At 45.3% G+C, this 144,179-nt stretch overlaps 1 non-coding gene across 1 annotated transcript; it reads right to left on the reverse strand.

Annotated features, from left to right (window-relative positions):
• Window positions 1-111,603: 111,603 nt before the first annotated feature.
• On the reverse strand, window positions 111,604-111,676 carry Trnad-guc (transfer RNA aspartic acid (anticodon GUC)). The gene has a single exon. It is a non-coding gene; the product is annotated as a tRNA-Asp (tRNA).
• Between the last annotated feature and the right edge of the window lie 32,503 nt (window positions 111,677-144,179).

The following is a 144,179-nucleotide window of genomic DNA, read 5'->3' on the forward strand; positions in this document are numbered from 1 at the left end:
CCTAGAACTAGTTAAACCTAACTAACCTAAGGACATCACAAACATCCATGCCCGAGGCAGGATTCGAACCTGCGACCGTAGCGGTCTTGCGGTTCCAGACTGCAGCGCCTTTAACCGCACGGCCACTGATTTGAGCTTCAGTGCTTGGAGCTCTGGTTCTTTCCCAACACAGCTACGACAATTTACAACTACAATACCGATCGTTTCTGCAACTACCTTAATGTGTTTTACCTGCCCCCTTTTAGACGGACGCCCTTTCTATGGTTTCCTGAGACCCTCTAACCTAAAAAATCTCCCAGTTCCTTCCACACAGCCCCCGCTACCCATGTAGCCGATTCCTGTGTGTAATGGAGTCCTGACCTATTAAGGGGAACCCGGAAACCCACCACTAGATGGCGCAAGTCAAGGAATCTGCAGCCTACACGGTCACAGAACCGCCTGAGCCTCTGATTCAGACGCTCCACTCGGCTCCGCACCAAAGGCCCACAGTTGGTTCTATCGACGATGCTGCAGATGGTGAGCTCCGCCTTAATCTCGCAAGACTGGCAGTCTTTAACATTTCCACTAGCCGGCCGAAACCAGAGAAAACTTCCTCCGATCCAAAGCTACACACGTAATTGGTACTGACATGGGCCACCATCTGCAGCTGGCTGCACCCTGTATTCTTCATGGCTTCTGGAAGTACCCTTTTCACATCCGGAATGACTCACCCCCCAGCATACACACAGAGTGCACACTGGATTCCTTCCCCTCCTTGGCAGCCATGTCCCTACGGGGACATTAGGTGCCTAACGTTGGAGCTCCCTGCTACCAGCAAACCCACTCTCTGTGAATGCCCAGACCTGACGGGCCGAGAAGCTTCCTCTGGAACAGGGTGGACGACTGCATTCGACCCAGAGACTTTGTCAGCCACAGATAACACCCGAAACCGGTTCGTCAAACGAACCCGTGAGGGCCTATGATCGGACCCTTAGAAAGTCTTTCGCTGCCTGCCAGACTTTGGAATGATCTCCCACTCGACCATGGGTAGGGGGTCAACCTTAGCGCAGGCTGTACGTGGGGCGGCCACAGCAGTGGACCGATCGGGGGCATGTGGGTCGTGCTCGACGTCCCTCGCATCCCCACGTCCGACCCCCCCCCCTCCCCCCCTACAGTGATGCCACTTGGCAGCAGCCTCAGACTGTGTGACAGAAACCAACACTACCTGGAGCTTTGAGCAAAGAGTAACCAACTCAGCTCGCATCTGTACACAGCAATCACAGTGCCTATCCATTTCTGAAGTGGCTTCCGTTTGAAACTCGTAAAAATATGTAATAAACGAAACGGTGTACTCGCCTTACAAGCAGCAGGAACTCGAGTGGCTCTGTCACTGACGGTCTAACCGACACTGAGATGTTCTAAGCAAAACAAACAAAAGCCTTTACGATACGAGAGTCGATAGCAACGGCGGTACTCTACGCTACACTGTGATTTCTTGTCGCTTTTCGCGCTGATGGCGCCTATATCTAACATAACGATCTCGTAATTTTAAAAATGCACGGGAACAGTGAAGGAGCCACGTGGAGTGGCCGCGTGGTTAGAAGCGCCATGTCACTGACTGCGCGGCCCCTGTCAGTGGTTATATGATGAAACCTTATTCCAGAAGAGTTGCTACATCACAACGAGACAAGCAGAACTATAACTACAGATTATGCCGTGCTCGTCGAGCGTCAGATAACGCCTCTGTGCTATTAAGCCAAGTACTTAGAGTATATTATAGCCCCAGTGCTGTGGCGCCTGATGTGGTTGACGACCTCGTTTTATAGGCATGTTGTTTACACAATTTGCTAAAAGACAGTTATCTTGAAGAAAATAGTATTTCATTTTAGAGCTATAATGTGAACGAAGCAACCAATCAAAACAACATGGATAGCTTTTCTCGTTTTGGAGGATTTCTGGATAGCAGTGGTTTTGAAATTAGAGATGAACTTAAAGATTTTTTCCTCCATTGAATACGGTTCCGTAACGTGGCCAGAGGCAGCTGTTAACAATGGGCTGTGAATAATCAATAGGTTGTAAATAATGATTTATATAAGAAGAAACATTTATATTCTTGCCTTCTTAATATACGCATATAATAATTGTTATTGCACATATGGTTCTACACTAAAGAGCCAAAGAAACTGGTATATCTGCCTAATATCGTGTAGGACCACCGCGAGGACGCAGAAGTGCCGCAACATGACGTGACATGGACTCGACTAATACCTGTAGTAGCGCTGGAGGAGACCGACACCTTAAATCCTGCAGGGCTGTCCATAAATCCGTGAGAGTACTAGAGGGTGGAGATCTCTTCTCAACAGCACGTGGCAAGGCATCCCAGATATGCTCAATAATGTTAATGTCTGGGGAGTTTGATGGCCAGCGGAAGTGTTTAAACTGGTGCCACTCTATAGCAATTCTGGGGGTGTGGGGTGTCGCATTGTCCTGCTGGAGTTCGGACAATCGGATTACACAATGGACATGAATGGATGTAGGTGATCAGACAGAATGCTTACGTACGTGTCACCTGTCAGACTCGTATCTAGATGTATCAGGGGTCCCGTATCACTCCCACTGCACACGCCCCACACTATTACAGAGCCTTCACCAGCTTGAATAGTCCCCTGCTGACATGCAAGGTCCAAGGATTCATGAGGCTTTCTCCATACCTGTACACGTCTATCCGCTCGATACAATTTGAAACGAGACTCGTCCGACCAGGCAACATGTTTCCAGTCATCAACAGTCCAATATCGGTGTTGATGGGTCCAGGCGGGGCGTAAAGCTTTGTGCCGTGCAAGTCATCAAGAGTAGACGAGTGGGCTTTCGGCTCCGAAAACCCATATCGATGATGTTTCGTTGAATGGTTCGCACGCTGACACTTGATGATGGCCCAGCACTGAAATCTGCAACAATTTGCGGAAGGGTTGCACTTATGTCACGCTGAACGATTCTCTTCAGTCGTCGTTGGTCTCGTTATTGCAGGATAATTTTCCGGCCGCAGCGATGTCGGAGATCTGATGTTTTGCCGGATTCCTGATATTCACGGCACACTCGTGAATTGATCGTACAGGAAAATCCCCACTTCGCCGCTACCACGGAGATGCTGTGTTCCGTCGCTCGGGCGCCGACTATAACACCACGTTCAAACTCACTCACATCTTGATAACCTGCAATTGTAGCAGCAGGAACCGACCTAACAACTACGCCAGACACTAATTGTCTTATATAGGCGTTGCCGACCGTAGCGCCGTATTCTGCCTGTTTACATATCTCTGTATTTGAATACGCGTGCGTATAGAAATTTCCTTGGCGCTTCAGTGTATTTCACGACGCTGTCGGCGCGTTCCGCACGACTCAAATGGCTCAAATGGCTCTGAGCACTACGGGACTTAACGTCTGAGGTAATCAGTCCCAGCCGGCCGCGGTGGTCTCGCGGTTCTAGGCGCTCAGTCTGGAACCGCGCGACTGCTGCGGTCGCAGGTTCGAATCCTGCCTCGGGCATGGGTGTGTGTGATGTCCTTAGGTTAGTTAGGTTTAAGCAGTTCTAAGTTCTAGGGGACTGATGACCACAGATGTTAAGTCCCATAGTGCTCAGAGCCATTTGAACCATTTTTAATCAGTCCCCTAGGACTTAGAACTACTTAAACCTAACTAATCAAAGGACATCACACACATCTATGCCCGAGGCAGGATTCGAACCTACGACCGTAGCGGTCGCACGGTTCCAGACTGAAGCGCCTAGAACCGCTCGGCCACAACGGCCGGCCCGCACGCCTCACATTGCAACCTATGGAAACCAGTGGTGCCGCCTGCAGTCTAAGGTCTGCGGTCCTGTTCGGAATCGCACATTTACGGTCATTCCGCTCTTCTCTGAGAGCGAGTGGCAGGGCGATCCTACCAACCCAGAAAGACTCTACTGCTACAGGCGCATCTTTGTCATTTCCCCAGGTTGGCACAAAAATCCACGTAAAGCATGCATCTCTGTCCTGCAGTTTTTCTGCAGACGAACCCACAATAGAAACACTCATTCTATGACTTACAACAACAAAATACTGAAACCATTAAATAAATGAACTCAGTGGCGTCCATTCCTTTTCCAGAGGCTCACTGTACGATACTAGACTTACAACAATGACTAATGTATCACGTAGACTCACTGTCACAGGGCACAATGTAACATCGTAATGAGTTCCATTTCATCACCTGGTCCTCATAGAAAAAAATAATGGACTGAGTCTGTCCTAGTAACGGATGGACAGAGACGGAATTTTTTTTCTATTAGCTACAATAACAAGGAGGAGATCTTAACTCCAAGTCAGGTTGCTCCACCCTCAATTCACCGAAAACTTAATAATCTATCACAAAAGTAATCCACAAATAATTAAAATATCTTATGATCCAACCTGGTCCATTATTGTTATAGAAAAACAACGTGACCCACATCTGTACAGAAAAATACCAGAACACATTGACACTACACACATGAAATCGTAATTATTATTAATATCTAATTATTTTAAATGCTCATAAAGAGTGCCTCATTCATGATCTCATATACAAGTTACAAGAAAGTAAACTACTTGAATGGCATTCCTATGTGACTGTCAAACAAAATTTACGAATGGAATAACTGGTTACATATAGTCACCACGTTACATTACTGTCACATAAGGTCAGTTTTCGGGACTGATGACCTTCGCTGTTTAGTCCCCCTTAAACATACCAACAAGGTCAGTTTTCTCAGTCCAGCAAAAATGAATAACAACAATTAGAACATCACAGTTGTATAACGATTTAAATTACATTCTCATCAAAGCTCCTTTGAAAAGGATAACATCTGTAAGTACCCAATATATACTACAGACACAAAAAAGTCTCGAAACTGTAACTCTACTGTAGCAAGCAAATAAATCATATTTTCATTTCTCGGTTACCTCATCAAAACCAAATCTGGGCACATGCACATGAAACAGACTATTACCACCCCTAACCTGACGTTACTATTAAACTGTGCACGCTTCATTACAGTGTGTGGAAACTACCTACACGACATCCCGTGGTTACTTTCAACCAACAATAATAATCTGTGGCTGTTCCTGCGTTGCATGTACATGTTATAGTAACTATCTGCAAAACACACTAATCAACATTTCAAGTTTCATACAAATGACACGAATACTAACACTAACAACTATTAACATAATTTCACCAGAACGCTTCAAACAGATATACAATATGCAAAATACTAAATGTACGTCAAAAGGGTCAATAAGGCTGTCGCTCTGTCTAAGGAGACACGTTATCAGAAAAAATTTACACAAGACAACAACTGGTTGATCAGAGAGCTAGACACAACTAAGCATTATTTTTAAAACTTACATTTCAGAATATAAAATAAATTTTGATTTACGAAACACTCGTAATAAACGGCGCACAAATACACAGGGGATACCTGGGTTATTGTAGCAGAGGAGTTGCTTCCAAAGCTACTTGGAGGATGGCTTACAAGGACCACTCGATTGGATTTTCCCATAGACACGAGAAGAGGATCACATGATGCATTTGTGCTCAGTCAGTCACGATCTTGTCTTCTCGGCCCTACTGCATACAAATTGAAATTGCCCTTACAGTTCCGTGCGGTTCTAGGCGCTTCAGTCTGGAACCGCGTGACTCCTACGGTCGAAGGTTCGAGTCCTGCCTCGGGCATGGATGTATGTGATGTCCTTAGGTTAGATTAGGTTTAAGTAGTTCTAAGTTCTAGGGGACTGATGACCACAGATGTTAAGTCCCATAGTGCTCAGAGCCATTTCAACCATTTTGAACCTTACAGTTCCTGCACGCTCATGATAGAACTTCGTTCCAGTGTCAATACTTTATTTCACTTCAAAACAAGTGACTCCACTTGCATTTTCGGCTCGCTTGTCCCTTTCATAGTAAACAACTCAACACAAAACTCCATGCGTCACTGTGCCGAGTGTTAATGTTTCACTACTAAAAAGTGCAATAGTTCACATTACTAGCTGTTGATCCAACATTGACTAGGATATATCATCATTTTCTCTCTGTTTCAACCACATTTATAACGCCCCAAACGCCTCTGCCATTAGAGTTCCTGTTTGTATATTTTGCTGCGCCCATACGCTACAAAAATACATTAACGACGTCCATAATTTCCAGTTCACCTATTCCTGCAAACGACAATCTCCCTTACTGACACTATTCCAACTAATTTCATAACGTTCCAGACATCTTTAATATCAGAGTTCTTGTTTGTATGTTTTACTGCTTGCACTCGCTACAAATGACATTACTGCAACCATATCCATTTCGTGACGCAAAGAATCCTAGTACGTTGTGTTTTAACGAGTAATTATGACGCATGGCTTCCCTGACTTTCGTTCTTGTTCGCCTGCCGTTCGAAAGTTATGGATGCGCACGCTCTCAGAGTGCTGCTTGTGGGTAGCAGGGCGCGTCCGCCACGCTAGCCGGGTGACGTGGCAGCAACCGCCCTCGCACGGAAAGCTGCCCGCCAAGGATCGCCCAGGGCGGCCCTTCACCGGGTTGCGGATTTACGACAGCACGGCGGGCCCCACAACGTTTCGTTACGGGCCGCGGCCGATGTCTGCGTGTGAGAGGTCACACCTCCAGCTGGTGACCCCTCACTCTCTTTCTGTCTCTCTCTCTCTCTCTGTCTCCAACATCTGTGGGTTCCTTGGAATATTCATATACTTGGGCATTACCATTAAATCAGCGTAATCATTCCGATCAGAGAAGCATTCTTCCCTAACTGTAAACTTTTCTAGTCTTTGTAAACTTGGCAATACCTTGTAACTACCTTTATCAACCATTTAGTTACATATTTGCCTGCTTCAGACTGCTTACTTTATTCATATTAACCTGGCAAGAAATTAAATTATGAGCAACCATCTCCTCAACACATAAAAATCTGTACAAATAATACTATTTCAGTGAATCTTCCAAGCACGTGTTTACATGGTTATCCGAAATTGACAATGATCGTTCTACTCAAGAAAGCTACTTTACACTAATTAGAGATCACCTCTCAAATCGCCACCTCCAAAATTTCTTTATATAGTGGATTTCCCTTTAATTTACACACCAAACATATCAGAACGTCCTAAATGTGCCACAGTCCCATATATTTCACCCAAAATCAAAACTTTCACAAAAGGAGGTCCATCCTTTTATCCACCCATGGTCTACATAAGTCCTGCTGTGGTATGTAATGTACAAATGCACGTCTTGTCCATGTTTACTAATACTTATTTACAATTTCCGACGGATTTATTTACTTATTTTGACATGATGATTCACAATATGGTAACAGGGAAGGGGAAAAATTGTGTGGTCATTTATTCTTTAAGTTTTTGTGGAAATTTCAACGTGGATAGGTAACTTTAGCTATTCGAGAAGATATCCACCACCAACTCGTTAGTGATCTGCTCCTATTATCAAAATAGTCCTCTCCAATATCTAAGGCAATCATTTTTTATCTGCTTCAGTGTAAGTCCTCTACATTTCTTTGAACTTTTGCATACTACTTCTTTATGCGAAGAAAATCTACCAGCTCGCGAAATCTTCGTGCATTTATCGTTAATTCTCATGACCAGTGAACTCGCAAAGTTTATGAATTTCGTAAACAAATAATTCACAACTATAGGCGAATAACTCGACTATCATATATGAAGAAATCCACATCGGATTCTACATGAGTGTCAGACAACATGACAACAAAACAAAACACAGATTTTTTTTTACAAACATCTTCAAAATAAACAGTCCAACCATTGGATACGATACAACACTCATGCTACTGTAAGTCTTCGTTGTATCTAAACATTTACGTATATATCTTCTAGAGACCGCCATGATTAAAAGTTCGCATTGGGGCACGAAATTCATCCTTCGTTCCTTTTGTTTGAAAAGTAGATCCTTTCTCATACTCTCATCCTTGCAGCATTTGTTAGTACAACACGTTCTACACATTCTGTTACGATTTGCTGAAGCTGCTCAAATCAAAAACACACACCATAAATCACACCGCAACTTTTCCATTTACATGTAGATGAGACAATTACATTTCATAGAGCTTCTAAAATTTTATTACAATTATAGAATGTCCTTATTAATTTCTACTCATAATCTGATTTCACCGGTTTATACTCCCTTCCGATCGATGTTTGGGTCTTACCACATTTTCCTCGTTCCTCTAAACAGCTGCTCGGTCGTCATCACACCTTCCTTTGGACATCATTCATTGCTTGTAGTTACAGTGGCTGCGATACACTCTCCCTTCTCTGAAACATAACATCAAAAGGGTCACCTAATCTCAGGATTCCCTCGAACCAAATCCTCACTATTCTCTCAGGATCCCTCAACCCAAGTCCTTTGTGCAACAAATCAACTTCCGTAGGCACCATTCTTCCACGGGGATAATACACTATTCCCTTCAACAGATTATTCCTCATAACAGCTGTCAAATATTGTCAAGTGCAATACTACACAACATGAGCCTATCTGAAAATCCAGCCGGCATCTGCCACTCACTTTCTCAACACTGAACTGAACATCAAACTACTGGTATTCTACATTTTTTACTTGTGAAACATCTTCAGCAGCAAAAAGCACGTCCTTGTCCTGAGAGTTTCCATCCTCTGAATTGTTTCACATTCGAAATGTGATGTAATCTTCGTGATTTCTTACTTCTAAATATTTCAACTTCCACAGTTTTTGCGTAAATAACCTTTCTTACTCGAAAAGGAGATACATATACGTTAAAGAATTTACTATCCAAAAATCTGTGTTTCTTTGACAAACGGTGACCCTTGATCAGTATTTTGCCTCCTAATTTCAAATCCAGATGACGAAATCTAGCCTTCTACCTTCTTTGCATACTCAGTGCCGTTTTCCGAATTTGTTTTAGTGCCATATTGACTATTTCTCACTGTCTCTGTGTACTGCTTTGTGGAAAACGGACTAATTCTCTCACTCTATCTGGGGCTGGTTGATTCTTTAACACTACAATTGGGCAGATACCTGTAGCGGCATTTCACTGATGACATTCTGAAACTCTTCAAAGGATACATCCGAACTACGATGGTGTTCTTTAATTAGTCTCTAAACCGGGTTTGCGGCTGGATGGAACTGTTCTAGCTGTTCCTTTTCTCAGAGGAACAAACATTGCATACTTTGACACCAATTCTACAAATACAAAGACATACTGGTATCCATTAATTGTACATGATAGTGGGACCAACAAGTATGTTGCTGCGAATTATCTCGTGTGGAATACATACTACCCAACTGGATCTATCTGGATATGTCCATCAAAGGCCTGTAACACTTGATTCAAGACCCAATTATGCTCTGTCCAAACAAAAGGTCACAACAAATGACACATTTCACAAGCAGTTTTTGCTAAACCGCGAAAGCAGAAGACCTCCGAAGAATACACGACGAAGATTGCGTTTTTACCGTTTTGTGGCTCAATAACAGGAAAGATTATCTGGCTCCTGAAGCAATATAAAATCGGTGCAGTCTTCAGACCCCCACCCAATTCTACAAATACAAAGACATACTGGTATCCATTAATTGTACATGATAGTGGGACCAACAAGTATGTTGCTGCGAATTATCTCGTGTGGAATACATACTACCCAACTGGATCTATCTGGATATGTCCATCAAAGGCCTGTAACACTTGATTCAAGACCCAATTATGCTCTGTCCAAACAAAAGGTCACAACAAATGACACATTTCACAAGCAGTTTTTGCTAAACCGCGAAAGCAGAAGACCTCCGAAGAATACACGACGAAGATTGCGTTTTTACCGTTTTGTGGCTCAATAACAGGAAAGATTATCTGGCTCCTGAAGCAATATAAAATCGGTGCAGTCTTCAGACCCCTACCAAACATCGGCTTACTAAAGAAGCCTCTGAAAGACGTGTTAGGCTCTAGAACACCGGGATTATACAAAATACGGCGTGGGTGTGGGTAGTTTTGTATCGGTCAGATTGTCCGTACTATTGAACAGCGTTGCATGGAGCATGAAAGGTATTTTTTTCTGCGCTATCCTGAAAAATCAGTTGTTGCTATCCCGAAATATCAGGTGCACTGGAAGACGGACACCGAACAGCATCCGACGATACTTCTGTTATTAAATGGAGCAAAGGCTTTTGGGATAGCGTATTACATGAAGCACTAGAGATCAATGTATCTAACAACACCCCGACTAAACACGGCGGTTTACAGCTGAGTAGGACCTGAGAACGAAGCGGAGGTCGCGCAACCACAATATTGCTATATATGGCGCGTGATTAGGCACCAGTGACGTCACTACAAGTGTTGGCCATTCTGTACGACTACCGCTGACTCTCTGCAGCAGACTAAACCACCATATACCAAAATGAAACACACCCACATTCATTCACTCACGCATGCCAGAGAATTCTGTATCATTGGAAAGCAAATAAAATGATAATGAAAAGGGTACTACAGGACCCTTTCAGTATTCTTTATGTGGTGCGCTCAGTGTCCAACGTGCGTCAACAGGAGGCTGACCAAATGCTTTGCAGATCTGTAGGTCGGCGATTCGGTGGTGAGCACTAGACGCTTTAAGGCTGTATCCTTGTTATGCACCTTTGGCAGACCGTAGAAGGTGGGTGGTCTTGGTGACTAAGGGAGGGGGTTCTTAATAACACTCTCTTCCAGCAGAGACCGTTTGAGAAGCTCCGAAGTCTTCCTCACTGTTCTGGGTGTTGGGTCAAGAGGTAGCTTTTGGTATGTTGCCTTTAAAGCATCTGTTGGATTTTCGCGTCATAGTCGGCTCGTTCGATTAGGTCGGCAGCGTTGTCCTAGTCAGGTGGCAGGACGACAGTGAGAGGATTGCTACGGAGGACTCGGAGGCAATCGTGTTCAGTTCTAGTTAAGCCTGGCGCTGGTGGCTTCGATTTTAAATGAGTGGGGCTCCTTTCTCTACGAATTTTATCTGCAGTTTCACTGGGAACCGCACGAACTGCTTGTTCGACACCACTTAACACGTCAGTGAAAGGAATATTTCATGGTGAAGGAGAATGCATTTGAAAACGGACAACAAACGCATTCGACGACACTTCCATTATTAAACAGACCAACGGCTTCTGGGATAACGTAATACATGAAGCAAAACAGATGGTTCAAAATGGTTCAAATGGCTCTGAGCACTATGCGACTCAACTGCTGAGGTCATCAGTCGCCTAGAACTTAGAACTAATTAAACCTAACTAACCTAAGGACATCACACACATCCATGCCCGAGGCAGGATTCGAACCTGCGACCGTAGCGGTCGCGCGGTTCCAGACTGAAGCGCCTTTAACCGCACGGCCACACCGGCCGGCCAATACAGATGAAAATATCGGGCAACACCCTCAATATAGACGGCGTATTCAGTGACCGCGGAGTTGACACGGGTGCGGCGGTAGCACGACAAAAACATCGCCATATATGGCGCTGGACTAGGCACCAGTGACGTCACTGACGCTGGCGCGGCTGTATAAAGGCCGGTTCCCACTAGAGCGCGGCAGCGCGGCGTGCGGCAACGGCAGCGGCACGCCTTTTCCGCTTCGACGCGGCGGCTCGCGGAATTGGCGTTCCCACCTGGAAGCGGCAGACGCTAGCGGTAGCCAATGACGGACAGCCACTGAGGTACGGGCTGGGACCCACCGAAACGACCGGTGTGTTTGAATAACGATATCTTACACCTACATGAAGGAAAGACGAAGTTGGGTGAAGACATACCAATTTTTCATTTTCTGTACAATGTACTCTTTCACATATTTCATTATTCATGTTTTCTCATTTCAACATAAACAGATGTCATGACTACCGTTCATGATTGTTCACTATCCCCTAACACATTGAAACAATGTACGATAAAAGAGATTATTCAGATAGTTAAGCAAGACAAAAATTTAAAATGTGGTACGGTAGCATGTACACGAAAACAGTAAGAACACAAAGGCTAGGTGGAAGGGATGAAAGTGGAAGCCACCTGATGGAATTTTCCACAGAGCATAATGTAATCATCGCCAGCACCTTGCTTAAGAATCGCGAAAGAATAATATAAATTTGGAACAGAGTTTTCGAAACCAGATTTTAAATTGTAAGGTATTTCCTGGTGCAGACGTAAACCTGACTGAAGACTGTCAATAGCAAAAAAAGCGTTCTGAAAAAGAAAATTTGTTCACATCGAATATAAATTCTAATGGTTGCATACTATTTTACAAAGGTATTTGTGTGGAGTGCAGCCTTGTATGTAAGTGAAATGTGGACGATAAACAGTTCTGTCAAGAAGACAATGGACGCTTTCAAAATGTGGTGATCAATAAGAATGCTGAAGATTAGATAGGAGGATCGTGTGACTAAAGAAGAAGTACGGAATTAAATAGAGGAGGAAGAGGAAATTACGGCACAACCTTGACAACAATAGGGGTTAGTTGACAGGACGTATTATGGGGCGTCAAAGAGTGAGGACAAAGGGGTTGGGTGATAGTATTCTGATAATAATCAACTGTTGAAATACTATTGTACAATTTTATCTATTACTGTAAGCAGTGAATTTACTCTTCCATGCACTCCTCCACAAAACATTTAAACCAAAACTGAAATCAGCTGAACACCAAATCTTTCAACCACTGTTTGACAACTACTGGATTTACTTTCAACTTTCTATAATTATCACTGGCTAGCCACACATACATACAGATATAAAGAGAACAAAAATAAACAAACATTAGTTTTCAGCATATAATTCTGCAGATTGGCAACATGTACATAAACAAACCAGACAGGAAGGGACACGAGGTGAACACACGGTAGTTACGACTTCAAATCAGAGTTTTCGGTAAAACGTCTACAGCTAGTGACAGAAGAAAAAAGAGCGAACATGAAAATGTGCTTATGTTCCATAATCTAAGTTTTAGTTCAACCTCCAGCATGTGACCAGGTGAGGTGAAACGTATATGTCTGCCAAAAACTCGATTCACTGTAAGTAATCAGTCATTCACGTAAAAAAAGATGTGAACTGTTTTATAATCTGCAAGTATCATATATCAAAACAAAACTGAATCATTCTAGATTCCACCGAAGGTGCCTTAAAGTAAAAGGCGAAACGCGCGTTGAATCAGTAAAGTTCACTGGATAAAGAAAAAAAAGTTTGTTACTTACCAAAGGAAATAATCAATAGCTGTAGATATTTAGTAAATTACATTTTATGACATACCAGCAAATTAGTTTCGGTTTAACTTCTCATTCCACATGCTATTAAATGCTGTTTAAAACAATTCATCTATCCCTTCTGAAAAACTGTAGTTACTTTCATATCTCGGTAGATAAACAGATTTAGGATATTTATCATGCGACGAAATACATGACTTTTCACAAGTTATCGTTTGCAAAAAAAAACACGTTTCGATTTCTTGAACCGTTTTCGAAATTTGCGGTTGATACAACCACACGGTTTACGACGAGCAGGACGAAGTACCGATCGCGCCGCGAGCAACCTGCGTGCGGTCACGGCACAGCCCGTCCGCCGACATATTATTCAATATCTCGAGAACGGTGATAGCTATCGATCTGATCTCACCTTTAAAAACAATTTCGATATGTTGACTAAATTTCATACGCAATAATGTATTACCTAAAATGAACTGTACGCAAAGTCCACGCAATGCGTTTTTACCTCTGCACACTCATTCAAATTTCGTGTAAAGGTTTACGTAAATGCGATACAGCAAGTAACCACGACGAATAACGAAAAGAAATTCGGTCCTTTATCGAGAGAAGATATCAGGCTGTAACATGACCAAGAATCAAATTTTTCTACCAAATAGTTTCCTTGGAATCGGATGATAAGTATTTCATAGCTGCCGCCGCGGCCGCGCCAGCGGTTCGGCGAAAGTTCGTGTGGCCCGGGGTTCCGTACCTGACGTCACGCTCAGCGCGTTCTGTGATTGGCGGCGCGCACCTGGAGAGCGTCACGCGGCAGCGGAAGCGGTTCGACATGGTCAAACCGCGACGCAGAGCCCGCCGCGCCTTGCCGCTGACGCCATTTCCATGGCAACCACGCCGCTGACGTGCGGTTTTGACGCGCGGCAGCCCTAGTGGGAACCGGCCTTAAGAACGGCAGCGGCTATCAGACGACGGCCTGCCACTTGACAATTGCAGAGGAGATCTCTGCCGAAAGCTCATGGACAGTTAACCACATGAGAGTATTTTATTAATGCATATCGCCGCCAAAGCATGCATTCGTACATAATGTATCTGTACGGGTAGGAGACGTGGCGCAGTATCAAACGCTTGCAGAAGCCGCGCGTAAATAAGGCCAATTTATTAAGCTAACTGGTCTTCTTACTACGCTGCCGTGATGAGAAGACGATCCGACGATTTGCCATCATTCACCACCACATCGTCACTGCAGTTACCAGAAGAATATTTCGCCGTTCCACTTTCGGCCCGCTGCGCGAGAGGATACACTTCAACAGAAAAAAGCTGGACGCAAACGGCTACTGACGCAGTCTCTTTCAGTTTTAAATAGCAACGGTATCGCAACTAACATCATCATGGCAGAGAGCTACGGAGAAGCAGAAAGGGAAATCAGTCGGCTTTCACTACAATAACATGGGCCAGAACGAAAACAGCGGAACGCACCGTGACCAATATGACAGCAAGAAACTTCAACGTGGGAGTCATCTCAGCACTTAAGAAGGGACTAGACTTTGCTCCTACACCACGAAGAATCCCTTTCGCTTACATATTACATGGTGCTGAAGAAGCAGTTCGTATGTTTCCCAGTGTAGCTGCAGAAGAAATTCATAGAGAAACGAGACACATGCTTTGAAAATCCAAGCCGCCAACACCAGACGTAATTCGAAGTGAACGCAATGGTGTAAGTGACTTGCACTTAAGTGGTATTTATGAAATGAGTGGAGCCCTGAGCTATATCCTGAAGGCTAAAAGAGCCACACGCAAATGGAAATGCTATCTGACATTAAAATCAAAGTAACATATTGGGTTGCCAGCAACTCTAGCCACACGACAAACAAGAGATGTGACTGAGTCGGAAAGTTAATTAATTTATTCATAAGAAAAAACTAATAAAAGTACATTCATTGTAACGTCACTCATAAAAATTGGGATGCAATTATTGGTATGATACAGCGATTGTTCACATGAATCAAATATTTAAAGAAGTAAAACGTATGTGAACACTGTGAATAAGAGCAGCTTCCACCAACATTCCTGAAAACAAGACGTATTCTAAAGAATTTGTTTTAAATAAAAAGGGAACATTAATTATTGGACCAGTGCCCATGGAAACGCTATGGAGGAGCTAACAAGGAAGCTAAAAGGTGAATAGTGCAGGTAAAGGAGACGTAGCATCGGTACAAAAATTCAAATGGCTCTGAGCACTATGAAACTTAACATCTGAGGTCATCAGTAACTAACCTAAGGACATCACACACATCCATTCCCGAGGCAGGATTCGAACCTGCGACCTTAGCAGCCGGGTGGTTCCGGACTGAAGCGCCTAGAACCACTCGACCACAGCGGCCGGAAATCGGTACACTGGATAAGACTTGAAACAAAATTATTTATTTCTTAAGACATTGATATAAGTCATCTACATAACTGCTGTTGCCTGGTTACTACGTACGATTGCTTGTGAAACGCTATACAATTCACAACAGAATCTCTTAATTTAGAATTAGAAGGGGACGGGAAAGGTTTAACACTCGCATTCAGACCCACATTCAAGCAAAGAACAGCAAGGACGGCCCCAACACCAACATGCAACGAAGCTAGGAGGTTTGATCCGCTGTGTTGAGAAATGGTTAAATAAAAGAGTAAATCTAAATATCACGGTTGCATTTAAAGTTGAACATCAGTTTGGAGAAACCGCCTCAACGATGGCCACACATACGCGCTTAAGCGCTAAACATGAAATCACAAACCCCCAAATACAATTGAATAATCCGGACAGGATATATTCACCATTAAAAAATCAGGGCAATAAGTAAACTCTAGGACAGAGACAGGGGGCCACAGAGAAGTTAGACTCGCAGTTAACTGGTGTGGCTACGTGTTTGCGGGGACACAATTTCTACGTACCGTGGCCAAATTCTGGCAACGTTAAACCATGCAGCCGTGAACAATTAACATTTGTCAGGGGACACACTTGAATAGACAAAGGGTAATGACAGAGGGCCAACGGACATATACGGGGTTATTACAAATGATTGAAGCGATTTCACAGCTCTACAATAACTTTATTATTTGAGATATTTTCACAATGCTTTGCACACACATACAAAAACTCAAAAAGTTTTTTTAGGCATTCACAAATGTTCGATATGTGTCCCTTTAGTGGTTCGGCAGACATCAAGCCGATAATCAAGTTCCTCCCACACTCGGCGCAGCATGTCCCCATCAATGAGTTCGAAAGCATCGTTGATGCGAGCTTGCAGTTCTGGCACGTTTCTTGGTAGAGGAGGTTTAAACACTGAATCTTTCACATAACCCCACAGAAAGAAATCGCATGGAGTTAAGTCGGGAGAGCGTGGAGGCCATGACATGAATTGCTGACCATGATCTCCACCACGACCGATCCATCGGTTTTCCAATCTCCTGTTTAAGAAATGCCGAACATCATGATGGAAGTGCGGTGGAGCACCATCCTGTTGAAAGATGAAGTCGGCGCTGTCGGTCTCCAGTTGTGGCATGAGCCAATTTTCCAGCATGTCCAGATACACGTGTCCTGTAACGTTTTTTTCGCAGAAGAAAAAGGGGCCGTAATCTTTAAACCGTGAGATTGCACAAAACACGTTAACTTTTGGTGAATTGCGAATTTGCTGCACGAACGCGTGAGGGTTCTCTAGCACCCAGATTCGCACATTGTGTCTGTTCACTTCACCATTAAGAAAAAAATGTTGCTTCATTACTGAAAACAAGTTTCGCACTGAACGCATCCTCTTCCATGAGCTGTTGCAACCGCGCCGAAAATTCAAAGCGTTTGACTTTGTCATCGGGTGTCAGGGCTTGTAGCAATTGTAAATGGTAAGGTTCTGCTTTAGCCTTTTCCGTAAGATTTTCCAAACCGTCGGCTGTGGTACGTTTAGCTCCCTGCTTGCTTTATTCGTCGACTTCCGCGGGCTACGCGTGAAACTTGCCCGCACGCGTTCAACCGTTTCTTCGCTCACTGCAGGCCGAGCCGTTGATTTCCCCTTACAGAGGCGTCCAGAAGCTTTAAACTGCGCATACCATCGCCGAATGGAGTTAGCAGTTGGTGGATCTTTGTTGAACTTCGTCCTGAAGTGTCGTTGCACTGTTATGACTGACTGATGTGAGTGCATTTCAAGCACGACATACGCTTTCTCCGCTCCTGTCGCCATTTTGTCTCACTGCGCTCTCGAGCGCTCTGGCGGCAGAAACCTGAAGTGCGGCTTCAGCCGAACAAAACTTTGTGAGTTTTTCTACGTATCTGTAGTGTGTCGTGACCATATGTCAATGAATGGAGCTACAGTGAATTTATGAAATCGCTTCAATCCTTTGTAATAGCCCTGTAGTAATGACACAAAGAGGCAAAAATTATCAAGATTCGGAAAAAGATTAGAAGCTATACACACGCAGTTGCAGGCACACAAACATTCACTCTGAACCGAGGCGCTCTTCCTACGTGAGATCGCTTCAACACATGCAACACCTTTGTGCTACGTTCTTCTTACGGACCAAAGTCTGCATTAGGAATCAAACTGAAAGTGTGCAAAAGTCTTGCATTCCTTGCTGCGACCCAGCCAAACAGTCTTTATAAGACAAAACGCGAGGCCAAAAGTTGCAAAAGGTGCAAGTCCAGTGATACTGAATTACCAAGAGCTCCCCTCTCGCTATGAGACAAAGCGCCACGGGGTTAAATCAACTCACCCTTCTTCGAAGAGGCCTCGGCTGCAGACCCTCGGAGAGTTGGACTGCCCATATCACACTAAAGCTTCTCCCACACAATCCCCTGGCCAGGAAAACCCAGAGATGAGGCTTCCGCCACCAACCTAACAGCGGTAACTTTCACACAAAGAGAACAAACCTCTTTGCCTACCTGAAAACTACAAGGGTTAGGCGTTCTGTGAGACTACCGCTGATACTCTGCAGCAGACTAAACCACGATACAGTAAAATGAAATACACCCACATTCATTCACTCATGCGTGCCAGAGAGTTTTGGAATAGGAGAACAAGGGATAAACATTTTATGGAATCAGAGTCGTCAGTTGGGTTACATACAAAAACACGGAAGACTTATAATGGCGTTATAGACGCATTTGCAAGTCTGAAAAGAACCAACATAACAGCCATATGATTCTTGCAAATCGTAGAAGGAATAAGGCTACGGCTGGACTGAATCATAGCTTAGTCTTCTCTGGAACGAAATTTAGCAACGAAAACACCCGAATTGTTCTGTACGATGCAAAGTGCACTGGAAAGCAAATAAAATGATAATGAAAGGGGAGTATAGGAACCTTTCAATGGCCACTGAACTCTTCGCAATGATCCTCTTTATCTTCGTCCTGCCTGCTGACAAGGGTAAGGCTGCCGTCCTAAGGGAACAAGCCGACTATGACGCGAAAATCCCACGGATGCTGCAGAAGATACATACCAAAAACTAACTCTGGACCCAATACCCAGAATAGTGAGGAAGACGTCGGAGCTTCTCAGACAGTCGTCGCTGGAAGAGAGTTTTATTTAGGAGTTCCTCCCTCAGTCTCCGAGACCACCCAATTCTACGGTCTGCCAAGGTGCATAACAAGGATACACCTTTAAGGCCTATAGTGAGCACTATCGGATCGCCGACCTACAGATCTGAAAAGCATTTGGCCAGCCTCCTGTTGACGCACGTTGGACGCTGGGCCCACGAGGTAAAGAATACGGCCGGCCGAAGTGGCCGTGCGGTTAAAGGCGCTGCAGTCTGGAACCGCAAGACCGCTACGGTCGCAGGTTCGAATCCTGCCTCGGGCATGGATGTTTGTGATGTCCTTAGGTTAGTTAGGTTTAACTAGTTCTAAGTTCTAGGGGACTAATGACCTCAGCAGTTGAGTCCCATAGTGCTCAGAGCCATTTGAACCATTTTTTTTAAAGAATACGCCAGACTTCATCGATGGAATTAAACGTCTCGCTTGGCGAAGGGGATATTATGGTCAGTACTGATGTGGTTTCCCTACTCTCGTGTGTGCCCCTCAGAGACCCTACAGTCTTGCTGTCCCGGTTATTTGACGACACCATCATGGATTTATTCAAACATACCCGGACGTCATCGTATTTTTTACATGGCGGAGAATATTTCAATCAGGTGGACGGCGTCGCGATGGGGAGCCAATTAACTTCAGTTGTTGCGATCCTTTTTACGGAGCATTTTGAGGGCATCGCCTTGCCCATGACCACTGCAAAGCCTAGCTGTTTTTATCGCCACCTCGAAGATACATTCGTCATATAGACTCATGGATATGAAAAGCTCAATGGTTTGCTGGAACACATGAACAACATAGTCCGCCCCGATAGCTGAGTGGTCAGCCACGGATTGCCATCCTATGGGCCCAGGTTCGATTCCCGGCTGGGTCGGATATTTTCTCTGCTCAGGGACTGTGTGTTGTGTTGTCTTCATCATCATTTCATCCCCATCCTGCGTGCAGGTCGCCCAATGTGGGGTCGAATATAATAAGACCTGCACCAAAGCGGCCGGATCTGCCCCGCAAGGGGCCTCCCGGCCATTGACACCAAACACTCATTTCCATTTCCATCAACAACATCCACGACCACATAAACTTTACTATTCAGTTAGAGAAGGACGGTTCCTTGCCGTTCCTGGACGTCCTTTTCCGCCGTAAACAGATTGGGTGCCTCGATCTCAGCGTTTACCACAAGCCCACCAACACGTATCGGTATCTGCACGTCACCACCCAGCACATAAACAGTTCGTTCTGAGAACCTCGGCACATCGAGCTGAAACCGTCTCAGAAGCGGAAAACCTGACGGGGGAACTGAGCCACGTACGTAAAAATTTCAAAGAAAACCGTTACAACAAAAGACAAATTTCGCAAATAGTGTCTGGCAAGCTGTGAAAGCTGAAGACCTCCGAGGAAGACACGAAGAAGAGTGCGTCTTTATCGTTTTGTGGCTCAATAACAGGGAACATTATCAGGCTCCTGAAGAAACATAAAATCGTTACAGTTTTCAGGCCCTAATCAAAGATCCGGTAACTAAAGTAGCATGTGAAAGACGATGTAGGCCTCAGAATATCAGGAATATATGAAGGTGAGTCAAATGAAAACCTTAAATATTTTTTAAATATTATTTATTGTGCAGAAGTGGTACAAATCTGAATCACTTTTCAACAGAATCTCCCCCACGCTTAATGCAAGTCCTCCAGCGCTTACAAAGTGCATAAATTCCTTTAGAAAAAAATTCTTTTGGCAGTCCGCGCTACCACTCATGCACCGCGTGACATACCTTTTCATCAGAACGGAACTTCTTTCCTCCCACTGCGTCTTTTAGTGGTACAAACATATGGAAATCACTTGGTGATGAGGAATGGCGCCTTTCCTTGATCGCTCTCTTCGTTGGTTGGTGGAAGTGAACCCACGTTTCGTCCCCAGTAACGATTCTTGCAAGAAAGCCATCACCTTCTCGTTCAAAGTGCCGAAGAAGTTCTTCACAAGCATCAACACGTCGTTCTCTCATTTCAGGAATCAGCTGCCATGGCACCCATCTTGCAGACACTTTGTGAAACTGGTGCACATCATGCACAATGTAGTGTGCTGACCCATGACTAATCTGTAGCCGGCCGCGGTGGCCGTGCGGTTCTAGGCGCTCCAGTCCGGAGCCGCGCTGCTGCTACGGTCGCAGGTTCGAATCCTGCCTCGGGCATGGGTGTGTGTGATGTCCTTAGGTTGCTTAGGTTTAAGTAGTTCTAAGTTCTAGGGGACTAATGACCACAGCAGTTGAGTCCCATAGTGCTCAGAGCCATTTGAACCATTTTTTGAACTGATACTGCGACGGAATGCTGCCACCTACAGGCCATTCTGCATGCTGTTTGTAACACGCTTACCAACTTACAGGACAACGACGCGAAATTTCGATTTGTTATTACAGATTTAAGGTTTTCATTTGACTCTCCCTCGTACAAAATACCGCGTGGGTGTGGGCAGTTTTGCCGGCCGAAGTGGCCGTGCGGTTAAAGGCGCTGCAGTCTGGAACCGCAAGACCGCTACGGTCGCAGGTTCGAATCCTGCCTCGGGCATGGATGTTTGTGATGTCCTTAGGTTAGTTGGGTTTAACTAGTTCTAAGTTCTAGGGGACTAATGACCTCAGCATTTGAGTCCCATAGTACTCAGAGCCATTTTGATTTTGTGGGCAGTTTTATGTCGGTCTGACTGTCCGTACTATTGAAGAACGTCGCACAGGGCATTAAAGGTGTTTTCACCTACGCTATCTCGAAATTCAGTTGTGGCAGAGCATGCACTGGTAGACGGGCACCGGATTGTACTCAACGATACTTCTGTTATTAAACAGAACAACGGCTTCTGGGATAGCGTGATACATGAAGCAACAGAGATGAAAATTTCGAAAAACATCGAGAATAAAGACGGTGGATGCAGATGATACGGCCAAGGATCCCGTGATCGGAGATTTGAAGCGAGTGTGCTGGTCGCACAACCAAAACATTGTCGTATACGCTATGGTTCAAATGGTTCAAATGGCTCTGAGCACTATGGGACTCAACTGCTGAGGTCATAAGTCCCCTAGAACTTAGAACTACTTAAACCTAACTAACCTAAGGACATCACACACATCGATGCCCGAAGCAGGATTCGAACCTGCGACCGTAGCGGTCACGCGGCTCCAGACTGTAGCGCCCAGAACCGCACGGCCACTCCGGCCGGCTATACGCTGTGGAAATAGGCGCGTCTTGAAACCTGAGAATATTTTATTACTTTACATTAGTTATTAAAGGCAAGATAATTGATGACACAATTCAAATAAAGCCAAACGTGCTGAAGTCCACTCAAGATTCACTTTGTATTACTAGATTCAACTGTGCTCCATGCTCTCCACAAAATAGCAAACTTCCAACCATTGAATTTACCTGTAAAATTACTACAAAAGTTTTTCGCCATAGAACACTGACTACAGTTTTGCTGAAAAATTACGGAGTAGTAATCTTGACAATAGTACACCTTATCCTCTTTAACTTTTACAAACTGCATGACAGAGCTCATTACAACGTCCGTCCACCCTGTAGCCAGTCCAAGATCCGAATGCCGAAAAATGGTGCAGCGGCCATAACTGTCACTCTGCTCTCCCCTGAGGGCGAGTGGGAGTGGGATCCTACTAACCCTCGAAGACTCGACTGCTACGGGTTCATCTTTGTCAGTTCCCCACAGGAATTAGGTTGGCACCAAAATCTATGTTAAGCATGCATCTCTGTCCTACAGTTGTTCTGTAGACGAACATACAATTAAAGCAACCATTCATTCTATAACTTATAGCAACAAAATAAGGATAATGGAAAGGATGCACATAATGAAATTATTAAATAAATGAGCTCAGTGGCGTCCATCCCCTTTCCAGATGCTTACTACACTTACAAGAATGACTAATGGGTCATATAAAATTACTCTCACTGGGTAGAATGTGACGTAGTGAAGAGGCGGAACCAGTAGCTATGTCTCAATTTAATCAACGTCATTCTGTAGTGCAGCACACTAATAATGCAGTATTATAAAATCATGGGTATGTTTTTCCTACCCATTTGTATTGACTTACGTCCTTCTACATTTAGGGCTAGCTGCCATTCCTTATAACAATCAAAAATTTTGTGTACGTCATCTTGCGTCATCCTACAGTCACTCGACTACGACACCTCCCGTACGGCACAGCATCATCAGCAAACAGCTGCAGATTGCTGTTCAGCCTGCCTGCCAGATCATTTACGTATATAGAAAATAAAAGAGGTCCTATCAGACTTCCCTGGGGCACTGCTGACGATACCCTTGTATCTGATGAAAACTTGCCGTTGAGTAAGACGTACTGGTTTCTGTTACTTACAATGTCTTCAAGCCACTCAAATGTCTGGGAACCGAACCTTTATGCTCCTACCTTCGTTAACAGTCTGCAGTTAGGCACTGCGTGAAATGATTTTCGGAAATCTAGGAATATGAAAACTGCGTGTTGTCCTTCATCCGTAGTCCGCAGGATACCATATAAGAAATGGGCAATCTAAGTTTCGCTCGAGTGATATTTTCTAAAGCCATCCTGATTTGTGGACAGATACTTGTAGGTCTCAAAGAAATTTATTATATTCGAAATGAGAAAATGTTCAAGAACTCTGCAGCAGATCGATGATAAAGAACCCTCTCTCTATCTGTAGGTAACGGCCTTGCCGCAGTGAATACACCGGCTCCCGTGAGTTCACCGAAGTTAAGCGCTGTTGGGCGTGGCCGGCACTTGGATGGGTGACCATCCAGCCGCCCTGCGCTGTTGCCATTTTTCGGGGTTCACTCATTCTCGTGATGCCAATTGAGGAGCTACTTGACCGAATAGTAGCGGCTTCGGTCAAGAGCGGTATGCTGCCCCCACGCCCCTCCTATCCGCATCCTCCTCTGAGGATTACACGGTGTCGGATGGTCCCGGTAGGCCACTCGTGGCCTGAAGACGGAGTGCTCTCTACCTGTGGCCAGTTGGCCGAAAATGGATGGATGAAGCCATTTAAGAGAGTTTGTTCTAATCTGAGCATTTGTCCAAATGATGGCATAGTCATAAAACTCCAAGCATTCCCATGTTAGAAGCTGAGACGATACAGACAGAGCGTCTGGTGCACGTGTTTAGTGGAAGCAAGAGTGTAACTCATACTTCATGGACACGACTGTCTATAAAGCTTAACAGCTATTTTTCAGAAATTGAAAATGGTCAGCCAGGTATGATTAGGCCTCTCTGTAACTGAGGGACTTGTAGGTAGACGTTTTTTGCCGAAACATGGCCATGTCAACTGTGAGAACGACGTCAACCTAGTCTAAAATATTCTTTTTTCAGACGAGAGACATTCTGAGTTGGTCATTGGCTCCTCTCAGAATATGCAAAGCAGAGGCTTACTCCCCCACTTTCAGAACCCCGGTGCTGTGTCTGGATAGGCTACCAGGCCAGCATAGCAAACAGGTGCACCTCACACTTAAATCTGCCAGTATTTCAGGGCTCAGACAAGGAAGTTCCCCACGTTCTAATAATCAGAACTCCAGTCCGCGTTGTATTCAAATTTTTGTGGAGCCGTGTGAACATTAAAGCTGCTGCAGCGCGCCGCTCCTCGCCCGTAGCATGCCGTTTTCTGCTGCCGCCTGAATCAAGGTGAAAGGCTAAAGTATTCTTGCACCAGCGTATGACTGTTAAATGATATTCACAGCTCCCTGTTCTCCTCTGAGCCGTACTTCGTTGTGTACTTGGTTGTAGTTGATTCCACTTTAATAGAATTGGGTCTCACAGTGTATACATGTAAACAAAGTCAGATTGCGTTGTGAAAGGGGTTAATTCAGGGGAGTATTTGTATGGTGTCTAACCCAATGAATGTTCTGCCATTCAAGCACCAATCATTTTCTGATCTGTGTTTGTCACTTTTTTGTAAGATTTATCAGTTTGTTGTAGTTATGGTTCAAATGGCTCTGAGCAGTATGGGACTTAACTTCTGAGGTCATCACTCCCCTAGAACTTAGAACTACTTAAACCTAACTAGCCTAAGGACATCACACATCCATGCCTGAGGAAGGATTCGAACCTGCTACCGTAGCGGTCGCGCGGTTCCAGACTGACGCGCCTAGAACCGCTCGGCCACTCCGGCCGGCTCGTTGTAGTTATAAAAGGTTGAATAAAAACTTGTCATTTTCTTCGTAAACTTAAATATCCACTGTTCTTATTCTTACTCCCTCCTCTATTCACCGTTTTTATTTTTTTGTGGTAATACATGGGTACACCATCAATTCTGGGTCCAATTTATTCAAAAATGTTCAAATGTGTGTGAAATCTTATGGGACTTAATTGCTAAGGTCATCAGTCCCTAAGCTTACACACTACTTAACCTAAATTATCCTAAGGACAAACACACACACCCATGCCCGAGGGAGGACTCGAACCTCCGCCGGGACCAGCCGGACAGTCCATGACTGCAACGCCTTAGACCGCTCAGCTCCAATTTATTATATTTCTTTATTTGATTATTAGTCTGAGTTCTGAAAGTGACCACAGACAGAGGTAACAAAAGTGCCATGAGTATATTCACTCATTCATACATAAAAATTAAGAATGTAGTTCACGATACGAAGGTTATCGAGACGATAATGCCTTTTTTTTACTGTAAAAAAACATCACTCGGAGATATATTTGTGATTAAAGCAAGTGACGGCTTGCTTTTAGCGATCCTTGGCCAGGATCTCGAACCATGGCGCTTTTGTGAGATAGTTAGTGCGTTATGTTGCGGAACAGGCGTGGCTCTGCGAATGCGGACTGGTTCCCCTCAGTCCGTCTCAGTTACACTATTGTTGAGTGGTACTTAAGTAAATAAATTAGTGAAATCAAAGTGAAGTAGAAATTAGAATATAAATGAAAAACTTAGTTTAGTTTAGAAGAATTACACACTGGCAAACAGCGGGCAGAACAGCAGAGCAGAAGAGACAATGACCGTGAAGTCAGCAAGTTCCACATAAGCGGACGCTGTCGATTCAGCCGTCAGGGCATTGCCCGACCGGCTCACGTGTTTCTCAGTTGTCACATGTGAGCAAAGGCCCTCGCCTACATTCCAAGAGCCAACGACCGACGTCAGGAAGATTCTTCGAGAAGCTTTTCAACGTGACAGAAGAGTCAATGACCGTGAAGTCGTTCACCTCCAATAAAGTGAAGTGAATAAATACGCGAGACGCAGTGAGACTGAGAGACGAAGGAAGAAGAGAAGAGTAGCAGTAGTTTTCAGTTAGTTTCGGTGCTGAAGACCGTCATGCAACATGCACAGACGCACCAAGTCCGCCGCTGTAATGGAATAGCAAGCAGCAGCCTCGGCGCCAGAAGACAGAAGTTAAAAGGTATTTGAAGTCTGATTTTTACGTACCCGGGAGACTCGTGAGGACGGGAAGGAGACGGCCTCACATCAGCAGTCACCTGTGAGCTGGGATGAAGATCAGACAGCCGAAGACTGGCAAGCGGGAGTCCGTTGTTCGAGTCCGGGACACTGGCCTTCCCCTATCGCGCCGCTCCGCTGGCCGACGCACAACACACGCGGCCGCTTAGAGAAGAGAAACACTGGGACGCCACATCCAAGGTATCACCATCCGATGCACGACTTCGCTCGCAATAATTAAACGGGGCACCTCGCGCTGCGCGTCTCCAGTCAGCTGGGGCGAGACGGCGACACGAGATACACACTGCCACGCGTAATCAGACGCCACTGCTGCCGCAGCAGAAGGCTTCGCAAACGACACAGCTGCCGCTCTCAGAGCCAGGACATCGAGTAAGGAAACAGTTGTACAAATCTTCAACAAAAGTTATCTTATGTAAAAATGCTGTTTCATTCTACCTCATACCCGAGCCAAGGAAGAACCCACCCTGCCCACATGTTGCTAAGAGAGAATAAGTAATTTATTGTTTTCACCCTGACATAATGCTTTAGAATTAAATGCCCATTGCAGTAATGCTCATCCTGACAACTGACTAGCATCAAAAGAGAAAATGCAGTTACATTTAGTAACAGAACAGTTACACTATGTCGGTGATTGCTGTGCAAACAACTTCTCCACGTACGCGAACACCTCCATTACTCTACCACGTAAACAGAGGGGTTACACTCGTCTAGTGTGAGACGTTCCCTGGGGGGTCCACCGGGGGCCGAAAAGCACAATAACCCTGGGTTCGGTGTGGGGCGGAGGAGGGGTGAAGTGGACTGCGGTAGTCGTCGTGGGGTTGTGGACCACTCCGGCTGTGGCTGGGACGAAGCCTCTCCGTCGTTTCTAGGTCCCCAGTTAACATAGTATACAATACATACAATGGTGCACTGAGAACATTTAGGCTCGATTTTGGCACTGTGTGTTGTATCTCAGTAATATGTAGTATGCTGTAGTCATTTTATTCCATTTTGTGTGCTGTCTGTGTGATCTACTTTTGTTTCTCATTGTGTCTTGCCAGTGACTTCTGGGTTACTTATTGTCTGATGTTGCGCCGTTGCTAACAGCGTAGTGTAAGCTTTTGTGGATTTAATTTGTTTATGGGGATGTGTACGACGTTTTAGAGTAGGTTTTGTTTCATGGACTTAGGTACAATTGTGCGCATTATTTGAAAGAAGGTCAGTGTAAAGTTGTGACGCGTTACGCATTAGAGTCGCAAGCTTACGGAAGTATAAATTGATTCGAATGCTTAAGAGAAGTGAGGCTCGTGTGTACAGTGAGAAAGGCTGCGCAGTATTGTCGTCAAAAATGGAACATGAGCCAGTCATTGATGCAGAACAAGATAGGATGGCGGAAGAAGCTGAATTTGAAACGCTCTGCAAATGGGGCACAAATGTCAAATGCAGAATACTGCGATCATGAGGGCTTAGTTCACTCAGGAAACGCAAATGAATACGATGCCGAGTTGGCAGGTCACATAGGTTCTGCAAATACGGAAAGAGGTACAGTCAGGGAAAGTAACAGTCCGATTTTGTGGGCAGTACGCCACAACGTAGATGAGTCGCGTGCCTCTAGTCCAGGCTACATTACTGGAAGTACGCAGATAGAATCGATTATTCTGTTTATGAAATAGATAAAGAAGAGACGACGACAGGAAGAAGACCAAAGACAGTCCGCAGCTCGTGGTCGTGCAGTAGCGTTCTCCCTTCCACGCCAGGGTTCCCAGGTTCGATTCCCGGCGGGGTCAGGGATTTTCTCTGCCTCGTGATGACTGGGTGTTGTGTGATGTCCTTAGGTTATTTAGGTTTAAGTAGTTCTAAGTTCTAGGGGACTGATGACCATAGATGTTAAGTCCCATAGTGCTCACAAGAGAACATCCCCATCGCACCTCCCACAGATTTAGTTATAAGTTGGCACAGTGGATAGGCCTTGAAAAACTGAACACAGATCAATCGAGAAAACAGGAAGAAGTTATGTGGAACTATGAAAAAATAAGCAAAATATACAAACTGGGTCGTCCATGCCCAAGATAGGCAATATTAAGGGCAAGGTGCGCCGAGGAGCGCCGTGGTCCCGTGGTTAGCGTGAACCGCTGCGGAACGAGAGGTCTTTAGTTCGAATCTGCGCTCGGCTGAAAATTTTGCTTTCTTTATTTTCGCAAAGTTATGATCTGTCCGTTCGTTCATTGACGTCTCTGTTCACTGTAATAAGTTTAGTGTCTGTGTTTTGCGACAGCACCGCAAAACCGTGCGATTAGTTGACGAAAGGACGTGTCTCTCCAATGGGAACCGAAAACATTTGATCGCAAGGTCATAGGTCAACCGATTCCTCCACAGGAAAACACGTCTGATATATTCTATACGACACTGGTGACAGCATGTGCGTCACATGACAGGAATATGTTGTCGACCCACCTAACTAGTACACTTGGCGAATGGGTAAAAAGATTCTTCTACCTTGCCCGATTTAGGTTTTCTTGTGGATGTAATAATCACTCCAAAAAAAGTGATGAAAACATAAGGGTTTGTCACATAAACTGAAAATAAAAAGTTAAAAGTTTCGGTTGAGGGAAGATTTGAACCAAAGACCTCTACTTCCGCAGCTGTTCACGCTAACCACGGGACCACGGCTCTCCTCGTCTCAGACTGCCCTTAATATTGCCTATATTGCACATGGACGACCCAGTTTGCATATTTTGCTTATTTTTTCATAGTTCCACACAATTTCTTCCTGTTTTCTCGATCGATCTGTGTTCAGTTTTTCAAGGCCTATCCACTGTGCCAACTTATAACTAAATCTGAGGGGGGTACGATGGGGAGGTTCCCTTGTCAGAGCCATTTGACCAAAGACAGGAGACCCTCATTGGTGAAATTAGGGAATTTCAGAAGCAATTAGACAAGGAGGAAAAGAGACAGAACGAAGTAATGAAAGAAATTAATGAAATTCAATGGAAGGCTGATGAATTTTTCGAAAATGTAAATCAGGCCAGGAATGAAGTTAAGGGTATAAATGCAGAGGTTGAAGACATTAGGAGAACTTCAGGTGAGAAGCGAGAACTAGAGGTAGATTCTGGACGTGAAGCTAAGACAGCCAGATTAGTAGCACGAGATGCGTGAAAAAATGCCCAAATTGGGTGAGATCAGGCATAGCTGGCTTGGTCGAAGTGAGCGCAACGAAGAAGTCTATTTCTGCTCTTAAAAAACAGGGACAGAGCAGTAGCTGGAAAGACACAGGAAGAAATGTTAGAAATCAAAGACGAGCAAACACGTCTCACTACCCAGCAGAATGAGCCGGAGGACGACATGAGACGAATGTGCGAAGCTGTCGCTCGTATATAAATTCAGCCAGAAGCAGTAGCACGTCGCCGTGAGTTCGTTGGTCACCAGGCATGCCAAAAGCAAAATTTTGCAACCCAACCTGGAGACATGTCCACGGCACAGGACGATATACAAATACGGCAGGAGTGCCCACTTAACGGGGTACAACGCTCGGCCTGGGGCGCGCAGTCAGTGGCGCGTAGTACACAAAGTACCGAGCTGGACAGCAATTGCGCGCGTCTCACACGTACGGAAACAGTACTACATGACTCTGATTACATGAGACGAGGGTGTAACAGCATTGATGGATCGGTCGGCCTTGAAATCTCGGGCGCACGCTCGCAAGAATTTAGAGAAAGTCCTGGGGCGCAAAATTATGACTATTTAGACTTAAAACATTTTCTCTGAATTCAAAATTTTCAGGCTTACAAAGAGAACAATTCATTAAGCCCCAAGTCATGGATTGCTGAATATGATAGGGTACTACCCGAGTCATGGTCACTGGTATTCAAATTGGAATTTGTCTGTGGATACCTGGAAGATCCAATAACAGAGCACATGAGAGGCTTTCCTGAATATCTATTGGTCACATGATACCCAAGAAAGTATTGAACAGGAGATTATGTTAGGGAAGGTCTACGAAGTATCGGGGTGTCACAGTTTGGTAAAGTTTTTCGAGACACATGTCAGCAAGAACCGTCACCTCGACCATCTGTATAGTGATGAGGAGATAATGCGACACTGTTACACGAAACTGCCATTGAGATACCAGGAACTGCTCATTGGCAAATGTAATGACACAATAGATTCATTCAAATCGCCTTAAGAGGAAGCACAAAACGCGAGAGACCGAATGAGACATAACGACCGAAATTCACAATGTGCTTCTGGAGGAAATAATGCTGGACAAAATAGAAGTAGAAACTTTATAGTCCTGTACCGTAAGGAAGTTAGAGAGAGGATGTTGTTATGAGTGGCTGGTATCCTCTTTCTGCAACACAAATGTTCAAGTGGATTAATACGGTTCTTTATTTACATGAACCGGAAACATAACTGGAAGCCGGCCGCGGTGGTCTAGCGGTTCTAGGCGCGCAGTCCGGAACCGCGCGACTGCTACGGTCGCAGGTTCAAATCCTGCCTCGGGCATGGATGTGTGTGATGTCCTTAGGTTAGTTAGGTTTAATTAGTTCTAAGTTCTAGGCGACTGATGACCTCAGAAGTTAAGTCGCATAGTGCTCAGAGCCATAACTGGAATAGCGTCCATGTGTTGTGGCACAAGGTCATCAGTATTATGTCTCTTGCAGACAATATCGGTAATCTTACTACTGTCACTAATCTGACCACTATGTACTGTTGTAGCCTGTGACGGGAACTGAGCCCACTCAGCGAGTATACTGACAGACGCCAAACTGGAAGAGTGAGTGCAGTGAGTCGAGGCCGCGCTGTCGAGAGGGCGTTGGCGGCGTGTTGCTTGTGGTTGTGTCTCTAGCCTCTCTCGTGATACGCGCACTTGATCCAGCGCTTGCTATCGATCTTCGAGCTACATCGTTGCCGACCAATGTGTTGGTGACAGTTTACACCGGCACACTCCTCTCCCCCGAAATGCCACACCACATGTTCGTCGTGCAGAGAGGATGCTGGACGTAGAGATGCACTGGGAGTCGTACCTGTGGAGGGCGGCGTACTCCCGTCCATACCCCGCCATCTGGCTTGCGAGGCAACAGGAACATCCTCCGATAAACTGCTGCCAGGACACACGTCCGGGTCCGAGGGCGTGTCCTGGGGCGATGACAGCGACGGCAACGGCGACGGCGATGGCGCGTCCAGGTCCGTGGTGTCGGAGAGCAGGGACTGCAGTGGCGAGGGCTCTTCGTCTTTCCGCTCTTCCTGGGGTGCCCTAGTGACATCAGTGGGCGGATGCGAAGGCCCGCGGTCCCGTGAGGCCGCTAATGTGAGGGAAGAAAAGCAGCAGAATCTCGGGGAAATTTTGGTTCTGGTGGCGGCGCTGCAAACCATCGGGACCTGCAATCAAGTACACATAAGAGCCAATGCGTCCCTGCATCACGCCTCTCTCCCAGCGCCCACGGTTGCCATAAAACAAGATCTCGCGGCGCAAGGCTATAGTTGCGGACTATTGGCGGAGCTGATACTGCAGTGGGTGTAGCAAATGGAGCAGTGTCCGATGACGGAGGCTATGCAGAAGTTCCGCCGGTGATGGTCCATCTCTTGGGTGGGTACGATAGTAGACGAGAGAAAGCTGCAGCGTCTGTTCCCGTATCTAGGTGGTGCGAAGCTTTGCCATCTGTTGTTCAAAAGTGCTTACGAAGCGTTCTGATTCTCTGTTAGACTGGTGGTGAAACAGAGAACTTAATAGATGATGAATGCCATTTCGTTCACAAAACTGTTCAAAATCAAGTGAAGTGACCTCTGGTCCGTTGTCCAACACAAGTATTTCTGACAAACCTTCTATGCAAAATGTGGAGGACAACGAGTGAATGGCGCTGCATGATGTGGTAGAAGCCATAGGCACTGCATATGGGGAATTGCTACAAAACTCTACCACTACGAGCCAAGGATTGTTCCAGAATGGTCCTGCAAAGTCTATGTGCTTTCTTTGCCATGAGGATTGAGTCTTACGCCAAACTGAGAATGTCTGTGGCGGAGCGCACGCACAACATTGTGACGTCATCTGTTCAATGTGGGCATCTATGCCCTGTCAAGTACAGTGCCGTCGCGCTAACTGTTTAGTGCGAACAATTCTCCAATGTCCTTGATGGAGCAATCGCAACACAACGTTTTGCAACAGTTTGGGAATAAGCACGCGCGATTGTCCACTGTCATTTTGAACTAAGATCATACCCTGTTCAACTGAAAGGTTATGCCGACGAGCAAAATATGGACACACAACTGAGTTCTGGATACTGTTCGATGAACGGGGCCAAGGCGTGCGAATGTAATGCCTTAGAATATTGAGATGGGTCTGCTTCCGTGGTCTGTGCATTTTTTCTGTAGTGTAAGGGAAAAGATTTCAGCAATTCAGAGTCCTGCACGTTGATTTGGCAACAAGATGCGACAGACACATCAAAATCAGAGTCTGGGCCAATCGAAAGGCGAGATAGGGCGTCTGCACCGCCATGCTTTGCCGTGGGTCTGCACACAATTTCATACTTATACTGCGAAAGCAACAAACCCCAACGTTGCAATTTTTGAGCAATGTGTGTAGGAGCTGGTTTTGAAGGATGAAACGAGGACTCCAAAGGCTTGTGATCTGTCACTCGAGAGAATTTGCAACCATACAAATAGCGATGGATTTTGGTCACACCATACAAAATAGCGAGAGCTTCTTTTTCAAATTGTGAATAATTACACTGAGTCTGAGTTGATAACTTTCAGGCAAAAGCAATAGATCTGTCTTGTGCACCAGTTCTGTGCGAAAGCACAGCGCCGATTCTGTAGGAAGAAGCGTCGATTTGCAAAAGTACTGGTTTGGCAGGGTCAAAATGCACTAAATATCTGTCATTGAGCAAAGCAATTTTGAGTTCCTGAAACGCGTTGGATGTCTTTAGTGCACACAAAAGGTACATTTCTGCGACGCAAGCGATGCAATGGAGCCGCTAACTACTGTAGTCCCGAATGATATTTTCACTCTGCAGCGGAGTGTGCGCTGATATGAAACTTCCTGTGCCCGACCGAGACTCGAACTCGGGACCTTTGCCTTTCGCGGGCAAGTGCTCTACCATCTGAGCTACCGAAGCACGACTCACGCCCGGTACTCACAGCTTTACTTCTGCCAGTATCTCGTCTCCTACCTTCTAAACTTTACAGAAGCTCTCCTGCGAACCTTGCAGAACTAGCACTCCTGAAAGAAAGGATATTGCGGAGACATGGCTTAGCCACAGCCTGGGGGAGGTTTCCAGAATGAGATTTTCTCTCTGCAGCGGAGTGTGTGCTGATATGAAACTTCCTGGCAGATTAAAACTGTGTGCCCGACCGAGACTCGAACTCGGGACCTTTGCCTTTCGCGGGCAAGTGCTCTACCATCTGAGCTACCGAAGCACGACTCACGCCCGGTACTCACAGCTTTACTTCTGCCAGTATCTCGTCTCCTACCTTCAAAACTTTACAGAAGCTCTCCTTCGAACCTTGCAGAACTAGCACTCCTGAAAGAAAGGATATTGCGGAGACATGGCTTAGCCACAGCCTGGGGGAGCTTTCCAGAATGAGATTTTCACTCTGCAGCGGAGTGTGCGCTGATATGAAACTTCCTGGCAAATTAAAACTGTGTGCCCGACCGAGACTCGAACTCGGGACCTTTGCCTTTCGCGGGCAAGTGCTCTACCATCTTTTTTTTTTTTTTAACTCAAATTTCTTTTGCCTTTAAGAACAAATTGCGAGTAATAAATAAGGAAAAGTTTTTTTTTTCGAAAGAAAACAAAGACTCCGATTATACTGGTTTCTCCTTCCAGTAAACAAAAATGAGTCTCCTTCGTCTTGTTGGCGAAGAAGCAATCCTTTGCAACAAAAAAAAGTTTCTCAAAGACAAAATCAAATTTCTTTGTCCTTTAAGAACAAACTATGAGGAAGAAATAAGGAAAAGCTTTTTAAGTCGTCATGCGACTTGTAGTTAAAGTCCAGTTCTTACAGGAGCTCCTGAAGTGTATCCGCCTACAGCATGCCAGCTCGTCCAAACGTGTCTTCTCATGGCGTAGGCTGAGTTCTGGGTAGCAGATCTATTCAGTTCGGTTCGTTTTATACAGTTTTCAGCTTCTCAGGGCTTGGACGTTCCAGCTACTAGGTGGGTCATCGAAAATGCTCCGTAAGAAATTAGAAAAATATTGTTGATAGCGTGGGTTGCGTATCAGGACGCAGTGTCGTTCGTTGAGATAAGTCCAATATCCTAGCGTAGACTTGTCGCCTGAAGTAAAAAGATAGCGGATCGTGTGGCCACAGATCCAATTCACAGAGTTAGTTTTGGCAGAGGGGTAGAAAGTCTTATCGGGGTACAAAAGCATGTGGACGTCGATCTGAGCCGGTGTCTGGCGAGTAAGAAACGCCAAAATTCGCCGCGCAAGTGTCCAGACGTCTAGCGCTGTGCCACAGTGGAACCGGTGGACATCCGTGTCATCCACGCCACAGTGGGTGCAGAGGGATGAATCGGCGAGATGGATGCGGCGCAGACGATCTCGGTTAACTTGTTTGCCATTCACGGTGATGTACCACGCTGATTGAACATCTGATTCGAGAAAACGCGCACGGATCGCCTTCCATATGTGTCGCCACACGTACTGTGGATACTTACGTTCGATGGGGTTGGACGGGCGGCACTGTTGTAACAATTCGGAGACTGTTTTCGTGAGGTACAAACGTGTAAGTGGTAAGGACCGGTAGATATAACTGAACTCCAGGAAAAATCGTTGGATGTAATAAAAGGGGGTTGGAATGGTCGATATCAGTACTGGGGCGGACAAGGAGGCCGGTGCAAAGTTGTGAAGCAGGAGGCTAGTAAAGCTCTGCGGGCAACGATGCCAAAGTTTGAGTTGGAAGCTGACGTATAGTGCCTTGACACGAGTCGGCACGTGGATGAGTCCCACCCGCCACGATCTCGTGGCAGTGCAAGGGATTCATATTGCACCTTGAATAACATCCCCGAGCTGACGAAGGAGCCGAAAGCCATCAACAGTCGTCGCGCCAGGAGATTTGGGACTGGTAGTACTTGAGCCACGTGTGGTATACGGGAAGCATGATACATGTTCACGTATTGCGCGCGTTGGATAACGTCGAGAGCTCGTAGCCGGTGATCTGCGAGATTTGCTCTGATTGTCTGTAGCAAGCGTCTACCATTGATAGCCGCTGAGCGGCGCAGGTCTGCTGTGAAATCAAGTCCAAGACACCGTATGGTGGCGGCGACACTAAGGGGGGCAGCGCATCTCTCCGGCAAGCCCTCACCAATGAGCAGGACCTTGGATTTTGACACGTTGAGGCAGCTCCCCGACGCTTCGCCGTAAGTCGCCACCCATGTCAGTGCTGCTCGTACTTCATCTTCACTGCGCAGATATAGTACTATGTCGTCTGCGTAGGCTGTACAACAAAAACGGTGGTCTTGCACAGCCATGCCTTCCAAACGTTGGCGCATGCCCTGGAGCAGGGGTTCCAAGGCGAAAGCATACAAAATCGTGGAAAGAGGGCATCCTTGCCGTACAGATCGTGCGATGACCAGGGACGGTGTAAGACGACCATTGTACATGATTTTAGAGGTTGCACTACTCAACAGGCGCATAACCACTGTTACAATACCGCCAGGAAAACCCATATGCTGAAGAACTGTCCGTAAATAGAAGTGGTCAACACGGTCGAAAGCCTGGCTAAAGTCCAGTGAAGCCAAGGCGCCAGGGAGACGCTGATGATGCGCTAATGCTATCATGTCTCTGTAACGGCAAAGGGCCGTACGGATGTTGTTGTCGCCTCCTAGGGAAGTCTGGTCGCAGGATGTGACGTAACGTGCGACCTTCTTGAGTCGCGATGCCAGTAGCCGTGTGAATATTTTCATGTCGCTGTTGAGCAAAGTAATTGGTCGATAGTCCTGGACCCTCGATAACCCGCGCGGTTTATGTACGGGGCTAATAATTCCTTCTAGAAAGGCGCTCGGGACCACTGTCCTCGGTGACATCAGCTCTTGTGCGATTGCCGTCCACGTGGAAGCCAGCAAATACTGAAAACTTTTATAAAATTCGATGGGTATACCGTCAGGTCCAGGAGACCTGTTATCGGAACCCGCCTTGATAGCATCTACCACTTCATCTGTGGTTACGTCGTCTTGAAGGTCATGCACTGCATCCTCCGGAAGAGTGTTCGTAGTGAGCTGAGCGACTTCTGTGATCAGTGCTGCAGAATGCGGTACGGCTGCGTACAGCCCGGCAAAATGAGCATGGAGAGCACGACCGATGCTTTGTTGGGTGTCGTGCCGGCGCCCTTCCACTTCAGTGAGGACTTGGATCAGAGCTCGTCGTCGTCGTTGTCTTTCCTGAAGGAGGTGGTACATCGACGGACGTTCTTGAGGGATTCGATTAGAAGCTCGAGAACGGACTACAGTGCCTTCCAAGTTACGCCGCATGATCAAGGAGATCTGCGCCTTCGTGCGATGGACCATCGACTGCCGGGCTGGCGAGAAAGGCATCGTCGCGCAGTCACGTAGAATGGTGTAGTAGAAGTGCAGGGTATTAGGTTGCCACGCCTTTAATTCCTTCCCAAAACTCATCAGAGTCTTCCTGAGGGTCGGCTTTGCACAGGAGAGCCACCATGATAAGGTGGAGTCATAGGCTTCTCGACGATGGTGGCAGCGTGCCCACGCTTCTTCGACCATACGGCGACAGTCTGAGGAGGTCAGGTGAGCGACATTGAGTTTCCACAGACCACGACTATGCCACACTTGCTGTCGGGCGAGAGTGACGTCACAGAGGTATGCATCATGGTCTGAAAAGGCCAAGGGCCAGACTTCCGCATGACGTGTGCCATCAGCAAGGGAGCGGGTAACGTAGATGCGATCTATGCGGCTTGACGAGTGAGAGGTGTAGAATGTATAGCCCGGTTGAATTCCGTGGAGCTTCTTCCATGTGTCAACAAGTCGGAGACGGTCGATGACCACTGAGAGAGATGCACAAGGGGAATGTCGCGGGAGTTGGTCCGCGGGCTCTTGTGTCGAGTTAAAATCCCCACCGAGTACCAAATCGTCCTGCGGACCGGTGAAGAGGGGTGTGACGCTTTCGGCAAAAAAAGTTTGTCGGTCATGACGGCGGCCAGTGCCGGACGGAGCGTAGATATTAATAATACGCACGCCGAACAGTGTGAGGGCCATACCTCGCGCAGTGGGGAGGTAGATGACGTCCTCTGCAGGGAGTCCGTCGCGTAGCAGGATGGCGACGCCGCTACCGGTATCGGATGCGGGGGAAACATGGGCGTTGTATCCGGTGGGAACTAGGAAGTCAGCCACAAACACCTCTTGTAAGAGTGCTATATCCACATCCGCAGAGTAAGTAGTGTCTCTGAACATGGCCAGTTTATGAGGGGCACGAATGGTGGCAAGATTCATCGTGGCGATACGATATTGCTGTGTGCGTCCATCCTCAGTATTTGCAGAACGTGCGGTAGAAGTAGCCGGCAGGTGGAGACCCGCCGGTGGTCCCGCAGTGGTGATAATTACTGGCGGGGCGCCAGCCCCAGTGTCGCCGAGGTGGACTCCTGTGCAGACACGCTGGCAGTCTGTTCCGCTTCTTCTTCAACGTCATCGGCCCAGGAAGCTGACGACGTGGACATGTGACGGTCACGTACTTCCGGAACGGGTGTTGTGGATTCCGCAACATGAGTGGCAGGGGGACCGCCGTCATCATTCGTTGACAACGGCGAGGGCACGTCCCTGGCTGGGAGAGTAGGCGTCACAGGAGGGGCTCCTGTTGCTGCCACATCGCGTGACTGGACGCAATGTGGGAGATCACCGTCAGACATCAGGTCGACATCTCGTGGGGCCGTCTGAGAAAGGGCGTCATCGGAAGGCGTTCGTCGTCGTTTCCTGTGTTTGCGAGGCGACCGCTGTTTTCTGATGTGGCCTTCTGAATCAGAATGTGGTCGCCCGTCGTCTGACGCCGAACCCGTCTGGACAAAGGCAGACGTCGGCACGACACCGAGGTCGACGTCCATGGTTCCAACAGGAACTTCGGTTTCGGTCTGCAAACCGGACGGTCCTGAAGCGAGCACTGGAGGTGACGCCGTGCTTGTGTCCTCGGCGCGTTGTGCTGCGGCGGGTGGCGTTGACGATGCTGCTGGCGCAATCGAGATTGGTACGACGGGGTCCTGTGCAACCTTGGCGTAGGTGATGGGTAAGGACGTGACCGTCGAAGCCTGGGTCTCTTCACGTAACGGCGTCTGGATTAAACGGCGGTGTAAGCATTCGGAACGTACATGTCCCTCCTGGCCACATCCTGCGCACGTTCGTGGCTGTCCATCATACATGACGATGGCCCTCACACCGCCAATCAGCAGGTACGATGGGACATGTTTCGTCAGCTCAATTTTTATTTCCCTGACGCCATTTAATACGGGGTAGGTCGTAAATGTTTGCCACTTCTCCGCGACGTGACCCAAGACGGTGCCATATGGTTGGAAAGCGGCAATGACCACATCCTGAGGCACCTCGAACGGGAGTTCAAACACCCGCAATGTCCGGAGACCGAATCCAGCATGGGCGACTATCACAGCACCCATATGTCCATCAGAGTGTTCAAATTTCAGTCCGGTGGCATGACGGTGAATTATGTCATTGCAAATTTCCTCAGTCGACATCTTGATGTAGACAACACTTCCAGTGATGGAAAAATGTATGCCGATTACGTCCTGGGGTTTCAAACGTAGATCCTCACGTATGAACTGTTAGACTTCGAAAGCTCTGGGTCGTGGATGTTCGGCCTGAAACGTTACTTTGATCGTTGCACGGCGGTACGAGTGCGCCATGGTGTACGTTAGTACTGGACTCGATAGACACAAACACCGCGACGCGGAAGTAAACACCGCCAGGAGCGGAGCGTCACACGGCGCGCGGAGCAGCTCCGCACGCTAGCACGGCTGCGAGCCGACTGTCCATCTGAGCTACCGAAGCACGACTCACGCCCGGTACTCACAGCTTTACTTCTGCCAGTATCTCGTCTCCTACCTTTCAAACTTTACAGAAGCTCTCCTGCGAACCTTGCAGAACTAGCACTCCTGAAAGAAAGGATATTGCGGAGACATGGCTTAGCCACAGCCTGGGGGAGGTTTACAGAATGAGATTTTCACTCTGCAGCGGAGTGTGCGCTGATATTTTACTGTAGTCCCGTTTGAAAAAAAGTCATACTTTTCGATACGACACTTGAGTCCTGGTTCTGACAACACTCGAAAAGGAGTACGCAAATTGGCAATGTGCTCCCCCGGTGTACGACCTGAGACGAAAATATCGTCAAGGTAGTTTGAATAAAATCGCACTTTTGCAGTCAGCTGTTCCAAGTAGCGCTGAAAAATGGTGCGTGCGGGAGCACTGCCGAAGAGCAAACGCAAATACTAGAACAGTCCTAAGTGTGTGTTTACAACAAACACTTTCTGTGATTCTTCATCCAATGGAATTTGCAAGTAAGCATAGCGTAAATCTATCTTATAAAAGTAACGTCCTGCACTAAGCCTGTCCATGAGTTCCTCAGCGCGAGGTAACGGATAAGCGTCAACTACTGTCTGTGGGTTCACTGTAGACTTGAAGTCAACACAAATGCGAATGCGACCAGAAAGCTTAGGCAACAAAACAAGAGGACTTGCCCATTGACTAGCTTAATGGGAGCAATTACACCATTATCTTGCAATTCTTTCAGTTCACTGGCTACTTCGTCTCTTAAAGCAATTGGAATGGGGCTGGCCCGGAAGAACTTACGCTGTGCATTATCTTTCAATGTGACATGCGCTACAAAGTTATTAGCTTTTCCCATTCCTTCTGAAAATAGTTCAGGATATTCTTTAAGCGAGCTAGCTTCTCCGTCTTTTCGTTCAAGAGCAGACGCTGAAAGTACATAGTCTTGGATGCTAATTCCAAACAAATCAAAGGCATCTAAACCGAACATGTTCTCACTGGCTTTTGATTTCAGCACAGTAAAATTCACTGTCCTAGTGCGAGATTTGTAAGTGGCAGGCAAACTGCACTGTCCAAGTACTGCAATCTCTCGTCCGTTGTAAGCAGTAAGTTGCTTGCTAGATTTACAGAGGCGTGGTGAGCCTAACTATTCGTACGTGGCACGATTAAGCAAAGTTACTGAGGCACCTGTGTTTAACTGAAAGTTCTCACAACGGTCAGCAACTCGTAATGAAACAGATAGTTTGTAAGAACGTCGTTGCTTAGCACTAGGGCGAGAAGGAGGCACTTAATCAAACTTTTGCCAGAACCTGTTGTAGATTTTTGAAACACAGCGTTCACTGCATTTGCACAAGCCTGTTTTTTGTGGCAGTGGGCAAAATCAGCGTTTTTGTGCCGTTGCAAACAAACTGCTTGGACATGGCCTTTTTTTCCACACGTGTAACACGCTGCATTACGTGATGGGCAATCATGTCATTTATGGTGAGGAAAACAATTAGAGCAAAACTTCACTAAGTTCACCGGTCTGTTTACCTGTCTATGTTGCTGCCCGGGCGCCTGTGTATGCGCTCACTGTTGTGGCCGATTGGTGTGATCGCGAACAAGAGGCGACTCGACCCGACAAATCGGGTACATGCTATGGCACCCAAATTATATTGCTCTAAGATTTTCAGTACTTGGGGAAGTGATGGATCAGAGTGCATTAAGATTTGATCCCGTATTCCAGTATCTGGGATAGAGATGGGTCGTTCGCAAACTAACGGATCCAAAGGAACAGTTCACCAAGATGAACTGAAGGAGCGAGGAACGTATTCTAGGGAATAGTTCCTGGGAAAATGGAAACGGTCGGTCTCGTTCCCGCAATGGCACGTCGGCCGTTCTTGTTCCAGCCTCGGTCCTGTTCCTGTCTGTCTCTGTCTCGGTCTCGCTCGGCCGAACTCTTCCTTCTTCGCGCCACTCGTCGCAGTTCCACTGCCGACTGCGACCAGTTTGTACAGTGTAGTGTAGTTGTTCTGTTCGTTCGCTGCGCACTCCCATTCTAGATCTGTTACAAACCATTTTTGAACAATGGACTTTGGGTCTTTTCGTATTCTATTCAGCGCCCACGACCAGTAATTAAAATGTATTTTATAATTACGTAAATTACATAAAAATTGCGTGGTATGTAATACATACACCTTTTCAGGTAACAAAACCGCATATCAGCGTCCTTCACTATATCGATAAACAGCAGAAGACATACTTATAAAAAGTCAAGTTTTTTTGTTATTATACATACAAAGGAAGTCGGCACGGCACGGACGAGTGGCCATTTTCCGTCTTTTTTTTATCCAAAATAAAACAGCATGTTCATTGTTATGGAAGGCAGACCGACTTACAATAGAATGAGGCCCGCGCTCCATAATCGAGTGTCTGGTGTCGCATTTTGTAAAGAGAATACGATATCTTCTTCAATATTATTTCAGTGGTGGAGGGTTGCGCACGAAAAATCGGCCCCGAGTACTAGACTGCTCATTGTCGCCCACCAATCGTCATCTAATGTTTCGAAATAGTTGTTTGTTTAGCTTATTTGTTATTTCTTAACTGCCTAATTATTACACATTTATCTATTCTGCTCGTAGCGGACAACAAATTGTGCGTAACCGACGAGCAGTCATTACTCGAGGCCGGTTTTTCGCGCGCCACCTTAAATTATTTCACTGCGATCAGCCACATAACGCTATATTTTACTAAACGAGAGGTTTTGCAGAATCACGAAAATTACTTCTACAAGTGCGTGAGAATTCAATGAGTAAAAACTCTGTACTCCCGAGGGGAGGCAAGGGCATCCTCTTGGCGCCTTCAATCTTCAGTCACCTATGCTACTAATTTTCAGTTTTTCATAAGAACCACATACCATGCACAAATGAACGTTGAACGAGTAAAAACGAACGGTTCCCAAAAAACTAGTTCCCAAGGATGAACGAGTTTGCCACCCACTCTGGCTGGCGCTGTCCCTGTTTCCCACTTTACTTTGTTACACAATATTATGCTAGTACTACCCAACAACCTGGCATTACCCGCGTATTCATTTTCCCAACTTTATATTAGAAACGAAAACAAAAAATGTATTGTAATATCGAAAAAATGTCATTTATATGTGTTCGTGAAAACACATATGAAATTATGAAACAGTTTCTTTAGGCTGGGCGCAACTGCTTAACTTGTCAACACGTGATTTTGTAAACATCTCTATGCCAAGATCTCTTCATAGCTCTAAGGACAGCTGTCGATTTCGCCTGCAACCGTTGGCGTTTCTCAGTTGAAAGCTGTCAAAAGTACTGTCAAGTGTCGGGATTTCCGTAAGTTGACTCGACTGTAGGAGTGTCTTAGTCGTAAAGAATAATTGTATTAAAACTCCATGGATGGTGAGGCATATTTTCGTACATATTAGTGTTTGTGACGTCATATCTCTTGAACCATGTGCATTTAGCGGCATATGCGGATACTTTCTGCGAACATAATTAGTGACAAACAAGTAGAAAATTTAGACGTCACACATAATGAGGCAGTTTCTCTCCCAACTGAGTGTTTATGACGTTACATTTCCTGACCTCAGTGATACAATGATATAATTTTGTAAGTTCATCCAGCGGCATTTATTGATACTATCTGCAAAATGTGTAGCGAATAGAGCTAGTAACAATGAACGTCATGCACAAGGCAACACATCTCAGTGTTTGTGACGTCATATCTCCTAAATTATGTGTGTTATCATAATATAATTTCGTAGCTGAATTTCACTGCGATGTCTATATTGTCTGCGAAATTTATTGCAATTAGAGTTACTAGCGCAGAAATTATAATGTTAAACATCATTCATGATGCAGGAGTTTCACACGCATCCCATTGTTTACGACCGAGCGAGGTGGTGCAGTGGCTAGCACACTGGACTCGCATTCGTACCTGTGTCCGGCCATCATGATTTAAGTTTTCCGTGATTTCCCTAAATCGCTCCAAGCAAATGCCGGGATGGTTCCTTCGAAAGGGCACGGCTGACTTCCTTCCCTGTCCGATGAGACCGATGACCTCGCTGTCAGGTCTCCTCCCCCAAACAACACAACCCATTGTTTACCACGTCATATCTCGTGAACTTCGATAGGTAGGCGGTTCTTCCCCCCCACAGCGACTCTCGCCTGACGGTAGGGGATATTTTTTACCATTTTTTTTTAAACAGTCCAATGCTTTAGGAACACACATACGTAAATACACACATGCATTTTTATCATGTGAATTGATTTTTTCTTGGAAATATAAGTATTTAACATTAAGAAAATGGCTGTAAAATGTTAGTTGGATCCACTAGAATGTTATAAAAGTTTTTTCTATGCTCCAGAAGACCACAAATATTTTTTTGGCGAAACAAATGTCAGAAATGTCTTTCTTTAAAAGTTACTTTCAAAAAATATATATTGAGATAGTTGAAAATCCAACAAAAGTGTAAGTTTTTCGAAGTCATGTTCCGATTCATACAATTAATAAAACTGTAAAATTTATTTAATTTCTTGGTAGAACAACTCTTAGTGAACAAAGTAAGCCTAAAATCGTTACTGTAGTGCCATCAGCTGAGAAGAGTTGAGGGAGCGTTGTTTTTTCAGAAATTCGGTATATCTCTAAAATAATATTTTTTTAATTTTTAAAACAAGTACTTTCTTGACTTACCGTGGTCTACACTTCCGGTAAATGGTATGTATGAGAACGCAAATTTTAACGACCAGTAGAGAACCCGATTTTAAGAGTTTTTCGATATATCTCGAAACCAAGAAGGGAATCAATATTTATAGAAAGTGTTCAACAGATCTTTCTGAGTCCAACAACTTTTCCATTTAATATTTTTCGATCGTACCTACAGGTTTTTACTTATTTAAGGAAAACAATTTTCGCAATTTTCCCGACTGTTTTGGATGTTCGCACCTCTGATCGCATTTCGTGAAGAAGAAACTCTATTTCAAATTTAATATACTACGCACTCATATTTTATTTTCAGGTAACAATTTTTGCAAATGTAACATTAGGCCATCGCTGAATGCTTGGACTAGGAGTATGAAATAACACTCTATGACTTCAGTGCGCCACTGCAATTGTCAAACGTTGCAGGAAGATCCGAGCTCGGCGAACCTGCATCATAAATGAACTACCAAAGTAAGGCAGGGAGCACTGACGACACCTATAAACGAGGGCAAATTCGGTCACGAACCCAGAGTCACCGAGTCTTAGGCCCAGGCTCGGCTCTTCAAATAATGAGGCCTTCAGAGCCTAAAGTCACATCAAGTCATGTCGTCAATCTATTTGTGTCTTTAGACCAGAGAGAATGCCGATATTGGATTTCGGTGAAACCACGACCAGCTGCTACCCGCCTGCTCACTTCAACACCAAGAAACAGTCAACCTGATGGAAGTTATCACCACAGTCTGTCGTGGCTGCCTACTGAGACGTTGCAGATGAGTACACGACAGGTGTGTAACCAGTCCTCTCCTCTGACAGCAAACCACACATGATCCGCAAGCTGTCATTCCTACACTTTTACACTTTCCAGATGTTGTGTGTTCACACAGCCCCCTCGTCGACTTGTGAACATTTGTTGCAATCTCGATCGATCCGTGGTGGATGGCCGGCCGTTGTGGCCGAGCGGTTCTAGGCGCTTCATTGCGGGCCTGACTCGGGCATGGATGTGTGTGATGTCCTTAGGTTAGTTAGGTTTAAGTAGTTCTAAGTCTAGGGGACTGATGACCTCAGATGTTATGTCCCATAGTGCTTAGAGCCATTTGAACCATGGTGGATGACTATGACCAAGTCATCACAGCATCCTGGATCACACTGCTGGCTATCAAAATTGCATCACACACGGCAGCAGTTCACGGACCTGCGTTCTGATGTCACAACTCACTGACGGGACACATCAGCAGCTCTTCGAGGCTAATGCTTATGCCCAGCCGCCGTCCGACACGATGAGACTCTTTGTAACTCTGTAAACTGATCCTGATAAATAAATGTTATTACAGTTAAAATACGGCTGTGTCACTAACGCCTCTGGTCATATTCTGGACCACTCTCCCACAATCCGTGCTTAGCCTCCTGCACAGAAAGCGACGCCACCTGTCTGGATCAGAAAAATTCATTTGTGAACACTTCATTAAAATGTTATGCACTTAGATAAGACCTCCTTAAGTACGTGCTACGCAGCAGGTTTTGTTTTGAATAGACTTCACTCAGAAGTGAACAAGTTACATAATAAAACCCTAGTATTCAACATAGGTTTAATAGGTTACCTTGTGAAACACTCCTTTTCAGCAGGAGTGTTCCTCTCACTACTTTAGAACATTTCTCTGTAATGAGTTATTTATACCGGGTGATCAAAAAGTCAGTATAAATTTGAAAACTTAATAAGCCACGGAATAATGTAGATAGAGAGGTAAAAATTGACATGGGGTTTTATTAGAACCAAAATGGTTCAAATGGCTCTGAGCGCTACGGGACTTAACATCTGTGGTCATCAGTCCCCTAGAACTTAGAACTACTTAAACCTAACTAACCTAAGGACAGCACACACATCCATGCCCGAGGCAGGATTCGAACCTGCGACCGTAGCGGTCGCGCGGGTCCAGAATGAAGCGCCTAGAACCGCACGGCCACACCGGCCGGCTTTGGCTGTATTAGAACAAAAAAAAAAAAAAAAAAAAAAAAAAAAAAAAGGGTATTGCTGGACCCGTGAAAGGTCTCTTGCGCGCATCGTTTGGTGATGATCGTGTGCTCAGCCGCCACTTTCGTCATGCTTGGCCTCCCAGGTCCCCAGACCTCAGTCCGTGCGCTTATTGGCTTTGGGGTTACCTAAGTCACAAGCGTATCGTAATCGACCGACATCTCTAGGGATGCTGTAAGACAACATCCGACGCCAATGCCTCACCATAACTCCGGACATGCTTTAGAGGGCCGTTCAGAACATTATTCCTCGACTACAGCTATTGTTGAGGAATGATGGTGGACATATTGAGCATTTCCAGTAAAGAACATCATCTTTGCTTTGTCTTTCTTTGTTATGCTAATTATTGCTATATTGATCAAATGAAGCGCCATTTGTCGGACATTTTTTGAACTTTTGTATTTTTTTGTTCTAATAAAACCCCATGTCATTCCAAGCATGTGTGTCAATTTGTACCTCTCTATCTACATTATTCCGCGATTTATTCAGTTTTCAAATTTATACTGACTTTTTGATCACCCGGTATATATGCTCTCTAACAATTTTTTATGTGTTATTAATTTTTTAGTTCTTTCGTTTACAGATTTTTGTAATCCGTATTGTCCAAAGTATCTACCATTACCAAGTAGCTTTGGATTGTGTGTTTCCACAGAAACTGATAATTAAATAAAGTAAGTACAGATGGCCTTACGAAATATAAAGGACCAGTATTGGTGCTCGTGGCTGAAGACGCATTGCAACACCAGACGAAGCTTGTAAGGGTTCAGATATAGAAACTGTTCCTTCGTATTAAATATGCCCTTAATGATCGCTGTAGCACAGGTGACGCAAGGTCGATGTATACGTGATTTTGGCGCCTGCTGATTTGGAGCGTGGGGATAAGTCAGTCTGATTTGATAACGCCTATCTAGCAGGTAGCGATCGAGTGTGTACCATTGTAGCGAACGTAGGTGATTTAAGTAAGTTTTAGTGTGAAATGAGAGAAGGAACGATGATTTACGGCCACTGTGTTGAAAATGAAAGCAATGGCTATCTGGTATGGAGCTGAGAAATAGTTTGCATTCTACTGCGGTGTGAATGAACAGTAGATATCGTAGGCACTTTTTTTCTCTAACTATGAAGTACAATAAATTCTTTTCTCATCATTTTTATGGAATTACCGAACTAGTTATGATCGGAAATCACAGGAGTAATTTGATAGTGCTAGTGCCACTTACGTATACGAATAATTACGTTATTGCTGTGATGTCTGTACCTCTGAAGTAAGATTGCCCACCAGTGCTGTAGCCGGCCGGAGTGGCCGAGCGGTTCTAGGCGCTACAGTCTGGGATCGCGCGACCGCTACGGTTGCAGGTTCGAATCCTGCCTCGGGTATGGATGTGCGTGATGTCCTTAGGTTAGTTAGGTTTAAGTAGTTCTAAGTTCTAGGGGACTGATCACCTGCCGGCCGAAGTGGCCGTGCGGTTAAAGGCGCTGCAGTCTGGAACCGCAAGACCGCTACGGTCGCAGGTTCGAATCCTGCCTCGGGCATGGATGTTTGTGATGTCCTTAGGTTAGTTAGGTTTAACTAGTTCTAAGTTCTAGGGGACTAATGACCTCAGCAGTTGAGTCCCATAGTGCTCAGAGCCATTTGAACCATATCTATAACTGATGACCTGAGAAGTTAAGTCCCATAGTGCTCAGAGCCATTTGAACCAATGCTGTAAATAAATCAAAACCCCGATACCGTACAGAAACTACAGCAGTCTAATTAATTCAGTATTGAGAACCAATATTTAATCCAAATAGTAGTTAGCGACCATTACAGGCTTTTATCGTGAAGTGGATATCAAACAGCTGATGAGTAATACAAGTTATTTACCATAAACGAGGAACTCTCGAAAAGCTCGAGAGTGCCGGAAGTCGGTCACTCGATAATAATCGAGTGCTGAACCTAGCACGGGTCCTATTAGATGATATGCAGTATGCCGGAGGGAGGATTCGAAAAGTGAAAACGTAACGCGCGTGCGGGCTACGAGAAAGGCGGTGGTAGGCGCTGTTAGGCGCTGACAGCCGTGGAGGGACAAGTCGCTTTGTTGGCGACGGCTCCCCTCGCCGGAACATTGGCAGTTCCGTCACGGGCTTTCTTCAAACAATCCGAGCGGCGGCCGTCGGCAGCGGCCGTCGACGGCGACCGTGCGGAAAATATCGGCCCGCATTAGGACGCTAAGTGCGTGAGTCAACCGACACACCGCATCTGCATATGAAAGCCAGCCGACACGGAAACAGCGTTAGCCGCCGCCCGCCGCCAGCCGCCTCCACCTGCCTGCCGCATTCCTCCCAAACTCCCACACACACACACACCACGCTACCAAATTCTGCCGAGATTCATATTTTCATCCGAGTTGTAGGACTTGTCGCATCTGCGAAAAGCGAGAGAGCTTTCACAAGAATCTTACAAACTTCCGATGTCAGCCACAGATTGCTGACTACAGCTGCTGCAATACTCCCTCTACATTTATATCTCCATCAATATTCCGCAAACCACAGTGAAGCCTATGACACAGAGAACTTCTACTCGTCAGGAATTTTAACCGTTCCATTCGTGTAAAAAGCGTGGGGAGAATGATTCCTCTAACGAGTCTGTGTGCTCTGTGATGAGCTTAATCTTCTCATCGTGAGTACTTCGTAGCGATGCATATGGAGTTGTAGTATGTTCCTTGATTTCTTCCTTGCTACCGTTCCTTGTTAATTTCCAATTAGACTTTGATGAGATACTGACGATAAGACATTTTTAAATGTTTAACACCAAAGCTAGCAATTATTTATTGGCTGACTAGTTTCAGACTTTGCCCATTTTCATAAGCCACCTATCGCAGAAAACAAAATTTTTTATGAGTGAATATGTCGAATGTGGATAATAAAGATATCAGTAATAATAATACGGTTCATTTGGTAATTACTTAGATGTTTTGTGTCTGGGATAAGTTTGGGCGCACAGTTCTATTTTTGTCATCACAAAAAATATGGTTCAGATGGCTCTGAGCACTTGGGACTTAACATCTGAGATCATCAGTCACCTAGAACTTATAACTACTTAAACCTAACTAACCTAAGGACATCACACACATCCATGCCCGAGGCATGATTCGAACCTGCGACCATACGGTCGCGCGGTTCCAGACTGAACCGCCTAGAACCGCTTGGCCACACCGAACGGCTTGTTATCACACTTAGACGTTTTTGTTAAATGTTGTACCCTCATTATCCAGCACGATCAGATACAGGTGACAATGATATTTTATATATAGTGGGGAATTTGTTCGCGTATTTTATGGGGTTTAAGAGGACCTGGACGTCACGAAGGCCCAAAAATGCAATTTTTTTATTTGATAAGATTGTGGGATAGTTTGTGTTTCTGAAATGTATACTTTATGTATAATATCTCATCATTTTCGTGTTTAAATCTCTTCCTGAAGCAGATAAGGCACGTGAATGCCTAACAGTCACACTACTGTTATAAGCTACTACATTACTGTTATAAAGCTAAGTACTGACAAAGTTACTTGTGCACTGATATACAGTTATTAAATTTAATAGTTTTCAGCGGTGTATCGTGCTGTTTGTGGCGAAATAACGATTTAATAAATTTTTGGAAACTTTCGTTCGCTGTGTTTTTTAGAGATTTCTGTGCGCTTAAGTCACTTAGTAAATTTCATTCTTTAGTTTTCAAATAACGTTTCTTATTGTTTCTAGTGAAATATTTCTTAAAATTTTCTTTCAGTGTTCTAACTTCGTTGAGTATTCAAGTGCCCGCTTAAATTTTTTTTTAGCTAATAATTTTGTGAAATTTTGTTGGTATTGGTATTAGCTGTGGTGTAGTGGTATTAATACAAGTAGTTGCTTTCTTATTAGACAGAGAATTTCGAGACCGCTATTGTTAGTTTTATAGATACTTCTACTGGTGTAACTGAACTTAGGTAACGTAGACGCATAGTTTTTTTCAGTAACTGTAAAATTTTACCATGAGTGAGAAGTGTGGGCTCTATCGTAGGTTTGTAAGTAGTGGTTACGGTATGGGATTTGTTCAAAGTATTTTCATTGGAGGGAACACAGTGGGGAAGTCAGTGGGCGTTCTAGCGAGATCCTCTCCTGGGAATGCAGAATCTGTAGTAGAAATAAGTTGACAGAGGAGCAGGAGAGTAAGATCTGTGCCCTTCAGGTGCAGTTACAACGTGCAAAGGAGTAACTACATAGGTTGAGGAGAGTGAAGGGTGGTGGGGAATGGGAACTGGCAGTTGGCTAGAAGGCAGCTAGGAGGAGGAGGTATTCAGACAGTTATACTTTGCGTATATGCAATAGATTTGACCAACTATCAGAGTTGAGTAGAGAGGAGCCTCTTGTAGCTGTAGATGTAGGGAACATGTAGCAGTCCTCAGCAGTTAAGAGGCCTAGGTCAGTTGCAAAGTCTAACTGTAAGAAGAAGGTTCTGCTGCTATGTAGTCCGCACGGTAGAGGTGTGAGTTAGCAGTTGCAGGAAGTGTTGGGGAGTGAGTACCAGGTCACCAGCATTGAGAAGCCTAGTGCAGGGTGACTGACAGCATAGGAATTTTACGGAGGATCAGGTAGTGATATTGGGTGGAGCAGGGAACAGTCTTGACAGGGACGGGAAATATGATGTAAGTGGTGACCTGATAAAAATAGCTACTCAAACTGGTGGCGCCATGATCGACCTCATCTTAATGCGACTGTTAGGTGCGTTAACATGGGACTGGAGAGGGCGCTGATGGCAGAGGGCATGGGCCAGGGCGTTAATGGCGGAGGGCATGGGTCACATTTCTGTAGTGCCAGTTGAGTCTATCAATAGATCGGGTGTCACTAGGCATGGTCTGCGCCTCAGTAGGTATGGGAAGGGAAGGCTGGTAAAGTTTATAGGTGACAGTGTAGTGGTTGGTGGTGGGATCATTCATGGAAAAATTCCTGTAGTAGCTGGTGTTAGAGCTGCACCTTTTTTTTAGATTGAAGTCAGCTGATAGGTAGACCTGCTTAAAAGAAGTCCCTCTAACTAAGGGCTCATCTTCAGAGGATGTCATGTTCCCAAGTAGAGAAGGAATTATCATATTTCATCAAAATATTAGATGTATTAGAGATAAAGTTAGTGAATTGCTTATAGACGTTGACTCTGAAATTATTGGTATATCGGAACACCACATAAATAATTTGACAATTCAGAGGCTTCCTTTACCAGGATACACGTTAGCTGGCTGTTTTTCAAGGAGCTCCTTGTGGAGTGGGGGAGTGGCTAAGTGCGTAGAAAACAGTATTCCATTTGAGTCCATAGACGTATCAGGGCATCGCACTGAACAGATATTTGAATGTTGTGAAAGGGCAGTTGAATTTAGTGAAATTAAACTTCTAATTGTTGTTGTTTATACGTCCCCTAACTCTGACTTCAGAGAATTTCTGCTCAAACTAGAGAGGAATCTTGATTCACTTTACAGGAAGTACCAGAAATGTACATCAATGTAAATTTTGTATTTGCTGGTGCAAGAAAAAGGATGTTGGTAGATCTCCTAAATTCATATGATCTGATGCAGACTGTGTTTTTCCAAATAGGGTGCGGGGGAACAGTGGCACAGCCATACACAATATTTTTATTCATTCTTCATTACTAGAAGAGCATTCTGTTAGTAAAAGGGTGAATTGCCTTTCGGACCACGATGCCCAAATTTTAACACTAAAAGGCTTTTGTACTCAAACAAATGTGACATATAGTTGCAAACTATGTATGAAAGTTAATCCAACAGCAACAGAGGGTTTTCTAAACCTTGTCAAGGAACAAGAGTGGCAGGATTTTTAAAGTGCCGATAACATGGATAGTCAATATAATGCTTTCCTTAACACATTTTCGTGCTCTTTGAGAGTTGCTTTCCATTAGAACGTTCTAAACGGGGCACTAGCAGTAAAAGGCAGCCCAGGTGGCTGACTAGCGGGATAAGGATATCATGTAGAACAAAGTGGGAATTACATGAAAATGTTAGAAGTAGTCACAATCAAGCTACAGTAGCCCGTTACAGACAGTACTGTAAGGTGCTTATAAATGTTATTAGGAAGGCAAAGATTATGTGGTATGCAAATAGAATAGCTAATTCACAGGATAACATTAAAACCATATGGTCAGTTGTGAACGAGGTGTCTGGTCAGCAGCACAAGGTCGACGATAAAGTCAGTTCGTAGTAAAAATGTTTCTGTTACTGATAATCAGCTCTATGTACAGCTTTTAACAATCATTTTCTGAGCATTGCTGGTGAATTAAATAAAAATTTAGTTTCTACATGGAATCATATAAATCTCTTGGCAAATGCCTTTCAGAGATTGATGTCTGATATACCCCTCTGTGATACAGACAACGAAGAGATTGAGTCAATAATTAAATCACTGAAGACTAAGGAATCTCATGGATGTGATGGACTGCCTAGCATAATATTAAAGTACTGTGCTGCACATGTTAGCCCTGTATTTTGTCATATTTGTAATTTTTCCATTGGTAACGGTCAGTTTCCTGAACGATTAAAGTACTCAGTAGTAAAGCCGCTTTATAAAAAGGGAGAAAGGGATCATGTAGACAGTTTTAGACTTATTTCTATGCTATCATGGTTTGCTCAAGTTACTGAGAAGGCTGTGTCTGTAAGAATAATCGATCGTTTTATATCTCACGATGTGTTATCGAGTTTACAGTTCGGCTTTAGAAGCTGTTTAACGGCTGAAAATGCTATATTCTCTTTTCTCTTTGAGGTACTAGAACGATGACTTACGTGTAACGGAAGAGCTCCTGGTTATGATTTCGACGAAGGACACTGCTACAGGGGAGGATATTTTAGAAGCGGTCTAAATGATACCTGAAGAAATAGGAATCACTTGGGAACAGCTGTTTTCCGTAACGACAGGCAGGGAAACAGTAGGATTTATTGGCCTACTGTGGAAAAAACTCTTTCTGAAAAAGTTGCGGCTCTTCAACACGTGTTCAATGTAGTGATAAGTAACGTGAACTATACTTGTACTCATGGGCTCATTCATCGTCAGTTCAAAGAATGTTTGATTTTGTTCGAAAGAGGAGTATCCAGATATTCGCCACCATGCTGAGGCACGCTGATTGAGCGTAGGAAAGGTGATTTCCAGAGTCTTTCGACTAAGCCGCGCCGCGTCTCAGTTTTTGGTAGACAAAGAACCGTCCGGAGCCACTTTTGCATAACCCTGAATGGGTAGCTGATTTAGTACTTTTGAGAGACATTATGGCTCTCCTAAATGAGTTAAGTCTGAAACTCCAAAAAGAAAATAATCTCATCAGAAATATGTCCGGCACAATAAAAGCTTTCCAACGTAACTGCTCCTCAAAAACAATCTTTCAGAGGAAAATACGCAACACTTCCCTGAGCTAGGTGAGCGTCATATAAATCTCACCTCTAGTAAGGCACGCGAATTTTTTAAAGAGCTTTATTAAAAACGGTACTATGGAGTTGTTTGACAGCGTCAATGCGTTAAGGAGCGTGCTTTGGAAAATACGTCGAACTGTAGCAATACACTGAAAATGAGCTTAGCAACCGATTCAAGATAATGTACCGGTATATCACTAACAGCAAAATAAAGTCGAATTTTTTAAATGTACAAAAGTAACATGCTTTGGAAAATACGTCGAACTGTAGCAATACACTGAAAATGAGCTTAGCAACCGATTCAAGATAATGTACCGGTATATCACTAACAGCAAAATAAAGTCGAATTTTTTAAATGTACAAAAGTAACATTACATTAAAAACAATAGCCCGTAGTACCTGTTTATTAATACATACCACCTTTTAGTACGTCAAAGTAACTATATACAACACTTCCATTTATTAACATTTTGTTTTGTTTTTCTTAGAGGAAATTGCTAACTTGCAGCCACTACTTATATTTGTAATGTCCTTTTGGATAGTAACTGAAAGTGCCTCTCCCGATCTATATTTCGAGCTAATCTACACTCCTGGAAATGGAAAAAAGAACACATTGACACCGGTGTGTCAGACCCACCATACTTGCTCCGGACACTGCGAGAGGGCTGTACAAGCAATGATCACACGCACGGCACAGCGGACACACCAGGAACCGCGGTGTTGGCCGTCGAATGGCGCTAGCTGCGCAGCATTTGTGCACCGCCGCCGTCAGTGTCAGCCAGTTTGCCGTGGCATACGGAGCTCCATCGCAGTCTTTAACACTGGTAGCATGCCGCGACAGCGTGGACATGAACGGTATGTGCAGTTGACGGACTTAGAGCGAGGGCGTATAGTGGGCATGCGGGAGGCCGGGTGGACGTACCGCCGAATTGCTCAACACGTGGGGCGTGAGGTCTCCACAGTACATCGATGTTGTCGCCAGTGGTCGGCGGAAGGTGCACGTGCCCGTCGACCTGGGACCGGACCGCAGCGACGCACGGATGCACGCCAAGACCGTAGGATCCTACGCAGTGCCGTAGGGGACCGCACCGCCACTTCCCAGCAAATTAGGGACACTGTTGCTCCTGGGGTATCGGCGAGGACCATTCGCAACCGTCTCCATGAAGCTGGGCTACGGTCCCGCACACCGTTAGGCCGTCTTCCCCTCACGCCCCAACATCGTGCAGCCCGCCTCCAGTGGTGTCGCGACAGGCGTGAATGGAGGGACGAATGGAGACGTGTCGTCTTCAGCGATGAGAGTCGCTTCTGCCTTGGTGCCAATGATGGTCGTATGCGTGTTTGGCGCCGTGCAGGTGAGCGCCACAATCAGGACTGCATACGACCGAGGCACACAGGGCCAACACCCGGCATCATGGTGTGGGGAGCGATCTCCTACACTGGCCGTACACCGCTGGTGATCGTCGAGGGGACACTGAATAGTGCACGGTACATCCAAACCATCATCGAACCCATCGTTCTACCATTCCTAGACCGGCAAGGGAACTTGCTGTTCCAACAGGACAATGCACGTCCGCATGTATCCCGTGCCACCCAACGTGCTCTAGAAGGTGTAAGTCAACTACCCTGGCCAGCAAGATCTCCGGATCTGTCCCCCATTGAGCATGTTTGGGACTGGATGAAGCGTCGTCTCACGCGGTCTGCACGTCCAGCACGAACGCTGGTCGAACTGAGGCGCCAGGTGGAAATGGCCTGTGCAAGCCGTTCCACAGGACTACATCCAGCATCTCTACGATCGTCTCCATGGGAGAATAGCAGCCTGCATTGCTGCGAAAGGTGGATATACACTGTACTAGTGCCGACATTGTGCATGCTCTGTTGCCTGTGTCTATGTGCCTGTGGTTCTGTCAGTGTGATCATGTGATGTATCTGACCCCAGGAATGTGTCAATAATGTTTCCCCTTCCTGGGACAATGAATTCACGGTGTTCTTATTTCAATTTCCAGGAGTGTATTTGCAAACCGATGATCATCGAAAGGATTTATTTTAGAGTAATTAAGGTTTGCTCGAATTGTAACAGAATTTGTTGAAGGAAGACTTGCCTAAGCCCAACAGACAAGCAGTGAAGATTTTCGTTCCACATATTTATGAGAAGGGTTTCTTTCTGTTTTGTCTTGTAAGAAAACTAGATTGCGTGCAAGTGTTTACGGTTTAACTAAAAAAATGCTGCAAGAACTGATGCTTGCCGATCCCTTGTTACAGATCTTAATAGTATAACTGCAAATAAAAAAAAAAGAAAATAGAAGAGATAATTTTCTGTTGAAACCAAATTTAAAGGTATTATTATTATTATTATTATTATTTAAATCTATTTTGCATCGATAATCTTGGCGCCGGCCGGGGTGGCCGAGCGGTTCTAGGCGCTACAGTCTGGAACCGCGCGACCGCTACGGTCGCAGGTTCGAATCCTGCCTCGGGCATAGATGTGTGTGATGTCCTTAGGTTAGTTAGGTTTAAGCATTTCTAAGTTCTAGGGGACTGATGACCACAGCAGTTAAGTCCCATAGTGCTCAGAGCCATTTGAACCATTTGATAACCTTGTCAAACCTAACTAAGCTCTCCACCCACTGCACATAAACATGGGCAATGACGAAGGAAAAAGAGGAGAAATTTTGGAAAATGTCGAGACAGATGGAACGAGCCACAAAAGCGAGGCCCTGATCTCGATTATGTGCTCACTGGACACACAAGGTGGTGTGACTTGCAATGAGGCATGAGGCTAGCGTGCCATATGCAGCTAAATACTTTTTCTATCTCAATGAATATTTCGTCTGTCGTTCAGTTAACGTAAGGGAACGTAACCAAGTAAAATCCGAAAAGAACGAATTCCCGTAACCTCTCTGAACATTTGACCCGCCAGGAGAGCTGTTTCTGTTGATTATGTCTTTTGTGATACGAGATATGCTCAACCAAATTCACAGATTGGTGGATTATAGAGTGCTCGACGCGGAAACCAAACAACTCTGCCATCAGGAAGTTGTTGTCCGTGTGAAATTAGTAACAGGTGGTAAGGACTGTCACTAAAAAGATTTTGCTAAGGTCTGTTAGCAGAGAGATAAATGATATAATTTTTCTGTTTGACTTTGGTTTACAGAACCAGCCGCCAAATGGTTGCAGGCCGTCGCTTGCTTTAATCACAAATATACCTCCAAGTGATGCTAAATGTTACTGTCTTTACATAAAGAAAAGTATTATCTTCTCAATAACCTTCAAATCGTGAGCTACATTCTCAAATTTTATAAATGAAATCAGTGAATATACTCATGGCACTTTTGTTGTCTATGTGTGTGGTCACTTTCAGAACTCAAACCAATAATCAAATAAACTAATATAATAAATTGGACCTTGAATGCTGATGTAGCCATGTATTACCACAAAAAATAAAAAAAGGGGAATAGTCTGAGAGTATGAATAAGAAAAGTGACATATTTAAGTTTACAAAGAAAAATGACAAGTTTTTATTCATCCTTTTATAACTACAACGAGCTGATAAATCTTACAAAAAATGGCAAACATAGATCAGAAAAAGGATGGTGCTTGAATAACAAAACATTCACTGTGGTGGACGCTATACAAATTCTCCCCTGAATTAACACCTTCCACCACGCAATCTGACTTTGTTTACATGTATCCAGTGTCAGGCCCAATTCTGTTAAAATCGAATCAACTATAACTAAGTACACCACGAAGTATGGCTCAACGGAGAACAGTGAACTGCGAAAATAATTTAACAGTCTTACGCTGGTGCAGCAATACTTTACCCTTTCACCTTGATTCAGGCGGCAGCAGAAAACGGCACGCTGTGGGCGAGGACCGGCGCTCTGCAGCAGCTGTAATGTTCTGAAGCCCCCACGAAAATCTGCAAACTACGCGGACTGGCGTTCTGATTGTTAGAACGTGGGGACCTTCCCTATCAAAGCCTTGAAATGCAGGCAGATTTAAGTGCGAGGTGCACCCGTTTGCTGGTCTGGCCAAACCAATTTGACTCACAAGCATGACAGTGTACGCTGAAATAGGCAAACGTCAGACGGCCGACTCAGGACGAATCAGATCACCCTCGTGACACACGATATGTCCGAGATCATATGCATTTCTACCGTCGGTACAGTTGGAAACTGTCACTGGCTCTTAGTCCACCAAAGGTTGCAGACCACAAGTCTCACCCACTAGGGAAAGTTTAAAGTTCTCCAGCTGGGGAGGACCAGAACGAACAAAAACAAAGAATCACAAACGCTTTCCACCAAGCCTCAGCATATGGGCAGAATTAGGGAAAAAGAACCACCTCCTCGTTCTACAAACTAATCGAACTATCCTCTATTCATCAAATCTCCGATTAAGACTGTTCTGTTGGCCTAATAGCCAATCCACACACAGCTCCAGGGTTTTCACGTTGGGGAAGCAAGCCTCAGTATATACTGAGAGGACCTAATCACTGACACAAAATCTCTCTTGCCTGGAAAAAGAAGACCCTAGACTGGGAAGGCGTCGTTCTCTATATCCACATCTAAATACATATATACTCCACTAGCCACCAAGCGGTGTGTGTCGGAGGGCACAATTCGCGCCAAAGTCATATTTCCCTCCATCTGTTCCACTCGCGGATCGCATGAGGGAAAAAACGACTGTCTGAACGCTTCAGTACGAGCTCTAATTTCCCTTATCTTTGAATGGTGATCATTGTGCGATTTGAAAGTTGGTGGTAATAATATATGCTCTACATCCTCGGCGAAGATCGGGTTTCGGAATTTAGTGAGCAGCCCCTTCCGTTTAGCGCGTCGTCTATCTGCAGGTGTGTCCCACTTCAAACTTTCTATGAGATTTGAAACGCTTTCACGATGGCTAAATGTACCAGCCACGAATCTTGCCGCTCATCTTTGGACCTTCTCAATCTCTTGAAGCAGATCCAACTGGTATGGGTCCCATACAGACGAACAATACTCTAAGATTGGACGAACTAAAGTATTGTAAGCAATTTACTTTGTTGAAGGACTGCATTGCTTCATGATTCTGCCACTAAACCACAATCTAGAGTTCGTCTCACCCGTTACTTGTGTAATCTGATCGTTACATTTGAGATTATTTCGAATAGTCACACCCAGATACTTGACGGATGTTACCGCTTCCAAAGACTGGGCACTTATTTTGTACTCGTACATTAATGGGGATTTTAGCTTTGTTATACGCAGTAGGTTAAACTTACTATATTGAGAGATAACTGCCATTCATTATACCACGTATTTGTTTTCTGCAAATCCTCATTGATTTTTTCACAACATTCGTGTGATACTACTTTCCTGTAGACTACAGCATCATCGGGAAACAGTTTAATGCCGCTGTCAATACCATCAACCAGATCGTTTATGTAAATCGTAGAAAGCAGAGGACCTACTACGCTGCCCTGGGGCACACCTGATGTTACCCTTCTTTCTGTTGAAGTCTCCCCATTCAGGACGACATACTGCTCTCTGTCTGTTAAAAACATTCTATCCAACCGTATATGTCATCGGATAGACCGTCAGCGCGCACTTTTTGGAGCAAGCGACAGTGCTGAACTGAGTCGAACGCCTTTCGAAGGTCGCGGAATATGGCATCAACCTGGGAGCCGGTATCTAGAGCCTGTTGTATATCATGCACAAAGAGGGCCAGCTGCGTCTCGCATGGTCGCTGTTTCCTAAAACCGTGCTGGTTTCTGCAGATGAGCTTCTCAGAGTCTAGAAAGGTCATTATGTCTGAACACAAAATATGTTCAATGATTCTACTACACATGGATGTCACTGAAATTGGTCGGTAATTATGTCGATTTTCTGTCCTTATTATAGGTTGCTATGACCTGGGCCTTCTTCCAGTCCCGTGGAACTTTCCGCTGTTTCAGTGAACTCGATAGATGGTGGATAAGAATGGTGCTATATTTGTAGCATAGTCAACATAAAATCATACGGGGATACCGTCTGGGCCAGATGCCTTCCTGGCGTCTAAGGATCTTAACTGTTTTATAGTCCCAGATACACTAAACACTATGTCAGCCATCCTTGCGTTTGTTCGATAATTCAAAGGGGGAATGGTGCTGCAGTCCTCTACCGTAAACAAGTTTTTGAAAGCTAGGTTTAGAATTTCGGCCTTCTGTTTATGATCATCCATTACAATACCCGTACTGTCAGCAACAGAAGGTATTGAATTATTTGTAGCGTTCATAGATTTTACGTACGACCAAAAATTTTTGGGATTATTTTTAGAATCTACAGATGAAATATTGCTCTCAAATTCGTTAAAAGAATCTCTCATTGACTTTTTGACAGATGCTTTCATTTCGCATAATTTCTATTTGTCAGCGGGGCAGTGACTACGTTTAAAACGACTGTGCAAAATTCTCTGCTTTCTCAGCAATTTCCTAATATGTTTGTTGAACCAAGGTGGATCCTTTCCCTCCCTTATATTTTTGCTAGGCACATATTTCTCTATCACGTGGTGGACAGTAGCTTTAAATTCCGAGAAAAGATGCTCAGTATCTTTGTGTCCCGTGGTGAATGCTTGGAGCTGACTACGAAGATATTCATTAATGGCGCTTTTATTTGCTTTCCCAAACAAGAAAACTCTACACTGTTGCTTTGGTTTTTTTGCAACTTCCACTGACATAGAAGCCACAACGACATTATGGTCGTTAATCCTTTCTACTAGATTAACTTCCTCAAAAAGATCAGGTCTCTGTTTGTCGCCAAGATATCTAATATGTTCCCATCTCGAGTTGGTTTTCTAACCACTCGCTCAAGTTTTTATGTTGAGAGCGCTCCTAGAATAACTTCACACGAGCCTTTTCTTCTGCCCCCTGTGATAAACGTGTAATTTTCCCAGTCAATGGACGACAGATTAAAGTCTCCATCTATAACTAATGGATAATTTGTAGGCATGGCCATGTTTTGGCAAGAAACGTCTACCTAGACGAGACGACACTTCCTCATTCATGGAGAGATCAAATCTTTCTTGGTCCACCATTTCCAATTTCTGAAAGATGGCTGTTAAGTTCCCAGACAGTCATACCTCTGCATGAGAGTGCTTGGAGTTTTATGACCATCCAACCATTTGCCAAAAGCTCAGATTACGGCAGTCTCCCTTAAAAGGTTTCCTCCACCCACTCTCGGCCAACTGGCCACCTCCACAACTTCCTGTCGCCTGGTCCAGGTAAAATGTGTTGCGAGTAGGCGCCCTCTTGCTCCGACTCCAAGTGGGAAAAGGGGAGTGCCACAGCCGGAAGTCCCTCTCCAGGTATAATCCACAGAACACAGATTCCCAGAATCAGTTTCACACCCACGTCACTGGACACCTCATTTATGGCCCTCAATCCATCTTTGTCCCTGTTCTCTGTCGCCTCCACTACAGCCCCTCTGGCACAAGATCTCTACGGGCTACACATGCAGTTATATGAACATTCTGACCATAATATTCTTGTATAAAAGGTCAAATCACATATACCAAATGTAGTACTGGGGAACACCGAGATCATGACCTAAAATATTAATATTAATCTGACTGACAGTGTTATTAAAGTGAGAGAGTGATATGCCACCTCTTACTGCCTCCCTGTTATTGAATAATTTCTGCATGGGGAGTGTCACACTTCAATAAAGAGGGTAGTGTGACATGGAGCAGAAGATATTATGACACTCTAACTGGGTCTTTGAGGATGACATGTCAGACCATGACAGCTTTGCATGCCTGCAAGCGTTTAGTGATTTTCTGGGTGTGGGAATTGTTCCTGCGGATCTCAGGTGTTTGACATACACTCCTACCCATAAATACAATGACTAAAAGGTTAAAAGGTCATGCAGACATTTAACTAGCCCATTCACACTGAAGCCAAGGTCAGAGATGATTGGTCTCGCTAACCACAATACAGTATCATTGAACGTTGAGCTCTGCCTCAGAGATTTTGTTAGCGCTACCCAAGCATTCACAGTGATTCAATCTTCCGTAGTGACAACAACATGACAAATTCAATCCAAACTTTCAGTAAAACTAGTTCTTTTAGTAAAACAGAGTAAATGGTGTTAACATAAAATAAACAAACTTTAAATGACATGTGTAAGATAGTGGGAAGTTTCACAAATGATAAAGAGAAAGTAGATACAAGAGTGAATTTCTAAACGTGGTTTGATTATTAGTATATTTGCTGTGTGTGATGCTTTGAAAGTCTCAGATTTTAGAAGAGAGTGACCTTGTACCACAGTACATATTTAAAAATGGTGTTGTCCCGTAAATGATTACCTTTAACCTATTAAAATAAATACAACAAGACATACAAGGATAAGAATTAAAAACACGAACATGTTTTAAGTCTCCTACTGCTCCCTTTTCAAGGACCTTCAGGGAGTCCAAAAATTAACTTTAACATTAGACGGACAAATAAACACACCACTACACTCAATAAATATGTAACAGGTTGGATGTTGCAGGTGTAGTGGGTGATTTGTTGCTAAGAGAAGGATTACCCCTTTACTTAACATCATCAGTGGTAGCAGTGGTGTCGGGGCAGGAACTATCTCCAGTCAATGGCAGCAACAGGAGGACCCCTGACAGACCAGAGACGGGGCAGCAGATGACAAATGGTTGCTCTTGTTGGAGACAGTCTTCCAGCAGCAGTTTCAGTGTCATGGCAAGTGCCCAGAGATGTCAATTGCTTGGTCCAGCACTCTCCAGTCCCTCCTTTCCAGCTGGCAGCGGCGTTACATACAGGTCAGGTTGCTCGAGACTTGTGTCAGACAGCAGTGGCTCCAGGTGCTCGCATTGCGTCAGGGACAAGTCTCCGTCACTGTAGGCGAGGTACCCCTGCGGCCACTTCCTCCCTCCACTGGCACGAGTGAAAGGGACGAGCTGGATTCCGTCCTCGTCTCCGTCGCCTTTGAGCTGCCCCAGTCCGCTGGCTGCCTTCGCTGTCGCCTCGAGGTGTGGGTACGGATAACCTGTAGCTCACAGCTGCCAATATGTCACGTCAACTGGTCTCTCGCCTGGGGACGTCACGCTGGCAGCCACCAGTTGTATAAATCTGGATCTATTGTTATGTATAACTATAAGCGGATGTGTCCATTTCAATACACTATTAAGTTTACAATAATATACCAACTGAACGTAAAATGACAGTTTCGATACAGGATAACTGAAATACGTCTGCTCGTCCTCCTTGGTAATATACCGGGTGATCAAAAAGTCAGTATAAATTTGAAAACAATAAATCGCGGAATAATGTAGATAGAGAGGTACAAATTGACACACATGCTTGGAATGACATGGGGTTTTATTAGAACCAAAAAAATACAAACGTTCAAAAAATGTCTGACAGATGGCGCTTCATCTGATCAGAATAGCAATAATTAGCATAACAAAGCAAGACAAAGCAAAGATGATGTTCTTTACTGGAAATGCTCAATATGTCCACCATCATTCCTCAACAATAGCTGTAGTCGAGGAATAATGTTCTGAACAGCACTGTAAAGCATATCCGGAGTTATGGTGAGGCATTGGCGTCGGATGTTGTCTTTCAGCATCCCTAGAGATGTCGGTCGATCACCATACACTTGCGACTTCAGGTAACCCCAAAGCCAATAATCGCACGGACTGAGGTCTGGGGACCTGGAATGCCAAGCATGACGAAAGTGGCGGCTGAGCACACGATCATCACCAAACGACGCGCGCAAGAGATCTTTCACGCGTCTAGCAACTTTTTTTTTTTTTTTGTTCTAATACAACCCCATGTCATTCCAAGCATGTGTGTCAATTTTTACCTATCTATCTACATTATTCCGTGGTTTATTAAGATTTCAAATTTATACTGACTTTTTGATCACCCGGTACTTCAATGCTGACTTCACACTACGACAGGCTGGCACATTAACACTAGGGAAATGTTCTTCAAAAATTAATTACAAATCTGTCAAACAAACATTATTACAATACTCAACTACTGCATGATCACGTGACATGAGACCAGTACTCGCTGACTTCTCACAAGCAATACAATATGACTCATTATCGCCAATAGTTTCAAGAAGGCTGAGTGTGTCTTGACGTATTTTTGAATAGTGTAGATCAATGTTCAAAGTAATAAAGAACTTCTTACCTGGCTCGGGCCGGCGAGCAACCGCTCCTCTACACTGCGGAGAAGTCCCTACTCCAGAATCCACCTCTCGTATGGACTCAGCTTGCAAATTTTCGAAGTCCGCTGTCTGGTTGTTATCCCTGACCCGTGCTGTAGTCTCTTTAGCGGCACGCGTCCCCTCATGCTTGTTTATATACATACCAGACAGCGATAAACGGTTGCGCGGTTTGCAATATGAGCACGTGCGCTGCACCGAGCCATGCCCAGCCACGCCTAGCCACAGTCTCCTACTCGATCGCCGTTGGGAACGCATTAATCCTCTGCACAATGCTTAGTTGTTTTAGTGCCGCGTTTTACAAAAACACAGATATCGAAAATCATAGCAAAAACATGAACTGATGGTCATTAAACTTTACAATACTATTAATGGAAAAAAAGCGTCTTACTGCTTTCTTTCATTTAAATAATGCACCAAACATCGATAATTACTCCTTTATTTAAAAACGTAAATTAATCATTTTCTAATTGTGAAGCCATGCCAGTGTTATGTTAGTTTCACAACACCACTCACGTACTCCAATGGGCTAAGCCGGCACAGCCTGCACACATTCATACTTCAAGCACTCTCACACTATGCAACACATACTTACCAAATTTAACTACCTCTATCGCTTTCTACTTTACACTACTCTGGACTTCAATACTTCTCCTGATGCCAATTTATTGGATAGTGACACGGATGCGGAGATCTGGCACAGAATCTGTGCCGAATACCGCCCACCGCCATCTGTACACTCCTCTCTGTGCTGTCAGCATAGACCCAAGATCGGAAGGATTTCACCTTTCCCTCTGAAACTGACCATTAATGCTGAAAAATAGACATACAGATACCATGAATTAACAGCTGCTGCAATGACACAAAAACACCTGGTCTTATTAATAATTTTTTTGTCCAGAACGATTTGTATCTTCGTTTTCATCTGGTCCCATTCGCCATTTCCTTCCGATCCGTCTAAAAACGCACTACCCTGACTTGCACTCTACGTACTCACGCCACATAATACAAAACTTTGCCGATAACGCACCTCTGGTGCTGGCGATCCACAATCGAAATACCTCAAGACAAACATCAAGGCACTACTGGCGATAATCCACAAGCGATAACCACAGACGAAAAAGTATCACCTGCGGAAAATATCGCAACCTAGGCGATTATCCATAAGTGTAATCACACTCGAAAACCATCAGCGAGATCACATCGCTCTACTGGCGATAACCCCAATCGAACCACAGCTAGAAGAAAACCATACTCCAAGGTGAACACCCTTCTGGCGTGGACAACCCGTGTCCATCTCGCAAGATACCCCAACCGCTATCGCTCGCATGATCCAAATCTCGCCAAGATCCACTATCGGATCACAAATCAACTTCTGTGGCACTACTACACCTACTCACTCCGAATGGTGGAACACACCATGCATAGACCCCACTGACAATGCACACAATTTCGACAGAAGAAACCAATCTATTACTACATTCCAAAATGAATTCTGAGAAGAACTGTGTCTCCAAGACTTGTGAAATTATTTCTGAACGAAGAAACGCAATTTTCATGTTGTTCCAAAACATATCTTTGCTGTGGCGTGACAAGCTACTAATACAGAAGTGTTCAAGTCTTGAACCCACCAGTTTTGTAATAACCCGGATTGTTTCCACCGAGAAGTTGGCACATTTCTGTGCACGATATAAATTTATGTCAGTGAAACATGAAAGGATACCAGTATGTCACACATTTGCGGTAAATCATTAAAGTGAAAATGCTGGACAGAAAACTACGAACGCCAAAATCATTGATCAGATGTCACAGGAGAAGATGTTATCTGCTAATTATAATAATAAATCACCCAAGAACTGTAAATACAAGCAAATAAAGAACAGTACACTAAGCGACTACATAAATGAATTGGAAACAAATTGTTCTTAACTCTAAATGAACGATATAACTGGGCATCAGAGGATGACTGTCAATTCCTTTGCAGACTTCTACTGCGGTTTCTGTTTGAGGGGCAGATGGGCTGATTTCCACTACGTTTTTCTGGTGATCACATTGCGGACTTCGCATACCAATCCCTCCATTATTATTTGTTTGTCCTAAGTTCCAGACTGGGTGCATGAAGTGGTTAGAATTTTGCATTTCCTTCCCATTGCTATTTCCGTTTTTGTGAAAATTACCACCATATGTTTCTTGTCTGCTTCTATCATTCCACCAAGGCTCGTTATTAAATCTTTGGCCTTGATACTGATCTCTCATTCATCTGCTTTGTGCTTCTGTGAGCCGGCCGGTGTGGCCGAGCGGTTCTAGGCGCTTCAGTCTGGAACCGTGCGACCGCTACGGTCGCACGTTCGAATCCTGCCTTGGGCATGGATGTCTGTGATGTCCTTAGGTTAGTTAGGTTTAAGTAGTTCTAAGTTCTAGGGGACTGATGACCTCAGATGTTGAGTCCCATAGTGCTCAGAGCCATTTGAACCATTTTTTTTTCAAACCATTTTTGAAATCTGGACTTTGGTTCTATTCAGCGTCGATTACCGGTAAGTAAAATGTATTTTATAATTACGTAAATTACATAAAAATTACGTGGTATGTAATACATACATCTTTTCAGGTAACAAAAGGGCACATTAGCTTCCATCATTATTTCGATAAACAGCAGAAGACACACTTATAAAAAGGCAAGGTTTTTTGTTATTACACATGCAAAGAGAGTCGGCACGGCACGGACGAGTGAGCATTTTCCGTCTTTTTTTGATCCAAAGTAAAACAGCATGCTCATTGTTATGGAAGGCAGACCGACTTACAATCGAATGAGGCCCGCGCCCCATAATCGAGTGTCTGGTGTCATATTTTGTAAAGGGAATACGATAACTTCTTAAATATCATTCTGTGGTACAGGGTGGTGCACGAAAAATCGGTCCCGACTACTAGACTGCTCATGGTCGCCCACCAATCGTCATCTACTGTTTGGGAGTTGTTGTTTGCATTAGCTTGTTTGTTATTTCTTTACTGCCTAATTATTACATATTTATCTATTCTACTCGTAGCGGTCAACAAATTGTGCGTAATTGGCGAGCAGTCTGTACTCGGGGCCGGTTTTTCCTGCGTCACCTTACCACCGCGGCCGGCAAATGGTTTGAAACAGATCTAGAATGAGCATACGTAGCGACCGAAACGAACAACTCTATAATGTACTAACTGGTCGCAGTCGGCAGTGGAACAGCGACGAGTGGCGCGAAGAAGGACGAGTCCGGCCGAGGGAGACCGAGACAGAGACAGACAGGAACGGGACCGATGCTGGAACAAGAACGGCCGACATGCCATTGCGGGAACGAGATCGACCGTTTCCCATTCCCAGGAACTATAAGCAGAAAGCCGCGACCGAAGTGAACTATGAAAGGCCGTTCCTTAGAATTCGTTCATCGCTCCTTCCGTTCATCTTGGTGAACTGTTCCTTCGAACCTGTTAGCTCGCGAACGACCCATCTCTAGGCGGCATGCGCTAGTTCTGAAAACTCATTCTAAGCACCCCGAGCTTCATAATCTGTCCTGCTTCGGCTCCTAGACCACTTTCGAAAATTCCCTTCTATTTACTCTGGGGTAGTTTGACAAGATAAACACAAATGTTGTAGTCATTTTCCACTTGCGAGCAAAATAACCTCGTAAATATTCGAGTTTTATTAAAGACATATTTGTTTACGTTTATCGTAATTTTAATATTTCTATTTTATTACAACTGTATTTTTATGTAATACCTTAAATGTTTTGCTTGCCCTTTACTCACATGATATACTGAGAATTACGGATGAAGGACAACAGGCTGATTCCGTATTTCTGGATTTCTGGGAAGCATTTGATACGTTGTCCCATTGCAGGCTGTTAACGAAGGTATGAGTATATGGAATAAATTCGCAGATATGCGAGTGACACAAAGACTTGTTAAATAATAGAACCCAGAATGTTGTCCTCGATGACGAGTGTTCATCAGAGACAAGGATATTGTTAGGAGTGCCCGAGGGAAGTGTGATAGAACCGCTGTTGTGCTGTATATACATAAATAATCTGACGGGCAGGGCGGACAGCATTCTGCGCTTGTCAGCTGCTAATACAGTGGTGTGCGGTAAGGTGTCGAAGTTGAGTGACTGTAGGAAGATACAAGACGACTTAGATAAAATTTCCAGTTGGCAGCTAGCGCTAAATGTGGGAAAATGTAAGTTAATGCGGATGAGTAGGAAGAACAAACCAGTAATATTCGGATACAGTATTACTAGTGTCCTGCTTAACAGAGTCAAGTCGTTTAAATAACTGGAGGTAACGTTGCAAAGCGATATGAGGAGGAACGAGCATGTGAAAACAGTGCTAGGGAAGGCAAATGGTCGACTTCGGTTTATTGGGGGAATTTTAGGAAAGAGTGGTCCACTTGTAAAGGAGACCTCATACAGGTCGCTGGTGCGCCCTACTCTTGAGTACTGTTCGAATGTTTGGGATCCATACCAAGTCGAATTGAAGGAAGATATCAATACAGTTCAGAGGTGGGTGGCTGGATTTGTTAGCGGCAGGTAAGAACAACACGTAAGCGTTACGGAGATGCTTCGGGAACACAAATGGGAATCCCTGGAGGGAAGGCGACGTTCTTTTCGAGAAACACTCTGGAGGAAATTTAGAGGACCGGCTTTTGAAGCTGACTGCCGAACGATTCTACTGCTGCCACCATACATCGCGTGTAAGGACCACGAAAGTAAGATACGCGAAATTAGGGCTCATACGGAGGCGTACAGACAGTCGTTTTCCCATCGCTCTATTTGCGAGTGGAACAGGGGGAGAAATGACAATTAGTGGTGGAGGGTACCCTCCGCCACGCACCGCAAGGTGGCTTGCGGAGTATCTATGTAGATGTAACGATATTTTCATTATAATTTTTTCTGGTTTCCTTAAAACTTACTTCATTACTTTCTACTAAATAGTAATTTTTGGTACAAAATTGATAAATACAGCCGGCCGCGGTGGTCTAGCGGTTCTAGGCGCGCAGTTCGGAACCGCGCGACTGCTACGGTCGCAGGTTCGAATCCGGCCTCGGGCATGGATGTGTGTGGTGTCCTTAGGTTAGTTAGGTTTAAGTAGTTCTAAGTTCTAGGGGACTGATGACCACAGATGTTAAGTCCCATAGTGCTCAGAGCCATTTGAACCATTTGATAAATACGACATACCAGGGCAAGAGTAAAGATTTTTGTAGTGTATTATTAAATTTTTACGTAAATACCAAACATCAGTTAACTGTATCCTAGTACCTTTTTTTCCTGAAATATAACAATTCACTCTTAACCTCATCTGCAGCTATATCTACATGATTACTCTGCAGTTCACAATTTAGTGCCTGGCAGAGGTTTCATCGGACCACCTTTAAGCTAGTTCTCTACCGTTTCACTATAGAACAGCACGAGGGAAAAACGGACACTAATACCTTTCCGTGAGAGGTCTGATTTCCCTTACTTTATTATGATCATTTCTTCCTATGTAGGTGGTCGCCAACAAATTATTCTTACACTCTGAGAAGAAAGTTGGTGATTCAAAAATCATGGGAAGGTCCTGCAGCAGCGAAAAACGCCTTTGTTGTAATTATGTCCAACCCAAATCCTGTATCATGTCAGTGACACGCTATCCTGTATTTCGCAATAATACAAAACAAGCTTCCCTTCTTTGAACTTTTTCTATGTCCTCTGTCAATTCCGTGTAATGCAGGGTGGACAAGCGTAGTGTAAGCAGTCTCTTCAGTAAACCTGTTACATTTTCTAGGTGTTCTGCCAATAATCGCAGTCTTTGGTTTGGCTTCCCCACAACATTGTTTATGTGATCGTTCCAATTTAAGTTATTCGTGATTGTAATCCCTAGGTATATAGTTTCGTCCTCAGCCTTTAGATCTGTGGGATTTATCGTGTAACAAAATTTAGCGGATTCCTTTTATTATTCGTATGGATGGATTCACATTTTTCATTATTTAGAGCGAAACGCAACGTTTCTGACCATACAAATGTCTTGTCTAATTATTTTGCAATTTCGTTTTATCATCTGATGACTTTAAATGACGGTAAATGACAGAATCATCAGCATATAATCTAAGAAGGTTGCTCAGATTGCCTGCTAAATTGTTTATGTAGATCGGGAACAACAGAGGGCCTGAAACACTTCCTTGGCGAACACCAGATATTACTTGTGTTTTACTCGATGACTTTCCGTCATTTATTGCAAACTGTGACCTTTCTGACAGGAAACCACAAATCCACTTACAAAACTAAGACGATACTCTATCGGCACGCATTTAATTACAAGTCAAAAGCCTTCTGAAAGTTTAAAAATACGGATTCAGTTGGATGTCTGCTATCAGTAACACTCATTAGAGTTAGCCGTGTTTCACATAAACAATATTTTCTCAATCCGTGTTATCTGTCTGTCAATAAAACGAGATGATTCATAATGTTCGTTAACAGTACATGTTCCAAAATCCTACAGCAAATCGATCTTAATGATATTAGTCTGTAATTCAGCGAATTACTTCCATTTTCTTTCTGAGCTGTTGATGTTACGTGTATAACATTCCATTCTTTGGTTACGGACCTTACTACGGGCGAGTGGTTGTATATGATTGCTAAATATTGAGCTACTGTATCAGCATGCTCTGAAAGAAACCTGAGTGGTATACAGTTTGGACCAGAAGCCTCGTCTTGAATAAGTGTTTTAAGCTGTTTCACCACCCCGAGGATACCTACTTCTAAGTTACTCATGTTGGCAGTTGTTCTTGATTCGAATTCTGGAATATTTACTTCCTCTTTTCTTGTGAAAGAATTTACGAAAACCGTGTTTGGTAACTCTGCGTTAGTGGCAGAGGAGCTATCTACTTCAATTTCACTACAGGATAAAGTACTTCTGATGGTAATAAACACTCCACCACCAGCTGCATTTAATCTGTCCTTTCTGAACACGATTAGGTCCTTTGTAAAAATATCGGCTGAATTTATTTCCCGCTTTATTCAGCTTTCCAAAGCTATAACTATTTGAGATTCAGTGCATCCTATTAGCGTTTGGAGCTCTGGTTCTTTCCCAGCACAGCTACGACAGTTTACGTCTACAATATTGATTGTTCCTATGTCCACCCTCCTCCTGTGTTTGCTTTATAGTGGGGCTTGATGCTCTGGTTCATTTCTAGCTGAGCTAAGACAGTTTGCAACTACAATAGTGCTTGTTCCTATGTGTACCCTCTTCCCGTGCTCGTGGTGCATCCTTTAAACTGAAGCTCATCGTACACTTTCCCGAGACACTCTAATCTAAAAAAACCATCCTGTCTCCTTCACTGAGCCCCTGCTACCCATGTAGCCACTTCCTGTGTGTAGTGGACTCCTGACCTATTTAGCTGAACCTGAAAACCCACCACCCTATGGTGTAACGTAAGGAATTTGCTACCTACATGGTCGCAGAACAGCCTAAGCCCCTGATTCAGGCCCTCCACTCGGCTCTGTGTCAATAGACCACAGTCTGTTCTGTCGACGTTGTTATCGATGGTGAGTTCTGCATTCATCTCAAGAGCAATAGCGCTGTCTTTACTACTTCTGCTAGCCGCCCGAAACTAGAGAGAACCTCTTCTGATCCTAAGCGACACACATTGTTAGTACCAACATGAGCCACCACCTGCAGTTGATTGACCGGGTGCTCTTCATGGCATCCAGCAGCACCTGATCTACATCTGGAATGCCTTTGCCCAGGATATGCACTGAGTGCACAATGGATTCCTTCCCTTCCTTCGCATCTATATCCTTAAGGAGCCCCATTATGCTCCTAATGCTGGAGCTCCCAACCACCAGTAATATCAAGCTATGCCAAAGCTCATGCATTGCAGGCCGAGAGGATTCCACTGGAACAGGGCGAGCGTCTTCACCTGCCTCAGGGACTTCGTCATGGGGCTCTCTGATCAGCCCCTGAGAACGTCCATCGCTGCTGGTCACACCTGGGAATAATCTATCGGTTGACCACAGGTGAGGGACTAACCTTAGTGTGGACAGTACCCAGCGTGGCCATAGCAGTTGACCTGTCGACGGATAGGTGGGTCATGCTGGAGCCCCCTCAGATCACCCTGTCCAGGACCCCATACTGGAGCCCATTGGCCACAGTCCCAAGCTGCATCATTGAAGCCAACACCACCTCGAGCTGTGAGCGAAGGATCACCAACTCATTTCGCATCTGAACACAACAATCCACCTACTACAAGTGACTCTTGAAATCTTGAAACACAAAATAAATACTTGGCGCAAGGCAAACAGCTGTTGTATGCAATACACAGTTAATAAAGCATGTAAATGTGTCTGATAAATACCCATACACGCTCATCGCTGTAAAATGTTAATTGTATCCACAAGACTTTTTAAAAAACGTTACTTCTGGTCTGGATGGACGTAGAATTGTTTTTCTAAAAAACATTCGTGAAAAATATCATCAATTTATTTCTTTAAAAGTTATTTTCATAAAATAAAAATTGAAATTGTTGGTTAAAGAAGCATGTCACATAAATGAGCAAGTTCTTCGAAGTATTTTTTGATCTATACAATTCATAAAATTTTAATGTTAATTAACAGCGTAACAGAACAATGCTTTGCGGAAAAAATAAGCCTGAAATCGGTACTGTAGGGACACCCATTGAGAATACCTATCCAATTATCCAGAGCACCTTGTTTTCAGAAGTCGATATAACTCTAAAACCACTTCATATATATTTTTTAAAATTTTTATAACAAGCATTTTTTTGACTTACCGTGGGCTCTGCTTACACTAAATAGCAAATATGTGAACGTGAATGTTAACAGGTGACAGAAAACACGATTTTAACAATTTTTGCGATATACCTTGAAATATAAGGAAGCAATTGACATTCGTAAAAAAGCAATCGTTAGATCACATTTACCCATACAACTTTCTTCGTTAACATCTTCGATCAGAGCTACAGTGTTTTAATTACTTAAGGGAACAGGGTTTCGCAACTACACAGATTTTTTGGGCATGTTCATCATCTTGCATCCAGTTTCATGAAAGAGAAATTTTAATTCCCTATGCGCTCGTATTTTTTGTTTTCAAGCACACTTTTTGCTTGGCTGTGATCTTGCCAGGTAGAGCTTTAAAAAATTTAGGTATGTGCACCGAAATTAATTTGTGGCATAACACTCTCTTCTTCCAAAAATATTTCTTCCTAAATTTTGTCTCTGGTCCATCTCTGCAACAATTTTGTACACTGTGCCATTGCATAAACTATGTAGGCCGTGTTAGCACACCCTCATAGTTGCTTTTCGGTCCCTTTAATTTTGTACCATTATTCTTGAGCTTTGGTTTACTGAACCCTTTCAGAGTTACGTTATTTTCTTCCTATCATCCTCCTTACATGCAATCACCTCTTTGCATATTTTCTTAATCCATACTTTTCAGGTTACGTCAGATAACCACCCGACAGGTATCTGGTGTGTCGGTCGATCCCAAAATGGATACTCCTACGTCTGAGACTAAAGTAAAGTACACGAATTACTCTCAGAAACATGGTAAGACTGGTGGCTGTAATCCTTATAGTTATGACATTTTGATGTCAGTTGTCTTGATATCGATTAATGAGTTGAAACAGTTGACCAGTGGAAATTTTCCCTTGCTGAGATACTGTTAGCGTATCTAAAGAGTTTATCAGGATACAGGGTGTTGTTAAGGTAAGTTAAATTTTGTGGTGGTAGTACTTCTAACAGTTTCTCTGGCCAATATAACGCATTACGGGTTAGTTGGAGTATAGTTGTACCTGTGAGTATAGATGGGAGGTGGAAATTTATCCTGGAAAACTAACAAGTCATGACGTTCACCAAAATACTGCCATTATGTAACTAGAACTTAATCATCCCCTTAGGTTTAACATTCTCATAGCAATTCATAAGCATGATTTCCAGTGCAAAAACTGAGTAGACCCAGCGTGCTGCTACTCTCTGAAAATAAGGTTGTGGAGTCAATCTTCCCTTCTGGAATTCTATTGCGTCTGCTCTCCCTAAAAACCGTTGCACTTTGCATGTCTGTGAATCAGTCTGCCTTCTCTGGCTGGACCAATGTTGATGCTTTCCTTCAGACACTCTTGTAGTTCCCCTAGTGACATAAGAGCATGTGCTTCTCCAAACTCAGAAATTGTTAACAACTCTTGCGTCTTTAATTGTCCCCCACCAGAACGTTTCTGCTACTCCTCTGTCTGTCGCTCTGTGTGCTCCATGACCTGACGACATGTGCTCATGCACTTGTCGCAATATTTAGTACTCGAAAGCCGCCGGAACCACTATGCAAGGTCTGCATTTCGTTGTTCTGTAGAGTAGGCCCTCATGTGTGATGCAGTGCATCTGTGACCCAAATAGCTGATAATACACTCCTGGAAATGGAAAAAAGAACACATTGACACCGGTGTGTCAGACCCACCATACTTGCTCCGGACACTGCGAGAGGGCTGTACAAGCAATGATCACACGCACGGCACAGCAGACACACCAGGAACCGCGGTGTTGGCCGTCGAATGGCGCTAGCTGCGCAGCATTTGTGCACCGCCGCCGTCAGTGTCAGCCAGTTTGCCGTGGCATACTGAGCTCCATCGCAGTCTTTAACACTGGTAGCATGCCGCGACATTGTGGACGTGAACAGTATGTGCAGTTGACGGACTTTGAGCGAGGGCGTATAGTGGGCATGCGGGAGGCCGGGTGGACGTACCGCCGAATTGCTCAACACGTGGGGCGTGAGGTCTCCACAGTACATCGATGTTGTCGCCAGTGGTCGGCGGAAGGTGCACGTGCCCACGTGCCCGTCGACCTGGGACCGGACCGCAGCGACGCACGGATGCACGCCAAGACCGTAGGATCCTACGCAGTGCCGTAGGGGACCGCTCCGCCACTTCCCAGAAAATTAGGGATACTGTTGCTTCTGGGGTATCGGCGAGGACCATTCGCAACCGTCTCCATGAAGCTGGGCTACGGTCCCGCACACCGTTAGGCCGTCTTCCGCTCACGCCCCAACATCGTGCAGCCCGCCTCCAGTGGTGTCGCGACAGGCGTGAATGGAGGGACGAATGGAGACGTGTCGTCTTCAGCGATGAGAGTCGCTTCTGCCTTGGTGCCAATGGTGGTCGTATGCGTGTTTGGCGCCGTGCAGGTGAGCGCCACAATCAGGACTGCATACGACCGAGGCACACAGGGCCAACACCCGGCATCATAGTGTGGGGAGCGATCTCCTACACTGGCCGTACACCACTGGTGATCGTCGAGGGCACACTGAATAGTGCACGGTACATCCAAACCGTCATCGAACCCATCGTTCTACCATTCCTAGACCGGCAAGGGAACTTGCTGTTCCAACAGGACAATGCACGTCCGCATGTATCCCGTGCCACCCAACGTGCTCTAGAAGGTGTAAGTCAACTACCCTGGCCAGCAAGATCTCCGGATCTGTCCCCCATTGAGCATGTTTGGGACTGGATGAAGCGTCGTCTCACGCGGTCTGCACGTCCAGCACGAACGCTGGTCCAACTGAGGCGCCAGGTGGAAATGGCATGGGAAGCCGTTCCACAGGACTACATCCAGCATCTCTACGATCGTCTCCATGGGAGAATAGCAGCCTGAATTGCTGCGAAAGGTGGATATACACTGTACTAGTGCCGACATTGTGCATGCTCTGTTGCCTGTGTCTATGTGCCTGTGGTTCTGTCAGTGTGATCATGTGATGTATCTGACCCCAGAAATGAGTCAATAAAGTTTCCCCTTCCTGGGACAATGAATTCACGGTGTTCTTATTTCAATTTCCAGGAGTGTATTTGTTGGCCACTTGTGCGTTCTTCCACTCTGTTACACTTTTCTTTATCTTGTTCAACACTACAACCTTCGTACTCAATGTATCTGCATTTGTGTGTTTCCTAGCTACTTTACAGATCACCTCATAATCAAACAAGGCGAGTTTTTTGGTCTCAACAGCCGTTTTAATGACGGGTTGCCTGTTACCACCTTCAACTTCCCGCCATACAAAAACCCAGGAAAGGAAGTAATACCATATATAAGTGCTAGCATTTCCTTTTATGTAGCGGAGTAGGTACAAAGCACTCTGTCCAGTCGCTTTGAAGCACATGCTACCAGATGTTCCTGCCCATCAGTATTTTCACTCAGAATATAACCAACCACCCCACTGCTGGCTTCGCAGGAGAAGAAAAATTCCTTCTCAAAATCGGGAAACACCAGTACTGCATCAGAAATTATTACTGACTTCACTATTTCAAGTGCTGTCTGATTTCTGCTGACCATTGGAATTTCACAAACTTTCTTAACAACTGATTCAAAGGTTCTTTGAGCTGTGCAAAATTCTTTACAAATTTGCAACAATAATTGCATAAACCCAGGAATGAATGCATTTTTTTATGGTCTGTGGCGTTACAAAGTTCTGGATTGCCTCTGTTAGGTGAGGATCAATTTGAACTCTTTTCTCGCTTATCATATGCCCAAGGTAATTTACCCATGTCTGTGTAAAATAGCACTTGTCTTTGTTAAACAGCAGATGTGCTGGTTTTAGCCTGCTGAATATATCTTCCAAGCATTTCACATTCTCTGGCATACCCACCGAGAATATGAAAATTTCGGCTAAATAAACTATGCAGGTTTTCGGCTTTAAACCTGCAGTACTCCACACAGCGATCTGTGGATTATTTGCCGTCCGCTGGGGCCGAGCGGTTCTAAGCGCTTCAGTCCGGACCGCGCTGCTGCTACGGTGGCAGGTTCGAATCCTGCCTCGGGCATGGAGGTGTGTGATGTCCTTAGGTTAGTTAGTTTTAAGTAGTTCTAAGGAACTGATGACCTCAGGTGTTAAGTCTCATAGTGCTTAGAGCCATTTGAACCATTTTTGAATACTGTTCCTGAATGGCAGCACAACAGCTCTAATCACCAGGCTGACGTACAAATTTGCAGTCAGGATGCAGGAGATAACCATGAGATTAGTGCCTGCCGACACACGAAATCGCATCCCAGACCATAACTGCAGATGCAGGCCCAGTGTCCTAGCAAGTAGACAATTTAGTTGCAGGCTCTTAACTGACCTCCTTCTAACCAACAAACGTCCATGACTGGTACCGAGGCAGAACCATCTTTCATCAGAAAACACAACAGACCTCCATCCTGCCCTCCAATGAGCTCTCGCTTGACACAACCGAAGCCACAAATGGGTTTGGGGTCAGTGGGATGCGTGCTACAGGGCGTCTGGCTCGGAGCTGTCCTTGAAGTAACCGATTTGCAGCAGTTCGTTGTGTCACCGTGGTGCCAACTGCTACTCACATTGCTGCTACAGGTGCTGAACGATGTGCTAGAGCCGTACCCCGAACGCGGTATTCCCTCTCAGAAGTGCCACGTGTCATTCCACAGCCCAGTCTTCTTGCGGCCATACAGTCTTGTGACCACCGCTGCCAGTAGTCATGTACAGTGGCTACATTGCTGCCAAGTATTCCTGCAGTATTATAGAAGGAGCATCCAGCTTTTTGTAGCCTCCCAGCGTGGCCGACCGGTTCTAGGCGCTTCAGTCTGGAATCGCACGAGCGCTACGTTCGCAGGTTCGAACCTTGCCTCGGGCATGGATGTGTGTGATGTCATTCGGTTAGTTAGGTTTAAGTAGTTCTAAGTTCCAGGCGACTGATGACCTCAGATGTTAGGTCCCATAGTGCTTAGAACCATTGTGTGTGTGAGCCAACTGTTGGCATCTTCCAACAGAATAACTCTCTATATCATAAGACCAGAAGTGTACGTCAGTGGTTTGAGGTGGTTTGAGTGAACTCACGTTGTCCAAAAGTGGCTCTGAGCACTATGGTTCGCAGGAGAGCTTCTGTAAAGTTTGGAAGGCAGGAAACGAGATACTGGCAGAAGTAAAGCTGTGATGACGCGGCGTGAGTCGTGCTTGGGTAGCTCAGTTGGTAGAGCACTTGCCCGCGAAAGGCAAAGATCTCGAGTTCGGGTCTCGGTCCGGCACACAGTTTTTCTGCCAGGAAGTTTCAATGTTGACATAGTTCACTGCTGTCATGATGTCTTCGATTACCACCACAGACCCCATGGAAGCCCAACTCAATGCACCCCATAGCATAATTCTGCCCTCAACAGCCTGCACATGTGGCACGGTGCATGTTTCGTGAAGCCATTCGTCTGGATGATGGCGTGTAACGACCCAGCCATCGACCTGGTGTAACAGAAAATACGATTCATTCGACAGGCGACACTTACCTATTGACCCACGGTGAGAACTTAGTGATGCTGTGCCCACTGCAGTCATAACTGACGACGTCGTTGTGTCAACACAAGAACATGTAGCAGTCGTGTGATATGGAGCTCCATGTTCAACAATGGCATTTGAACGGTGTGCTCCGAAACACTTGTGGCTCCACCAGCATTGATTCAGCCGTCAGATTTTCTACACGTCCGTACCTATCCTGGGTTACACAGTGGGAGAACCTCCGACCTCTACGTTTTGTGATGAGACGTGGTCGTCCAATACCGTACGTCCTTCTCGTTATTTCACTATCCTTCAACCGCCTTCCGTAGGTGCTCACGACAGTAGTACGCCAACAGTCGACCAGATTCAGAGATACATGTTTCCAACCGCAGCAGCACAACAATGTGCCCCTTGTCAAAACAGGTTGTATCAGTGGATTCCCGCATTTGCGACCCGTATCTTCGCTATAATGACTAACCATTCGTCTCTCTCCACCGCTTACATTATTTCCGGCCGGCCGGTTTGGCCGAGCGGTTCCAGGCGCTTCAGTCTCGAACCGCGTGACCGCTACGGTCGCAGGTTCGAATCCTGCCTCGGGCATGGATGTGTGTGATGTCCGTAGGTTAGTTAGGTTTAAGTAGTTCTAGAGGACTGATGACCACAGATTTTAAGTCCCATAGTGCTCAGAGCCATTTGAACCATTTTTTACATTATTTCCTTACTGCTTCATGTGCCCACAACACCACCAGGAGGCATTCAACATCACAGCGGGCAGTCGTTATAATGTTTTGGCTCATCAGTGTACATACGAATAATAAAGAAAAAAATACATAATCACGAAAGTATAAATACACAAAGTCAATGAAAACACAAACAATTTACGGAGGAAACATGAAATATAAATCACTAACTTGCACAAGTCAAGCCTGTAACTTAAGTAGAAATCATATGAGAGAATACTCAGAAATACTAGAATGAATTTGCATTATCACTGTTGTCGATAAAAGTCGTATGTGTGTACAAGAAAGAACTATTCTGTAGTCTGGTCTATGTAAATAGTGGCAGTTTTTGCTGCACTTGGAAAAACACATGAAAAGCTCTATTTTCCCAACTAAAGTAAGAAAAAAGTACAAAATACGAGGGCTATTTGGAAAGTGAGGAACGATAGGTCGCGAAATGGAAACCAAAGTGAAAATCAAAACTGTTTTATTTGCAAAAGTTAGCTACATCTTCCAGCTATTTCTCTACACAGTCGCCGCTCAGACTTAGACATCTGTCGTAGCGTTGTACTAACTTTTCAATTCCTTCGTTACAGAAGACCGCCGCCAGTGCTTTTCGACAATTTTCTACTCTGGACTGCAGCTCGTTGTCTGTGTCAAAATATTGTCTTCATAGTCAGCGGTTCATTTGAGCAGAGATGAACCTCATGGGTATCCAATTACAGGCTGTATTGTGAGTGATCATACACTTCCCATCGGAAACGCTGCAGGGGCATCTTCATTGCCCCTGCAGAGTGCGGCCTGAAATTGTCGTGTAGAATGAACCACATGACATGTATGTCATGTGGATTGCATAGCTTAAGGCGAAATCTTTCGCCAGGCCCTCATACTTGGTGGGAGACGCTAATTTCTAGCCATCTTTACGTTCTCACTGTCATCTCAGAATTGAAAAGAGCGACATGATGCGATCGACGGGGGTACTAAACACAGTGCCCAACGCATCTATGCAAAGCTTCATCAGATTTTCACTGTATTTTCCATTTCACGACCGTTCGTTCCTTACTTTCCAAATAACCCTTGTACATAATAGCACATCTACAAGATGAATTTACTTTAGCTTGTGAATTTTTGCATGGAAAATTGTGTTTTAATTTCGAGCAAATGTCTATGTACACGAGCACAGTTTGATCTTAATAACAAAAGGATAATTATGATGTAACCATTGGAGTGCAAACATTGAAATCTATGGAACATATCAAGGTTAAACTTTAAAATGAAAATACTTGTATACATGTAAAGTTCTTTCTCCATAATATTTATCCAGACCTCTTCTACCCACTTTGCAATTCTACACATTCCAGTATAGCAAATTCGAAAGGAAATGTCCAAAGAAACAACCATATGTTTAAGACTGTGGCATACACCACGGTTAAAATGTGAACACATTTAAGCTACATCTCTACACACGGGGAAAACTCACTTTATCAAGTTCTGACAGAAAATACACGCATGTTCACCGTGAATCATCATGTCCCACTGTATTTACATTTCACAAATAACTCTTCACTCACTCTGTAATGGGGCGTGATATGGACAAAGTCTCGAGGAGGCGACTTGGAGGATAACCAGGGAGAATGTCGCTGCATCTCGGCGGGGACAGCTCTTTGATACGGAATGACATTACCTCCGTCTCTCGCGCCCTCCTACCCACATCTTCACGCCCCAGCGCGCCTCATATACCAAGCTGTAAGTAGTGACAGTCTCGGATAGAAAGACCTTAATGTGTCGATATGGACTGCAAGTGCAGACACGAGTTACATGGTTCTGTTTTCCTGCGCAAAAATCATCATGGAAGCTCTTCTTCTCGACTTTCGATTCATGTTTTGAGTCCATCAGTGACTGAGTGAACCATCCGTACTCTTCTCTAACTGTAGCATTACACAGGTACTGTCTCTTCTTGTAAAAGGACAAGTGCCCTTATGGCCCTGTGCAAAGTACACAGGCCTCATTCTTGTCACCAGCACAACTCAGTACCGTGTAATTTTGTATATCCTTGCCTCAATAAACTCAGTCTAATCTTGTCTCTGTAGGGGGCTGAAGAATATCTGTTAGATAACGCAGTTAATGCTACTTCCTGAAATTTTGTAAGTAGGCTGTCGCAGTATAATTTGCGTCTACCTTAACATTTTCATGATGCTCTTCTGTGAGTCCAAATAATCTGTGACCATCCGTGCTGCCTTTCTCTGCATACGTTCTGCATTCCTTGTTGGTCTTTCTCGGTATGTGTCCCACACAGCTGAGCAGTTTTCTAAAATGGGACGCACAATTAATTTGTAAGTAGAATCCTCTGTAAAATGACTGCATTTTCCCAGTATTCTCCAAACGAATCAAAGTCTACCGTGTGGCTCACCTACTACTAAGCCTATGTGGCCGTTCCATTACACATCCCTACATCCACGTATTTATATGAGTTAAATAATCACAGCTATAAATCACTCGAATTGTAGTCACTGGATACGATGGTGTTTTTTTTTTCGTTTTGTGGAATGCGCAATTTTCCAGTTCTCTACATTTAAAGCGAGTTGTCAGTTTTCGTACCACTTTGAAATCTTATTAAAATCTGATTAAAAGTTCATACTGAGGCCTACTGACAATCGTTCTTCCCATTCGTTAGAGGAACAGCAAACGGGGACAAATGATAGTGTTATCGGAGATACTCTCCGTCACGCACCGCAAGCTCACGTGTGGCAGATGAAAGGAAGAAAGCGGCGAGGTGTGGATTGCCAGATGAAAGCGGCGGAGCATGTAGTGAAGGTCGGAGTGTTTTATGAGGTGGACGGAAGTCGAGGCGTGTCGCTGACATGAAAGGGAAGGCTGCGCGCTCGAGCCGCAGCTGCGCGCAGCGTCCCGTGCACGCCGCATCCTTTATCCCAGTTCCGCAGAAAAAACTACGCTCCGCCGGGAATGACTTTTTTGAAGAAGGAAGATCGACGCGTTTAAGCAATGGTACGTGCAGAAGCAAAATGAAGATGGCCATACCGCAGACACCGGCGCGCAGAGATCTAAGAAGAGTATTTCCAGAGGTAAGCGCCTATTTTTATTTGCAGTACATCGAGACACCGCTCTCAGATCACCCCGTTAAACTTTGTGTCGAATTATCTGACCGACTCAAGACAAAAACCCACCTCTTGGAATATATTCCATGTTGCTTTTTTATTCCTATCGGTAGCCTCAAAACAAAGAAACACAAACACAAACACATGCATGACTACTTTCCACAACTGTTACAGTCATCCAAGCACTACGTATAAAAACTGAACTTGCAAGAACAGAAAACTGAAAATGGTGTCCTCTAAATACACTGGGACCTCCTATAGTCTGTCTCCTATTGAGAGCACCAGAAATCTCAACTGTAATTGTCTTCAGGCTCCTGCACACAGCTAAGTATGGTCCACGTCTTCAATAATGTCGCCTCGGCAATGCCGAGGTCTGCTAAGGTGACGATGTAGAAGACATCGACCATACTGCCCTGTGTAAAGGAGTCTGAAGGCAATTACAATTGAGACTGCTGGCTCTCCCAAGACAACAACAGATCGTAGGAGGTCCCAGTGTGTTTAGATGATGTCATTTTGGAGGTAGTCGTGCAAATTTTGTGGCTTTGATGCTTTTGCAGACATAAATATAAAATAACACGAAAGACCTTTGGAATTTCAGAAACAACACAATTATTTCAGAAGAATCCAAATAGAACAATAACAGGAGATAAACCACTAACTAGGTATAAAAAAAGGTAGTTTGCCTATATTTTCATTTGGTGTAAAGTTGGTAATGATAATTGTAAAATAGCTTTCACAGGATATGTTATGCTGTATTATTCGCAATAAAGTTAACGAGAACGTTATTGTTTATACACTCCTGGAAATTGAAATAAGAACACCGTGAATTCATTGTCCCAGGAAGGGGAAACTTTATTGACACATCCCTGGGGTCAGATACATCACATGATCACACTGACAGAACCACAGGCACATAGACACAGGCAACAGAGCATGCACAATGTCGGCACTAGTACAGTGTATATCCACCTTTCGCAGCAATGCAGGCTGCTATTCTCCCATGGAGACGATCGTAGAGATGCTGGATGTAGTCCTGTGGAACGGCTTCCCATGCCATTTCCACCTGGCGCCTCAGTTAGACCAGCGTTCGTGCTGGACGTACAGACCGCGTGAGACGACGCTTCATCCAGTCCCAAACATGCTCAATGGGGGACAGATCCGGAGATCTTGCTGGCCAGGGTAGTTGACTTACACCTTCTAGAGCACGTTGGGTGGCACGGGATACATGCGGACGTGCATTGTCCTGTTGGAACAGCAAGTTCCCTTGCCGGTCTAGGAATGGTAGAACGATGGGTTCGATGACGGTTTGGATGTACCGTGCACTATTCAGTGTGCCCTCGACGATCACCAGTGGTGTACGGCCAGTGTAGGAGATCGCTCCCCACACCATGATGCCGGGTGTTGGCCCTGTGTGCCTCGGTCGTATGCAGTCCTGATTGTGGCGCTCACCTGCACGGCGCCAAACACGCATACGACCATCATTGGCACCAAGGCAGAAGCTACTCTCATCGCTGAAGACGACACGTCTCCATTCGTCCCTCCATTCACGCCTGTCGCGACACCACTGGAGGCGGGCTGCACGATGTTGGGGCGTGAGCGGAAGACGGCCTAACGGTGTGCGGGACCGTAGCCCAGCTTCATGGAGACGGTTGCGAATGGTCCTCGCCGATACCTCAGGAGCAACAGTGTCCCTAATTTGCTGGGAAGTGGCGGTGCGGTCCCCTACGGTACTGCGTAGGATCCTACGGTCTTGGCGTGCATCCGTGCGTCGCTGCGGTCCGGTCCCAGGTCGACGGGCACGTGCACCTTCCGCCGACCACTGGCGACAACATCGATGTACTGTGGAGACCTCACACCCCACGTGTTGAGCAATTCGGCGGTACGTCCACCCGGCCCCCCGCATGCCCACTATACGCCCTCGTTCAAAGTCCGTCAACTGCACATACGGTTCACGTCCACGCTGTCGCGGCATGCTACCAGTGTTAAAGACTGCAATGGAGCTCCGTATGCCACGGCAAACTGGCTGACACTGACGGCGGCGGTGCACAAATGCTGCGCAGCTAGCGCCATTCGACGGCCAACACCGCGGTTCCTGGTGTGTCCGCTGTGCCGTGCGTGTGATCATTGCTTGTACAGCCCTCTCGCAGTGTCCGGAGCAAGTATGGTGGGTCTGACACACCGGTGTCAATGTGTTCTTTTTTCCATTTCCAGGAGTGTAATACAGTATAAAATCTCCTGGCATGGTATATTAAACATGGCCGGGAACACGGATGACCAAAAATGGACAACTTCGAGAGTATTTGGAACTTCCTGAAATAGATCTTCCTCGAAGCAGGTGTAACGTTGAAGGCTAATTAACCCTATGTCAGCCAAAGCGTTGAAGCAGTTTCAGGGATAAGCTTCTTTAGGAGGCTTCACTGTGTGCCACTAACGTCAGTTGCTGTAGAATTATGAAACATGTTTTATGGTCGTGTGTTATCAAGTTTTTGGGAAAACTCCTCTACAAAAAGCAACGTGTATTCCGCAAACAGAGACGTTGCGTAATTCGGCTCGTTTTTTTTTTTTTTTTTTTTTTTTTTTTTTTCCTGTGAGATCCAGAGCGTCATAGAAATCGGTTGCCAGGTTGATGCTATGTTCCTTGACTTCAGCAAGGCATGCGATCCAGTTGCGCACTGTCGTTTAGTGAAAAAATTGGTGATTACCGATCATAGGACCACATTTGTGACTGTATTCAGACAGAAGTCGCTCTGAACGGAATAAAACAGACTGATGTAAAGGTAATTTCAGTAGTGCCTCAAGCAAGTGTTATAGGACCGTTAATGTTTACAATAAATATAGATGATCTACTGGCTAACGTAGGTAGCTCCATAAGAATGTTCACAGTTAATGCTGTTGTCCATAACAATGTAGCCGGCCGGAGTAGCCGAGCGGTTCTAGGCACTTCAGTCTGGAACGGCGCGACCGCTACGGTCGCAGGTTCGAATCCTGCCTCGGGCATGGATGTGTGCGATGCCCTTAGGTTAGTTAGGTTTAAATATTTCTAAGTTCTAGGGGACTGATTACCTCAGATGTTAAGTCCCATAGTGCCAACCGGAGTGGCCGTGCGGTTCTAGGCGCTGCAGTCTGGAACCGAGCGACCGCTACGGTCGCAGGTTCGAATCCTGCCCCGGGCATGGATGTGAGTGATGTTCTTAGGTTAGTTAGGTTTAATTAGTTCTAAGTTCTAGGCGACTGATGACCTCAGAAGTTAAGTCGCATAGTGCTCAGAGCCATTTCAACCATTAAGTCCCATAGTGCTCAGAGCCATAACAATGTAGTAAAGCCGTAAGAGTGTGTCGAAGACCTCCAGAGGATCGAGTTTGGTGCAGTGACTAGCGTTTGACCCTGAATGTCACTAAATGTAACTATTGCGCATAAATAGAAATCCACTACTGTTGGTAACACTACTGGCTATAAAACACTGGAAAGCGCAACTACTGTAATCATGAGGAGCACATAAAACTGTTATGGGAATGGCAGGTTGCAGGTTCAGATTCATTGGGAGAATGTTAAGGAAATTCAATTGATCCACAAAGGACGTAGCTTACAAAACACCACAGAGAGAATTCCTCTTGAAATTCCGAAAGCGTACGTTCCAAGAAGAGACGGGCAGCATATTACTTCCCCCCCCCCCCCCCCCCCCCCACACACACACGCCTCGCCAAATGATCGGACGAGAAAATCAGAGAAATTAGAGCTAATATTTAAGTTTACTGACAGTCATTCATCCGACGTGCGATTCACGAATGGAACACCGAAAGGGGTGCTTATTGGGGGAGGGGGGGGGGGACATAGTGCCATCATAAGTACCCTCCGTCACACACAGTAAGGTAGTTTGTCGATTATTGATGTAGAAAAGCCCATTTGCTGAAATACGTACAATGCATTCCTATTCGCGTCAGAATATCAATACAAAGAACCACGAAAGACAAGCAATAGGAAAAATAATTTAAGTTACCTAAAGTAATCATAATGGGGCATACTTTAATCGAATACTGCATCCCGAATGATCGAAAGACCATTTGGAGGTACCTGAAGTAGATCTTCCTCGGTGCAGGTGTAACGTTCGAGTGTAATTAGTCCTATACATTATCTAAAGTAGTGACGTGGCTCTCGTCAAGCCTCTTCACGAGGCAGTGTTGTTGGCAGCATTTTTTACTCACATTCATATGATTGCCGGGTGCTGAGACACATTATGAAGTAACAACATCTTCCTTTCACTCTGAGGCCACAGGTTTAAATCGTGGATGTTTTTTTTTTTCATTGTAACTCGACAAAGAATGTCTCAGTATCCTAAGAAGTTACTTAAACTGTTGCCAATTGTGATGAAGCACATTCTTCGTTGCAACCAACGTAGCGTCAAAGTTAAGTACTCAACTAACAGGCAACAACGTCTGCCTACTGCGACAAGGGATATCACACGAAGATTGGAGGTGTTTCGAAATTAGAACACTGTGACGTGTACTTGAAGTGCATATGTCGACCTGCGATAACCTGCGTGAACTGTACAACTGCCATAACTCGCACAGTAATGAACAATCAGTAATTAAATTAGTTCTGGCCACACACGTATAATTAACAGTAGTCAAATCTAAAGTGAAACTGGTTATTTGCGCTAAAGGATTTTCAGAGTACGCTAGAGTGTATTTTCGAGTTCGTGATACATTATTCGGAAATCGCACTGCTCGCTATGTAGCGAATGAAAACGAGACAGATCGAAAAAAGCAAATTGGTAATTATTTCAAGGGTAATCGCCACAATTGCTAATACACTACTGGCCATTAAAACTACTACATCAAGAAGAAATGCATATGATAAATGGGTATTCATTGGACAAATATATTATACTTGAACTGACATGTGATTACATTTTCACGCCATTTGGGTGCATAGATCCTGAGGAATAAGTACCTAGAACAACCACCTCTGGCCGTAATAACGGCCTCGATACGCCTGGGCATTGAGTCAAACTGAGCTTGGATGGCGTGTGTAGGTACAGCTGCCCATGCAGCTTCAACACGATACCACAGTTCATCAAGAGTAGTTCAAATGGTTCAAATGGCTCTGGGGACTTAACATCTGTGGTCATCAGTCCACTAGAACTTAGAACTACTTAAACCTAACTAACCTAAGGACATCACACTCTTCCATGCCCGAGGCAGGATTCGAACCTGCGACCGCAGCAGTCGCGCGGTTCCGGACTGAGCGCCTAGAACCGCGAGACCACCGCGGTCGGCATCAAGAATAGTGACTGGTGTATTGTGACGAGCCAGTTGATCGGCCACCATTGACCAGACGTTTTCAACTGGTGACAGATCTCGAGAATGTGCTGGCCAGGGCAGCAGTCGAACATTTTCTCTATCCAGAAAGGCCCGTACAGGACCTGCAACATGCGGTCGTGTATTATCCTGCTGAAATGTAGGGTTTCGCAGGGAACGAATGAAGGGTAGAGCCACGGGTCGTAACACATCTGAAATGTAACGTCCACTGTTCAAAGTGCCGTCAATGCGAACAAGAGGTGACCGAGACGTGTAACTAATGGCACCCCATACCATCACGCCGGGTGATACGCCAGTATGGCGATGACGAATACACGCTTCCTATGTGCGTTCACCGCGATGTCGCCAAACACGGATGCGACCATCATGATGCTGTACACAGAACCTGGATTCATCCGAAAAATGACGTATTGCCATTCGTGCACCCAGGTTTGTCTTTGAGTACACCATCGCAGGCGCTCCTGTCTGTGATGCAGCGCCAAGGGTATCCACAGCCATGGTCTTCGAGCTGATAGTCCATGCTGCTGTAAACGTCATCGAACTGTTCGTGCAGATGGTTGTTGTCTTGCAAACGTCCCCACCTGTTGACTCAGGGATCGTGACGTGGCTGCACGATCCGTTACAGCCATGCGGATAAGATGCCTGTCATCTCGACTGCTAGTGATACGAGGCCGTTCGGTATTACCCTCCTGAACCCACCGATTCCATATTCTGCTAACAGTCATTGGATGTCGACCAACGCGAGCAGCAGTGTCGCGATACGATAAACCGCAATCGCGATAGGCTACAATCCGACCTTTATCAAAGTCGGGAACGTGATGGTACGCATTTCTCCTCCTTACACGGGGCATCACAACAACGTTTCACCAGGCAACGCCGGTCAACTGCTGTTTGTGTATGAGAAATCGGTTGGAAACTTTCCTCAGCTCATCACGTTGTAGGTGTCACCACCGGCGCCAACCTTGTGTGAATGCTCTGAAAATCTAATCATTTGCATATCACAGCATCTTCTTTAGTGTCGGTTAAATTTCGCGTATGTAGCACGTCATCTTTGTGGTGTAGCAATTTTAATGGGCAGTAGTGTAGTTTACCAGTTTCAGTTGTTTGTGGCTGATGGACGAATATGGAGATTTACATTTATAGGGATTTTCTTTTTTTGTAACTCTTGGCTATGTCGACTGTCCATAGTTTCTTCTTCTGCTATGTGCGTCATGCCCATGCCGTATGGAATGAGAGGGGATTTCTTCTCATTTAAACAGATCCTCCATTGGCATCACGAGGTTGCTGTTTCAGTCCTCTTATCAAGCAAAAATCCCTGGTAATACCGCGAAGTGAACTCGATTCCTCCACATGAGATCCAGGCACCCTGACCTCTCGGCTATGGATGCGAACATTCATCTAATATATGGTGCAGCATGATTTAGTGCCACAAAGTCGACCAAATGTACAGAATCATCCTAATTGGGAGAAATGTATCGCCAAGAACAGAAACATCCTAGACACTCAGCTGTTGAGGTGATCATGGATCACGAGAATGAATTGTTTGCATAAAGTAATTTCAAGATACGGTACTGGATTGGGCGGTAGAAGACTCATAAATAAGTACTCCTCAACTTATCCATGAAATACACACTTCGAAGACTACAGAGTAGAGAGTACAGCTAGAATAGCAATTGGGCAACTGCCGTAAACGGCATGTGCAGCATAGGGTTCAGTTCTACCAATTGATGATACATCGCATTATTGCAGTACCTAACTTCCTAAAGTTTATATTATTCACAGACGATCAGTCTCTGAACCGCGAGAGTGTTCTCAGCTGACAACGTACAGATGTCTGGAGTGATGAAAATCCTTACGTCTCACTCGACTTGGACCACTAACGACGATTCTCTATAAGTCAGTTCTGTGGCACAGTAATGTATCAGTACTGTAACTGTCATAGTTTCCACCTACAAAATCTCGTTCAGGAATTGCGCTTACGCAGATTCTCCAAGATGGGTGATGTTATCCTAAAGCTTGAAACTTACCGCGAAGATGCTTTTAATAGCTTCCACAATGGAACACTATCTCGTAGCCTGACAGAAATTCCAGAGAGGTAATGGTTGTACGTGAAGTGCACCAGCTGCAAGACACAATCATTATCTTTATTATGCGAGACGAATGTTAATACTGACAATGACAGCGTCACTAAGGTTGAGCTATTAAACACAGTTTTCCGAAATTTCTTCACCAAAGACGACAGAGAAAAATTCCAGAATTCGAATGAAGAACATCCGCCAACAGAAGTAACTTAGTTGTTGAAACCCCTCCCCCTTTGAGCCGAGGGGACAACAAATGTGGGATGACACCTTGCAATTGGTAGGCTTGAACACATAGCTCTGGGAGTGGAAAGCCAGTGGAAACTTTCTAGTTAAAAGACATATTTTACAATCAAGATTATACACAACTTCTTACTCAGCAATACAATCTCCTAAAAATCTTGATGAATACTCAGCTTGTGGGCGCTAGCCTACCTGAAGATACACAATAACCTTTATGATACAGATTATCAAACGGACAGTCGACCACTTGAAAATACCAAATGGATCTATGGCTCAAAGTATTTGAGAGACAGTAAAGATAAAAATTCAGCACACACGACCACTAGTTTAGTTAAAAGAAAACATTTCATTACAAATGCTAGTGACTCAAAATGTCAATTTCAAATGTCTTATGGGCACTAGCTTACATATAAACTGTTTTAATTTTATTATTCCAATACCAGGCCGTTGACCATTTCCAAACAATTGATTCCTATCAGCATTAGCTCATTTAAAAAATTAAAAAATAGAAAAACAAAAAAAACAAAGAGAAGTTACTCAAAATCTTGGACGGTAGCCGCTATTGAAAACTGGGTTAGCAACTAGTAAACAGCTCTCTGCTCTTAGTCCACTGAAACACAGATTTGTTATTCAAATACCGGGTTGTTGCCCATTTGCAAATAATTAATTCCTATGAGCACTATGTGATAAAAAAAGACACAGAATAAAGACAAGTTACTCAAAATCTCGGGTGGTAGCCACTGTAGGAAATGAGATTAGTGACAAGCAAACAGCTCACTGGCACTAGCCCACTGAGACACACTGGGCGAACCGAGGGAAGGACCCTGGGTGGTTTTAGGAATACGAGGACAACCTTAGTCACAAAAACAATGACACAATCGGGGCCCTTATGGTGATTCAACAGCGAAAGGTACGTAGCTTTGGTGTAATCACCCCCTGTCGGCTTTTCACAGCGGGTCGTGTCGGGTCACTGCTAGCGTCACTCCGAACTCACTCGCCAACGCGACCAACAACTAGTCGCTTCAAAAACTCGGCTCCGCCGGCCACACTCAAACACCGGATGCCGGACCCCTATGCGCATCAAACCTCAAGAAGGATCGACATCCACGCATCAAGTGTAGCGAAGCTGCTTAAATCACCAAATAAAAGTATACCAATTAAGTTCGTTTCAGAGTGTGCTGACACAATAGCCTGCTACTTATCGATCATATACACACATCAAAAATAGTTTTGCATCACCCCAGTTCCCAGGACTCCTGAAGACAGACGTTGACTGTGGATATTGTACCACAGACACAGTCCCTTTGACTGTCCAGAGGTGTCACTAAACCGCCCAAGGATCTTATCAACCATGCATGAGCAGCGCCTATTAGACGGAGAGGGTCCGACAGCCGATCAGGTCCAGTCATTCCAACAGGAAGGAAGTACACGGCTCGTGTTGTCTGTAGTTCAACCATGCCTAGACCGTCAATACCGCGGTTCGATCGAGTCCTCGTTATTACTTTGTGCCAGGAAGGGCTCTCAACAAGCGAAGTGTCCAGGCATCTCGAAGTGAACCAAAGCGATGTTGTTCGGACATGGAGGAGATACAGAGAGACAGGAACTGTCGATGACATGCCTCGCTACTGCTGCTACTACTGCAGTGGATGACCGTTACCTACGGGTTATGGCTCGGAGGAACCCTAACAGCAACGCCATCATGTTGAATAGTCCTTTTCGTGCAGCCACTGGGCGTCGTGTTACGAATGAAACTGTGCGCAATAGGTTGCATGATGCGTATTTTCACTCCCGACGTCCATGGTGAGGTCCATCTTTGCAACTAGGACACCATGCAGCGCAGTACAGATGGGCCCAACAACATGCCTAATGGACTGCTCAGGATTAGCATCACGTTCTCTTCACCGATGAGTGTCGCATATGCGTTCAACCAGACAATCGTCGGAGACGTTTTTGGAGGTAAACCGGTCAGGTTGAACGCCTTAGACACACTGTCCAGCGACTGCAGCAGGGTAGAGGTTCCCTGCTGTTTTGGGGTGGCATTATATGGGGGCGACGTACGCCGCTTGTGGTCATGGAGGTACCATAATGGCTGTACGATACATGAATGCCATCCTCCAACCGAGAGTTGAACTACATCGGCAGCATATTGGCGAGACATTCGTCTTCATGGACGACAGTTCGCGTCCCCATCGTGCTCATCTTGTGAATGACTTCCTTCAGAATAACGGCATCGCTCGACTAGAGTGGCCAGCATGTTCTCCAGACATGAATCCTATCGAACGTGCCTGGGATAGATTGGAAAGGGCTATTTATGGACGACCTAACCCACCAACCACTCTGAGGTATCTACGCCGAATCGCCGTTGAGGAGGGGAACAATCTGGACCAACAGTGCCTTTGTAAACTTGTGGATAGTATGCTGCGACAAAAACAGGCATGCATCAATGCAAGAGGACGTGCTACTGGGTATTACACTACTGGCCATTAAAATTGCTACACCAAGAAGAAATGCAGATGATAAACGGGTATTCGTTGGACAAATATATTATACTGGAACTGACACGTGATTACACTTTCACGCAATTTGGGTGAATAGATCCTGAGAAATCAGTACCCAGAACAAACACCTCTGGCCGTAATAACGGCCTTCATACGCCTTGGCATTGACTCAAACAGAGCTTGGATGGCGTGTACAAGTACAGCTGCCCATGTAGCTCCAACACGATACCACAGTTCATCAAGAATAGTGACTGGCGTTTTGTGACGAGCCAGTTGCTCGGCCACCATTGACCAGACGTTTCCAATTGGTGAGAGATCTGGAGAATGTGCTGGCCAGGGCAGCATTTTCTGTATCCAGAAAGGCCCATACAGGACCTGCAACATGCGGTCGTGAATTATCCTGCTGAAATGCAGGGTTTCGCAGGGATCGAATGAAGGGTAGAGCCACGGGTCGTAACACATCTGAAATGTAACGTCCACTGTTCAAAGTGCCGTCAACGGAACAAGAGGTGACCGAGAAGTGTAACCAATGGCACCCCATATCATCACGCCGGGTGATACGCCAGTATGGCGATGACGAATACACGCTTCCAATGTGTGTTCACCGCGATGTCGTCAAACATGGATGCGACCATCATGATGCTGTAAACAGAACCTGGATTCATCCGAAAAAATGACGTTTTGCCATTCGTGCACCCAGGTTCGTCGTTGAGTACACCATCGCAGGCGCTCCTGTCTGTGATGCAGCGTCAAGGGTAACCGCAGCCATGGTCTCCGACCTGATAGTCCATGCTGCTGCAAACGTCGTCTAACTGTTCGTGCAGATGGTTGTTGTCTTGGAAACGTCCCCATCTGTTGACTCAGGGATCGAGACGTGGCTGCACGATCCGTTACAGCCATGCGGATAAGGTGCCTGCCATCTCGACTGCTAGTGATACGAGGCCGATGGGATCCAGGACGGCGTTCCGTATTACCCTCCTGAACCCACCGATTTCATACTCTGCTAACAGTCATTGGATCTCGACCAACGCGAGCTGCAATGTCGCTATACGATAAACGCAATCGCGATAGGCTACAATCCGACTTTTATCGAAGTCGGAAACGTGATGGTACGCATTTCTCCTCCTTACACGAGCATCACAACAACGTTTCACCGGGCAACGCCGGTCAACTGCTGTTTGTGTATGAGATATCGGTTGGAAACTTTCCTCATGTCTGCACGTTGTAGGTGTCGCCACCGGCGTCAACCTTGTGTGAATGCCCTGAACAGCTAATCATTTGCATATCACAGCATCTTCTTCCTGTCGGTCAAATTTCGCGTCTGTAGCACGTCATCTTCGTGGTGTATCAATTTTAATGGCCAGTAGTGTACATGCTGTATGTGTCATAAAACACAGACTGTCACAGAAAGTTTGTAAGTAGAATACGGTAAGTTCTATGAAGTTGCGGGATTGCATCCCGATCATGTTGACTTCTTGCAACATTGTTTCTGCTGACAACCGTCCAGCCATCTCCAGATGTGTGTCCGCCACTGGAGACTGCTAGATTTTTTTCCCTTTATTCTTATTTCATGCCACTGCCCACGTGAGCATAGGTGGGCTGGCAGCAGCACAAGTTGCCGCTCTTCAGCGAATAGACTGTATGAAATAAAGCGTTACATGCATAAAACCCAGGGATAAAAGATCAAGTTTACACATGAGAATGGCAAAAAATGGGAGTTAAAATATACAAAAAAGGGGTAGTTTCACGAGGCTCACTTACATGAAGTCTACATGTAATTGAAATGACATTCGACGTAGGTGTAGCACATATACACTAGCGGCACGAAGTGCACAATTAAAAACGGCGTTCATAGTAATGATAGCCTGGCTGAACACACACTGCACTTATGTTACATACACGGCAAGCACCAAAACACGACAAAGTAACTGGGTTAAAATTGGAAGGACCTGGTAAGGGAGGGGAGGTCAAAGCGGAAGGAGAGAGGAAAGAAGGCAGGGTGATCAGTGGTGGAGGGGGCAGAAAGGGGTGGAAAGTGGAAGGAGGGTGCCGGTAACACACCAATGGGTGGAGGGAGCAGCCTAGGAAGGAGCGTGGGAACTGTGAAAGGAGAAGTGAGGAGGACAGTGGGGATAAGGGGGAGGAAACTGTGGTATCGATAGTTCCGATGCCACAGCGTAGGTTGCCACTACGAGAGCGGAAGATCTTCGCCGACCACAGCGCCCTCTAGCCGACGCTGTGCAGCTCTATGAGCGCCGCTCCACTTTCGCTCCAGTTCATGAAAAGCAGACGGCCGAGAACCTTCGCTTTGCTTAGCTTCCTACTGAGACCTTTTTTATCTGGACTTTGGCTGCACACATACGTGCTCATCTGTACAAAGATACATATTCAGTTGTAGATATTCATACACCAGTAAAAACCTCTTTTACTATACTTGCAGTACCAACATGCTTTACCTCACCTGTTCCTACTCGCTTCACTTCATTCGGCCTCTTTGTCAGATTACATGAGCAGACCCATGCGCCGCCTTCCAGGCGGGATACAAAAGAAACAGTAGAGGGGGACAGCATGGAGAGTGATCCCTAGGGAGGATGCGAGAGGAAGAAGAGGGTCAGAGTTGGAAGGATAAATATTGGAGCCAAGCACGTCATCCTGTATGGGGAGAAGTTGGAAGTTTGTTTCAGAGCGGAGGTGGAGGGTGTGGTGATGGAGAGAGGGTGGGACAGTAGAGGTGAGGGAGCAGGTGCGGAGTTGAGAAGAAAGGAGACATCAGGCGGTGATGGGGATTGAGGTGACGGTTGGTGTAAAGAATACAGATGTGTTCAACGAAAAGGAGAAGATGTGAGAATGGGATGAGGTCATAGACCAACCTTGTGGGGGATAGGAGAAGGGTATGGAAGGCACAGTATTCAACATTTCAGAGAACTTTGTAGAATTTAGGAGAGGCGGGTATCAAGGTGACACTGGTGTAGCAGAGTATGGGATGGATCAAGGATTTGTAGGTATGAAGAATGGTGAAGAGATGTAATCTCCATGTCCAGCCAGACAGGAGTTTCAGGAGGCATAGTCTATTGTGGGCTTTGCATCAGATGGTAATGAGATGGGAAGTCCAGGTGAGGTGATGGTCATGGGTGGAGCCAAGGTATTTAAAGGTGGGAGTAAGTTGGATAGGACAGTCATAGATATTGAGATAGAAATCATGGAGCCAGAAGGATGGTGCATTACATCCTACTACAATTGCCTGGGTTTTGGAAAGATTGATGCAAAGGACCCACTGGTTGCACCAAATGGTAAACTGATCTAGGTGTGTTAGGAGGGAGCGCAGGGACTGTTGAAAAGTAGGACAGAGGGCAAGAAAGATTGTGTCATAATCATATTGAAGGAGATGGACAGGTGGGGGTGGTTTGAGCATGTCAGTGGTGTACAGGAGATAAAGGAGAGGAGAAAGGATGGAGCTCTGGGGCACACCTGTGGTAGGGTAGAAGGTACAGGAATTTGTATTACAGATTATGACATAGCAATGACAGTGGGAGAGGAAGGAGGCAATGAGATAAATGAAGTTGATAGGAAGGGCATAGGTGTGCAGCTTAAAAAGGAGACCAGAATGACATACACAGTCATAGGCGTTCTGGAGGTCGAGGGAAACAAAAATAGCAGAGCGACAGAAGTTAAGTTGGAGGGATAGGAGATGAGTAAGGTTGAGGAGCTGGTATTTGGTGGAGAAGGAAGGCTGGAAACCACACAGGGCAAGAGGGAGGAAATGGTGTTGATTTAGGTGGCGATGGGTCCAGCAGGAGAGAATGGACTCGAAGACCTTACTGAACACTGAGTTGAGGCATATTGGGCGATAGGAGGAGGTGCCGGAAGGGCTTTTCTGGGTATAAGGAACAACAGGATGTGGGAGGTCTTCCACAGGTCAGGGTAAAAGCCAGTGGGGAAGATGGTCGTTCTACAGGGTAGCAAAGGGAGCGAGCAAAGAGAGACAGCATTCCTAGAAGTGGCGGTTCAAATGGTTCAAATGGCTCTGAGCGCTATGGGACTTAACAGCTGGTGTCATCAGTCCCCTAGAACTTAGAACTACTTAAACCTAACTAACCTAAGGACATCACACACATCCATGCCCGAGGCAGGATTCGAACCTGCGACCGTAGCAGTCGCGCGGTTCCGGACTGCGCGCCTAGAACCCTCGAGACTACTGCGGCCGGCAGAAGTGGCGGTAGGTGATGCAATCGTGACCACGGGCAGTGTTGCGTTTGGAGTGGAGGATGAGTTTAATGTCATGTGAAGTGATAGGTGAGTTCAATTCTGAGTGTAGTAACTGGTCAAAATACTGGAAGCTGGGAGCAAGTGGTGGAACAGTGATATCAGTGCAGTCAAGGACATCAGGGAAGATGGAGTAATCAAAGTGGGGGTCATCAGTATGGAGCAGACTTCAGAGAGGTGGGAAGCAAAGTGGTTAGCCTTACTAAGGTTGTCAGCGAAGGGGCAGTTCTCAAGGAGGAGTGGGTAATGTGGGCCAGGATGGCTACCAGTAAGGTGGTGGAAGGTGGACTAGCGCTTGGAGGGGTTGACAGGGAAAGTGGCATTGAGTTGTATGCATGTATGGCACTAGTCCCTGTGTTTCTTTGCTGTCAGAAAGTTTCGAATGTGTCTCTCTAACTGCCAGTGGCAGAGGAGTGTGTCCTGGTCACAAGTGCAAAAGAAGTAATGGTAGAGTCAGGAGGATTCACAGAGAAGGAGTACAGCCTGTGGAGGAAGTGTAGGACAGTGGGGTGAATAGTTTTGGTGGGAATGTTGGCTGCCAAACCTTCAGAGATGGTCTTCTGGAGGGAGGATAATGCTTGAGCAATGTCATCAGGATGGTAGAAGGGGAGGGAGTGGCTTCTGACTTGGGTGTCAATGGATTTCTGGTAGGAATTCCAATCCACATGATGGTAGCAGTGAACGACCTTGAGAGGCATGATAGAGCAGCGAGACAAGGGAGGGCGAGAGGCAAAGGAGATCGTGAAACAGACTGGGGGGTGGTCACTGCCAATGGGATCAAGGAATTCTGCAGGGATACACCTAAGGAGGTTGGGGGAAGGGAGGATGACATTGGAGGTGGTGTTACTTTCAGGATGGGTAGTCTGCGAGAGAGGTCACCTCATAGGGTGGAAAGGAACTGATGCCACCGCTGGATGGTGGCAAGGTGACAGCTATGAATGTTAAGGTCTGTGGTAATCACATAGGTGGAGAAGGTGGGGTTAATATGTGAGAGGAGGTCACAGAGGATGGGAACAGCAGGATGGGCATATAAGGTGGTACAGATGATGGGGAGGCTGGAAAAGAAGACGGTGAGGACAAGGTGTTCAGTAGGATTATTGAGCAAGGGTTGTGACAGGATGGGGATATGCTTAACATCGCCAATGACAGCTCCACCTTATGCCAATGGGCAGGAGTTACTGGCACAGTGAATGGCTTAGGGAGAGATGCAGACAATGTGATGAGGTAGAAAGGTTTCATTGCGGATGAAGGTTTCAACCTGGTGCTGGGACAGGGTATGCATGAATAGGGACTTGTTGGCAGGGAAGGAGCAGATGTTTTCAGCAAAGACGAAGTGAGGTTGGTTGTGGGAGTAGGTGGTGTAGGTGTTCAGGTGGAAAATGGAACAGGTGGCGAAGGAGACCTGCTGGAAGGTGTGTGGGCGTTGGAAGAGGTGAATGTTGTGAAGATCAATGGTAAGGAACTTGATGATTTCTTTGGCTGTGGGGGGAGGGGGGGGGGGGTGAGCAGAGGGAATTGTTGGGGTGGAGGGGTTGATCAGTGGCATGAACAGGGATGGTGAGCTCTGGTTTGGCGCAAGGGGGCTTTACCTTACCTTTAGAGGAATAGATGGGATGGACTTTATTGTATGTACTGCAGGAAGGAAGGGAGGGAAAGGTTGGGACACTGTTTGAGGAATGAGAGGCTATGCAGTGGGAGCAGGTGGGAGAAATTTTACAAAATGGCTCTGAGCACTATGGGACTTAACTTCCGAGGTCATCAGTCGAGGAATTTTACAGGCGGAGCTAAGGTGATTGTTACAGACCAGACACTTTTGGCACCAGTAGCACTGGGGAGGGGAGTGATAAGAGCTAACAGATTGGTGGCAGTTAAAAGAAAGGGTGAGTAGGTAGTCAATGGGGGAGGGGGATACAGTGAAGTCTCACATAAGGAAAGTGGGTCTGGAGTAATTGTAGAAGCAGTTGGTGGAGCGGATTTTGGGGACAGGTTGGGCATTCAGTTCTGCCAACTCCTCCACCTCCGTGATGACAGGGCTGAGCTTCATCATCATGGCTGGAGGATGGCTAGAGGGCTTGGACTGGTAGGGAGAGAAGGGGGTAAGGAAGGATGTAAGGGTGACATAGGCGCCAACGACGACAAGGGAGGTCTTTTTGAGGTGGTCATGACAGGGAAAAGGATTGGGGGATTGATAAGGCTGGAGTACATGCAGGGAATAAGTTGGGAAATAGGGGCATTGGGGAAGTACTTGTGCCTTTCTAAGGTGAGAGCGTGTGCATCAAGGAACCTGGGGTTGGGGTGGGAGAGGATGGAGGTGTGCATGGTGAGGAGTTGGGATGCAGGAATATGGGTGGTATCCATGTTGGGTCAGAAGGGGTGGAAGTGGGTGGTGGTTTTTTGGTGGAGAGGCAGGAGTGGAATTGAGACAAGGTCGATCAGGTTTTTTTTTATGAGAGTGGCCTGGGAAGAAGGCTGAGGGATAGGTTGAGGGGAGGCAGGGCCTGCTTGGGTTGTGGAGGTGCCAACAGTAGGTTGTGTCAGTGAATCGTCTGGGATGGCGACTGTGACCCAGCAGGCTATGACCAGGGCAGGTGAAAGAGGTGCTGGGGTTATAGGGCGACTGGGGAGGGGGTGAAACTCATGAGGACTGGTGAAGGTCTGGGAGTGGGAGGGGGAGTGCGAGAGTACTGATAAATGTGTGGATACAACATGGGAGAGAAAATGGAGGGAGACAAAACAGTAATGAGGGGAGGCTAGACAGAAGGACGGGGTTCAGAGGACGAAACCCATGAAGTTATTGAGGGGTCAGGGGAAGGATAGGTATAGATAATGGCGGTGGTTGGAGTGTCAGTGTTTAAATGGGGATGAGCATACAGGCGACAAGAGTCGCCGAGGAACGAAACGAAAGGATGAGCAAGGGACGACACATGGCAGGCGAAGACAATAACAATGAAAACAAAGAAACAACACAGCGATGGCGATGGGCAGCATCGGCGAGCAGGCAACAGTAGACCCCGAAGCAGTGGGCGACGACGGCGGCGGCGGTGGGCGACGACGGCGGCGGCTGTGGGCGACCAGCAGCAGAACCCGAAGTGGCTGGTGACGACGGCGGTGGTAGGGGCGGCGGTGGCGATGGCAATAATGGCAGGGGTGCAGAGTAGGACCACTGTACTTCCAACCGCAGAATAGGTACTGAGAGTAGCCCAGTAGACAGATCCATCCATGTGGATGGAGGGATTCCAATGCTCTGGATGCAAGACTGCTAGTTTTTTTTCCTTTATTGAGTTTCGATTCCCCCCAGAGGGGGGCGAGCTGGCAGCAGCTTAGTACGCCGCTCTCCAGCTTACAGGAGATTAAAAAACATAATAAGAAGATAATAAACAATAAAAACAGGCGATAAAACGGCAACTTTTTTAAAACAGTAAAATGGTGGAAGGTTATGGAAGTTTAAAATTTAAAAACGAAGGGTTGGTATGCTAATTAAGACACACAGTAGGTAGACAGGTTCAATAGTAGACAGACAATTAAAAAACATGGAGACAGTCTGGTTTCTGTAAGCAAGAGATAAAAAATCACACCTAGCGACAATATGGTTTCTGTTCACAACACTTTAAAACAGGATGCACAACACTTAACACCCACATAAACACTGCACTAAAAAGTAGACACCAAGATGACACACCACAGACTAAGGCAGATTGGGGGGGGGGGGGGGCGGGGGGAATGCAGACAGATGAGAGGGGAAAAAGGGCTGGGGGAGGAGAGGAAAAAGCAAAAGGGGGGAGGAGCCGATGGTGCAAGAGGACACATAAAAGGGGGGGGGGGGTGTCAGGGTGGTCGCAAGAGGTAGTGGGTAAGGCAGAGGAGGGGAATGCAGAAGGACTTGGGGGGAGAAAGGAAAAACAGGATGGAAAAGGAGCAGATGGGGGAAAGGAATGAGGTTATAGAGTGTCTGTGTGGATGACGGGAGGCATATATGGAAGGCGAGGCAGAGTGCATGGTGTTCGAGGATCTGGAGGGACTTATTGAATTTGGGGGGGGGGGGAGGGGGCGGAGATCAAGGCGGGACTGGCACAACAGAGGATGGGACTGATCAAGGATTTGTAGGTGCAGAGGATGGCAGAGGGGTTCAACCCCCATGTCAGGGCAGAGAGGAGTTTAAGGACATGGAGGTGGTTGTGGGCTTTGGATTGATTATTAGAGTGGAGATGAGGGATCCAGTTAAGGTGACTGTCAATGGTGAGTCCAAGGTACGTGAGGGTGGGGGAGAGGCAGACAGGATGGTGCAGATGGTAAGAGAAAAATCAAGGAGCTGGAGTGGTAAGACCTATGATGATTGCCCGTGTCTTGGAAAGATTGATTTTTAGGAGTCACTCGTTACACTATGTGGCAAAAAGGTCAAGGTGTCTCTAGAGAAGGAGCTGGGGTCGTTGAAGGGTAGGAGCAAGGGCAAGGAAGTCAGTGTCATCGGCATACTGCAGGAGATGGACTGGAGGGGGGTTGGGGCATGTCTGCTGTGTACAGGATGTAGAAGAGAGGGGAGAGAACATGGCCCCGGGGCACAATTGCGGAGGGGTAGAAGTGCGAGAATCGGTGTCATAGACAGTAAAGCAGGAGGGACAGTGGGAGAGGAAGGAGGCAATTAGATAGACATAGTTGATACAAAGGGTGTAGGTCTGGAGTTTAAACAGGAGACTGGGATGCCATCTTCAGTCATAGCCGTTTTCAAGGTCTAGGGATACAGAAATGGCGGAGTGACAGGAATTAAGCTGGAGAGGTTATAAGCCACATTGGATGTCTGGGAGTGGATGGTTTGGTGAAGGTGGTGACAGATGCGCTGGGTAAGGATGGATTCTAAGAGCTTGCTGAACACTGATGTGAGGCATATACGGCGATAGGAAGAGGCATCAGACGGAGGCTTGTTAGATTTGGGGAGGTTTTCCACAGGTTGGGGTACAGGTTGGTGGCAAGGGTTACATTTTAGAGGGCTGCAAGGGCTGCAGGGAAGGAGGGTGGGCAGTGCTTGAGGTGGCGCTAGGTAATGCAGCCACAGCCAGTGCAGTGTTGTGTTTAGTGTGGATTGTGAGGATGATGTCCTGTGTAGCGATGGGAGTGTTAAGTTCTGATGGTGGTGTGTGACCTAAGTACTGGAAGATAGAAGCAAAGGGAGGAGCAGGGGTATCCGTATGTTCAATGATGTCAAGGAAGAGGGAATAATCAAATTGGGGATAATCAGGAATGGGAAAGACATTGGAGAGGTGGGAGGCAAAGTAGTTGGCCTTACTGAGGTTGTCAGGAAAGGGACGGTCATCAAAGAGCAGAGGGTATTGTGGGGTAGGGCGGTTTACAGTAAGGTGGTGGCTGGCCGGAGCGACCGAGCGGTTCTAGGTGCTGCAGTATGGAACCGCGCGACCACTATGGTTGCAGGTTCGAATCCTGCCTCGGGCTTGGATGTGTGTGATGTCCTTAGGTTAGTTAGGTTTAAGTAGTTCTAAGTTCTAGGGGACTGATGACCTCAGAAGTTAAGTCCCATAGTGCTCAGAGCCATTTGAACCATTTAGTAAGGTGGTGGAAAGCAAACCAATACCTGGAAGAGTTTATTGAGGGCATGGCGTTGAATTGTGTGCTTGTCTGCCGCCAGGCACGGCATTTCTCTGCAGTAAGCATGTTGCAGGTGTGTCGTAATTGCCAGTGGCGAGTGAGTGCATCCTGGTCACAAGAGTGGAGGAAGGATAGGTAGAGGCAACAGGATTCAAGATGAGGATGACCTATAGGGGCAGGGCTGGGTGGTGAGGGTGGATGGCTTTTTTAGGGATATGGGTGGCTACAGTGTCAGTCAAGGTCTGGTGGAAGAAGATAGCAGTTCAGAATATAGCAGGAGATTGAAGCATAGGGTTGTGGCGTTCCACCTGGTTGTGTATGGAGTCCCAGTAGGCATCCCAGATGGCGCAGGAGTAATCATATACAAGTTCAGGAGGTGCGGTCAATGTGGGCCAGGAAATCGTATGGGATAAGGGTGCAAGTGCGGATGTAGATGGTGGTACATGTGACAGCAAGGGTGGGGAAGACAAAGCTGAGGGTGAGATGCTCAGTGGGATTGTTGAGGAGAGCTTGGGCGAAACAGGGAGGTGCTTAAGGTGGCCAATAGTAATCACACCACACACTAGGGAGTATGGGTTACCAGTACGGTGGAGGGTGTAAGGGGCTATGGAAACTGAGAGATGGGGTTGGAGGAAGTTTTCATTTAGTATGAAGGCATCCACAAGACATTAATTGAGGGTGTGGAGGAAGAGGTGTTTGTGGTTGTCAGGGAGCACATATTATAGTAAAGGATACTGTAATGTTGTCATGCCACAGTAGGGGGGATTTAGACGAGGGTGGTGAGGGAGTGAAGGTGAAATGGACCTGGTTGTGAGACTAGCTGGCATATGTGGTGAGATGAAAGACGGACTGGGCAGCAAGGGCAATTTGGGAAAAGATGTGAGGGGTTGGAAAGGGTGGATGTTTTGAGGACAATGGTGATGAAGCAGATGATGTCCACTGCTGTAGGAGGAGGGTGGAGGAAGTTGTTGGGATGGATGGGATCATCTACTGGACGAACAGGTATGGTGAGCTTTAGGCTGATGGGAGGAGGCTTTGCTTTACATTTATATGAGCAGGTAGGATGGGATTCATTGCAGGTATTACAAAAGAGGGGAGAGCCAAGGTTGAGGCAGTTCTTCAGAAAGTGGGAACCTCTGGGGTGGGGACAGATAGAGGGACCCTCACAATCAGCAGTGGCATGTACATTCCATTTAAGGCAGTGTTGGCAGCAGTAGAATTGGAGGGGGGAGTGTGAGGGGTCAACTTTGTGGCGTCTATTTTAGATGAGGGCTTTCTCTGTAAGGAGGCGGTCGATGGAGGAGAAGGATTCCATGAATAGACTCATTAGGTAAGTCAGCCCAGCCTCATTAAAGATGCGATGGGCCAAGCAGATTTAGATGTAGGGTTGGGAATTGAGTTCTGCCAACACCACAGCCTCAGTGATCACAGAGCTAAGCTTTGTGACCAGGGCGGTGAAAGTCGACAGACGTTGGGGAGGTTGAGGCTGTTGGGGAGAGAAGGGAATGTTGTAGGGGGTAAGGGTGGCTCATGTTCCAGATTGAATACGTGGGATTTTGGAGGGGAGATTGGTCTGGAAGGATGCATTGGGGGATATCGTGAGAACCGAGTCCATGTGAGGAATGAGAAGGGAGATGGGGGCATTGGGGAAGTATTTACAGATGGCCAGGGTGAGGGTGCGGGTCAAAGGAGTTGTAGGGGTGGGGGATGGGCTCACGTCCATAGGGGTGGTGAAGATGGTGGAGGTGGTAGGTTGGGCGAAGGTGGTGGTGAGCAAGTGGGGGGGGTGAAGATGGTTATGGGTGATGGTGGTGACAGCGACAGTGGCGGTGATGGCGGCAGGGACGAGAAACTGCGGCAGCAGGAAGGACAGCGGCATTGTCGAAGAACTGCGGCAATGGCGGCAGCAGCAGCGGTGATGAGGGAGCATTCAGCGTGGGGGGCAGGGGGGACAGCGGCAACTCAACCAGGGCGAGGCGGCAGCCCCTCCAGCAGGTGGTGAAGGTGGTCCGGCGAATCCCTCCAGGTGGCAGCTGGATGATAGTATTGGAACAACAGCGTTTCCATCCCAAAGTACTGTGATCCAAGATGGCGGCGATGACGTCATCTGAAATGGCGGATTTTGGCGGTAAGTTTGAATTTTGGTGGGAAGATGGGGTAATTGGCCTACCTCCACTAACCTAAGCCCCCCCCCCCCCCCCAAGAAAAATGGCGGGAAGTTCAAATTCCAACATGATAATGTGTCACACCAAGAACAAGGTGTGAAAAAGGGACTTGTCTTTATTATTCAACCAATTTCAAGCACATGTGTCCACCACAAGCTCCAGAACTCAACTGGCTTAGTTGATATCTGAGATGGCGACCGTGACGTCAATCAGGACAGCTGATTTTGGTGGGAAGAAGGTCAACTGGATTACCTCCACTAACCTTACTACCTCCCCAAGAAAAATGGCGGGAAGTTCAAATTCCAACATGATAATGCGTCACGCCTAGGACGTGTGTCTTAGCACATTTCACCGCCGCCAGAGGACGCCTCCGTGACACCAGCTGATGACGCAAGTACAGTTATCCATGATGACGGCAAACAGTGTTTTCTCCACGATGTCTATAGTCTGATTTAAAGTAGTTGTCACATGACGTTTGCGCTGCGAAGTTGCGGCGTTGTCACGTCAAGCGCTGGCTGGAGGCAGCCGCCTCAGCGCATCGCTACCCCCGGCGATAGAAAATCGTTTGAAAGCGGGAGAAACGGCCTTGTCTTTATTATTTAACCAATTTCAAGCAGATGTGTTCGCCTCTGGGTCCGGACTGCAACTGGCTTAGTTCACATCAGTGCCAGCAGAGGGTGCTCTCCTGATTTCATGTGATGATGCAGGTACCATCATTCTAGATGACTGCACCCGATGTATCCACCATGAGCTCAAGAAGTCAAGTGGCTTAGTTCATATTGTGGCCACCAGAGGACACTACCGTGACGACGCATGATGAGACAAGATTGTCTGCTCTCTCTCGCAGGCACGCATTATAACTGAACACGCGCCTATCAATTACCTAAGTACTTAATTAAATTTCAATTTTAATCATATTCAATAATTCAATTTGCAGTTTCAATATTCAATTATCAAATGAGAAGTTCCACATTTTCCCACTACCAGTGCAGTGTTCATTCATGACCTATCACCCCCCACCCCTAGAATGCTGCACTCCTATTGGCTACTGCATTAGTCACGTAATTCGACTTCATATAGGTAAGAAAACGTGTTCACTATACTTTCAACTACCTAGGTTCAACTACTTTTCAACGTCCAGACCGCCACCTTCTTAGGAACCGGCGCCGAGTTTGAATTCTGGCTGTAAAGAAAGGTCACTTCGGCTTTCGCTACCAACCTAAGAAAACTGTTGCAAATGAAGCTCACCATCACTAACCTAAACCTTCAGGGCGCAACTTTTTCCTAGGGGTTTCCAGTAAAAGGACTCAGCCCACACTAGGCTGATGGAGAGAGGAAGGAGTGTACTTTATTTATTTGGGGGCAATTTATTTAGGGATGGAGTATATCTATCACAGAACACACGCTCTGACATGCCCCACAGCATACAGGCCTGTAAACTACTCCTACTTTAACTCATGTATAAGGCTCTACACACACGCTTGCTAATTGTAAACTGTCAAAAATAACACATTGCACAGCCTACAGACATGCGAACCGCTCGTAAATAATGCAATGCATTTACTTCTAGATAGCCAAACAACTCGTAAATTGTCAAAATAATAATCCATCTAAAAGACTCTGCTTGCTAATCGTCAACTATCGAAATCATACACCAGCCTTTATTTAAAGAATTACAGCCAGCACCACCACCCAGTGTATTCGCCACTGAGCCCAGAGCCCAACTGACTTAGTTCATATCGATACCACTAGAGGACGCTGTAGTGATGCAAGTACCGTAATCTAAGATGGCGCCACCTAGTGGGTTCACCACGAGCTCCAGACACCAACTGTCTTAGCACATTTCATCGCCGCCAGAGGACGCCTCCGTGACACCAGCTGATGACGCAAGTACAGTTATCCATGATGGCGGCAAACAGTGTTTTCTCCTCGATGTCTATAGTCTGATTTAAAGTAGTTGTCACTTGACGTTTGCGCTGCGAAGTTGCGGCGTTGTCACGTCAAGCGCTGGCTGGAGGCAGCCGCCTCAGCGCATCGCTACCCGTGGCGATAGAAAATCGTTTGAAGCCTGTGTATTCTACAAAAAGTAAGTAAAAAATTTCAAACCCACATATGATGTATATCTCTACAATTTCTCTCAATCTGTCAAATATCTATTCTTAATTTTAATTAGGATAAGAGTTACGTCAATTTGTTTGAAACCATTTAAATTCTCGATTTCGCAAACAGCTTCTAACTTATCACGTCATTACTGAAAAACTATTGGTGTCACAGCAAAATATTTTTTTCCATTCATTACCAAAATAATGTACTCGGCAAAGAATCCTTAAAAGTTTTCGTAGTGCATCACGTTTCCTGTATATAAATTTCTGAAAATAACATTTTTAAGCAACCCTATCAGTACTGAACTCGAAACAAGTATGACGTTTAAAATCTCTATCTCCTATAAATATTATGTAAATATTCTGAAATTTACGTACAGTATCGGTCTCAGTGGTATCTATAAGCAAATCAAATATACACTCCTGGAAATGGAAAAAAGAACACATTGACACCGGTGTGTCAGACCCACCATACTTGCTCCGGACACTGCGAGAGGGCTGTACAAGCAATGATCACACGCACGGCACAGCGGACACACCAGGAACCGCGGTGTTGGCCGTCGAATGGCGCTAGCTGCGCAGCATTTGTGCACCGCCGCCGTCAGTGTCAGCCAGTTTGCCGTGGCATACGGAGCTCCATCGCAGTCTTTAACACTGGTAGCATGCCGCGACAGCGTGGACGTGAACCGTATGTGCAGTTGACGGACTTTGAGCGAGGGCGTATAGTAGGCATGCGGGAGGCCGGGTGGACGTACCGCCGAATTGCTCAACACGTGGGGCGTGAGGTCTCCACAGTACATCGATGTTGTCGCCAGTGGTCGGCGGAAGGTGCACGTGCCCGTCGACCTGGGACCGGACCGCAGCGACGCACGGATGCACGCCAAGACCGTAGGATCCTACGCAGTGCCGTAGGGGACCGCACCGCCACTTCCCAGCAAATTAGGGACACTGTTGCTCCTGGGGTATCGGCGAGGACCATTCGCAACCGTCTCCATGAAGCTGGGCTACGGTCCCGCACACCGTTAGGCCGTCTTCCGCTCACGCCCCAACATCGTGCAGCCCGCCTCCAGTGGTGTCGCGACAGGCGTGAATGGAGGGACGAATGGAGACGTGTCGTCTTCAGCGATGAGAGTCGCTTCTGCCTTGGTGCCAATGATGGTCGTATGCGTGTTTGGCGCCGTGCAGGTGAGCGCCACAATCAGGACTGCATACGACCGAGGCACACAGGGCCAACACCTGGCATCATGGTGTGGGGAGCGATCTCCTACACTGGCCGTACACCACTGGTGATCGTCGAGGGGACACTGAATAGTGCACGGTACATCCAAACCGTCATCGAACCCATCGTTCTACCATTCCTAGACCGGCAAGGGAACTTGCTGTTTCAACAGGACAATGCACGTCCGCATGTATCCCGTGCCACCCAACGTGCTCTAGAAGGTGTAAGTCAACTACCCTGGCCAGCAAGATCTCCGGATCTGTCCCCCATTGAGCATGTTTGGGACTGGATGAAGCGTCGTCTCACGCGGTCTGCACGTCCAGCACAAACGCTGGTCCAACTGAGGCGCCAGGTGGAAATGGCATGGCAAGCCGTTCCACAGGACTACATCCAGCATCTCTACGATCGTCTCCATGGGAGAATAGCAGCCTGCATTGCTGCGAAAGGTGGATATACACTGTACTAGTGCCGACATTGTGCATGCTCTGTTGCCTGTGTCTATGTGCCTGTGGTTCTGTCAGTGTGATCATGTGATGTATCTGACCCCAGGAATGTGTCAATAAAGTTTCCCCTTCCTGGGACAATGAATTCACGGTGTTCTTATTTCAATTTCCAGGAGTGTATTTTCTTAATTTTAATTAGGGCCGTTGTTACATTAACTATTGAAGTGTGAGAAATTTTCGCGTCCGGAAAAGTTTTCTTCTTTAGATTGCAAATCTCGAAAACTATTACACACATTGAACAAATAACATCTTGGTGTATATATAAAATGAAACAGAATTAAAATTCAGTCTCACCGTAAGGAGATGACGAGAGCTGCCCAAACCGTATTTCTTAGTCTCACAACAAGAATAAGAATTAATCGAAATAAATTCACAAACACAATATTTTGTGGCAGTAAGTACACTACACACTAATCAGACAATGCGAGAACACCGCTTAATTCAGAGTCAGAGTCAGTGGAACTGTTCGTGTCGCTGCTCGTATTGACAGATATAATCAAGTCTTCGACACTTTGTTGGAAGATACCTTCATTTTTCCATGCGTCCTGTATCACTCCTTTCACGTGATGTACTACCTTCTGCCAGTCTTCCGATGTCACAATTTCAACTGCCTCTTTCAAAAGGCGTTCCACTTCGGTTAATGTGAATTTCTTATTTTCTGCAGCAATATGTCGTTTAACCTGAGCCCAAATCAGCTCTATTGCGTTGAAATTGCAATGGTAAGGAGGCAATCTGAGCACTTTATGCCCGTATTTTTTTGCTACTTCATCCACAATGTAAAACGGGTTCTTCAGCTTGTGTTGCGATACAAGTTCTAATAATTCTGCCCTTGTAAAATTACTGTCGAACTGCACCTTATGTTTCTGTAACCAGCTAACAATGTCGTTTTTCCTCGTTGCCTTCGTGGGTGCTTTGTCTTGTATTACTGAATGATAAGGAGCATTATCCATAACAATGATAGAGTTTTTTGTTAAGTTCTGGAGCACACAGTCTTCAAACCATTTCACAAAAGTATTGTGGTTCATCTCTTCGTGGTAGTCGGAGGTCTTATTTGAACTGAATAGCAGCAGACAATTTGGAATGAAGCCTTTTGACTTTCCGGCATGTGCTACCATTATCCTTTTTCCTCTGCCGATCGAAGCTGACATACTTCCGCTGATGGTACCGCCTGTCCAGCCTTTTTTTAAACTGTGTCCTGCATTCACCCACGTTTCATCAAGCCACACGATATCATCAAAATTTGTCTCCACTAATTCTCTAAGAAAGCGGCATCGCCAGGCTGCAATATCTTGGCGTTCCATTGGTAACTTTCTGCCAGCGGTGGATTTATAGCGGAATCCTAACATTTTCACGACTCGTAACAAAGACGATTTACTACCCTGAAACAGGTCAGCCGCTGTGAGGGTAGCATGTAGTTTTTTGAGTGTTGGATAATCCTTCCTCAAATAAAATGCGTATATTTGACGACGAATGCCATCTTCCTGTAAAGAGTCAAGTTTTGTGACCCTCTTCTCTAGTCGCCTCTTTTTCCCAGGTGTATCCAACTTGAGCCTTCTTTCGTGAATTTCTCCTTGCAGATTCTTATTACTGATCGTTCGCTAGCTTGCAGAGCAGCTGCAGTTCGCACCACCGCCTTATCCAAAGGAACGAGAGGCCCTCCTGCATCCCTCTCTCTCTCAAAATACTCCCTTAAGGAACACACGTATTCACGCGCCTGACTGCGTATAACGACGCCATGTCCGCCACTTTTTGGAGGTTTCCGAGGAGTGTGCAGCCTCGGCCTCCCTCTCTTGCGACTGCTTTCATCAGACATCGTAAACACTCGAAGCTACAAGTCACTCAAATCTCTCAGCCGCACGTCTACAACGCTGAGGACTGGCTGGCACAATGCCTTAGTCAGCTAAGCAGAGCGAAGTGGCAACGCAGTGGCAGCCGACCGCGCCGGCTTCCATTGGTTTATTGGTGGCGGAGCCCTGCAGCCCGTTGCCTGTCATGTGACAACTACTTTAAATTAGACTATAGCACTCAGTACCACTAACAGAGGACGATGTCGTCCTTTTCGAGATGTAAACCAAGATGGTGAGAGAAAATGGTCGGAAAACGACTCAGCCTGCTCTGGGCTGCTAGGGAGAGTAAGGATGGAGTGCACTCCATTTATTTTCAAACAACTTGTTTAACGATAGAGTATATCTATCACACTGATACAAAACATCCACCCTGATGTGCCTGGGGTCACGTTGCACAGCCCACAGACACTCAACCAACTCGTAATTTCAGTACACAGTAGCAAACTGCTCCTAAATAATTCTTCACAGCGATGTGTAGACACGTTCAGTACTCGTAAACTGACCAAATAGCGCATAGCACGGCCTACAGAGCCGCTCGCAAAATAATGCAATCAACGCGTGCGAGCACAGTCCACCACCCTCCGTCCAGTAGAGTGCACAGGAGGTAACGATAAGTGACGCATCTGTCAGATGTCAAACCGCGCACAGCCCCTGCTCGGCTTCCGCAAGCATGAGGTGTGGCGTCACCCCCATTCATATAAGTACGAAAAGGGGTTCGCTAAACTTTCAACTACCTAGCCTCAACTACTTTTCAAGGTCATCCGACCGCTCACTTCAAAATGGTTCAAATGGCTCTGAGCACTATGGGACTTAACAGCTGTGGTCATCAGTCCCCTAGAACTTAGAACTACTTAAACCTAACGAACCTAAGGACATCACACACATCCATGACCGAGGCAGGATTCGAACCTGCGACCGTAGCAGCCGCGCGGTTCCAGACTGCGCGCCTAGAACCGCGAGACCACCGCGGCCGGCTCGCTCACTTCCACATCCGAAATACAGGCACATAGATCGTTGTATACAGGAAATGTCTTAGGATTTTCGGTAACTTAGCATATAAGACATGTGTATATTCTCGTACAAAATATTTATTAACTTTTACATACAGATTTACACACAGAAAACAACTCTTTCTTTATTTTTGTTCGGTGTAGTTTTAATAATGTCCAATTTAATTTTTAACTTATAACTTAAATCAATCTCTGAATCATCTATTTCTTTCTCCAGCCAGTAATTTGACAAATACAGAGAAGGTATATTCTCGAATTCTAATACATATCTAATTTTCTTCCCGTAAAATACTTGTTTTAGGGCTTTAACTATTAGCTCTGTTCCTTCCTGCAGCTCTTCTAGGCGAGAGCATTCGCGGATTTTAATTTTTCCTCGTATCTCCTCCATGACGCTACTGTTAAAGCGTTCCTCGTCTTCCTGTGTGTATGTCGGCAACTCTTCTGCTCCACATTCTTGCGGGATCTCTGTGTAGAACTTTAAGTTTATAACCTTTGCAAACGAATGTCCATTAAATGTAGTTATTTCATTAGTTTTAAACTCGGAAAATGGCTGTTCTGTTACTACCTGGACAACATCCAGCTCGCCACACTTAGTTAGAATATAACCATCCTTTTTAAGCCGATCCAAATGGGAACAGAGCTTAATAAACACATTTTTCGTGTATCCTTTAATATAGTTCTCCATTCCATTGATTTCGGCTAGTACTCCAACAAGTGACTAGTTTCCATGGCTGTTTACTGTAAATGCCAATATTTTGTATTCCTCCTTCCAGGACAGATTTTTCCACACACTGTGTTTAAATCCGTACGTAAACCTGACCTGTACATCCGCAATAGCCTCCTCTTTTTCCATTTGCAGCTTATATTCTTCCTTTATGGCATCTGTCTTCTCTGTATACTCTAGTGTTCTTTTCTTTAGTTCGATGTCTTCCATTTCCAGTTTCCTTTTTCGTGCTCGCGTAGACCGCTCGCCCGGTGTAAGTCTTTCGATTTGACGCCACTTGGGCGACTTGCGCGTCGATAGTATGAAATGATGATGATTAGGACAACACAACACCCAATCCCTGAGCGGAGAAAACCTCCGGCCCAGCCGGGAATCGAACCCGGGCCCTTAGAATTGACAGTCCGTCGCGCTTACCACTCAGCTACCGGGGCGGACACATAAAACATTAACTGCACTTAAAGGAGTAATTTCTTTAATGGGGAATGGTTTAAGTCTGTGTGATACATTTACTCTTTTTCTTAAGACTTGGGGTATAACATTATTTGTAGGAACTAGTCCCAATTCGGCGATATCTATATCGGACGGTATTGGGGAGAACAGTGTTCTAGAGTGAGAAAAATAAGTTACTCCTGCTTTAACACTTCTGTGTAATACTAATATTGTCTTTGTTGGAGTCTGTGTTAAGAACCTCTACGTAGTTTACAGGTAGATAATTAAAACTGTATGCAGCACACCAGTCAATTTTCGGGTGTTCTTATTACCCGAATAGACAAATTGCAGAACATTGTTAAACGCTACACAGCAACTCTTCGGTAAATCATTAGTTAGACGACACCACATAGACGCAGTTGGCACAGAGTAAAGCACATTGTAAATACTGCTTGTTAGTGTCTAATACACTTAAACAGCTCTGCAGTGGGTCGAACACACGATCCATTCTGTACTTGTATATTGTAGCCTCCAGCCTGATAGTGCCATGCTCCTTAGCCAAAGAAGACGTAATAGTTTCCCGTAGTCGCGTGTCTGTACACTTTATACAGTCTGTAAGATGCTCACCGATAACTTTGCTTACTCCTGCACTTGTGATTTGACATATAAATTTGTTATGTACCTTTTCTCTACAATTGGAGCTCATCCACGTTAAACAGTCTATTCAGGCTGTCTTATCGTTGTCCACAATCACATTAAAAATTCCGGCAAAGTCTTACGTTATGTCTGAATCCAAAAGGTAATAATCGTCTACCTGATGCAATATTCCAGGCAACTCTTCCATTAGAACATCAAATTTAACGTCGGGTAATTCCACTTTATATGGTATAGCCACAAGATTTTTACATTTCTTGGAAATAGTTTCCAGTGCTTCCTTGCCGATTTTATCCAGTATTCCTCTTGCTGTCACACTGCCGCTTCCATGTAGGAGAAATGGTAGCTTCGCCTTGACGCCATCTCTTGCAGTGACGAACTTGGAGAATTTACTACGTAGGTAATAGTTAATTGAGCCACACATCTCCTTCTTTAACAATACAGATAGTCCCTTCTCTAACTGCTCCTAACAGTCCCCTTGATCACAGATTTTAACTACCATAATGTTATCGCAAAATGGTTTTGTAATAGGCGTAAGCATATTTAAATTCTTCTTGCTAAGGAGCGTACCATTTTCGGTGCAATTTATGTGGCCAGTGTCAGAAACACGATTGTCCAGGTTCTCCAGTAGTAGCCATAAACCAAAGCGTTCGTCGGTTGGTCTCGCCCTCCTCCCTAATAGCTGAGGCATGTTAAGGACTTTGACTTTGGAGGAAACCATGTTGACACTTTCAACTACCGCAGAAGACTGATCGGTAGCGGCTGTCATGCATCCTTTTATGCTCTAAATATCCATGATAGCGACACTTCCGGTCACGTGATTTCCGGTCATACACACTGCATAGATCCTAGCCCAATTGCGCTATTTTGTGCACGAAGTGCCCGTGGGAGGGAAGGCGGCTGCCCTCCCCCCCCCCCCCCCCTCCCCTCCCCCGCGTGTACATGGACACGTTTTTGCACGCCACAGTACAGCGCAATATCCGTGCCGTAGAGTATGGGGAGGGGCTGTTCCTGAATTCGGTTTCGGACGAGGTGGTACAACGCAGTATTTGTAGAGTAGAGTATAGCTCTGTACCCGGCCATGGTTTCAGTGGATGGTACAGCGCAATAGCTGTAGGGGCTAGTTTATTTATTTATTTTGCGTATGGCAATACAGCGACAGCCGGCCGAAGTGGCCGTGCGGTTAAAGGCGCTGCAGTCTGGAACCGCAAGACCGCTACGGTCGCAGGTTCGAATCCTGCCTCGGGCATGGATGTTTGTGATGTCCTTAGGTTAGTTAGGTTTAACTAGTTCTAAGTTCTAGAGGACTAATGACCTCAGCAGTTGAGTCCCATAGTGCTCAGAGCCATTTGAACCAATACAGCGACAATATTTTATATAAGTACAACAATATGTAAACGAAATGTATAAAACAAAACAATGCGTAAATACTACATGTGTAAAAAACAAGCAATAGCACAAAAGGATAAAGTACAAACACTCAAGAAAAAATAACTACACGTAAAGGCTTGGCAAGCCTGACTAGAAACTCATTCATATATTTAAAGCTCAATATCTAGATTGCACAGCCAATCCAAAGCAGAGGGTTTCACATATATAACCTCAGAGACATGTCCGGCGTATCTTCTTAAGGGACATTCCTCAATAACATGGCGAACGTTCTGTTCTGGTGCTCCACGGTCACAGGCTGGTGAGTCACATAGACCCCACTTGTACTTACATGCATTGCATCTTGCATGGCCCGTTCTGATACGGTTTAATTTAGTCTTAATTCCAGAATCATTCCAAAAGTGCCGCCATTGCTCCTTGATGTCAGGTTGATGTTCTTGTGTATTAACCCATATAGGCTTCCGTGACTTCAAGCGGGTCGATGGTATTTCGTTCAAAACATCATGGATTGGTAGATTCTGTGGGTAATCTGAGTCATGAATTTTTGACAACTCTCTTGCTGCTGCTTCTCGCCTTCTCAATTGTGGAGGTGGGATATTGCTTAGAGTATGCAGCCAAGGGACTGGGGTGGATTTAATAGTACCCGTTATTATCCTCATACACTCGTTAAACTGGACGTCGGTTTTCTTAGTATGAGTGCTCGAATGCCAGACAGCAGAGCAATATTCGGCAACAGGATATACCAGGGCTATTGCGGCAGTACGTAAGGTGGATGCTTGAGCTCCCCAAGTCGAGCCAGCCAATTTTCTCAGGATGTTGTTGCGACTCTTTAGCTTTTGGCTTACGTTTTCTAGATGTTTTTGTAAGCCAGAAAGCGGTCTAGTGTTATGCCAAGGTATTTGGGGTTGAAGTTGTGTTTGACTCTTTGTTCACAGAAGTACACATTCAGTTCCTGGTGGGCCATTTTATTGTTCATTAAAATAAGGGCTAGTGTACCGTAGTATCCGAGCGTGATAGCGGTACTTTGCGGCGCGGGATAAGGTGGTACTTCCGAGGGGCAGTTGTAGCTTATTGCGCACAGTACCAAAAAAATGGTTCAAATGGCTCTGAGCACTATGGGACTTAACATCTGAGCTCATCAGTCCCCTAGAACTTAGAACTACTTAAACCTAACTAACCTAAGGACATCACACACATCCATGTCCAAGGTAGGATTCGAACCTGCGACCGTAGCAGTCGCGCGGTTCCGGACTGAAACGCCTAGAACCGCTCGGCCACCGTGGCCGGCGCACCGTACCACAAGGCCTGGGATCGAGCCAGTGCGTCTTAGAGAAATGCACTCTACGAGGCAGTGGTCATCAGTCTACGTCATTCGTGCAAACGACCACGACTTGTATGCAGACTACAGCGCGCCATTCCATCTTCCAAGTGATGCTCTGACTGCACAGTCGGACGTGCACGTCGATGTTGTGTCATGAGTGGATGTTGGGCTAGAGGTGTGTGTGCCTGTAATCCTACTGGTGATAACCGATTCGCAACAGTTCGTGCTGACATGTCTGAGCTCACAAGGTCTCTTATCTGTGCTGTGCCACTACTGTCCTTATAATACGACGGTCCTGGCGGGCGTCTATGCTGCGGGTACGTCCACAGACTCGTCTACGGAAGTGATGATGTTCACATCACCACTGATACAGCATTATTCCACAGCTGACGAAGCCCGTCCAACTTGTGTAGCAATTCTCCGATAGGACCACTCAGGAGGTCACAATTTGTCCCATTTCCAACTCGCTCAGTTGGCTGTAGGAAGCACGATTGCGTCACTGTGGCATGATTGCCTGACTGCTGCACATGTCTGCACCACATTGAGCCCACTGGCTGTGAGAATTCGCTGTTAAAGGGAAGACACAGATGGCGCTCTAGTAGGTACGCCACTTCGCTACCTGTTGGCGGACGACGTTGAAACCATTAACAGTACTGTCTCCCAGGCGGCATACGCCGCCATCTACATCTACATCTACATTTATACTCCGCAAGCCACCCAACGGTGAGTGGCGGAGGGCTCTTTACGTACCACTGTCATTACCTCCCTTTCCTGTTCCAGTCGCGTATGGTTCGCGGGAAGAACGACTGCCGGAAAGCCTCTGTGCGCGCTCGAATCTCTCTAGTTTTACATTCGTGATCTCCTCGGGAGGTATAAGAGGTATAAGTAGGGGGAAGCAATATATTCGATACCTCATCCAGAAACGCACCCTCTCGAAACCTGGCCAGCAAGCTACACCGCGATGCAGAGCGCCTCTCTTGAAGTCTTCCACTTGAGTTTGCTAAACATCTCCGTAACGCCATAACGCTCACCAAATAACCCTGTGACGAAACGCGCCGCTCTTCTTTGGATCTTCTCTATCTCCTCCGTCGACCCGACCTGGTACGGATCCCACACTGATGAGCGACACTCAAGTATAGGTCGAACGAGTGTTTTGTAAGCCATCTCCTTTGTTGATTGACTACATTTTCTAAGGACTCTCCCAATGAATCTCAACCTGGCACCCGCCTTACCAACAATTAATTTTATATGATCATTCCACTTCAAATCGTTCCGTACGTATACTGCCAGGTATTTTACAGAAGTAACTGCTACCAATGTTTGTTCCGCTATCATATAATCATACAATAAAGGATCCTTCTTTCTATGTATTCGCAATACATTACATTTGTCTATGTTAAGGGTCAGTTGCCACTCCCTGCACCAAGTGCCTATCCGCTGCAGATCTTCCTGCATTTCGCTACAATTTTCTAATGCTGCAACTTCTCTGTATACTACAGCATCATCCGCGAAAAGCCGCATGGAACTTCCGACACTATCTACTAGGTCATTTATATATATTGTGAAAAGCAATGGTCCCATAACACTCCCCTGTGGCACGCCAGAGGTTACTTTAACGTCTGTAGACGTCTCTCCATTGATAACAACATGCTGTGTTCTGTTTGCTAAAAACTCTTCAATCCAGCCACACAGCTAGTCTGATATTTCGTAGGCTCTTACTTCGTTTATCAGGCGACAGTACGGAACTGTATCGAACGCCTTCCGGAAGTCAAGGAAAGTGGCATCTACCTGGGAGCCTGTATCTAATATTTTCTGGGTCTCATGAACAAATAAAGCGGATCAAAGTCGACGCTGTCTTTCCAGGTGTACTAATTTTTTTCCAGCAGTGTATGTAATGAAGTACCCATCTCAAAGCGCCTAATGTTTTGGGCATCAAGTGTAACAGTACCCACTTCTCATAAAGAGACGACAACAAGAAATCACATTTCGCTCTCTCACTACAGATGCATCCTTTATTAGTTGAACAAGGTACTACAGTTAACAATGTTACTGGCCAGAAAGGTGCTAAAAGAGTAAATATTCGCGATTCTGTAGCTATTGATGACAATATGGTGAAACGTTTCTTTTTACTTGTAAATAAATTTAAGCTTCAAAACTAAAATGATCTATGTAAACCTACGTATTAATTCCGTGTATAGTCTTTAAATTGTCTTATAATGTAAAATTGTAATTAATTCGTCATTTTTTTCTGTTTTCCGTCTTTCCCTATGCAACTAATTGAAGGCAGTTTGTTTATTGTAATACGCGTTTCGCTTCTTTTATTTGGGAAGCATCATCAATGGTCTGTAATACATGTTTCTATTTATACATACAATAAACATATTATGAGGTACATATAATATGCTGCTGTGTCACATTTTGTTGTGTTTTTTTTAGTTTAGAATTGACTTTTGTATCACAAATTTCGTAATGTGATCTTATCGTTCGGTGTTACTTACTATTTCCAGCGCTGTTAACTCATGCTTGTGGTCCTGGATGTATGAGACCACAAGATGTTAAAATTAGTGAAAGAGAGCAATTGTATTTTTTAATTGGCAAATAATACAGTGACGTCAATGATTTCATGCGATCAGGCGCGCCGGAAAGGAGCGCAGCGAAGTCTCTCGAAACATTTTTCCCCGCAAGAGGCTTCTAGAACAGGAAGAGACTGAGGAAAAATGACTGTAAAGTTGCCTTCAGTTCTCTACTTGTATATAGACACGAGCGGCGTCGTTTCTCTCCCTCGATATCTCTCGCTTAATGATCGTTCTCTCGAATGATTTTGCACCTGAAAAGATATTTTCAAGGTGTGTAAAGTATTTATCTATGTAAAAGTATCGTCAATACATGATATCTTGCGAACCACGGATGAAGGGTATCAGACGGATTCCATATTCCTTGACTTCCGGAAAGCGTTTGACTCGGTGCCCAACTGCAGACTCCTAACTAAGGTACGAGCATATGGGATTGGTTCCCAAATATGTGAGTGGCTGGAAGACTTCTTAAGTAACAGAACCCAGTACGTTGTCCTCGATGGTGAGTGTTCATCGGAGGTGAGGGTATCATCTGGAGTGCCCCAGGGAAGTGTGGTAGGTCCGCTGTTGTTTTATATCTACATAAATGATCTTTTGGATAGGGTGGGCAGCAATGTGCGGCTGTTTGCTGATGATGCTGTGGTGTACGGGAAGGTGTCGTCGTTGAGTGACGGTAGGAGGATACAAGATGACTTGGACAGGATTTGTAATTGGTGCAAAGAACGGCAGCTAACTCTAAATATAGATAAATGTAAATTAATGCAGATGAATAGGAAAAAGAATCCCGTAATGTTTGAATACTCCACTAGTAGCGTAGCGCTTGACACAGTCACGTCGATTAAATATTTGGGCGTAACATTGCAGAGCGATATGAAGTGGGACAAGCACGTAATGGCAGTTGTGGGGAAGGCGGATAATCGTCTTCGGTTCATTGGTAGAATTTTGGGAAGATGTGGTTCATCTGTGAAGGAGACCGCTTATAAAACACTAATACGACCTATTCTTGAGTACTGCTCGAGGGTTTGGGATCCCTATCAGGTCGGATTGAGGGAGGACATAGAAGCAATTCAGAGGTGGGCTGCTAGATTTGTTACTGGTAGGTTTTATCATCACACGAGTGTTACGGAAATGCTTCAGGATCTCGGATGGGAGTCTCTAGAGGAAAGGAGGCGTTCTTTTCGTGAATCGCTACTGAGGAAATTTAGAGAACCAGCATTTGAGGCTGGCTGCAGCACAATTTTACTGCCGCCAACTTACATTTCGCGGAAAGACCACAAAGATAAGATAAGAGAGATTAGGGCTCGTACAGAGGCATATAGGCAGTCATTTTTCCCTCGTTCTGTTTGGGAGTGGAACAGGGAGAGAAGATAGTAGTTGTGGTACGAGGTACCCTCCGCCACACACCGTATGTATGTAGATGTAGATGTAGATGTAGATGAGTAATTGTTATTGTTTACCAATGTTTCATTTCCACAACATTAACCTTGCTTGCCAACTTTTCTATGTTTCATCTAGGAGAACTGTAAGACTGCCAACATATCGTTTGCTGGCCGCTGCCGAATATTATTGATTTTCAAAATTTTAGCAGCCACTAGTGTGTCCCTGAGATCTGTTAAGTTAATCTGTAAACGCAGTTTCTGGGCAGTGCTAACGCGTAATATTAATGATCGGCATACGGCCAACAAACGATGTGCGCGGTCAGTCCACTTCACGATATCAGAGCAAGTTAGACAAAATCTTGAATTATTAATTTTCTCTCTCTTAGTGGTAAATTAATCAGTGTCATGTGATAATTTAAACTTATCATTATCAATTTTTTTTTACCTGGATGCTTCTTTAAATTAACGGCACTCCAGTTAATTTCCCCTTATCAAAAGTTATTTTTCAATTACCAATAAAGGGCGTCATACAAAATAGAGAAAACTTTCTTTCTTTTAAAATAATAATTCAATGGCCATTGCTTTCAAAAACAGATTACCTACTGGTTTTTACGTCACTATTCATAGATAAGCAACAACCATGACTGTGATGGAGGCAAGCATTACAGTTCGGGGAAAAAATAAATTTTTGATACAGGGAAAATATTTGCTCACTTATTAAGTATCCCTCAATAAAGGGAGACAAATTTTTTAGATGTTCTTAAATATGAACTTTCTATTGTTCCGTTGTTATTAACTGATGAACAAAGTAACATGCGGAAAGGAAACAAAGTATTTCTGCTAAATAAACTTTCTGTCACTACTTCAATAGCTAATCCTCCAGATGCTCAGCTCTCAATGATGGCAACACTTTGATGTATGCTATGTAATAGCCAACTGGTTATAATGCGTCCCTTCCCCACTGCACTGTGATAAATGCTGTGAAAGGAGATTACGACACATATATTGTTTTTAATAATGATGAAACTCCATCTACTAAAAACCATGAACGAGAAAGACGTTTATCTGCTAGTGCTGTCAAACAATTACTTCTGACATTAGACGCTTATCTGATAGTGCTGTTAAACGATTACTCCTGACATTGACAACAGCGCTTCCTACACGAAATATTGTTTTAAGTGGCGTCCAAAGTAAGGAACAGCCTACTGATTTGCTATTCTTCATCGAATATCGAGGTAAACAAGTTCACTTCGTGAATAAGAAGTACTCATCCGCTCACTACTGTCCTATGTTCTACAAATGGTTTTCAAATACGGTAAGGAGGACATCCAGATCGTTAGCGACGATATAGACATGTTTGTTTTAATGGTTCAAAATGGTTCAAATGGCTCTGAGCACTATGGGACTCAACTGCTGTGGTCATAAGTCCCCTAGAACTTAGAACTACTTAAACCTAACTAACCTAAGGACAGCACACAACACCCAGCCATCACGAGGCAGAGAAAATCCCTGACCCCGCCGGGAATCGAACCCGGGAACCCGGGCGTGTTTGTTTTAATCCTACACTTTTATTGGAGATGTGACGCTGTCTTTTACCCATTCACCTTGTAGCAGAAACATGATAATCTTGGCTTGAAATTACTAGGCGAGATTCACATTGAGAATCGTCAAATAATGACTGCCAGATATCAGCTCTGTTCACGTTTGTATAGCGATAGACCATGTGACTCAATGAGTCACATACGACAGCAATTGTTTACAACCAAAAGAGAGATCTCTTCTTAGAGTTACTTCCAGCAACAGATGAAGTCCTGAAAAACCACATAAAACAAGTTCACTTGTGAGTCGTTTACTGGAAAACGGCAAAGCAGTTGTCGCCTCCCACGTTATTTTTCAGGAACAATGGTTGAAAAGTGGAAAATGACTCGTGAATACACTTCAGTGGAATGAGTTCTGTAGGGCCTCCTGAACTGATGGAATTAGTAGCATGAGGACGTGTGATATGCGAGCGAGGTAACTGTAATTGCAAATCTCATACAGTATTTTGCACAACATATTGTAAAGGTGCATCATCAGAGACATGTATGGATATTTCGACAGTCAACGTAAGTAGCATGAACTGCATCAACAGTGATGAAAGTAATGCTGACGATATTGACAACTTGACATGTGAGACACTTGAGAAAAAGTTTGACTCATACCACAATATAATGTGCGAAACATGTGACATTAAACAAAACAAAGCGAAGGCAGTATTTTGACATATTATTTTAACTTTGTCGACAATGTTTTTCATGTTTTTCATACATACACCATTGCTGTAATCCCCTGGTGCGCAAAAATGGAATGTATTTGTAAATGTAAAATTGTAAAGACATTAAATCTTCAAAGATTATTATTTTTATTAAAGAATAATTAATTATTTTTCTGTAGTCTTGGGAACATTACAAAATTCTGGACTAAAATATGTCATAAAAATTGATCTAGTATACCAAGGGAGCGCCTATCAAGTTAGCATTCCTTGAGTATCACTTTATCACATGAAAAAGAGAAATAACTTCATACCAAAGTTGCGGCCCGACTATCTCTCTGTACCGCACAGTGCCATGCTATTGAACTGTGAATTCTTACTCACAATATTCACACACTTGGATATTTTCAATACCGGCTCCGTCACGTATGGTCGCCCAGTTCCTCTTTTCAAATTTTCCAAATTGCGTTTCATTGAAACTACTTCCTCATTTTTAAGTTATTGCACTGGCTCTAGCGCTACCTAAACTCACCGTTCGTCCAAGATTTTGCATTCCCTGTGCAATATATTCTTTCGTATTTTCGAGCATTCCCGTGCCGGATAATGTCGCACTATTAGACTGTGAATCCTCGGCCCCAACATTCCTATTACCTGATACTTTTAAGAGCGTCTCCGCCTCTCGTGACCTCTTAGGTCCTCTTTTCAAATTTTCTATTTCGTGTTTCATTAAATCATATTCTTCAGTTTCTACGAATTACACCGAGTCGGTCGCTTCTGAAACTGGCCATTCCTGAAGACTTTGCACCCCTTGTGCAAGTTCTTCTTTCGTGGCTTCAGTCGTTTTCACCACTTTTGTCTGGGCCTGGATTGGCCTATTTTGGGCATACTTGAGACGAGATTCGGTTCTCCTTTCTAACTCTGCAATATTCTCCCGCAACTGCTTTCTTCTTCCGTTACTTCTTTCCTCCCTGCATCGGCTCTTGCTCTATCTGCATCAGCCTTTGCTCAATTTGTTTCATCCTTATGCTTATCTGCTTCTGCTTCTCGCCTCGGCTTCTTTATCGCTGTCCGCCGCTCTAGCTATACACGCCTCTGCTCTTGCGTCGCTTTCCTCCATTCTCTTTTGGTATTGTTTGTCCGTATTGGTAGGTCTCCCAGAAATCCAGAAATCGAACTATTCGGTGTAACGTTAGTTTCGCTTTCGCCAGCTGAATAACTTCCACTCTGCTCATAAATCTGTTCACTTCCCTGGGTATCAGGCACGGTAATTGTTACTACTGCCTGTACAGTTTGCCCTTTCCATACTTTAGAAGGACTTTAATCTAATTTAATGTTCAACGAATAGGCACAGCTAAATGATATAATAAACAAATAAATATCGTGTACACATAAAGTATCTTCATATGGACTTTCATTTGTCTTCACAAATAACACCATTGACATAAACAAAAAATCTCAAAATACAAATAAAACATATAAATTTCTCGATAGCAAGATTGCACCTGCTGAGAAGCAATACAAGCGAGCGGATTGGTGACCGGAAAATGGTCGTTACAACAAAGTTCTGCACACTAAATTGCTATTTCTGATTGCAAACTGTCAGGCCATTCCAGAGACAGGGATCCTGGCAGTGTCACCACGAATTGATAATTCTTGTAGGGATCACTGGTGCTAGTGTGACGTTCTGGGACTCGGCGGTGGACAGTACTATCTCCCAGTCGCACTTACGTGCTCAACACACAAACAATATCCCAACTGGTGTAAGCATTACATTGCCTTAACCTAGGATATTACTAATCTCAGTAACTGAAATAGCTCTATGATTTCAAGACTGTATTGAATGCAAATGAGAGCAGTCCTCATTAGTAATTTTTCATACAAATTAGCTAAATTTCCTACGATACATATATAGTTCTATGAAGGGCAGCTGCTTTACTACGGAAAACCATCACATCAAGAGCACAGTTCAGTTACGCTAAATAAAAAGCCCATATTTATTATTTAATGAGGCTTGCCTGAACTAGAGCGTTGTCTAGAGGGGGGGGGGGGGGGTGGGGGGGGGGGGACGAGCAGATCAGTTCTTTTAAAAAGTGGATTTATTTCCTCTACATTGTTCCACAATTAAAATGAATATTTGTACATGCCTGGGACAAAAATGATTACATACATGAAGCTCAATGAAGGAGCAATTATCTCTAAAAAACTTAACCAATTTTACACTCCTGGAAATTGAAATAAGAACACCGTGAATTCATTGTCCCAGGAAGGGGAAACTTTATTGACACATTCCTGGGGTCAGATACATCACATGATCACACTGACAGACCCACAGGCACATAGACACAGGCAACAGAGCATGCACAATGTCGGCACTAGTACAGTGTATATCCACCTTTCGCAGCAATGCAGGCTGCTATTCTCCCATGGAGACGATCGTAGAGATGCTGGATGTAGTCCTGTGGAACGGCTTGCCATGCCATTTCCACCTGGCGCCTCAGTTGGACCAGCGTTCGTGCTGGACGTGCAGACCGCGTGAGACGACGCTTCATCCAGTCCCAAACATGCTCAATGGGGGACAGATCCGGAGATCTTGCTGGCCAGGGTAGTTGACTTACACCTTCTAGAGCACGTTGGGTGGCACGGGATACATGCGGACGTGCATTGTCCTGTTGGAACAGCAAGTTCCCTTGCCGGTCTAGGAATGGTAGAACGATGGGTTCGTTGACGGTTTGGATGTACCGTGCACTATTCAGTGTCCCCTCGACGATCACCAGTGGTGTACGGCCAGTGTAGGAGATCGCTCCCCACACCATGATGCCGGGTGTTGGCCCTGTGTGCCTCGGTCGTATGCAGTCCTGATTGTGGCGCTCACCTGCACGGCGCCAAACACGCATACGACCATCATTGGCACCAAGGCAGAAGCGACTCTCATCGCTGAAGACGACACGTCTCCATTCGTCCCTCCACTCACGCCTGTCGCGACACCACTGGAGGCGGGCTGCACGATGTTGGGGCGTGAGCGGAAGACGGCCTAACGGTGTGCGGGACCGTAGCCCAGCTTCATGGAGACGGTTGCGAATGGTCCTCGCCGATACCCCAGGAGCAACAGTGTCCCTAATTTGCTGGGAAGTGGCGGTGCGGTCCCCTAAGGCACTGCGTAGGATCCTACGGTCTTGGCGTGCATCCGTGCGTCGCTGCGGTCCGGTCCCAGGTCGACGGGCACGTGCACCTTCCGCCGACCACTGGCGACAACATCGATGTACTGTGGAGACCTCACGCCCCACGTGTTGAGCAATTCGGCGGTACGTCCACCCGGCCTCCCGCATGCCCACTATACGCCCTCGCTCAAAGTCCGTCAACTGCACATACGGTTCACGTCCACGCTGTCGCGGCATGCTACCAGTGTTAAAGACTGCGATGGAGCTCCGTATGCCACGGCAAACTGGCTGACACTGACGGCGGCGGTGCACAAATGCTGCGCAGCTAGCGCCATTCGACTGCCAACACCACGGTTCCTGGTGTGTCCGCTGTGCCGTGCGTGTGATCATTGCTTGTACAGCCCTCTCGCAGTGTCCGGAGCAAGTATGGTGGGTCTGACACACCGGTGTCAATGTGTTCTTTTTTCCATTTCCAGGAGTGTATATTACAATTAAATGCACATCGATGTGCTCAAAAGTACAATAAATGACCGCTTGAGCGAAGCCCACTTGGGAGAGACTGCTCTCTTAACAAGTGGTGGAAACCTTTAATTGAACAGAAGATGGCTACACAACCGTGACTGGCTTTCCAAAATCTTGCAGCTCACAAATGCAAGTTAAAACCAAATGGAAGACCCAAATAAATAGAGACACTGAAAACCAACAAAAGTTGCGGAATTGCTCTCACAAATTGTGAACTGCTCAGAGCAAAAAGCAGGGGGAGCGCTAAAAAGCGACACTTAGTGTATCGATTCAGCTAAAACTGCTCCTTGCCGCGAGCACGCGCCACTCTCTGTCGCTTTGCCTTGTTGGCCATGCGTCACCGCACCAACCCCTCGACTCACTCTGTTCCTCCCCGCCCACAGAAAAAACATCGCTTCGAGGGAAGGATTCACAACTTTCGTCGCAGTGAAGACCAAGAATTCATCGTCACGCAGAAACGCAGGAGAAGCCTGCCAAAACTTCTCCACTATCGCTTACATATGCCCATTAACTGCCTAGAGGTTTACACATTGTACATCAAGTTAATGGGTCACATGATTTGATATTTTAACACAGGCAGCGTTGGGTATACAGTCTCCAGTTAACGAGACTGTGATAGGTGATGTAAGCTAGGTTCACCATTTGGACCCCAAAAACAGCAGAGCATCTATTTACAAAACTTAAAGAACACCTTCAAGAATGTCTCTTCGATAGTGACGAAGTCGTGCTACCAGAGATGAAGTTCTGTCTCCACCAACAATGTCAAATATTGTACAGTGACGGTATGAACAGAATGGACACTCATTTGGAGAAGTGTGTTGGTCGCCAGGGTGACTATGTTGAGGAATGAATATGTAGACATGAAGAGTAAAGATATACAAGTTAGTAAACCTTGTTTTATTTAAAAATCCTTAAGAGTTTTCACACTTCACATAAAAAAATTCGGTGGTATTACTTTTCAGCACGCCCTCATAGCTGAGTTCGTTTGTGAATTTCTTTTCTCCCTTTGTGTAGGCGAGGTGCAGTCAACCGGACGCCTTCTCCACGGAGGATGAAGGCTCCTTCATGTCATAGAAAATATGGAAAAGTACTTCCTTGCCCACCTCTGAAAGAACTGACAGAGACTGGAAGATAGTGAGCCGATTTCTAAGAATTATAGAGGCGGGAATTCATGTGCTGACTGAAGTTAAATTATCTTTGAAGAATGGGAATTTAGGGCAAACTTTTTAGGAACTGTACCCGGAGAAACACAAGAAATGGGCTGGTTGATAAAACTTTTCCTAGGAGAGAAAATTGCCAATTTTGTTAAGAACATTTTCGTTGGCCAGATATTAACGAACCCTTGTCACTGAGGGAGTGCACAGAGGAGACAGCTCAGCGAGAACGCAAGGGTCCCACACCTCTATGGAAGTGCACTTATCTACAGTTCTTTTTGTGACTGTCGTTGAAGACGGGGCTACTTCTCAGGGAGGTGACGCTGTCTAGGACCCACTGGGTCAGCAGTCATCCACACTACTCCATCCCGAGTTTTAAATCATGGTGAGAATCAGAAGCACTGGCGACCTGAAATGAGAGTTACCGACCATTCGGTAGCTGCATGATATGAATTGAGTTATATTCCAGGCCCTCGATGCTTTTGATGAGGCGTTCCACGGCTCATTACCGACCCAGTTCGTTACGGTAGTTGCATGTGGCATCTTATCCTTTCTGCTAAAGTCAGAGCAATCACTGTGCGAGCATTGTGTGTGTTTCTTTTTATCAGCGACTTGTCGGATAATCACTATTCCTTTCTTTCTTACTTCCAACAGACTTTGTCAAGCGAATCGATCATTAGTTAGGATTGCTCGTTATCCACAAAAGTTAATTGTTTTATTTGCTCTGTGTACTATCACTCTCGATATCAGTTTGTCTGAAAATTTGTGATACATATTTGGCACAGATATTTTTTAATAAACAGAGGTCAATTTGGGCCGCTAATTCATTTCAGCAGATTGATGAACATGTTCAGTGCTTTAGAAAAGCCTGCGACTGTGTCATTCGTGATTTAAATACTGAGAAACTGCACCAGTTATTTATTTATTTATTGTGTGCTTAGCACAATACGTTTTGAGAATTTATTCTCATTTCCAGGTGCATTTCTTTACATCAATATTTTTCGTGAAGTTTTTATGTGTGATTTTCTACCTCTCTGGCATTGTGGATGCCTTTTTGAGGTTATACTGGAATGGGAAAATAGGACTAAATGAATCTTGGAGGTTTTTATAAGCTGATGTCACATATAGTATTTTGTTTGTCTGCTTACAAGTATTGTTGAGTGGTACTTAAGATAGGTAAATAAATTAGTGAAATCAATGTGAAGTAGAAATTAGAAAATACATGAAAAACTTCGTTCAGTTTAGAAGAGCTACACACTGGCAAACAGCGGGCAGAGCAGCAATGGCAACGGCCAGCGCTTGCAAGTCAGCACATTCAGGATAAGCCATCGCCCTCCCCACATAAGTGGAAGCTGTCGATTCAGCCATCAGGGCATCGCCCGACCGGCTCACGTGTTTCTCAATTGTCACATGGGATCAAAGGCCCTAGCCTACATTCCAAGAGCCAATGATCGACGTTAAGAAGATTCTTCGAGAAGATTTTCAACGTGACAGAAGAGGCAATGACCATGAAGTCCTTCACCTCCAGTGAACTGAAGTAAATAAATACGCGAGACGCAGTGGGTCCGACAGTAGTTTTCAGTTCAGTTCCAGTACAGTTCAGTCGGTGCTGAAGACCGTCATGCAGGAAGAGACTACATCGTACACAGAAGCACCAAGTCTGCCGCTGTAATGGAACAGCAAGCAGCAGTCTCGCCGCCAGAAGACAGAAGTTGGAAGGTATTTGAAGACTGATTTTTATGTACGCGGGTGACTCGTGAGGACAGGAAGGAGACGGCCTCACATCAGCAGTCACCCGTGAGCTGGTGATGAAGATCTGACAACCGAAGACTGGCAAGCTGGAGTCCGTTGTTCGAGTCTGGGACACTGGCCTTCCCCCGCCGCGCCGCTCCGCTGGGCGACGCACAACACACGCCGCCGCATAGAGAAGAGAAACACTGGGACGCCACATCCAAGGTATCACTATCCGATTCACGACTTCGTTATCAATAATTAAACGGGCCGCCTCACGATGCGCGTCTCCAGTCAACTGGGCGAAACAGCGACACGAGATATACACCGCCAGGTGTAATCAGACGCCGCCACCCATGCAGCAGAAGGCTTCACAAACGACACAGCTGCCACTCTCCCAACCAGAACAATCCAGTAAGGAAACCATTGTACAAATCTTCAATAAAAGTTATCTTACGGAAAAATGCTGTTTCATTCTACCTCATACCCGAGCCAAGGAAGTACCCACCCTGCCCACATGTTGTTAAGAGAGGAAACGTAATTTATTTAGTGTTTCTCACCCTGACATAATGCTTTAGAATCAAATGTCCTTTGCAGTAATGCTCATCCTGACAATTGACTAGCATCAAAGAGGTTAACCACTTACAGTATTGTGCTTCCCCCATTACACAGAATGTCACACACTCGCAAATCATCACTTACACAGTTTTTTCAGTAATCAGAATGTGCTGCTAAGATATTGCAACACTATGGTTTCACAAAGAGTATGTACACAGTCATTGGTGTAACAGTGCTTTTGGATTAAAGTATATATATATATATATATATATATATATATATATATATATATATATATATGACAAAATGTATCATATGCAAGAGAAATATTTGAAAAAAAGTTTACTGATTCATTGTCTAGTTTGTCAATGGAATTTTTTCTCCTTGCTTTTTGTGGTGTAAAATAATTTACAGCTCCTCCGTTAAATCCATTGTATCTGAATTTTGGAAGATCTTCTTCTTTGTTTTCGAGTGGGTGTCCAGTGTTTTTTACGTGGTTTGCTATTACTGTTACTGTAAACATATAAATTTAAATAGCTTTCATTACCGCATCTGAGTCCTCGGATTGGCCATCAGGTAGGTTCAGCCGATTAGGACTCTTGCTTGAAGTTATGGAGTTAAGGAAAGAGTTTCGATAACATTACAAGTAGCGACACTACTTAGGAATCACTTGGAGGAGGTTTTAGGTGGACTTCCCTGAATGCTTGTATCAAATATCATAGAACCAGACAAGTTATGTTGTAACCACATTACCGTTAAATTAAGTACTTCCCTTTCAGCATTTCTTCTGATTTTATGGTTTTTTCCTGTTGGTCCACTTTGATACTGATACCAGCATTGTACCGGTGTTGTAATATTTTCAGGTGTTTTTACTGTGTTATATGATGGTCTGCGGTGTTATTACGACAAGGATCAATTAGAGCAGCAGTGAAATTTTTTTTATATTTTCTTTCTGCATTAAATTAGAATCGAATGTGTATTTGGAGTCAGAGTAGGATAAAAGGGGAATTAAGAGAAAAGACTCGATCGAGAATTATGGAGGAGGCACACAGTGGAGAGGAAACAGGTGCAGCAGGATGGCAGACAACGATTCCTATAAGTCATGTGGAGGTAAGTGGATGATACGGTGATTCTACGGCAGAGATTATGGAAGAAACTGCATACAGGAGAAACGATAAAGTTATATCCGAGAACATGACTGAACCTCACAATATGGATATGGGGTGATTTTTGATGTGTCAGAAGTGGACAGTAATGTTTGGTCTGATTTTTTCATATGTGAAGTCGTTCAGTTGAGCCATCACAGTGTGCCGTCAACAAATTCAGTTGCGGATCAAGATAAATTTGTTGTATTTCTGGAGGAAATGAGAGACAATGAGCCAAAATACAAGAAAAACAGAGTGAAGAGACAAAATAAATGTTTCCTAGACAGGAGATGCGGCTTGTGGATATTGGCCTGCAACTGGAGCAGGTTCCGATGATGCAGCAGCTGTCAAGGGGAAGGAGAGTGGGAGAGCTTAGTTAGGCCTTGGAAAAGAGGATGAATGAGGTAGAGGAGCGCTTAAATAAGGTGGCAGATGACATTAAATATCGGTTCTGCGGAGCAACAGGGCATCTGAAGACTAGTAGGAGAGAAATACTCGAACAGAAATTCAGAAATGTGCGTGAAGAGTCGGACAGCACGTGCCCTGTCACGGAAACAGCCTAAGTACGCTAAAAAAAAATGGCTCTGAGCACTATGCGACTTAACTGCTGAGGTCACCAGTCGCCTAGAACTTAGAACTAATTAAACCTAAATAACCTAAGGACATCACATACATCCATGCCCGAGGCAGGATTCGAACCTGCGACCGTAGCGGTCACACGGTTCCAAACTGAAGCGCTAGAACCGCAAGGCCACACCGGCCGGGAAGTACGCTCATTTCTCTAGTTTAACCAGCGACAAGGCAAGCCAAACCATAAACAGGTGCAGAAGAATGAATGTTCGATCACTGTTTATTGATGTTTCCAGGTGAAAGTCGCAGAAGTATTAGGCTGGCAGAATGACACCAGTGGCATACGTAACTGCACACCTCCGATGCACAATTATGTGCGGGAAATAGGATGTTCTGTTCCAGAATAGTTAAACAGTGAAAGAGAAGCTTCTCCAGTTTTCCGCTCCTGTGAGGAGGAACCGCATCTACTACTTATTAGCCATCAACCGAGTTGCAGATTTTCTCTGCTTGGGACTAGTGTGCATTGCGACGTAGACATGGTAATATTTGTGAGGAAAAAATGTTTTAAAATGTTCCGTTATTCTAGCGAATTGCTTAGTGAAAAAAGTAAATGACTAATTATAACGTAGGAACTGCACTATGTAGTAATCGTCCACTATGTAGTAATCGCCCACTATCCTTCTTTTTACTTACACTTGATAATAATAGTAGCAACTAAAGGTTTCACCCAAAATTTGAAGAGAAGAATTTCACGGCACCCATAAGGCGGCGTAAAATAAACTGTGTACTTTGTACTCCAACTAAAGTAATACAGAAAACTTCATATGGCACTTCGCAGGCGGATGACTGAATGTTACGTATGGAAGGGGTTGAGTTGCTTGGAGCAGGGACGCAAGATTTTTTTTATTGTAATTGTGTAATCCCTTCTCGCCGACATGGTGACCATCTCAGGAGATCCTTTCTCACCTCCGTATTTTTTAATTACTAATCGAGGAGTTCGCTGGGTGTGCGGCTGTGATGTTATCCGTGCAGCTGGATAGGATTACCCACTAACATGGTCGCACGGAGGGGATACACAGTGGACAGAAAGCGAATGAAGGATAGCGGTTTCAAGAGCAAAGGAAAAGAAGTGCTCAGGCAAGAGCCAAGGGAAGAAAAATCTCAGCAGTAGTCTGGACGGGATAGTAAGAGCAGTAGCGGATTTCTTGCTACATTCGATGGATCGTGCAAAGGTAGGTTATGTTAATAGCGGGTTTTACGAGTCGGTCGTTTCCGTGAGGGCAATCCAGTGTGGCAGCGCAGTGTGGTGCTGTGAGCCTTCTGCTGCGCCTTGTCAGCGGTGACTTGGCGCGGCATCAGGCGGCAGCTCACTGATGTTCTGCGTCATCCGTTTACTGCACGGCGCAGTTCTGCTGCATTTGTTCCTCGAGCAGGGCCGCCTGCTGCGGGGATGTCTATGCTAGCCGTCCGTGCATTGGCGACGAGTGCCGCCTTTCTTTCTCCAGCCTCGGTGCTGGCCGCCCCCTAACTTTCGGAGTCGCCGTCGTTGTCACAGGGACTACGGACGCGCTGTGCTCCTGCGGCGCTTCTAGGGCAGTCGCAGGGTCGGTGCCCTAGGAATCTTCTGCTAGTCCGCGGCGCTCTTTTGCGTAGGTGCAGGAGCGGCCGTCGTGGTTGGCAGCCCTGTTGCCGAACGAATGCTGTACACAGCTGCCTCGAGGCCTCTTTCTCTGCAACCAGGGCGGCTGCGAAGGCGGCCCTGGATGCCGCTACGGTTGGCGATGGCAGCTGCCTCTGCGCTGTCCCTCAGCTGTGCCGGGCAGGTCTCCGCCCGTCGTCGTCGCCGTCGTCTTCTTCTCCGATGCGGCATCGGCCGAATGACCGCCTTCGGCACGGCTGTGAGTGCGGGCCGCCACACCGCGCGCGAGTCGGCAGCACTTGTCTGTCGTGCTCGCCTTGACGCACAGCACTGCACTGCGGCAATGCTTGGCGACGTGGCCCTCACCCTGGCACTCGAACCGTTGCGGCGCAGGGTCCGTTGCGGGTGGGAGATCCCAGCAGCTTCCGCAAAGCGAAGATGTCGCCCTCGTCCTCGGCCGCTTGCGCGATCACGGCGTAGAGCAGCTTTCTCCTCTCGTTCGCCCGCTTATGCAACCGTGGCAGCACTGTGCACTAGCTCAGTCGATTCCTGCATTCCAAAGTGAGCACACACAGGAAAATTTTCCAATAAAATGACACCTTCAATCTGTAGTAGTGTAATTACGTTATCAGGACAAGTAGTTGCTGGATGTGAGCGTCTCCCACCATTTTAAAGTGAAATCCAGCCCCTGCAAATTAAATTTTATAAAAAAACAGTATATCCTATGCTGTTGTTGTTGTGGTCTTCAGTCCAGAGACTGGTTTGATGCAGCTCTCCATGCTACTCTATCCTGAGCAAGCCTCTTCATCTCTTAATAACTACTGCAACCTACATCCTTCTGAATCTGCTTAGCGTATTCATCTCTTGGTCTCCCTCTACGATTTTTACCCTCCACACTTCCCTCCAGTACTAAATTGGTGATCCCTTGATGCCTCACAACATGTGATACCAACCGAACCCTTCTTCTGCTCAAGTTGTACTACAAATTCCTCTTCTCCCCCATTCCATTCAGTACCTCTTCATTTGTTACGTTATCTACCCACATAATCATCAAAATTCTTCTGTTGTACCACATCTACATCTACATGGATACTCTGCAAATCACATTTAAGTGCCTGGCAGAGGGTTCATCAAACTACCTTCACAATTCCCTATTATTCCAATCTCGTATAGCGCGCGGGAAGAATGAACACCTATATCTTTCCGTTCGAGCTCTGATTTCCCTTATTTTATCTTTGTGATCGTTCCTCCCTATGTAAGTCGGTGTCAACAAAATATTTTCGCATTCGGAGGAGAAAGTTGGTGGGTTCAAATGGCTCTGAGCACTATGGGACTTGACATCTGAGGTCATCAGTCCCCTAGAACTTAGAACCTCTTAAACCTAACTAACCTAAGGACATCACACACATCCATGCCCGAGGCAGGATTCGAACCTGTGACCGTAGCGGCCGAGCGGTTCCAGACTGAAGCACCTAGAACCGCTTGGCCACAACGGCTGGCAGAAAGTTGATGATTGGAATTTCGTGAGAAGATTCCGTCGCAACGAAAAACGCCTTTATTTAAATGATGTCCATCCCAAATCCTGTATCATTTCTGTGACACTCTCTCCCATATTTCGCGATAATACAAAGCGTGCTGCATTTCTTTGAACTTTTTCGATGTGCTCAGTCGGTCCTATCTAGTAAGGATCCCACACCGCGCAACAGTATTCTAAAAGAGGACGGTCAAGCGTAGTGTAGGCAGCCTCCTTAGTAGGTCTGTTACATTTTCTAAGTGTCCTGCAAATGAAACGCAGTCTTTGGTTAGCCTTCCACACAACATTTTCTATGTGTTCCTTCCAATTTAAATTGTTCGTAATTGTAATTCCTAGGTATTTAGTTGAATTTACGGCTTTTAGATTAGACTGATTTACCGTGTAACCGAAGTTTAACGCGTTCTTTTTAGCACTCATGTGGATTACCTCACACTTTTCGGTAATTAAGGGCAATTGCCACTTTTCGCACCATTCCGATATTTCTTCTAAATCGTTTTGCTGTTTGTTTTGATCTTCTGATGGCTTTATTAGTCGATAAACGACAGAGTCATCTGCAAACAACCGAAGACGGCTGTTCAGATTGTCTCCCAAATCGTTTATATAGATAGGGAACAGCAAAGGGCCTAAAACACTACCTTGGGGAAAGCCAGAAATCACTCCTGTTTTACTCGATGACTTTCCGTCAATTACAACGAACTGTGACCTCTCTGACAGGAAATCACAGGTCCAGTCACATAACTGAGACGATATTGCATAAGCACGCAATTTCACTACGAGCCGCTTGTGTGGTACAGTGTCAAAAGCCTTCCCGAAATCCAGAAATACGGAATCGATCTGAAATCCATTGTCAATAGCACTCAGCACTTCATGTGAATAAAGAGCTAGTTGTGTTTCACAAGAACGATGTTTTCTAAACCCATGTTGACTGTGTGTCATTAGACTGTTTTCTTCGAGGTAATTCATTACATAATATATGTTCTACAATCCTGCTGCAGATCGACGTTAACGATATGGGCCTGTAATTTAGTGGATTACTCCTACTACCTTTCTTGAATTATTAGTGTGACCTGTGCAACTTTCCAGTCTTTGGGTACGGATCTTTCGTCGAGCTATATAATTGAATTTCTTGACGTGAGGTCCTTTCTCTCCAACAGAGACAGCAGCTTAGAGACCATGGTGGAATCCATTCTCAGTCAGGCATTTGGCTTGGACAGAAGGCGTTTCGAGTGCGTTGGTATTCCACGAGCGTTTACTGGGAAAACACTGTTTTGTTTGCGATTCGGTCCACTGCGACCGACGGCTCATGCCGGCCTGGCAAGCCACGAGGAGAAACAGAGAAAGAGCATGTGTTACGACAGGAATTCCTCGGATGCTTTAGTTCGGGGATTCGTGTGACTTCTGAACTGTCGGTCGTGCAGTCTGCGCGCACCGCCGCTTCTCAGGTCTCTTATGTGTGGTACTGCCCGGCAGCCGGCGCGGGTGGCATTCTGTGCAGTCCAGTGGACAGTGCGTGCCGCACGATCGAACGGTATTTAACAGCATAATGATGTGTGATGGGTGTTTCATAATGCTATACTTTGTGCGATCGGAGTTAAAAAACTGATCGATTTGATTAGTTCTTCACAAGACCTACATCTTCCCAAACAGCAGAGAATGATGAGCAAGAGAAATCCAACCTCTGAAAACTTTTTTATAAATGGACAATATACCCTCTGCTATGTAATTGTATTTTTTGTCATGAGATCCTTCCTCTCCACCACAGAGCCGCCAGTTTCCAGGTAGGGGAAAGGGAGAGGGGAGGGAGGGTTGGGGGTTTACCAGAGGGAGAGAGGTTAATTGTTAATCAGATTGATAAGAGTGAGAAGGGGCTATTCGATTAACTCATGCCTGAAAGTGTACTTGTATCAGTGATAGGGTTGGGGGTAGCGTTGGAGGTTTGCTGAGGGGTTGGGAGGAGGAGAGGGAGGGGAGGTGGGGGAACAATAGGTTAAGGACCTGTCAATCAAAAGGAATGTCTATCCCCAGGGGTCATAACCTGTCAATCAAAAGAGAGCTATAGGTTTGCCCCTGAGTGCACACTTGCCCCTGATGTAGGCAACCCGCAATGTGTGCTGAAACAATTTGTCCCACTACTTATGGAGGTTAAATTGATGCCACCATCAATTGTAATTGTATAATACAGATGCGTGTTTTCTTTGAACCTTTCACCAATTATATCCTCTGAGTTGGAATGTTAGTAAAGGGATACATTTATTATTTTATTGTGGTTGCCAAGAATGACATGTACCTGTACTAACTTGCAGGAAGTATCTACTTCAGTTTCGTTACAAGATTAACTACTTCTAACAGCAACATATGCATCACTGCCAACTGTATTTTACCTATCCTTCCTGAACACCATGTGGACATTCTCAAAAATTTCTGCTGAACTTATCTCTGGTTTTAGCCAGCTTTCAGTGCCTATAACGAACTGAGTGTCAATGGTTTCTATTGGCGCTTGGATCTCTGATACTTTCCCAACATAGCTACGAAAATTTACAACCGTTATATCGATGGTTTCTTTATCTACGTTCTTCCTATGAATCCTTTGAGACTAGGGCCCTTTTTGTATTTCCCAGAGACCGTCTAACCCAAAACCCTCCCATTCCACGCCACACAGCCCCTGCTACCCGTTCTAACAATACCACCAGTTGCAAAGTAGGTTTGAAATCAGATTAATAATGTTGCTCACGCAGCATATGTTCGCTTTATCGGGCAACAACAAAGTTATTGACTGTGTATAGTATCGTCAGAATGGAAATAATGAAGTCACTGTAAAAAAGTCATTAATTTTGGCACTTATCTTGAATGGATTCCCATGTAGATTTCGTCGAAGTTGTTATGGCTCATCTTGTTCATTCTAGGGTGATTCCACTTTGACTGCTAGAAGGTCCAGATCTGTATTTTAGCAATATTTGAAGACCTAACAAATGCGTTTTTCAGGAAATTCTTAATGATCAAACAATCCCAGATCAGAACAATGGTATGGTAGAAATAATTTTTGACTTGGTATTCACGATCCACACTTTTATTAAGCTTCTTGTAAATTCACATATACTTCTTCTTAATTGTCACATCATCAAGAAAACAGTTTTGTATCAATCTTCATATATTTAATTTCCACTTTAGCCAAACACAAGACTTGACTGTTCTTTTACAACGCGAAATAACAACTTAACTTCTGCAAAGTGAAACAAAGACTGCTCTGTGCGCATTCGCACCAAAACGGTTACAAGTAAGTCAAAGATTATGACAGTCTCACACAAGAACCATATCACTGTAATATATCGATACATCAGAGTACCTATACATTAATAAAACCAAATGTGAATATTGTCACAAAAATATGTCTGTTACTTCGCAGAAAAATAGTACGATATTACTGGCATCGAGAACTGGGGTTGGAGTGCCGTAATGGTCACGTAAATGAAGAACCACTACACCGTCAGGCCGCCTTCTGCTTGTAGTGGACTCCTGACCTATTCAGCGGAACCCAAAACCCAACTGAGTCGAGGAATCTGCAGCCTACGCGGTCGCAGAACCATCTGAGCTTCTGATTCAGACCCTCCACTCATCTCTGCACTAAAGGTCCGCAATCAGTCCTGTCGACTATGCAGCAAATGGTGAGCTCTGCTTCTATCCTGCAAACAAGACTGGCAGCCTTTACCACTTTTGTTAGACGCTTGAAACCAGAGAGAATCTCTTCCGATGCAAAATGACACACATCATTCGTCACCACCTGCAGTTGGCTGCACCACTAAGACTCACAAAGACTCTTTCCCCATCTGGAATGACTCCGTGCAGTACGTACTCTGAGTGCACACTGGCTTTCTTCCCCTCTTTGGCAGCCATTTCCCTAAGGGGCATCACAACGCACCTAACATTGGATCTCCCAACTACTAATAATCTCACCCTCTGTGACTGCTCGAATCTTGCAGACTGAGAAGTTCCCTCTGAAAAAGGATAAGCGACTGCATCTGGAGACGGCCGATGTGGCCGAGCGGTTCTAGTCATTTCAGTCAGGAACCGCGCTACTGCTACGGTCGCAGGTTCGAGTCCTGCCTCGGGAATGGATGTGTGTGATGTCCTTAGGTTATTTAGGTTTAAGTAGTTCTAAGTCTAGGGGACTGATGACCTCAGATGTTAAGTCCCATAGTGCTTAAAGCCATTTGAACCATTTGACTACATCTGGCTGAGGGGCAGTGTCAGCCTTAGACAGCACCTGGAATCTGTTTGTCAGACTAACCGTTAAGGCCTTACGTGCAGTGTCTGGGGAAGTCTTTCACAGCCTGCCACAGCCGTAGGCGATCTCCCAGTCGAGCGGTCAACGTCAATGCGAACAGTAACTGGGCTCGCCATCGGTGAGGATCGATAGGCTGACTCGTGGGTTGTGCTGGACGTCCATTGGGTCCCCACACCTGGCACACAACAGTGATGCCCATCCACTGCAGCATTAAGCTGTGTAAAGCAAGCCAACACAGCCTGGAGGTGAGAGACAACAACCGAGACAACAATCACAGTCCCTATCCATACTAAAGGCAGTAGAATACTAGGCACACGGACAAAGGACTATCGCCACTCTACTGTAGACACTGACGAAAACGCAAGAACTATGTCTAATAAATTAGATTAACACGCAGAGATTCAAAAACTAAACTCTCAAAGAACACTGGTGAGACTAAATTTTTCGCTTTTGAAGCACACAGAAGAGACTGAATAGTGCGCTCCTGGTTAGGAACTTGTAAAATGTCACAAAATCGGTTTCCTATCCGGCACAAACAAAAACTCCAGAACTGTGTCTTTTAAATATTAAATTAACACGCAGAAATTGAAAAACTGAACAACCAAGGCACGCAGACGGAACTACACTCCTGGAAATGGAAAAAAGAACACATTGACACCGGTGTGTCAGACCCACCATACTTGCTCCGGACACTGCGAGAGGGCTGTACAAGCAATGATCACACGCACGGCACAGCGGACACACCAGGAACCGCGGTGTTGGCCGTCGAATGGCGCTAGCTGCGCAGCATTTGTGCACCGCCGCCGTCAGTGTCAGCCAGTTTGCCGTGGCATACGGAGTTCCATCGCAGTCTTTAACACTGGTAGCATGCCGCGACAGCGTGGACGTGAACCGTATGTGCAGTTGACGGACTTTGAGCGAGGGCGTATAGTGGGCATGCGGGAGGCCGGGTGGACGTACCGCCGAATTGCTCAACACGTGGGGCGTGAGGTCTCCACAGTACATCGATGTTGTCGCCAGTGGTCGGCGGAAGGTGCACGTGCCCGTCGACCTGGGACCGGACCGCAGCGACGCACGGATGCACGCCAAGACCGTAGGATCCTACGCAGTGCCGTAGGGGACCGCACCGCCACTTCCCAGCAAATTAGGGACACTGTTGCTCCTGGGGTATCGGCGAGGACCATTCGCAACCGTCTCCATGAAGCTGGGCTACGGTCCCGCACACCGTTAGGCCGTCTTCCGCTCACGCCCCAACATCGTGCAGCCCGCCTCCAGTGGTGTCGCGACAGGCGTGAGTGGAGGGACGAATGGAGACGTGTCGTCTTCAGCGATGAGAGTCGCTTCTGCCTTGGTGCCAATGATGGTCGTATGCGTGTTTGGCGCCGTGCAGGTGAGCGCCACAATCAGGACTGCATATGACCGAGGCACACAGGGCCAACACCCGGCATCATGGTGTGGGGAGCGATCTCCTACACTGGCCGTACACCACTGGTGATCGTCGAGGGGACACTGAATAGTGCACGGTACATCCAAACCGTCATCGAACCCATCGTTCTACCATTCCTAGACCGGCAAGGGAACGTGCTGTTCCAACAGGACAATGCACGTCCGCATGTATCCCGTGCCACCCAACGTGCTCTAGAAGGTGTAAGTCAACTACCCTGGCCAGCAAGATCTCCGGATCTGTCCCCCACTGAGCATGTTTGGGACTGGATGAAGCGTCGTCTCACGCGGTCTGCACGTCCAGCACGAACGCTGGTCCATCTGAGGCGCCAGGTGGAAATGGCATGGCAAGCCGTTCCACAGGACTACATCCAGCATCTCTACGATCGTCTCCATGGAAGAATAGCAGCCTGCATTGCTGCGAAAGGTGGATATACACTGTACTAGTGCCGACATTGTGCATGCTCTGTTGCCTGTGTCTATGTGCCTGTGGTTCTGTCAGTGTGATCATGTGATGTATCTGACCCCAGGAATGTGTCAATAAAGTTTCCCCTTCCTGGGACAATGAATTCACGGTGTTCTTATTTCAATTTCCAGGAGTGTATATAATTCGCCCCCGGATAGAAACTCGTGGCCGGCCGGAGTGGCCGTGCGGTTCTAGGCGCTACAGTCTGGAGCCGAGCGACCGCTACGGTCGCAGGTTCGAATCCTGCCACGGGCATGGATGTGTGTAATGTCCTTAAGTTAGTTAGGTTTCATTAGTTCTAAGTTCTAGGCGACTGATGACCTCAGAAGTTAAGTCGCATAGTGCTCAGAGCCATTTGAACCATTTGAACCATAGAAACTCGTGAAATATCACAAAACTGTTACTTCCCTGTTGTTGTTCTGTCTTGGTTGGCGGCTGCTGTCTGACGTAGTTTCGTGTTGTATAGTTCAAATCGTCGCCGTGACATGAGCGTTGTTGATAGGTGGGTTGCAGTAATGTCATCGAAGTGGGACGGGTGTTGCTTCGCCGACGTCAGTACAGTGACGCGGTGTTCCGTCACTGGCTGCGTCGTCCATGTGCTCTTCTCCATCAGGCTGAACGGTCGCAGCATTTGTACCGCAGCATCAGCTCTCTACAGAACATATCTTATCTTACCATACACATAGAAAAATAGTGTTAATACACCGGTTTTTTGCTCTACAATAGTTTCAAAAAATGGTTCAATTGGCTCTAAGCACTTTGGGACTTCACATCTGAGGTCATCAGTCCCCTAGACTTAGAACTACTTAAACCTAACTAACCTAAGGACATCACACACATCCATGCCCGAGGCAGGATTCGAACCTGTGACCGTAGCAGCCGCGTGGTTCCGGACTGAAGCCCCTAGAACCACTCGACCACAGCGGCCGCCCTACAATAGTTTAAAGCAGCTGTTGTTGAAGTGTCTGTTTTTATTTATTCGACCCATATTAATTACTGGGCATTTTTACTTTGCTTTACGAACGTTAGCAAGCATATTAAAAGTCAATGTCTTTTCGTCTTTATTTTTAATCCGAATTTCTTAGTTACGGCGAGAAGTAACCTCTTTTATTTATTAGTGTTTATACATCCAATAATCACCAACACAAGCATTTTTATAGTGTCCTTGTATGTTTAGTTTTAACCACAGTCTCCCCTTACTTCACAGCTGCACTGTTCATTTGCGTACATTTTGAAAGTGACAACTGCCCATCTCCGCAGTCCGGCGTTGTCATTCGCGTGCGCTATGTTGTCATCTCATAGGTGACTGACGTTGTGATCAGGAGTACATTCGCTGCAATATTTGCAATGAATTTGCTTAAAACTTCACTGTCGGTGACCACAGAAGGTAAGGAACTCCTTCGTTATATTTTTTAGCTTTACTGTGGCACTGCAAGCTTATCATTTGTAATTATCATTCACATGAGCGTCCACAATTGTCCTACGTGTGCTAACACAAGTACTTCACCCGTATGATCGTTCAAACTGAGACACATCTCTCCTACATTCTGCTACAACTCGCGCTCTATCGATTTTCGTGCTACTGTGCTCTGTGTAATTTATGTCCCAACGAATCGGAAAGTTTATTTTTATTTATAACAATTTTATAGTTTCTGTGAATACTCTAGATTTCTTAGTTCAACATTTTTATTTACATTGGTAATTTACTATCTGTGCAGACATTCCATGACTTCAGTGTGTAGCCAAGGCTCTGAAACATGTAGATTTTGTCTTCGCATTTTCTTTTCTTTGCCGGCTGGTGTGGCCGTGAGGTTCTAGGCGCTTCAGTCTGGAACCGCGTGACCGCTACGGTCGCAGGTTCGAATCCTGCCTCGGGCATCGATGTGTGTGATGTCCTTAGATTAATTAGGTTTAAGTAGTTCTAAGTTCTAGGGGACTGATGACCACAGATGTTAAGTCCCATAGTGCTCAGAGCCATTTTTTTTCTTTTCTTTTTGTTTGTAAATTATGTTTTAAATACATACATCTACAACTTCGTGTCATTATATCACACACAACCCTAGTAGGAAATCCTTGTTCGTTTCCAAACACACCAAGTGGTTTAATTACTGCGAACCTAAACAAGTACCAAACAGAGCACATACGGAAGCTACTGCGTGAGCACAAACGTGTTTCACCTACACGGTCCGTGCACTTCAAATAGTATTTACGTAAGAATGAGAGTCGAAAAATAGCAATTTCATTAATAACTTCTTGTGACATTTTTCTTTTCTTACTTAATTAGGTAGTTTATATATAATTCTTGGCCTATTTACAATTTTCAGTGCTTCTTTACTTATCATGTTAATCAGGATTTCTTCTTCCATTTTTGTTGGATTCACTTGTATTAGTCCCCGCTTACACAGTTTATTGATTTTTGAGTTTACACCCTTTAATTAGTGCCCTAATGTCACGTTTCGTGACTGTCCATCATTATGCTTATACTTTAACAAAGTCCTACTCCACTTGCAGGTAACTGATAATATCAGTGAACCAAATGTTCCTTTCTCACATCCCATGAAATCAGTCCTTGCCCATAGTGCATGATCTCTTGTACACATACATACTACAGCTCATTTAAATTATAGTGCACAGGAAAAATATTTGGGACACGCAGTAACTATACTATCCATCGACGTATTTACAAAATAATCAAATTTGTGTGCTTCCTTTGAATATTACCCATTAGTATCGTACCCCTTGTACTGTAAATCATAGCATCTGAAAAATGTCTGTTCATTACTCGTGGTACATAGTATCTACTCATGCTTGTATTTTACTCATCAATAAAACTTGAAGTTATGTGCAAAGGTACTGCCCATCTGACTTGCCTACTTTAGCTTACAGTAAAACATACAACTACGTATATGTCAACATATTAAATAACATAAGACAAATAAAACTCTTATCACTACTGTACACATCTTTTCAAATCTTGATGTGGGTATAGTCCTTTAGTTTTGTCTCTTTCTCATCCTTCAGTCCACATACTCCTAACCTCTTCCCTTACACATTAGTGCTTCGTCCACGGGCTTGGGCAAGTAAATCAGCAGTAGATATTGCGTTGATAATCCTTAACAATCCCCGGTTTGACAGAAAGGACATCGGTGAACTTTGTCAAAAAATCGGCTAATTTGGTCAGTTGCGTTGCAATGAAGCATTGCGATTGTGTCACTTTATTATGAACGCGACTCGTGTTAGATCCAACATTCACGCCACTTGTGTCTTACTTCACATCATCAAAATAGTGAGACTGAGCGTCGCCAGCATACACCAATTTCCTCTGCACAATTCTCACGCTATTACCATGACAGCATCTACCATGCCATGCTTTCGTTTTAAAACTGTCCACAATAACCTCTTTGCCATTAACTGTGAAAATACACTTTGCACGAGAGAGGTCAATTCACTGTTCACCTCACGCAAAAACTCTAAATATATTATGCAGGACCCAGACAGTCCCTTAACTAGTAGGAATGCGCATTTCATTGCTTCGTTCCCTAAATCTAAATCGACCTGTGCTTGTCACTTAACAGCTGTGTCCACAATAACAATAGCCGGCATTCCTTCCATTACCGCATTGACAGCAGCCTGCACTATCTCTTCGGTTTGTACCTTACATGCCTCAATGTCACTACATAATTCCTCTCAAATGTCTAAACCATCACTGTATAGTAACACGTTTGCATCTGCTGCCCTCACCCCATCCTGTGAGACGCACCGGAGGGCTGGGTACGGTCTCGTCTAGTTTGTTGACCCGTTCGAGGCCGGTGGAGCGTGGCCATCCGTCATTTCTACTAACGGACCAGCGTCAGTTTTGGATTCCAGTTTGGGACAAATTCGTGTTATTGTCATGACTGGGCCTTCGGCTGTCTAGAGTTCTTTACATAGGGTTGACCCCCGTCATTTACTCGGTTCTGCCCCCATGCTTTACCTATTCTGTTCTACCAGTTCGAATTTCTGTTTCACGCGAAAATTATTGCACACACGGCTATTACCTGTGGTCATTTTTCTTTCTCTTTTTATAGTGCTGGCCGTTGTTTGAATTCAGCGGTGTGTTTATATCTACATACCGACCGTCCTGCCGCAAACTGTTGCCACGCCAGCTGCCGTACTTACTTTGATTGTTGCGAACGTTACCAGCTGTCGCTGGCTGGCTAGCGCCGTTGCCAGAACTGCACTTCAAATCCTTGTGTACGAGACCTAACGAATCTAGAAATGCTGTAAACTGTTCCATCAACTTCTCCTTTATTTGTGCTGGCAATTTAGACTTCAACAGCCTGCTAACGTCTTTGTACGACACGGGCTCATCCCAGTATCTCTTCTTCAAATATTTTCTTAAACTGCCCTGCTTCGCATAGTAAGGTTACGGATCATATAGTGTCTTTCAAAGGAATCGATGCCGACCAGAACTGGTTCAAAAAGCTTTTTCGAATTACTCATAAGTTTGACATCCTTCTGGCGCGTCTGCAGCCCACAGGGCGGCGTCGACTTGTAAATATATTCTCTACTAATTTGATTTTTTGTTGGTCACTCCAGGATTGAGATAATACGCCTTTAAATCCTCCCAGAAACACAGCTGGATGTGGGATTTTTTTTCTCCGGCACATTCACCTGAAATTGTCGGTGTTTCAGAAGGCTTTCTTCTAGCAGGATGGCAGACAATGTAGATCTCACACCTGCTAGTTCGAATCAAC

Source organism: Schistocerca serialis, chromosome 3, assembly GCF_023864345.2.
Source record: "Schistocerca serialis cubense isolate TAMUIC-IGC-003099 chromosome 3, iqSchSeri2.2, whole genome shotgun sequence".
In the NCBI taxonomy this organism is placed as follows: domain Eukaryota; kingdom Metazoa; phylum Arthropoda; class Insecta; order Orthoptera; family Acrididae; genus Schistocerca; species Schistocerca serialis.